This window comes from Canis lupus, chromosome 9 (assembly GCF_048164855.1).
Source record: "Canis lupus baileyi chromosome 9, mCanLup2.hap1, whole genome shotgun sequence".
NCBI lineage: Eukaryota > Metazoa > Chordata > Mammalia > Carnivora > Canidae > Canis > Canis lupus.
The window spans coordinates 16,530,621-16,674,799 of NC_132846.1; the positions used below are offsets into that span (position 1 = coordinate 16,530,621).

The window sequence follows — 144,179 nt, forward strand, 5'->3', positions numbered from 1 at the left end:
GGTTTGCCTAGTAAAGCCTTTCTTAAATATAGTCAGTATGATCAGGAGATAAGCTTTAAACCATGATAAACTTGAATTTATGAATAATGCAATACATTAAAATGAAATATGCAATGAGAGTTCAGTGGTTGAGAGCAGAATGTTCTAGAATTCAATTCCTGAGCCTTGATTTCTTCATCTGTAAAATGGGAATAATATTAGTGTCAGGCTCATGAGGTTACTCCAGGTACTAAGTGAGAGAATGCCTATTTGGTATTTAGCATAGCACAGTGCATTTGTTTTCTATTGCTGTACAACAAATAACCATGTACTTAGTAGTGAAAAACAATACCCATTCATTATCTCACAGTTTCTTCAGGTCAGGACATGGCTTAGATGGCCCCTCTACAGTGTCACAAGACCACAATCAAGGTTTCTTCTGGACTGTGCTCCCATCTGGAGGCTAAATTGGGGAAGAACCCCCTTCCAAGCTCACTCATTCTTAGAAGAATTCATTTCCTTGAAGCTTTAAGACCAAGGATCCCAGCTTCTTTCTGGCTGTTGGCTGGAAGCTTCCCCCAGTTCCTCACCATGTGGGCTTCCCCAACATGGCTGCTTACTTCATTAAGCCAGCAAGGTCAGTTTCTAGGTTGAGTCTTCCATCAAGACAGAGTCTTTATTATGTAACACAATCATGGGAGGAACATTGCATCACCTTTACAATATTCTACTGTTAAAGCAAGTCATAGGTCCCGCCCACACTCATGGGTGAACACCAGAAAGCAGGACTCATTGGAGGCTACATGTGAGTCTGTGTGCCACGTATAACAAATACATGAATGAATAAATGTGTGAATGAATGGATAAATGAGTGAGTGAATGAGTGAATGTGGATACCAACTTAGGTATGAATGGAGTAAGCCATAAACTTCTCAGACATCAGTCAAGGATAGTGGGAAATGGAACCCTAAGGGAAAATCAGGGTTTGTAGTCCCACTTTAAGGTGATAATCTTCTTCAAACATATTTATGAATATTACCAATACCTCAGTGGGTAAGTGGGCAAAGGACATAATTATGTGATTCATGTACAGGAAATATAACTAGTAAATTTAACTTGAAAAAATATTTAAATCTAATGTGGATGGGACAGGGGACTTACAAACAAAAATTTTTTAAGACTTTATTTATTTATTTGACAGAGAAAAAGAGAGCAAGTTTAAGCAAGAGGAGGAGCAGAAGGAGAGGGAGAGGGAAAGAATCCCAAGCAGACTCTACACTGAGCATAGAGCCCCACACAGGGCTCCATCTCACAATCCTGAGATCATGACCTGAGCCAAATCCAAGAATCCAACACTTAACCAACTGAGCTACCCAGGCATCCCCCAAACAAAAATGTTAAAAGTATTAATCTGTAATCCTTGTTTTATTAGCTGATTACTCTGACATGAGTGAACAGTAAAATAAATTGCATTAGTGTTATTCCCCAAACACCTGCCATAACCTGTAACCTGTAACTCACCCTCAGTGGATGGATATTTGATGATAATTAACTCTCAGTCAGTGGTAAAAGAGTCAGTATGGATGACTGCAGTAGCCAGATCATCAAAAACCTTATTTTCAGATCTAGGTTCATATGGGGAAGGGGAGCTATTTACATTTTAAAAAATTCATTTCTACTACCCTCATAACTGAAACACAATAAAACAGATAAAGATCAGACTCAAGAAGAACAAGAATATTGGTCAAAGGGAATAGATACTCCGCAGGACACAAATCTGCCCAAGATTGAAGTCGGTGCCTTTATATTAAATGAATATTCTTAAGGCAACCCCTTGACTTCTGATGACTATCCTCCTTTGTAGCTGGCTTTCTGGATGCCGCTGGGCAAACACCATTCTTGGACCTGGAAAGAAGCAGGTAGGTTTTTTGCTTTTCCCTCTCCTGTAGGCCTGTTCCGAGCACACAGGGAATATTAGTCTGGATGCCAGTGATAATGTGCTAATATGTTTGTCCACATGTGTCATCAGATCTTTTCAGGAATAAGTTATAGTTGTGTCTTTTCATGGCCAGGAATGGAAGGGTCAAAAAGTAAATGAAAGATAATAAGTTATTAATGTTTTTTATCCTTGGTGGGAATGAGGCAGCCAAGGATGGATTTATTCCTGGAATGTCAATGGGCTTTCTTGTGGTGTCAGGGAAGTGGGCACTGGTGGGACAGCTGCAGTGGAGAGTGGTAGGAGGCGACCCAGCTAGATGAGCGCAGTACCTGAAGATGATGCTGACCGGTGAGCAGCAGACAAGGTCTAGGAGGGCCACAGTCAGGTCAGGGCCCGTGTTCCCAAACACAGCTCCAGGTTTACTAGCTCCAGGAGATCTGGTGAGTTCTTCAAACCAGTGCCACCCACCATCCCCACTGATCAAGGGCAGGGACAGTCCGGGACCTGAGGCCGAGCTGGGAAACAGGAAGGTAATATGGGAAAGATGGGTAGAAAGTAAAAGAACCAAGCAGATGGTGATACAGTACATTTCTGAGAGCAGCCACAAGTTACTGAGCACTGGAAGAGAGGAGAAAGTTGGTTAGGATAGAGACCTTCAGAAGGAATGAGCAGATCCCATACTTGTTCTTTATATTTGGCCCAGGTGAAGGCTGGCTGTCCCAGCTGGTGTCCACTGGTCTCTTCCCTCCTCAGTCTATATAAGAAGTGTACTTTCATCCTGATCTTTTTTTTTAAAGATTTTATTTATTTATTCATGAGACACACACAGAGAGAGGCAGAGACACAAGAGAGGCAGAGGGAGGAGCAGGCTCCATGCAGGGACCCCAATGTGGGACTCGATCCCAGGTCTCCGGGATCACGCCCTGGGCTGAAGGCAGACGCTTAACCGCTAAGCCACCCAGGCATCCCTGGTCCTGACTTTTAAATGTAATTGCCCTAGACTTGTCTGGGCTAGTTCCAACATATGTCTGCTTCGGGTGACTCCGAAGCATGCATGTCTGCATTGGTATGTCTTTCTTGGACTATAAACTTTTAGAACGTGGTGGTCAAATCTGCGTAGTTCTCTACGAATAGTGTGTAACACTGTAAGCAGTTAGGTGGCTAATATTTTTAAGATGAAGGACATGATGCCACATAGAAAATGCAGCAAAGGAGTGAGCCTCTTTCTTGTTTGTAATAATACCAACGGAACTTGAAAAGTGAGTACTGTGCTGGTGGGAAAAGAGCCGTACCCTTCCAGTGCCGAATGTGAAACCAGCTTTCTTATTCCTCCTTCGATATTTACTTCTAGAAGCCTGGTGTATGGAAAAAGTCAGCAGCATGAACAAAGATTTGTTGAGAATCACTTTTCACTATTAAAGATAAACATTGAAACAAGGCCACTGGGAGAAGAGAGCCTGTTCACAATGAGCAGAAGTGAATCTTTGAGGAGTGAAAGAAACAGGAAGGCTGGGATAGTTGGAGTGAAGTCTCAGTGAGGACGTGGATGACTTGGAGGTGGCTGGGAGCCCATCACCTCTGCCGAGCAGCTGAATGTGCCAGAGAAGGTGAGGGTAGGAATAAACCAGATGGGAGTTCACTGTATGCGTTGTGTCCATCTGGGGGCAGTGGGGACAGGTGAGACACGAGGCCAATCTACCCTAGTTCCTAAACTTCATCCAGAATTACATAGAAAGCCTTCTAAAACTATAGGCATGCAACCAAGAAGGCACAAACCAAAGTGGCCATGTCACATTGTGGATAAGAACAAAATGAGATAAAAGAAGCGGGGGCGGGCAGCCAGTGCATAGAGAATAGGGGAAGTACAAGTCTCATTGCACGCACGCTTGGCGCTTGGTGCTTAATATGGGCTTATGTGCTACCCTCTCACTACAGCACCCCATTGCCAGTATGCTCTCTCCATTTAAACCTCTCCTAGTCCCTCTCTTGTTTTTATTTACACTCTTCGCCCTTCCCACTGACTGTTCTTCTTACCCCCTGCTTATCTTGCAGCTACTACACTCCTCTACGCTGCCCTCCCATTCAAAGCCCCAATTTTCCAAATGATCAACTACATACACTCATTTCCTCATTCCCCTACATGCCTCAACCCATTAGCATCTGGCACCCATGCCCACTTTCGTTCTAAAACTGCTTTCCCCAGTGTCACTGGAGTGCTCCTCATTGCTAAAAGTAATTACGTATCTCCATTCCTTACCTTACCCGACGTTTGGGCCACATTTAATGACTGAAATTCAGCTTTAGAGTCACATGTCTAACTACTTAAATGGACACCCCATAGTGTCTTTAAACATCAAACTCAGGGGGCCAGAGTAGCTCAGTTAGTTAAGCATCTGCCTTCTGCTCAGGTCATGATCCCGGGGTCCTGGGATCAAGTCCTCTGTCAGACTCCCTGCTCAGCAGGGAGCCTACTTCTCCCTTCTCCCACTACTTGTGCGTTCTCTCTCTCTCTCTCTCTCTCTTTCTCTCTCTCTGCCAAATAAATAAATAAATAGAATATTTAACAAACAAAAACTGAAACTCAGTATGTTCCAAGCTGCACTCATTTTCCCAAACCTAGTCTTCTTATTCCATGTCAGTAAATGACGGCACCTCTAAGCCAGAAACAGATGGGTTTTAACCAGGTCTTTTCCTCCGTCCTGCAGTGTGCTCTCCCTCACCCCTCACTGCCTATAGCATTATACTTAGTTCAAACCACCACCATCACTCACCAGTGTCCCCAGCCGTCCACTGCCCCACCACCCATCACCTCTCATCTATCTTCTGGAAAGCAGTGGAAAGGATCTTTCTAAAATGCCAGTTTGATTATGTCAGTCATCTCCTTAAAATTTTTCCGTGGATTTCTACCATTCCTAAAATAAAGTCTTTCTTTTTATGGCTTGCAAGATCCTCCTCAAGCTTCATTTTCAACACATCCCCCTCCGTACATCACAACCTGCCAGGCTTCTTGCTGACCTTCTATTATAGAGTCTCTCTTCTCTCTGGCTGTTTCCAGTGCCTAAAACGCTATCCTCCAATCTTTCTTCTGGTCAAGTCCTTCCAAACCTTTAGGTCTCAACTGTAATCACTTCCCCAAATCCAGGTTAAATATCCTTCTAGGGGCATTTATTATATTGTAAATGTTCTCAAAACTGACTTCCACTCAACCAACTCATCATGTCCTTAGTAAAGCCTACTGACTCCAGCCCCTGAGCTCACCGCTGAAAGGTGGTAAACTACACTCTAGGACATCCACCTTACTTATGCTCCCACAAGGTGAATTCAGCCAGGTGCCTAACTAGAGTCAGACATGTTTGTTGCAAGCTTTGTTATACCAGTTTTACTTGGTATTAAAATTATGTTATTCAATGAAATATTATATAAATTCATAAGATATGAGTACAGAAGGAAAGTTATTATTTCTATGAAAACTAATGCAGGCTCCTAAGTATAAGCTCCTAAAAAATTACTGTCACATGGATGTAAAAGCTATAAATGTGAAAAAACCCCGGATATCTAAACAGATTCTACTGAGAAAGATTTGTAGGTACCTAAATTCTTAACCCAATTTAAATAGATTAAAGCTGGAAATAACATAGAATACATTTATTCTGGGTGTGATTTATACCAGAAAGATGATCTGGGCTTCAGTTATGGGCACATATGTAAAGAGTCCTTAGCCATACACAAAAAGGTTGACAAAATGATGTACATTTATATAATATTTTATCAAAGTAAACTTCACGTAACATACAATTAACCATTTTCAAGTGTACAACTCAGTGGCATTTAGTGCATTCACAATGTTATGCAATCACCACCTCTTTCTAGTTTTAAAACTTTCTCGTCACCCCAGAACACCCTGAACCCTTTAAGTAATCATTCCTCATCCTCCCCTCCTTTGTTCCTTGGCAACCTCGAATCTGTTTATGTTGAAATAGAACATTTAAAACATGTAGGTAACATTTTTTGTGGTTCTCTCTACTTTCTTATTTGATCAGTCTATTAACCATTGATCTAACTGGAGCTGGATACATGTGCTATCCTTATAGCTCCACTATTTTTGCTTGTTTCTGCTTATTTAGTTGCCTGTATCCTACCCCCAGGCACTGAGTGCTCTGTAGGCAGGGTGGTGTTGGGGTTGTTCATCCATGTGTCTACAGCCCATGGTACAATGTCTGGCATACAGTGTGCTCCATTCATAAGGACAATCCACATTATCAAGAAATTAATCTGTCCAAGGACATAAAGCTAGTAAATGTTGAGTCACAACTGAAACCTAAATCTCTCTCACCACCCACTAGGTAGCAAATGGGGCCTGTTTGGAAGGCAAATTTAGACAGCAGTCACACTAGAGTTGATACTGAGGAGGGTTTACTCCGTACCCAGTGCTGTCCTAAGCTCTTTTCAAGTATTACATTGTTTAATCCCCTAACAACCATACAAGATAAGTAGTAATATTAGCCCAGAAATTCTGGAATGTGAAATGGTGATGCCTGAATCCAATCCAAGTATTACAGACCTTGAGGGAGGCTTTGGGTCCACGAGTAGCTTAGTCAAATGCCAGGAGAGACCCATCATTTTATCACTTTAATAACAACTTTTAGGACTGGTTTTAGGGAAAAGGAAATAGATGTGAAGGCTAAAATGGAGCCTGCTCTAGAGTTTGCCTTGCACACACACACACACATACACACACACACACGTCTTGGATTGTGTCTCATATATGCTTGGTTATAATTCTTGTGGAAGATGCCATTTTTATGCTTTTATGTACTTGCATCCTACAAGTACAACTATATCTACTCTAAAGTAGAATACTGCTGCCTCTCTGCTAGGTCCTGCTAAGGCTCTACCATTGTGCCTCTCCGAACCACTGCCTTCTGCACAACCAGCAAGGCATCCAACCCTCTCCTGGGCACCACCACTCCAGATTATGCAGGGTGATACCAACAAAAGCCCAGAGCACCAGATGGGCCAGTGCTGCTCAGTGGTCTGTGGTACAGCAGAGGAGAATACCTTACCATTTTCTCTCAGCATCTGATGCTACCAAAGCAATATTGGCTAGCTCTCCCTGCAGGGAGCTGTTTCTCCCTCTGCCTGTGTCTCTGCCTCTCTCTGTGTGTCTCTCATGAATAAATAAATTAAAAATCTTTTTAAAAATTCTGGAGGCTAGAGTTAGGGGTGATTGTTATATTCACCTTTTTGCTCATCCACATTCTCTTATTTTCTATAACACACATGTATTGGTTGTGTGCTTAAAAGTGAAGTAAAATTAAAGAGGGATAAATACTCTTCAATCAGAGTTGACATTCAGCGCCCTGATGGCTCAGTCCTCGGGCAGCCTTCACCTTTCTCACTGAGCAGAGGATGGAAGTGCTCAAACGGAATCAAAGGAGCTCTGGTCAAATCTCTTTTGCTCCCTCTGCTTTATCTCTGAGTAAATGGATATTCTTGGGACCTCATGAAAGCCTTCTCTGTGCATTGAACAGTCCCAGCCGTTATGTTTAATAATAATAATAGTAGTAGTAGTCGTAGTAGTAATAAATAATAGTACTTTTAAAAATAATGTGTCTGAGGGGGATCCCTGGGTGGCGCAGCGGTTTAGCGCCTGCCTTTGGCCCAGGGCGCGATCCTGGAGACCAAGGATCGAATCCCACGTCGGGCTCCCGGTGCATGGAGCCTGCTTCTCCCTCTGCCTGTGTCTCTGCCTCTCTCTCTCTCTCTCTCTCTCTGTGTGTGACTATCATAAATAAATAAAAATTAAAAAAAATAATGTGTCTGAGGCTTTTACAAAATAAATGGGCTCATTGTTGAATGAGTGTTGACCCAAAATAAAAGTAAAAGGCTTTAAAACCAATGTTTCTCAGTGTGCCTTTCTGTTAACCATTTTTCAATGTGATCTTAAATAAATGTTCTACTCTAAGCATCCCATTTTTTAAATTAATTAATTAATTAATTAATTAATTTATTTATTTATTTATTTTTAAAAGATTTTATCTATTTATTTGTGAGAGACACAGAGAGAAAGAGAGGCTCAGGGCAGGAGCCCAGCATCCCATTTTTAGACTCAAATCTTTGAGTAAGCCTTCTTCTAAAAATTTGGAATTGGATTAGCTTTTGGGTTGTTTTTTTTTTTCATCTTCCAATCTGTGTAAGAACAGTATTCTTGGGGCACCTGGGTGGCTCAGGGGTTGAGTGTCTGCCTTTGGCTCAAGTTGTGATCCCAGAGTCCTGGGATTGAGTCCCGCATCGGGCTCTCTGCATGGAACCTGCTTCTCCCTCTGCCTGTCTCTCTGCCTCTCTCTCTCTATGTGTGTGTGTCTCTCATGAATAAATAAATATCTTTTTAAAAAGAACAGTACTCCTATGTATATAAATTCTCATGAAAAATTTAGGATCTGAATTAAAATACTCTGACAACTGACTTTTCTGTAGTGCCTTTCTACATGTTGGCCACTATTTAAAAAAAATTTTTTTTTTTAAGAGGGAGATCACACACATGTGAGTGAGGAAAGGGAAGGGCAGAGAGAGAGTATCCTAAGCAGAGTCCAGGGTCAGTGTGGAGCCTGACACCAGGCTCAATCTCATGAATTTTCTCTAAAATTATAATTGTTCCAGGCAGCTAATGTTTAATTACTGATGTTTAAAATTATTTTAAAATGTGCAGAATGAGGAGCACCTGGGTGGCTCAGTAGGTTAAGCATCTGCTTTCAGCTCAGGTCATGATCTCAAGGTCCTGGGATCAAGTCCTGCATTGGGCTCCTTGTTCAGCTAGGGAGTCTGCTTCTACCTCTCCTTCTGCCCCTCTGCCCACTCATGCTCTCTCTCTCTCTCTCTCAAATAAATAAAATCTTAAAAAAAAAAAAAAAAAGAAAATGTGCAGTATGAATAAAATGCTCTGTTAGGAGAAAACAAGCCTAAGCAATAGAGGGCAAGGCAGTATCCAATGAGAATCAAACTGTGAGGCTAGATTGGAATTCTGGACTTGAGGGTTTTAAATCTGTGAGGCATCTTGCCTCAGAGAATAAGCACAGAAGAGCTAGGGAATATGTCTGCCTAAGTATGTTGCATGCAATATTTGGGACATATTTATACTACAAATTATCTTTGCTTATCTGAAATTAAATTTAACCGAGCATCCTGTATTTTCTCTGGCAACCTTGTCCTGGAGGTTAGTGCATAAGGCAGCTTTGGGCCAGATGCAGAGAATGTTGGCTTAGGGACATTCTTGATAAGGCAGGAGCTAGACCTGGGCTTATCTGAGCAAGTCTGGATTCAGTCCCAGGTTGTACATGTAGATCTTTGTCAGGTGTCTCACCATCCGCTCAGGCCTCTTGTCTTTGCTTGGAAGTCTCTATAAACTGTGCCTAAATACTATGGCGTTAATCACAAGACCCCTGAAATATTTTCACATTGTAGATAATAAATGGCCCTATACTTAGTATTTAAAATAAGGACTACTCCCTGCAATATTTAGTTAAAATTACAAAAGGAGTACAAATAAAGCCATCGTTTTGTTAAGATGTATGTCTTATTTAAATTTCTCCATGTTAAAAAATTAATTAATTAATTAATTAATTTCTCCGTGTTGTTACATGTATGTTTGTTGTGTCAAAACTTTCACTGACAAAGTATTTCAATTAGCTGCTAAAAGAAATACATTGAAAAAGTTACAACTGATGTACATTTGGGCTAAATACCTATCATCACTATTGTCTCTCACCTGAATGCCTTTTACTGCTGCGATGTAACAAGTGGCCCTGATCACTGGCACTAGCTTTGTTAACATGTTCACATGTTCAAAATCTAAATCCAAACTTTTCAGACCCTTTCCAGAGGACTGATTTGAACCTGCTGAAAGAGTAAATGGTATCTGGGGGGATGGGGGGGACACAATTAAAGAAACTGGCGAAAGGAAGGTGGTGAGTCATCTGCCTTCATGTTCATCCACCTCCGTGCCACACTCACCGCCAGTTTCCTGGGGAACCAGAGGTTTTCACTTGGGTGTAGTCTTAGGAACAAACCTAGCCACAGTGAGCTGAAAAGGCAGGGGCAGTAACAGTAGCAGTAGTGAGGAGAATCAGTGCAGAAAGGTAGGTATAGGGAAGTAAAGTTCCTCCTCAACACCAGTGGCCTTTTTTGTCACCGGGTAGCTTGTGTAATGATTAGTTCACTCTCCCACAAATTTCTGACATCATCTTTTATAATTATGAAATCATCATTTTTCTCCCAAGTTATTTATTCTCTACCTCCTTCTTTCATAATCTCAGTCTCAGTTCACAGCAGTGACTGGAGAATTCTCAAAATCTAATCCTACCCAGGCAGTCCCTGTGGCTTAGCGGTTTGGCACTGCCTTTGGCCCAGGGTGTGATCCTGGGGACCCGGGATGGAGTCCCATGTCAGGCTCCCTGCATGGAGCCTGCTTATCTCTCTGCCTGTGTCTCTGCCTCTCTCTTTCTCTCTCTCTCTCTGTGTCTTTCATGCATAAATAAATAAATTTTTTTTTTTTTTAAATCTAATCCTACCCCACTGTCTTTCTCCACATCACCTGAAGGTGGTGTTCTGGAGAATTCACAGAGCCACAGCCTCATCAAAGAAAAGTATCATTTGTCTGGCAAGGAGCCGATCTCTCTTATTTATAACTCAGCATAACTCCTTTATTTAAAGCTTATAGAAGAAAATGTTCACTTTGCTCAGTTTCATGACTTAAGCAGATCAACTGAAGGTATGGGCAACTCATGCCCTTCCTACAAAGCTCTCATGCGAAACCAGAGGGGGCCACTCAGAGGAGCCTTATCTGGGGAAGTTTAAAGAATGAAATCTACTTTTTAAACTGTTCCTGTGTCTGGCATAGGTCCTGTTTCTAAGATATTCCATCTCTGAGAAATTTGTGGAGAACGGTATTCTTCCTCCTAGCTCTGCTCCAAATCATTTTCATGAGAGATTGGGTCTAAGATTGTGGTAAGAAAAATCTGGTAGTCTCTAAGAAGCCTTCTTTCTCCTGTTCAGAGCCTCCTTGTCCAGTCCCATGTAATGTTCTTTATCCCACATAGAAATAGCTGAGCTTGAGTAAATACCTCAGAGAATGCAAAGTGTAGAGAGGGGGAATTTTATGTTATGACTTAAGTTTATTTAATATGATTTTTAAATAATACATTCACATGTATTAAATTAACATAAAAAGGTACACATTGAGAATGTTTCACCCTTTTTTCCCATCCACCCCACTAATCCCTGATGCCCACCCCCACCCCATAGATTAGCACTTGCATTGGTTTCTTAAGGGATTTCCCAATGTTTTCATGCATATAAAGCGAACATTAATACATATTCTTATATTTCTACATTTCTTATATGGAAGGCAACATATATTCCACATATTCTGGAGTTTTCTTTTTTTCATATAAAAAGATATCCTGAAGATTACTCCATATCAGTATATAGAGAGCATTTATTAAACCACATAGAGTGTCCTTGTTGGTAGACATTCAGGATGTTTTTTAACTCTTACCATCACAAACAAAGCTGCAGTGAATGACTCTGGTCTGTGTGTCCTTTTGTACATGCACAAGTATGTATGAATGTGTAGGATACATTTCCAGAAGTGGGACTTCATAGAATTTTGATCAAATACCTCTGTTTTAACACTTATCAAAGAATGGCCTGTGTTTTAGTTAGTGCTGCCTGTCTTCTCAGTATTTTATGAGCTTCTAGAAGGCAGAACTTTGTCTCATTCATCTTTGCATCCACAGTCCCTACCACAGTACCTAGCATGTTAATACTGAATACAAAATAAACTTCCTAGTGTAACTATAACCTTGAGAACATTAAAGTAACCCCTCAATTTAAAAGGCTGAGATCTAGGGTATAGATCAAGAGGCACTTCTAAGTTTCTATTTAAGGATGAAAATGGGACATAAAATGCCAGGCCAAATGAAAATACTGAATAAGGAGTGGAGGTTTCAAGGATGAGGATGTCTCATCAAATCCAGGAACTAGGACAATGTCAGGTGTATTTTCTGGGTTATTCACACTCAGAGAAGCTGACTGGTAAAATAGGGAGAAAACCTGGAGGACTCCTGCCTGGTAAAGATGAGCTGGGAAGGTCAGAGAACAGTACTTTGCTAGCAGCCTGGCCAAGACAGGGTGTAAAGGTAGATGCATACCCGAATGTGAATTTGAGCAGAGAGGGAGACTGTATGTGTGTGTGTGCGTGTGTGTGCGTATGTGAATGTGTATATGTGACATGGTCCCATTTTACCTTCTTCTCCATTTTTATGACAATCGTGTGACTGGCTCCTGATTCTGCTCGGCAGCCCCCACACTTGTCAGGAAGGCTGATAGCAAAGAGACGTGGTGAGAACTCAGACCATTCCTAAACCCATGGCAGCCATACTTCCCAGCTCTTACCCCCAGTGTTCCTGTGCTGTCCCCTCCTCAGCCCTCACTGCTGTCCCAGCACAGATGTCACAGGAGTGTTCTCTTTCCATTAGGTCATCATGAACCATCCCAGCTGCTCTTCAACCATTTTTAGTCAAGTTTGAAGAGATGGAATGGAGGGCAGATATGTAACACGTGGAACTCAGTGAAGCCCTTTTTAAAAATCCCTGCCTCTCAAAAACTTCCAGTGAAAGGTAAATTGATGCAACCTCTTTGGTTGTATCAATAAGGTGGCAATATCATTCAAAACTTGTGTGTTTTTATATAGCATTTTCCTTTGGGCAATTAATTCTACAAATACACTTATAAAAGCACACAAAAATATGCATATGTTTGCTGAAGTATTATTTGAAAAAACAAGACTAAAAAAATAACAAGTATCCATCAATATGGGAATGGTTATATCCATAATAGCATATTATTTGATATCTGTGCAGCTGGTAGAAGAATGAAGTAGACCCATGTGTAGGGAATGGAATGATAGCCAAAATACATTGCTAAATGAATAAAAAGCAAATTCAGAATAGTAAATATATTATATGATTTTATTTGTGACTTAAAATAATGTATGCTTGCATATGAATTTTAAGTCTATCAATTAAGGCATCTGGCTGGCTTAGTCGGTAAAGCGTGTGACTATTGATCTCAGGGTTGTGAGTTCACGCCCAACCATTGGTTGTAGAAATTATTTTTTTAAAAAATCTAAAAAGTCTATTAAAATATATGAGAGACTTATTAATGGTTACTCCTGGAGAATGGGATGGCGGGGGCTAGGAGAAAAGAGAGTAAAATTTTTAAACTTTATATGCTGTTTTGATTTTATAATTAAAACGTTCAGTTATAGCCAACCTATTAATTCTTAGCTTCCTATGGTGCATAGATTTTAGGGCTTAGTGATCATTTTTGACACAGAATAACCATTACAGTAAAAATTCTCCAGCTGCCCCTTGACGCTGCCTGTGGAGGTGGCAGTCATCTCCTACTTGGCATGACGGCTGCCCTCAGACCTCTGGTGAAGCCCAAGATTGTTAAAAAGACCAGTATGTCAAAATCAGTGCAACTGGTGGAACTGCAGACGCACTGACAATAGGGTACAACAGAAGATTCAAGGAACAGATCTTGATGCCCACCAACATTGCTTACAGGAGCAACAAGAAAACAAAGTGCACACTGCCCAGTAGCTTCTGGAAGTTCCTAGTCCACAACGTCAAGGAGCTTGAAGTGCTGCTGATGTGCAACAGATCTTACTGTGCCGAGATTGCTCATAATGTCTCTTCCAAGAACCACAAAGCCACCGTGGAAAGAGCAGCCTGGCTGGCCATCACAGTCACCAATCCCAATGCCAGGCTGTGCAGCAAAGAAAATGAATAGACAGCTTATGTGCATGTCATATTTGGGTTAATAAAACCATAAGACTACAAATAAAAATAAAAATCTTCCAAAGAGTTCTTTATGGCTGAGTAAAGAGCTATGGTTGACCTTAATTGGGGTTCACAGAACCAACTTCAGCTTTGTGGACATAAATTCAAAGTTCAACACATTGAGAAAACTGGATAAAATTTCCTGGGATTATAAAAATCAATGTGTTTAGCCTTCAGACTGTTGATGGGGTTGATCTTGACTACCCACAGACTTCCACTTGACACTTACCTGCACACATCTTTTAAGGAATGCATTTTAGTTCGTATCTTTTCAGCAAGATTTTCCATGCATGAGACTTAAAAATCATGACAAACTTTGTATCATATTTTACAAGGTCAGGGACAAGTGAAGAAGAAAAGATGCTCCCATATTGTGCAAGTGTCCTGTTGCTAAAGAAGAGACTGCTCAGGGCTGACTTACACACAGTGGTGGATTCTGATATTAGGTTTTCAAATCCTGATAATTGGAGCCATTCAATCAGTCTCTCTCTGATCCTGAAGAAACAGAACCTGAGACAAGAAGCAAGAAGATGACAAAACATCAAGGCAAGAAAACACATTGATAGATACAATTGGCAGTAGACTTAAACGGGTTCTCTTCAGGCAAGGCCTTAACCAAGAATGTTAAATGTGCCTAAATTTCATTTGGAAGATCAATTTCCAGGCCACCTACCTTGTCCATGACTTCCTGTTGCTAAGATGATGATGTCTGAAATTACTAATCTAACAAAATTTTGCAGGGCTAAAAAGTTTTAGCAATTTGCCTTTCTTTCTGCAATGCAGGAAAAAAAAAAGTTGTGGAGTGTGCAGTGTTAATTTAAATGCCTCATATGGTTCCTCTTCACTCTGGAATAGTATTTTGTGCTTGCAGATGTAGAGAAAACTACATTTTCTTGGCAATAAGGTGGCAGGTCTATACCAGAAGCCAATAGATATACCAAGCAAATGGATAATTCATCTTGCTGTGACTATAACCAGGTCGACTTTAGGGAAATAATCCAAACTTGAAATTCAGAAATAAGAGATCTTCACCAAAGCATACTTTTGAGGTTAGCCCCCAAACTTTTGAGGACTTCCATTTACAACTAAATGCTAAGGTACAATAACTGTTTAAAAAGATCAGCAGATGAGTTAGAAGTAACAGAAATTAAGAGAAAAGTAAAGTAGTAATATAACAATAATTATACCTTTGCTTGCCTAACTCACTTATTGCCAAGCAATTTGTCTTCAGTTATAAGAATGTAACTTTCTTTTTTAAAAAAAGATTTTATTTATTTATTCATGAGAGACACACAGAGAGAGGCAGAGACACAGGCAGAGGGAGAAGTAGGCTCCCTGCGGGGAGCCCAATGCGGACTGGATCCTGGGACCCCAGCATCACACCCCGAGCCAAAGAAAAGCAGATGCTCAACCACTGAGCCACCCAGGTGTCCTAGAATGTAACTTTCTGAAAAAAGTTTGTGTTCACCAAGTGAATAGGTTCTAAGCATGTTTGGTAATTTAATTTCAAATAAGGCGTTGGTATAATTGGGGGTTTTAAGGCACTAGCCTCCAATTTTCAGATCCAAGTATCCAGAAATAAATTATCTTGGTAACTAACTTGAAGTTCAAGTGCAATTGGTCCTAATTATTGGAATGGTATGGGTGAAAGTATATTTTTGAACTCAGTTCTCCAGATAACTTGCACATAAATACCCAACGAAAGTCCACAGGGTTGGGTTACCTCTTCAAATTCATTTTGGTATAGAATATTTTCTCCTTTGAACCACTAATCAGTTTTATTTTGTTCAGTTTCTACAATACATGTCTATTTGCCTCAATGTCTTAGCATCATAGTACCCTCTCATCAGAATATTGGTTAGATTCCCTAGTGTGAATCACTTATCCAGTTGCTTGTCTGATTTATTCACATGTTTTTGAGATTTGTGAAATGTGGCAGATAAACAGGTTTATGCTGTGTGCAGCTTGGAGGGCAGCCAATGTCTGTCTGCCTATACAGTATATTTACTCTCCTTCCTCAAATCTCTTTCCCATACAAAGAAGCTGTACTTTACGACTCAAATCAGTGTAGAATGCATCTAGTAATGTCACTGCAGAAAACAGCAGGTGCTCATCTACTCATTTGCGGTGATTCTAGCAGTGAAGAAAGTAAATCAATGATTCACCCAATGGACAAAGAAACGTCACAGCGAATATCTGGAAAAGTCAAATGCGATAAAAGAACCTTTAGATTCTCATCTAAAGGTGTGCTCTGATTTTAGAAAAGCAAACCTCCCACAAGAAAATCAAGAATTTTGTTGAAGTGCTCTGGTTGTGCCTGCAGTAAGCAATGACATATTCCCTCTCTCCCTACTTCTACTGTTTTATTGCTTTTGTGTTGTACTTCTAAAATAAATATCAATAAATCATTGCAGTTAGATACTCTAATATAGACAGAAATGTACTTGACTCCCTACAGTCATTACAATTGGAGGGGACTCTGATTAGGATGCTTTACTTAATTAAGTGATATCGTCTAAAGAGAGTTCTTCCCTCCATTTTCTGTTTAACAGTCTTATAAAACACCAACAGAGGAAATTCATTCCGTTGTTTGCTTTCCTTATTGTAAATGGTTTATTCTTATTCATAGTTTACAGAAGATGTTGTGTTAATGAAATGCCTAATAAGCCAAAGTCTGGTTCAGCTACACACAGAGCCTTGTTCAAATCAGCCCAAGCTACCCCAGACTTGAGAACATTTTCTCCCTCAGTCCCAGAAATAGATTTTTAAAAATTTTTTACTACATCTGTAACCTAAAATTAAGATGATCCAAAAGAAAAAAATTTTTTTTCTGAGAAATCATGCTTCATCTGGTTTACATTACGGTTCAGTAGAGACTTTAAAAATCTGTTTCTTTGAAAAAAGAGAAAAAATGGGCAAAGAACAAGCAATCCTTATGCATAAGATGTTATTTGTGAGGCACTTTAATTTTACTGAAAGAAGTCATTAAATTTGGATTGCCAATACAAATATGATTATATATGTTTTCTAAATAAAATGTTATTATGTTGCAACTGAACTCATCCATTTATTGTTTGTTTACCTAATGCTCAAACGCATGTTTTATTCATAGATGTCTGGGAGAAAAAAATTTTGCTTGATAATCACACCAAGCATATTTAACAAAAGCAATTCTCCTTTTATTAGTGAACAAGTTTAAGCAGAATGATTTCATTTTTTTCCCATTTAGTTAATTCAGACTTGCAGAATCCCCAGTATACAGCTTTTGTTTCTCCCCTTGCTGCCTTTTATGTCTTTAATATATGCATGCCTATCCACTGATGGGAAAATATCATTTCCTGCAACTCTTCCTTTTTCCTTCTTGAGCATTCACTCTGTTGTTTTCTGGTTTTGGTTAGTTTTCACCAGTCAGTTCTGTCAAATCCTGTAGAAGACAGACAGACTGAAGCCAAGTAAACAGTCCACTATCCTACTGAAGATTCTAAACTCTCTTTCATTACAGCGAATTTGAGTTCTAAACATTTTTACTCATTCCATTAAAAATAAATATTTATATTTTAAAAGAAATAAAAAATTGACAGTAGTCAAAATGTGAAGATGTATTAATTTTTATGAAATTGTTTTCATTACCAAATAAAACATTTTAACAAAATACTTGCAACTTTAGAAAAAAATGACCTCGTAAATGTAACAACTTTATTTCCGTTTATTAAAAAAGAATATAAATGTAAACAATCTCTTAAATGAATTCAACCAGTTTAAAATAGATTCTTTTTTTTTTTTTTTTTTTACTTTAACACAATATGCAGCTAAAAGCATTTAATGATCTGGAAATTTTAAATGCATATAAGTTTTAAAATATAAAAATGAATATTAATGAATCACATGCATGGGGCTTTTAATTAATTGCTGAACTATTAAAAGAACACTTTATAACATTGCTGCGAACCTGCATTGTTTTAATTCCTGACTAATAGAGCATAGTCATATTTCAAGCAAAATAATGATTGTAATTATAACGAGCCATCTTTACTAAATTAGTTAGTTAATGTTGTATGACTATAAGGTTTTTGTTTTTGTTTTTAATTGCGTAACACTAGTCCTGCAATAAAACCATTAGCTGGAAACATTCTGAAGTTACATAAGTTTTCTTAACTCCCAAAGTTAAATCGACTCTGCCATAGAAAAACAGTAACACAGTGTACCCCCTAGATATGTTACCTAAAGTGAATTTCAGAAGTTGCTCATAATTGCTTTTTTAAAAGATACTCTTTATTAAAAACTAGCCTTCTATAGTTGATCAAATATTGTTATTTTCTTGATTTGTAATCTAGATCATTTTTACAACCAGAACCTTAGTTAGCTTGCTTTCTATCAAACAAACTTCTTTATCGATTTTCTTTAAGCCCTTCATTTAAAAAGGTGCCTTTGTCCTGAAACTAAGCATATGACATTTCTGTCCCTTAAGAAAAACTTAAAGACCTGAATAACAGCAAGTAAATTCTGTTAAAGACTTTATTTTATTTTCAAAAATTTGTTCATTTCTTTAAAAACAAAGTAATTTTTAAAAATAAAGAATGCGGATTTTTTTTAAGGCTTTAAGATGAATGAGGATTGTGTCTAATGAAGTACCACTGAAGTAAGAGTAGCTGCTGAATCATTATCTCACAGAAGAATGTGAGTACTATTTTGCCCGAATCAATTATTTTTATCAAATGACTTTTCTGTCTAAATTGTTTGCTATAAGAAATAATGATATCAGAAATAAGCAAAATTATTTTAATATGGATTTTTGGAGCATTACTATTCCAATTCCTGTAAACCAAGCTAAATGCAACAGAGCCAATTTCAGGCTGTTATTTACTGAAACTGCTTTTCATTGGAGCAGTGAACGTTTGTAGCTAATGCTCCAATCTTGCAGGCAAAAATATCAGAGTTTAAAATTTTAAACAAATAGTACTATATATTTAATAGGCTGTTTAGTCAGAAGAAAAAATATTTACATCCTAACGTGTTTTTCTGGACTTGTGAGATATGTGTTCTAAGGTATTTATCATCAAAGCTATTTGTCTCTGTAAAGCAGTAGAAAGAGTAAATTTCCTAAAGAGAACCTAGCTAAGAGTCACCCTCCTGCAATGAAGTAGATCAAATCTGTGCAAAGAAGAGTACAAAGCAATAGTTTGGTGCCAAAGAGAAGATAGTTCTTTGAAAGTATTTTTTTTTTTTTATTATTCTACAGATACATGTAGAGTGCTCAAGAAAGAATATAATTAGCAAAAAGGTTTTTTGGGGAGCAGCAAGAGAAAAAACATCTTGTGTGATGTGAGAGAAAACATACAGACCAAAACAAAACAAACAAACAATGAGCAAAAACAGCCAAAACCAAACAAATTTGTTGTCCTCCAAAGCATGTTTTCGTTCAGCAAGAGATGACTATAGTGTGAGGAGTAAACTACTCTGATAAGCAACTTGTACTTTATAAATACAGGAGAATGAATCATTGACTTGTTTAAAAGACAGTTCTCTTTTCACAGCACCAGTGTCACGGCTATTTTTGCCTCCAAAAAGGGCACCTCCTAGACTTTCACAAATTTGCTTTTTGAGGGAGAAAAAGTTGTAAGCTATGGTCAAAATGTATATAGTTCTGATTCATGTTAAACATTTTTAACAAACTACCTTATGAATGTGTTTTGAAGCACCTCAGTGGCCCAGAGTGAGCTCTACCTTTAATGTAAGAAGACAACGTAACAAAGAATCTCTCTCTCTCTCTCTCTCTCTCACACACACACACACACCTCAAAATTTTAAAAAGGATGCAGTGGGGGCAAGGGAGAAAAGAAAAACAAATGTTATTTCTAATGAACAAACTATGAGTTTCATAAAAATATAACAAAAGCAGTATTTTTGCCCTAGTAGAACAATTGCGGATGTAGAATAAATGAAACTAAAGTAAAACTTCTGAGCAGAATCGAGCATTGAACTAATTATAGAAAAATAATAGTATTAAGGATTGTACGTTCTTTTAAGACTTGTATGATACAGTTAATATAGTTAACTTAGGTCAATATTCTGTTAATATGAAAATAGCTATAATGTAGTACTTCATTATTTGTAATATAATAATGAATCATTCAGAATATATGGCTCAATGGTCCAGGAAAAGTCCACAGCTATCTTTCATAAGTACAATAACCACACATAAATCATATAACAACTCAAATTTATACCCTAAATTTTATTTTCAAAAATTGATTTTTTTCTCATATCAAATGCATATAAAATTAAAACCAAAAAATGTAACTAAGATCATCCCCTAAAACACAAATAGAACAACCTTTAAGGATTTTCAAGATTTTATTTTTGTAACAATAACTTAGTAAAAATAATTATTGGTAAGAGTAATTGAAATACATCAAATATTTTAATGACTCAAATATTTATTTCTACTCCTTTTTGCATCAAGACTGTGGGAAATTTTTATTATAGCGATCAGATGGTGCACTGATGTGAGAAATGTTGCAAAGCATCCTGTTGATTGCTTCTAATTAACTGCAATGCTCTTGTGTTCTCAGTTTTAGCCGGCACACACTACACAATGCCTTTTATTTTGCTTTGAATGGATTTTTACTTAAAAACAGCTGATCTCAATATCCACAGCATTTTGGCTTTTTTTAATCTCTTAACATTTTCGTGGAATATTTTCTTTTCAATTTTAAAAGACAAATTTGAAAACATTTCTAAAGCATAAAGTATAATCAGTTAAATTAACAGCACTCGTGTGGTCTTTCACATGTATTTTGCATGTTCTATAGTACGTGATTACATTCTGAAACCACATTTCAATTCCTCTTTAAAAGTTACACATCTGAGGGATGGTTTAAGAAGGAAATCCTGAAAAGCAATTTAGAGCATGCAGCTAATTTTTAATTTTTTAAAAATTTTTGTTGGCAGACTATTAAGTAGAAGAGCTGAAACATAGGACCCAAGCAAGGGATGGATGGGATTTCAGAATTAAAAGTATTAAATAAAATTCTTTGCACTCACCTTTCTCTGATGATTTAAGCTCAAGCAGCCCTGACAGAGAGAAGTCATGAATTTTCATCAACTTCACACATGTCATACATTTAAAAACATTTTGATTTGCCCTGGGACCCCTGCATGTCTCTGAAGCACAGTAACAGTGCTCTGCTGTTTTGTAGGTACAAACCCTATGAACTCCCAGAGCTCTAGAAGATATATTACTAATGTAAACAGCCTCTTAAGTGGAAAAAAAAAAAGAGCATTAAATAACAGGAAGTTTCCAAGGAAATGCAGAATTTAAAGTAGAATATTATTAGAAGCAGTACACTTTCTATAATTTTAAGCACCACGATTTTATCCATACACTAGCTTTCTGAGAACATGCAATTATCTGACCCAAGAAACAATCATTTTGGAAAGGAATACTTACAACTTAAAAATTAGAGCTAAATTATTAAGTTAGCATAGAAGATATTGAAAGCGATTAAATAGTCTTCCTTTTGTGCATATGAGGATAAAATGTGACTCAGGTGAGCAGAAACACTACAGTTTCAAAACGGCTACCAATATCCTAATATTTCTAGGAGGAAGGCCAAGAATATTAAGAATAGTGCGATAAACACAGAATTGTGCCCAAAATAACGTGTCCCAGGATTGTGCTCTAAATACTTCTGTCTCTTTTAAAATTGTGAGAAAGCATAAAGACAACTTAAGAAATAAACATTAGGATAAATTAACAGGTGCAAAGTTGCAAATCATCTAATGATATAAATAAAATGGCATTACAAATAACTTAAACTGTGCCCTCAACTTTACAACTGAGGCAAATGAAGCCCAGAGAGGTAAAGTGACTTCCCCAAGGTCTTTCAAAGACTGAGATATAAAGTTCGACTAGAGGCAAGTCTCTTGACTTTTGGTAGCGCTCTTTCTACAAACACTACACAGTCTTTCAATGCAGTAAGAGAAGTGTCAGCTCAGGCGCATGGCAATTCTACAGTAAAGTAAAACAACGAGCAATGCACTCTTGACCCTAAAAGGTATCCACAGGGCATACAAAATTAATCCCCGATCTTTACCCAGTGTGAACAGTCATTTTCCTTAAAAAGATGCCTCTTTGGAAAATATCTTTATGCCTTCCTTTTTGCTTAGGGTTTGATAATTTGTACCTATTTAGCACTCTTATACCAAGTGGGCAGGTATAAACAACCACCAAATAGTCTCAGCATCACTGTTTGTCCCCGCTTTTAATCCATTCTCCAGTCTGGACTGCATGATCTTTCCACAATGCACATCTGATTTTGTTTGAATTTTTTCAATGACTTTCCATCTGCTGCAAGATAAATCTACACTTCTTAGCCTGGCATTCAACGGTCTTCAAAAATGCTTAGCCCACAGCACCGGTTCAGTTTTACTCCCAACAGTCTTCTTACACTTTCTGCTCCCGCAATACAATCTAGGTATGATTCTCCTGAACAGGATGTTTTTTCACTGCCTCTGGGCCTTTGCACATACTTTTCCCCCCACCTGGAATACCTAATAAAACTCCTTCTTCAAGAGTGAATTCAAGTGTTAGCTTTTCTCCTTCTGCCAAATGCAGATATGCTTCCTCCCTTGGGATCCCCCTGCATTTTGCACAGATCTCACATTACTCCACTCATTGCACTGAACTGTAATTGTCTATTTTCATGCCTATCTCTCCAAACACATTGTTTTTGAGGTCGAAGACATATCTTTTTCTCTATACATAGAACTTTGCCTGGTGTAAGCACTCATGAATGTTTAGTGACAGAATAAATAAATTAATAAATAGGCTGTACATTTTTCTTATCATAAAATCTTTATGTCTGTGGGTAACACCAACTAGTTCTTCTGTATAATGTCGAAACCAGATATGCATTGACAACAGATATTTATATCAACCTCCATTTTTGTTTCTATCAAAAAAAGTATGATGATACTCTTTCACTATAGTAATTGACTTTGACATGAACTTGGTGACAAAATACCAACTCCTATCTACATGTGAATAAAAAAGAGAATTCTTGGGAAAACAGTGGGTCATCATTGTTCCAGACATTGGTAAAGAACATTTCCTTTTTGGGATCCATTTCTTGTTAGGAACACAAGTTGAGGGATGACCAACCCACTAAGTGTAGAAATGCATATTTGGATATACAGGAAGCAATATCCATATCTTCATGCTAAGTGAGTGCTTTAAAAGATGATGTTTAGTCTTAAAGAAATGGAATTTAGATTTGAAATTTAACTTATTTAGGGTTCTGTTGCTGTTTGACTGTGTCCAGTCTTTCGTATCTTGCTGAGCAAATGCTACCGAGATGCAAAAAATCTCTTAGGGAGCCTGTTCAGGTGAAGCCAGGGATGTCCTTGGTATATAAGCACACATTTTTCCACTTGACATAATACCCTCATAGTCATTGATGAAAGGCTTCATATTCAAACTGGAACAGAATCTGACAGTATAGTCTTTTTTTTTTAACATGTACATAATCTTGAGCCAGGCCCCAAATCAATGAAGAGAGATTCCAGTAGTTGTTTGGACCAATATAAAGCATAGGGCATCCCAACTCTGAAGTTACTTCCAGTCTTTTGATTCTCCCTACCTCCACTCCATTGGTTCCATTGTGTCCCAAAGCTGTAGCCTCTACTCAAATATGAGGGGTGCTCACTAAGGAATAAGACTTGGGAACACAGTAATAGTGACTATTGCTTCTGCATAGCAGGTGCCTCTTGGCCACTGGACCACCTTCCCTAGAGCAGCCTTATGTGGCATTATCATTAACAATCAACACTATTTCTTAAATTCTTTTCTCGTAGATGAGACCACATTGGCCAGTTTCCACCGCCCCCCCCCCCCCACTTCCAAAAGAATGATAGGATTTGCAACCTTCTGGTCCCCTCACCACTTCAGAAGATGGCTATCCCTTAGAATTTCTTTTTAAGATTTTTATTTATTTATTCATGAGAGACAGAGAGAGAAAGGCAGAGATATAGGTAGAGGGAGAGGCAGGCTCCCTGTGGGAAGCCTGATGCAGGACTGGATACCAGGACCCGGAATCATGATCTGAGTCAAAGGCAGAAACTCAACCACTGAGCCCCTATCTAAAGGGTAGGTAAGGTGTCCCTACCCTTTAGAATGTTTAAAGGTCTTGAAAGGTAAGTGTGTCATAGAAAGTTAAAGGCTGGAATGTAAAAGGAGATTAAGGATTTTCCAAGTCATTAAATTTTTAGGATTCATTTTGTGTTACATCTAAGCTTTGGGATCTATTTATTTTAAACATTTCAGTATTATCTCAAACAGTTTTCATTTGAATAGTCCGGGAAATGTAAGGGATTCCTCTCTTGCTAACTAGCATAAAATGGGGCTTCTTTTTGGTCGTATTGAGTGAAACCCGCCTAAAATCTTAACGATTTTTTTGTTCACATAAAAAAAAAGAAAAATGTTAATACTCCTTTTCATTTTTCTTTTTGTGTATCAGAAAAGATGACAAGGTAAATAGTGAAAATGTTTCGTAAATTCCATCTGTTCAGCAAACTTATTGAACAACTGTTATGGGCAAGGCACTCCACAAGATACTAACCAAGAAACACACAAAGGAAAAGAAAAAAGAATATGGGTGTTCACAGCTCTAAATTTAAGGATATGAAATGTGACCACTATGAAATCACACAGGCTTAGAATTTCCTTCTGTCCACTTGCTATCCGTTCTCTTGAAATAAAAACTTCTCTGGCAGAAGGTATTAGTCAAGATGGAAAATGTTCATCAGCATAAATTCTGGGTTTATAACTTAATAAGCAAGAAAAAATATATCCATGTCTTCGAATTGGGTGCAGCCATTTGAAAGTTCTTCACAAACTTGTAAAAGGACACAGGCTTTGGTTTTCTTGAGGGTCTGTAATGAATCCATTACATTAAAATGGCTCTTAGTAGCAAGAGCAAGTAATTATTTGCATTATAAGCTAATAAAATGGAGGGTTCAGCATATTTGTACAAGATCTTTTTTTATTCACTTTTATAGAGATGCTCTCCCATTCCTGCTTAAATGAACTTGGGGAGACTGTTCATCATTCAGTATTGTTTAAATTATAAGGCACATATCTGTCATCTAGTTTTTAAATATTTTTCCCCTTTGCTACTGTAGATGAGTAATGTCCATCTTCATTCTTTAAGAATACGCTAATGTAATGATAGTCTAATTTTGACAAAAAATTAAATTAGTTTTTTTATATCTCACATCTAGAAGACCTCTTGACATATTAGAAAATACAATATTCTTCTAAAAGTACACTTTGTTAGCCTTCCTGAACACTCATACTTCAGTGAATTGTACCTTTCTGTTCAAAAAGTGCAGCAAGGCCTCTCACACAAGCAAACCCCCTGGGGAAAGCTCTATTGATGAAGTCAGTCTACCTACTTTTCATGGTACCTACTGGTAAAAGTCGTGGCTTTATCCTCAATCATGATAGTTCATTCTAGATCCCAAAGCTGTTTCCAGGGTAAGAGCATGAGGAAAGGGCCTAGCCTGCCAACAAAGGAGACCCAGGAAGTCTTGTTTCACCCTCTGGTTCTTTTATGTTAGATTTCTAGATTTTACATCCTCAAGGGAAAAAATGCTAATATTAGAGTGAGATGCATTTTGCCTTTACAATGTCCCTGTATGCCAAATACCTACCTGTTTCAATTTGAGGTAGGAAAAAAACTATTTTTATATAATCTCAATTTTATGTAATTTCTCTGAAAGTTGAGTGCCTACTTCTTATTAAGTTGTCAATAATTTCTCTATTAAAGCAAATGTGGAAAGGCAGAAGTTTGTCCTGTTGACAAGAAGTTATAATTCTCCAAATTTTGCTAAAAGCTCTTGAATTTTTTTCCCCCTACCAATGACAGGGGACACTTTTCCTGATTTTTGTTTCTGTTAGTAATGAGAATCCCATTTCTATTTATGGCCATTTTCAAAATTGGGACTATTCAAGTAATGCACTCACAACTTACTTTTCAAGGAAACTGCTTGAGAGCTCCCGTATCGTTCCCCTCCCTGCCCTTCCCACTAGTGAATTCCCCCAGAGGGATTTATTACAGATATGAAGTGGAGAATTTAGAAACAGGGCTGATTGGTGGACCCTCCTGCTGCCACTAAAGTTTTCCTGATACCTTCTAGATGCTACTGTAGGATTATATGACTGATTCACTCCTCTCCTTGTCTGCTGGCAGCTAAATGGGAACACTGGCGAGGTGCCAGAAGGGTAGGTAGCCAACCTGCTTGCCCTTGATTGTGCCTGCCAGCTCTTTAATAACAGAAGTAGGGTCAAGTAAGTGAAATCACGAACTGAGGAGAGTATTCTGAGAATGCAAAGGCAGTTAATGTCCTTCCGAGCCTCAGATGGCTGGCAACCCTTGGCAGAGTAATCTATGATTTGTGGCACCTGACCCTTCCACTGTGACTGTTATCTGTGTATTCACTAGAAACATATTTACAGAATCTCTCCATTAGCAAAGATGCCTTATGTGTGATTACCCAATTGTCATGGTCACACTAGGGTTTTGATACAGTTCCTATTCACAAATGAAAAACTGCCCTAAACTAGCACACAGGATTGATTTAAAGCAGAGATCTTCAATCTATAGATCAAGACTCCTTTGGGTAGATCTCAAAGAGATTATCACGGTCTTGCTCCCCCTTCTTCCTTACCCCAGGAGCATATTCCCACCCCCCACCCGGCCCCAACCAAGGCAAGATAGCATCTCCTTTATTCCTTTGAATACTGATTGCTCAATAAAGTGAAGAATAATCAGCTATTAGAATTATCCAAAAAGATGAGCCTGTTTAAAATATACTCCACCCCAGAAAATATCGGAAGAGACCACCCCTTGCTTAAACTCGTTAGCATTGCTCACATTTATATAGTACTTAGCCTCAGAAAAGTACTTTCTCCTCATTTAAAATGTTTTAATCACAAAGGCAGACGGAGTGAGGTCGTAGGCTGGCTTTCTTTCATTCTCATGGAATCAAATACAAAGAACATTTAAAAATTTTTCCTCTGATACAAGTGACAATGAGAACACTTGCTATCAAAAAGTTTATTGGAAAGTTTAAAAGGGGGCATCACCCTTTCCCCCTCAAATAAACCGCACTGAGCCCTCCCGTGCCAGAAAATTGCTCTAGTTCACATCCTATGTTGGCTCCCACCTAAGCATTAACTGATAAAGTCGAAGCAAGTATTTTGGGGGAACCGAATCAAACTCACCAGGAGCAAGTAAGTGGCTATGAATCAAAATAGAAACCGGTAACCCAGAGCCATTAGCATCATGTGTCTCCCCAATGAGATTTTCCGGAAAAAAACATAAGTAACAAAGTCGCACCAGATAAATAAACGAAGGCGATAAACTCACCACACATCAAGCAATAGCACTAGGGTGACCTGACTTGACAGTCACCGCAGGCGACCCTTAAGAACTGCGTCGGGGTTAAATGCCCTGAGAACTGCCGAGATCCCGACGACCCGGCCACGACCCGCAGGGCCGCCAGCGCGGCGAGGAGAGGCTGGGGGCCGGCCCCCCGCGCTCCGGCCCGGACCTGCCGCCCGGACTCAGGCCGCCCGAGGCGCGACGCCCGCCGGCCGGGTCCCCAGGCGGAGCCGCAGGGACCCCTAGGGCAGCTCCGGGACGCACCGGCCGGCGGGCGCGCTGCCCACGCCGTCTCGGCGGCCGCCCTGCGGTGGGGCTCGCGCCGGGAGCGGTCGCGGGAACTCCGCGGCTGGAAGGCAGTCGCCGGACCGAGGCCCATGGCCCGAGCCCGCGCAGGCCGCGTGGCCGGCGAGCGTGAGACAGCTCGGCGCGGGAGCGGGGACCGAGGCGCCCCGTCGGGGACATGCGGACTCGCAGCGGGGAGTCCTCTCGACGCGTCTCTTCCCAGGCGACCTGAATTCAACCCCTAAGAAGATGCTCCAGGCATTAGCGAGGAACAGGGGAAGAAGAGGAAGAGGAAGCAAAAGAAGAAGAAGGAGAAGAAAGAAGAAGAAGAAGAAGAAGAAGAAGAAGAAGAAGAAGAAGAAGAAGAAGAAGAAGAAGAAAAAGAAGAAAAAGAAGAAAAAGAAGAAAAGAATTATTTAAATGAGGGACGGGCGGGAGGAGTAGGAGGAAACCTTACAGAAAAGAAATCCCCATTACCACCAAAACCGTTTCTGAGAAGTCCTGAGGTTTTTACGCCTGGAGATTTCACTTTAAAGGCTGGGGGAAAAAAAATATTCCACTGCTTTTAATTGAAGTAAACAAAGTGCAACAAATCCTAACTCAAATATGATTGCAGTGAGATTAGGGTCTAATTGCTTAGGGTTCAGGTGGAATCTGCGGGCTAAATCCTACAGGGCCAATCTGAATTTCACAATCATTCTGTCAAAAGGAGAGCGATGAGAGCCCACACGCTTCCTAACAAGTCATTTTTAACAGTTACAAGCTTCGCACAAAGACCACACAGGGCGCCTAAGAGATGCAAATCTAATCCCTGGTCATTCTACAGGCCTTCAACAAAGATGTGCTAAACCCTAATAGAAAAGAAATCAGTTCTCTGTCACCAGCCCCTAGTAAAATCTATTAGAGAATGGACAGAGCCTCATCTACAGCAGTTGCTGCAAAGGTTAAGGACAAGTACAAATAAGAGGGACCCAGTTTTGTTTTCCGTGTGAAATATCGGGAGAAGCTAACCCCAAATGAGTGACGGGATTCGATCCGTGGCTTCGCATTCATTTGAACGCTAGAAAAAAGTAAACACACACATTAGGACTTTTGAAGACTCCGTTTCTGAATTTAGGAGACATGAAACAAATTCCCCTCAAAGTTGAAATCCTTGCCTCCGAAATTATCGAAGGCCATAAAGGGGAAAGAGAGGAGAAGGCGCGGGCCCTCGAGGGAGGATCCGGGCTCGAGGAACAGGCCGGGCCGCCTTGCGCTGCAGCACCTGCTGCTCCCGAGGAAAGCCCGACGGCAGAGCCGCAGCCAGGTGCGGACCCGGGGCGCGCGCGGCCTCTCGCCGCTGGCACCTCTCGCCGCCGCCGCGGCCCTCCGTCCCCGGATAGATGGCACTGGGCCCGGGTCCCTCTCCTTGACCTCACCCTGGGGCTCCGCGGGGGGAATCAGGGGCTTCACGGGTCGGGAAGCGGCCCACATGTGCCCTTCACCAACCAAACGAGGCCCAGGCTAACACCTGCGTCTTGCCGGGGTACAGAAGGGTTAATGTGTTGCAGCTCACATGTGTCAGAGAGCGTGCGAGACTCTTAAGAAAGTAAGGGCTCCGGGGCTCCAGGCCCCTGGGAGACTGAGCCCCGAGCCGGCGGGGCGCGGGGCCCGGGGCGGGGCGGGGCGGGGAGCGGACCTGGAGGGCTGTGCGCGCTGGGGGCGAGGGGCTCCCTTCTCCGCGGAACGGACCCCGCGGCGGGCAAAGCCGCTCCCTCCCGCGCCGCCGCAGTCGCGGGGCCCAGAGGCTGGGAACGTCCCGGCGAGCGCGACCCGCCCGGGGAGCCGACGGGGGGAGCGAGCCCGGCTCCGCGGAGCGCTCTCCGGGGCAGACGCGGCCCCGCCCGCCTGGGGAGCCGCGGAGGGCAGCGGCTCAGGGCCGGGCGCGGAGGGCCGGGGGCGGGCTCGGCTGAGTCCCCGCGGAATCGCCCAGCCTTTCTCGCAGGCAGCGGAGGCTCCTCCACGTGGTACCTCCTTCGAGGCCGCGCTGGCGGGGACAAAAGAGGGCGCTGTCCAACAGCCAGGGTCGGAAAAGACCCAGGGCCTCCCCTTTTTCTGAAGTTCCTTTTCCAACTGCACGGAGGAGGGGTGGGGCACTTGGGCGGAAAGAAAGGATTTTTGCCTATTTTCCCGGAAGTTTCCGGAAACCACTAGTTCTACTTCCCCAGGCTCCCCTGAATTTTTTTTTCCTCTCCGAGGTGTGGAGCCCGAATGGCCAGGCAGGAGCTTGGGGAGCGAATAACAGTCCCTGGTCCCTCGGCTCCCTAGCCCTTTCGTCTGCTCTGGCAGAAAGTCTCTATTCTTGAGGACTGGCAGGAGGAAAGAAAGAGGTTGCTTGATTCGCCTCTCGGTTCAGAGAAGACCACCAGATACACGTCTTCTGCGTCCTCCTCATCCCCTTCTGGGCCTGTCAGGCCACGTGTGCGCGTTAGGTGGGCGCCGTATTCCTTCCTCCGCCTCTACCGACATTAGTTGAATTTCTCTGCGCGGCTGCTTCTCTTTGCTTCTGTCAGGTTTCTCGGCAGTCCTCTGGTAGGCTGACCTTGGTGGTCCACTGGTCCTTGTACTACTCCCCCCACCCCCACAACGGGCCTCCCATATGGGCTTTCCTGGCTTTCACTCTATATGGCTCAGCACTTCCACTTTGCCTGTTTTTCCTTTTAGTACCGACATTAGGAAAATGATACCGAATTGCCTGGGAAGTGAGACTGCAGCCAGGAGGCTGGAATTGGACAGGCAAGCACGCAAAACATAGGCACTGAAATGAAGAAATAGAAAACGAGTGCAGTGAAGTAACAAATAAAAAGTAGATGATAGAGTCGCAGCACACTATAAATCCAAGAATATCATGCTCCTGCGGGTGACCTTTCAGTCCTAATGAAGGTGTCCCACATTTACCTTGGGAGACAGGGCTGGGGCTCCCTGAGGAAGGCAGGCTAAGTTTCTTCTCCGTGATTGGGAGTGCTCCTGAAGACGTGTGCCAGCAATCCCCAGCCTGTGTGTTCTTGGTCCCCAGGGACGTCCTGAAGTGTGGGAAGGAATCACTACTACACATCAGCCACCACTCCTAGAAATGGCCACATGGTCACCCTGTCCCTATGGAGCTGTCAGGTGGCTGGAACTTCCTGCCCTGGAAGCCTGCTCTGGCTCTCTGCTGCTTTGGGACACATTCCTATGCACCCCCTCTGCCAAGACTAGGCTGGGCCCTGTCCTAGCCTGAGTGAGCTAGCTCACCTTCACGCTAGTGGATTGGGTCCTGCTGGTCCCAGTCTCACCCACACCTCCTATCAGTTGTAGTTCGGTCCTCCTCGTGGTTTGCAGAAATAGGGAGCTTGGAGACGCCCTGTTGTAGGAGGCCTGCCTGACCGTACCCCTCCACTCAGGATGGCTTAATGCCTCAGGACCACTCACTTGCTTAACCACACAGAATGAATTCTAGAGAGGGGGAAAAAAAATCTAGTGAGTTTACAGCTGGTGTGTGTGTGTGTGTGTGTGTGTGTGTGTGTGTGTGCTCGCGCGCACATGAAGGGTGTCTTTAGATCTTTGTGGTCTCTATAACTTGACATCTGTTAAAGAGAACACTGGGGCTTTTAGGAAGAGTTTTGCAGAAAATTGAGCAAGCTGGCAGGAGCTGTGCAAAATCCGCCCCCCGCCCATCTATTGGTTTTCCTTAGATCTTTCCAGAGGTGAAAATGCTTTGCAAGGACGTTTAAAAACATAACGCCTGCCTAAGAGGCACTAACTTGAGGAGGTTAATAGATTATCCCCTTTCAAAATAAAAATGAAATCGGCAGGAAGTACATACTATTATTAGACTGACTTTCTTTCTACCAGAAAGTTCGTTAGATGTTCCTATGTGAGCAGAGAGGGAATCTGTTTTCTGTAGGGAAACTCCTCGGAAAAACAGCAGCAGTTCGCTGGCTTTGTTTGCTTTTGCTTATTTGTCTAAAGAAAGATCGTGTTTTCAGATCTTTTTTTTCTTTCTTTCTTTCTAAAATCCCATTCAAGCTAGGGTTTGAATAATCATCTTGACCCAGTGAACTAATTCTCTATGTATTTTGGGGTCAAACTTAACGGGAAATTTCGACTCATCCGCACATCAGATTTAGCGTGGTCTCCAGAAGGGGCTGGGGGCTGGGGGCTGGGGGCTGCGGGCTGCGGGCTGCGGGCAGACCGCTCAGAGCCGAGGTTGCTCCGGGCGGGAACTGAGAAAGGGCTGGAGAGTCACCTGCTAGCCTGGCGGGGGGGGGGGGGGGGAGGACGGGGGAGGGAGGAGGGGGGACGGGGGGGCGGCGTCGCGAGGCTGGGTGCGAGCAGAGTGCGGCGGGGGCTGCGCGCGGGACGGGAGACCTCGGGTGGGCGGGGTGAAGCCTGGCCCTGGGGTTGGCGGAGGCGGAGGCGGAGGCGGAGGCGGCGGGGCGGGGGGGGGGGGGACGAAGGGGTGGGGAGTTCAGTGGCCGCGGGCGGAGGGCGGAGGTCGCGTACTTCTGCTTCTCTTGGTTCTGGAACTGAAACTTTCTGGGACGAGAGGACGTAAAATAGCTCAAGAGTTTAAGTGCCCGCACTTCCAGCGGAGTCCCCTGACAACAGACTTGAGACCGTGGGGCCTCTAGGGGCCCTTAGGTCTTTGGCGGCGCAACCGGGAGGCTTTGGTCAAACTCTGCGACCCGGCCCCGCAGACGCCCTGCTGGCCCCGAAACACCCCGGCAGGGCTTCGCGACTCCAACCCGCGAAATTTTAGCCCCGAGCAACTCTTCTGGCGGCCCTTCCTTTAAAAACAAGTTTGAATTTTATATCAAATTTTGTACCCGTGTACTCTTCACTAAATGACTATTAACCAGCACGGAGGAGAAGCACAAACGTGATTTCTCTCTCACCTTTCTTGCTGTTTCTCTCCCCTCTCTAACCACGGAGTCTCAATTTTCTAAGCAATTAAGCTATATATACAACAGGAATATTCGATTTCAAATGCATGGGGACTAAAGATTGATGCATGCGGTCTGAGGCTAGAAGAAAATATTTAGTGCTTGCCTGTAGAGTCTGTCACCCATCATCTGCTCGGAAAGCGCTCTGTATCTTTCAGCGTGTCCGGCTCTTATGATTGCAAATGGCCCTGTTTTCAAATGGAAATAAGACTTGCAAACTGATTATGTGTATTGAATCGGAATCACTCCCTAGATCCTCTTGTTTAAAATGTATTGAGAAAAGGATGATGGCTGCAGACCTCTGTAACCGGCTCCCTCTCTTCTCAGGGAGGTCGATCTATTTTGCAACTTTTTGCCATTTGAGCTTGTTTCAGCTAGATAATTACGTTCCCATTGTGTTATCTGCCCAACCCAGAGATAGTACACACTGCCTTTCAGCCGGTTCCCCTGCCATCTCCACTAGCACCAACCCTTAAAAATCACACACACAGCACATACTTATCCATCCGTCCCAATGCTTGGACCCAAAGCCTGGCTATAACCAGCATGACTCAGCTGTCACAAACGCTAACAGAACTCCACACACTTTCACCAGGCGGCTGTTCCTCTTCTCTCCCTTCCTCTCCTTTCCAGTCCCGTCTCCTTCCCTCTCTTCTCTTTTGTGCGGAACCACATACACACAACCCTCCAGCTTCCACAGACACCCAGCCAACAGAATCTAAGTATTTAGCCATGGGGAGAATTTTCAGCAACTAATGTTGGATGGGTGCAGCATTCTAGTTTTTAGAAAACATTCATAGAGGAAGGTTAATGTCAACTGTTCAGGATGCATGAAGCTTCTTGTATGCTACCATAGATCTCAAAGATATTCCCTTTATCCTTATCCAGTGCTAGATTATGACTGTGGGTGAGTTGGCTTTTTGTGGAATATTTGCAAAGAATCTGCCATTTGATTTCAGTGTAAAGCCAGTGAAGTGCATATGGATACCTGAGCTTTCCCTGCTATGGGAGTTGTAGATACGATACACTGCAGTACTTCCAAAGTTTACTCCACCTAGGCCTCAGCCTCAGCGGTCCAACCAGGAAAGCAACCAACGTTTCAGTTCGTAGTGCAGGTTGGTGAGTATTCATGAACTAGCTACAACTTCGGTCTGCCCTGGCAAGGGGCGGGGATGTATGCTCCGTGCACGCCTTTGGTGAAAGGGTTGCAATTCTTTCTGAAGCACACTCAGAAGGGGGTGGGGGGGGAGAAGCCGGCCCAGCCTAGCTCGGCACCCCCCCCCCCATTTAGTCCCCACCCAGAAAAACGGCGCCTTGCAGACCTCAAGGCACCGTCGAGTGGCGAGGCGGGGAGAGAGGTTTAATCCTCTTTGGCTTCAGAGTCTCCTCTGAAAAAGCCGGTCGCTCCAAACCTGTCTAGAAACCCAGTGCTCCGGAGGCGCCTGCAGGGACCCTAACCATGCCGGGTTTGCTGTATACACCGGCACAGCCAGATTTGTTAAACCATTGACCTGTTCTCCCAGGTTAGCACAGAGGGAGCCGCCGGCTCAGAGGAAGCTGCTCTCAGTCCTCTTCGTGTCATTACGGTAATTCCCAGGTTTACATCTGCGCGCGCGCACTCAGCTGCGTGTGTGCTGGGGAGATCAGGTAAAGCGGTCGCGCGCGGACCAAATAAACCCTTGTTTTCCTAGAGCTTTGGCCACCTTCTGGCAGTAGTGAGAGGGAGAATGCTAGGCAAGGTGGAGGCCCTACTATTGTGGATGATTCTTCCACAGACGGTTCCCCTGCATAGGGACTGGGGAAAGGTATCCAAGGACACTTTTCATTGCCTGACATCTCTGGTTTGGTAGAAGTAACACCATAAACAATCACCGAAAACCCGAGAAATGCAACCTTTAACCCTCTACCAACAGCCTGGTGTTATTGACAATTTCATCTGGCAATCAAAGACAGGACTCCTGGAAATGTCGGAAATGGGGAGAGGGAGGAGAAAAGTTTGTCTTTTTTCTTGTCGTCGGACTACACTCAGACCTGCCCCTCTCATTTCCACTACGCTGTGAAGACCAGAATAGGAGGGATGTTTGCTATAAATGAGGGGCAGAAACATTTCCATTTGATTTTGTTAGCTGGCCCATAGTGTTCATACCGACAATATCTGTTAGTGGATAATGTAGGTGTGGCAAATGACAATTTTTGTTATAGATTGCTTCAAGAAGTCTCAGCTACTTGTGTCTCTGAGAGCACATTTATTTTCTTTAAGCACAAAATTTAATATTTCCCCCAAATATAATTGGTTCTCCAGAATTTCAAGAGAAAATAAATTAATATTCCAATTTACAGTAGACAAAACTAAAAAAAAAAAGTTTTTCTTTACTTGATTTTTAAAGGGACACTCGGTTTCTTCGGCGTCTTAATTGTGGTAATGAATGCATTCAACTCTCTTGCATCTAGTAGGTTCAGTAAGATCCTCTACGAAGAGAATCCTACATTAAATCTCTTCTTTTTGAATATCTTATAAAATAGGTATATGAGATAGATATACATGCATATACTTTTATAATACATACAGAGACAGGTGTCTGTATGCATCCATTTATACCTACAAATGGAGTGGTCAGAATCAGATGTGAATGTCATCTTGAAGGAAAGAGTCCTCTTTAACAAGACCTATTGCTTGCAATTATTTCCATATCAAGCAGAGTAATAATAATAATAAATTTACATTGCAGTGCCCTGCAAATAACTTAAAAAGAAATAAAACAAGAAAATGGATTTAAATCTCATCCTTTCCAAAACTTCATTACAACTCATAATAACAAAGACAATAAATGTTTATGAAGCAGAGACCAAATGGGAAACATCAGATGAGAAGCCTGGGGCTGTGCCTAGATGCCCTCCAAGTAGGGCATTAGGTCACTATCAGAGAGAAACACAGCCTGCCACTTCAGCTGTGGCTTCAGATGAGGCAAAAAACTGTGCTGTCAAGTTGCTGAGCCTGCTCCTCCTCTGCTCCTTTGAGAAAAATCAAGTTGAGAAACACAACTACACGGGAAGAGGGAGCATGCAGACCTTGGGCCTCCTTTTCAATGAAACACATTCTTTCCACTACTCTTATCCATACCCAATGCCTCCAGCCACTTGGGTGGACAAACTCGCCACAGAGGGTGATTGGGGATAGGACCCTCCTTCCAGAAACTACTGCCCAAAGAAGCACAAGAAAATTTTCTGTGCTCCAAGTTGAGGCAGGAGCCCAAATCGAGCCCCACAGAGGGTCACTTGGTGCCAAAAAGAACCCAATTGCACAACCACAAGCACACCAGTCAGGAGGTCAGGGAGGGCCAGAGGAAGGTGGTGCCCAGCATCTCTTAAGAGGAACCTGGCTGAGCAAGGAAAACATTCAGGATCATGCCCCCAATATTCATCTCTGTCACTTTCCTTCCATTCTAAAAGAAAGACGCATTTGAAACAAACAAGCCAGCAAACCATGCCTAAGAGCCGTATCATCTCAGATTCACATTTCCCAACAGGCTTTCTAGTTCTCCACAAATAATATCCCCGCTCAGTCTGCTCCCCGCTCTAATAATTGGGGGAGGGGGTGAGCGATGTCTAGAGAGACTGGAGACATTCGATCAGAATTCAAGGCAGCTTCTCACAACTCTCTTGTTTATAGAAAATGAATGTCTGCCTGGCTTGCTTTTAGTTCTGGAAAGGGGTCAGTCTTTATCAGCACGGTTCACACAGATCCTGGATTTTTTTTCCCTTATCTTAAATTGACCCGCTTTTAAGATAAAGACATAATAGAGAAAGCATTGACCTTACCTGGTCCCTAATGAGTTGGAAGTCAGAAAACCCCGCTCTCATTTCCTCTTATCTCGAGTCGCCTGAGAAGAGACTCGCGCTACCTTTTGTGCACGCCTGGAGATAGCCCCTCACCGACGCGCTTACGCGGGAGAGCGCGCTCCCAGGGCGTGCGGCCCCAAAGTCTCAGAATTCCTCCCTGGGGTCTCAAGATCGGAGACCTCCAGGCCAGCCCAGGCCTCACCCTGCCCCCAGGAGGATTTAAAATCCCTTGGAAGGCTCCCGAGCTTGTCTTCTCCTTTGAAAGGCCAAGTCCTAGGCGGCGAGAAGACCAGGCTCCCGCCAGGCCCGGGGCCTGGAGCGCGCGGGGCCTCCTCCGCCTCCAGGAGCAGGTGCTCCGAGCGAGAAATCGCGCCTTCGGCTCGGGCCTGGGTCTGATTTCACTCGCGGGCCCCAAGCTTCCTCCCTCGGGGCCAGCCCCTATCCCAGAGCCGCTGCCCCGGCTGCTGAGGCATTCCCTGCCCCCACCCGCCTCCCGGCCTTGAGGGCTCCCGCTGTACCCACAAGTGTCTCTGTTGGGGGCGGCGGCAGCCCCGACTCCCTTCTGCCCGGCTCAGCGCATCTCTGTCCCGCTCTTCTCGCCTTCCCTGAACCCAGCCCAGGCCCCGGCCCGGCCGACTGAGAGGGCGGCTTTCCTCCCTCCGCGACGCACAGCTCCGGGCTCCCCGGCTGGGGCGGGGGTGGTGTGCTGCTTTGGGATGCTAAACATCAAACAAGCCAAGCCTGGGGTTTCAGGCCCCGAAGCCACTAGAGCCGCTCTCCAGGGCTCTCGAGAAAGTCCCCGTGTTTACTTGGCAGGATGGGGGTGGGGGAGAGGAGGAGGAGGATGCTATCCGCAAAATCTCCCCCACTCTCCGCAGCCCTGGGGGCTTGGGGATGGGTGGGGTGCTTGGGCGGGGGTGCTCAGCTTCCCCCCCTACGTGGGGAAGCTTCTGACCCTTCCAGGGCTTCAGCGCCAGGTACATCCCCAAAAGGCTGATTTCTCTAGGCCAGAACCTGGGCCAGAGATGCTGGAAATCTAGGGGAGAAGAAATCCAGGAGAAGACGACAATCGACTTCGCAGAGGGTCACCGAGATGTGGGGTGGGGACCGACCCCAGGCTGAGGTCTTTTGATGCGTTCAGCGCGCACCTATTTCCTTATCAGAAAGCTTCAGCCTGCCTTCGAGGGCCGCTCCTGAAGCTGCTACAATCTCCCGGCCAGAAGCTGGAGTTGGTGAAGCCCGGGTGATGGATGGAGAGAAGCGGCCAAGTCTGTTAGTCTCGGTCCCAACCGCAGACCCGGCTGAACTCACTTTCCTCCCCTTCCCCGCCCCCAACAAGTAAACAGACTTCAAACTAAGCCGGCTCTAGATGGCAGGGAGAAGAATGTATTTCATAAAACTCCATCCAGCCCAAGGGTGTTAAGGCCGAGGGTGCCACAACCCACTAAAATTGTGACTCTCAGGCTCTGGCTCTGAGCTAAGATGGGGGTGGGTGGGTGGGTGGGGAGACCGCCTTGCGGCTGACCGGAACCCCGTAGGCCCACCGGCTCCAGGTCAGACTGGTGCTGGGCCTGGGGCAGGTTAAGTGGAAGCTCCCATCGCCAGGGAACTGAGACCTTAGAGCAAACATCTCCCAGCCAAGCCCTGGTGGAGCTGTGATTTGATCACCTACATACCCTGTCCCAGGACCAGGGTTGCTCATTTCAACACAAGTGTTCAAACTTTACTGATTTTTGCATGTTTTCCAAAATGTGAGGCCTGCTGAGATTTTCCCCAACCAGCACACTCTGTAGACCCAAGCTACCATCCTCAGATTCTCTGAGTCTCTTCTGGGTATTGGAAACCATATCTCAGCAGCCAGATCCCTGGGGAAGAAGCCCACCCTGGCCCCTACTTCTAAGGCACCAGGGGCGAGGAGCCTTTAGAAAGTCAACAAAGAGGGATTGCTGGTCTGGAGCAAGGCCTTGGCCTGGGCAATTTCCCTCACAAGTTCCTAGGGGTGGGATTAGGTGAAAGTTGGGTGAAAAGAGAGATGGAGACAGAATAAGATGAAAAGAGAGGAAGAAAAATGAAGAGAGGCAAGAAAGGAAAAAGAAAGATGAAATTCTAGGCATGAAGCGAGTACATGCCAAGTATGAATCAATCCCACACAAACACTTTCAGGCTAAGGGGGACCCACTCGGCCACTTTTGCTAGGTAGGTATATCGAAGGTGACACGGAGCGGGCAACAACCCATCTAGGGACTATGATTTCTTTCTGTCCAGAACCACTCCTTCCTCCTCCCCTCCCCAGGGCAACCCTGAGAGTTCCCGAACAACCACCTCTAGGCACCAAAGAGACCGGGAAATTTGAAGTGAGGAAGAAAGATCGAAGATGATTTCTTTTTGCTGGCGTGGCAGGGTGGCAGGGGCAGCGAGAAGTAGGGAGCTGGGAACAGGAGAAAGATTCCTTACTACGAAGATACTTAGGAGCCCCCGAGATGGAAACCGATGGAACAAAGAGAGAAGCCCAGGTTCCAAAGTCCTGCTTTCGGTGGCCCCAGGCCAGTAGCCAAGTCAAAAAATATCCCAAGGCCGGAAAGACCCTGAGAGGCTGGGGATCCATGTGTAGCCTTGTTTGTGAATAGCAGTTTTAGACTGGAAATGAGACCCAGATAGACTTGCCCACGTTTGAAAACAGCCTCCCACAGAAATTCTAATTCCGATGAGGCTCTGCAGCAGATTAGAAATAAGGATTGGTGTTGAAATCTATAGGGACCATCCATCTGTTCAGTAAAAATGGTCCCTCATTCAGGATTATTTAAAATGTATGTTATTTAAAACATTTTAAAGTTTTAATCGTTGACTAAGCTGCATAAGACCACAGTAGACACTTCTGAGGTTTAAAAAAAAAAAGAGAGAGAGCCTGGCTCTGAAAACTAGTCCTTTGGTCTCTTTCTCTTCTGTTCTCCTTTTCCTTCCTGATGGAAGCAGTTTACCTTTTACCCCCTCCCTATTGCCAAGATTCAGGGCTGCTCAAGGTTTGGTTCTACTCAATTTGGAGACAGAACAAAGCTCCATTTCCCTGTGGGACAAGGACTCTGGGCCCAGCTCCTTAGCTGGTTTAGGATCCTTTCAGCTCCCAAACAATTCCAATCCCATCAGGCCAATGATGAGCCACCCCCCCCCACACACACACACCACCAAAAATGCCTTTTAAAGCCAAATCAAAATGAAACAAAAGGTGGACTTTTAATCAGAAAAAGAATCCTTTTAATTTGTATAATTTATTAGAAGCTTCTTAGGAACTATATTTAAGCCAGATATCTACATAAGTTACAACAGAAAAAGACTGACGCTGCAAATACCAAACTGCCAAATAATATACACAGATTTGTCAACGCCCATAAAAAATATGATGGGCTAGGGATGGGGACTGGGTTTCGTTTGTTTGTTTTTACAACAAAATGTACAGATTACTAAAAACTAGGTGTGTAGTCCAACTTTTGACAGCGTTTTACAGCTACAAGTTCACATCAAACATAAAACAATTTTAGCCAGGGCTCTTCCCGGGGCTGAGCCTGGGCGGCCAGAGGGCGCTGGGAGGGGGCATTTCCTTTGTGTCAATGACATGTGGGTCCCATCGTAGAGTCTTTCCTCTCCCCAGCCCCCATCTCCCCTTCAAAAGAAATCCTGGTATTTACAAGCGAGTCCGCCTTGCTGGCACAGTGTACCCAGAGTGAAGTTTGCGAGCTTTAAGAGTCCAGAGCCGTATCCTCGTAGAGCCCTCTCCAAACTGCACCCTGCCTGAGCGAGGGAAACCCATTTCAATCACCTAAAAGACACCCCCAGAAGCTGTTTTTGTTATGTCCTTCTCTGTTTAAAGACTCCTTAAAGAATTGGATTCACTTGGTTGCTTTTGTTTTCTTTTTAAAAAAAATTCCCACAAATTTTAGAAAAACAAAAAAAAAAAGACGTCCAGCAGTTTGGCTTTTGTGATTTTTTTTTCCCCCTTGGTCTAAACGGGACAGATTCTTAAGAAAAGTCGAAGCGCAGGGAGCGGCGAGTGGTGGGTGACGTGTGGCCGGCAGGAGGGAAAGCGATGAGGCAGCGCGCTGGGCCCGGCCCGGCCCGGTGTCCTCTCACCAGGTCCGACCATATAGCAAGGTGGAGCAGGACATGGTGCCATAGTCCGAGCCCGAGGAGTTCAGGTGGGACAGGCTGGAGACCTGGCCCTGGAGCGCCGCGGGGCTGGCGGCGTGGTGCGCCAGGTCCGGAGACTGGCCCGCGCTGCCCGGCTGGTGGCCCGGGTGTGCCCCCAGGCCGGGGCCCCCGCTGCCCACCGAGATAGCCGCGGCGGCCGCCTGGGCAGCCTGCGCCTGCTGCTGCGCCTGCTGCTGCGCGTGGCCTTGAAGGCTGCCGGCCCCCGGCGCGGGGGCGCCCGCCTGGCAGGGTTTGCCGTCTTTCACCAGCACCGGCACGGCCACGCGGCGCGGCGACTGCTGCTGCGCCTGCTGCTGCTGCGGGCACCCGGCGCCCCCGCCGCCGCCGCCGCCGCCGCTGTCCTGCTGCAGTTGCTGCTGCGCCGCCTTGTCCTTGGCTTGGCGCTTCATCTTGTAGCGGTGGTTCTGGAACCAGATTTTGACCTGCGTGGGCGTCAGGTGGATCATGCTGGCCAGGTGCTCCCGCTCCGGCGCCGACAGGTACTTCTGTTGCTTGAAGCGTCGCTCCAGCTCGTACACCTGCGCCTGGGAGAAGAGCACCCGGCGCTTCCGGCGCGGTGCGCTTGGCAGCGGGGCCATGTTCTTGCTCACGTCCCCCAGCGAGCCCAGGCCGCCCATGCCGCTCATGTTCATGCCGCTCGCCGGGCCCATGAAGCGGGAGACTGTAAGCGACAAACGCACAGCGTCGGCGGGGGCCGGGCCGGGCCGGGCCACCTCTGCCTTCCGCGCCCTTGGCCGGCCCGGCCCCCGCCGACGGCGCCCTCCTCACCTGGGCCGCCGCGGCCGGGAGCGGCCTACGCACCGCAGACGGCGCCTGCCCCGGGCCGCGCCGTCGAGGGAGTTACTGGCGGGCTCCCCGCCTGCACCCCGACTGCCTCCCTCCATCTCAGCGCTCCAGCCTGCCGGCCAAGGAGAGGGGCCGCTTCTGATCCTTTCTTGCCCAACCCTGGCCAGAGTCGTTGGGCTAGCGGGCCCCGAGCGGCGAACTGGGCCCAGACCAAGAGCCGGGGTCCCACGGTAGACCCCGACTTTTGGAGTTCGGGAGAGTGGGGTGTTCACTTTCAAAGCCTAGAGCCGCCGACGCTTTGCCTCCTGGCCGCTCTCTCCTGTCAGCCCCAGGGAGGGCACTTGTGCCGCCTACTTGGAGCCCCCTCTGAAGCCGCGCACCCTGGCACCTGCCTAGGCTGCAGAGCCGGCCGGGCGGTCCCCGAGCGTGTCTCAGTGGGGCAGCCTCCCGCCCGGCCAGGCCCGCCTCTCGGCTCCCTGCTAGCCCCCGGCTCCCTTAGGCTTGGGGGGGGCGGGCGGGAGGGCGATCCCCCGGCTCCCCGAGGTCTCCTGCGCGGAGCGGAGCCGAGCTGCCAGTCGGCCGCATGGGGAGACGCGGATACTAGCACCTGCCCGCAAGACCCCAAGAGTCCCGCCTGGGACCCCTCAGGCCAGCAGCGGGGGGAACCCCAGCTCCCGCCCCTGCTCCCTGGCGCGGCTGCCGGGCCGCCCGCCGGGACGCCCAGTGCGCAGCCGGAGGCGCGGCGCCCTCGGGGCTGCTCTCCCGGCGCCTCCCGCCCCCAGCCCGCGGCCCGGCGGTGGGGCGGCCTCACTTACTGGCGGGGAAGCGCGGGTCTGGGTTGGCGCCGTACCATCCGGGGCCCGAGGCGCTGTTCCGCATGGTGTCCTGGTAGGGCGGCAGCTCGCTCATGTTGCCCAGGTTGCCGTTGCAGTAGCCCCCCACGGCGGAGTGCGAGAGCTGGGGCACCCCCGCCGCCGTCATGTGGTAGGCGGCGGTGACGGCGCCGTGGTGCCCCACGGCGTGCTGCTGCATGGCCGCGGCCGGCGGAGCCGCCTGGCCCTGCCTGTACGCCGCCAGCGGAGCCCCGAGGCCGCCGCCCTCCATGCCCACTTTCTTGTAGCTTTCCTCCAGGGGACTCAAGATGTCAGACACTGAGAACGGAGTCGTGTGCTTTGGACTCATCGACATGATTCGGCGGCGGCTGGAGGAGGAAGGAAGAGGAGGAAAAAAAAGGGAGAGGGGGAAGGCGAAGCCTCGCTGCTTTTTTTTTCTCCCTTTGCCAAATATTCTGGTGTTACCTTAACGCCGATCTTGTTGGATGTACACGTAACCGAGTGGACCGAGTCCGCCTTAATTGGCTTGAGTGGAGGCTCGGGGGCTGCCTCGCGTTTGTTTTAGCCCGGCGCCAGGTTTTAGGCAGCCACCAGAGGCGGGGCGTAAGCGCTAAAGCAACAAGACAATAGAAGCCTACATCTTGCCCGAGATAATTAGCTTACATGCTGATGACAAGGTAAACACCTTTAAGTTTCACTTGTCAGGATTTTTAAGTCTCAAAAAGGGAGAGAGAGAGAGAGAGAGAGAGAGAGAGAGAGAGAGAGGCAGAGACGCGACCCAAAGCATTTCTTTTCCCCCTCCCCCGGACACCCCCACCCCATTTTTTGTGGGGTGCGGGCGGCGCGCAGGGGGTGGGGGGAGACGGGGGAGGGAAAGGAGGAGGGAACCCAGGGAGGGGAGGGCAAGAGGTGGGGTGAGGAGTAGCCGAGGAGGAGGGATGGTGGGGAGGAAGGAAGGTGAATGCTGCTTTGCAACCAACTTTCCGAGTTACAAAGTGAACCACTTTCCAGTGCAGCCGGGGATCCCGGGCGGGGACAAGTCTTTAGAGGGAGGGGGCCAAGGGACGGGGTAGGGGTTTCACCTGAGCCTGCCGGGGCTGCTCCTCCCTCCCGCCGCGGCCTCCCAGCCCCGCGCCTTCCCACTGCCTCCGGACCACATCGGGCTTCGAGGCGCCGAGCCCCAGTCGCCACCAAACGAGCTCGCGAGTCTGGGGACGAACCCTGGGGCCGCACTGTTGGTCTGCGGGTCTGTCCGTCTGTCTGCCTCTTCTGCCGCCGTCAGAGGGACACCTCTGCTCCCCGCCCCCTTTCCCCCTACCCGAGAGAGAATCCCAGCGGGCGGAGGGGACGCTGAGCAAGGGATCGGCTGCCTCCGAGAGGCTGTCCCAGATCCCCGCGTCCCCCTCCCCCCACCTCAGGGTCTTCTCAGCGGTCCAGGGCCCCCTGCATCACGCCCCCCCCCACCCCACACGCGGTTCCCTTTCCCCACCCCCATTCCCGGCCAAGGCAAGCACGCTACTGGCCTCCAGTGCTGGGAAGCTGGGGTGGGGGCTGGGGGGCACTAACCCAGGGCCATTGCTGAAATTGCCCCACCTCGAACAAACCTGGTGTCCCCGACCCTCGCCCATCGCCCGGACACGCGGGGTTCTGGGGCTGGAGCTGACTTTCCGAGGACATCACAGCCCCAGCACCCGAGCCCAGAGCCACGCTGTTTTCCCCTCTGATGCTTCAGGGAGGGCGCGGGCAGGGAGCGTCGTGAGTACCCGCCCGCCTGTTGCCGGGCGGAACTGAGCCTGAGCCCCGGCGGGACCAGCTGGCCGGGAGGGGGCGAATCCCGAGGCGCGAGCAGCCCAGCGGGCGGGAGGCTGGGCTGAGGCTCGCCTCCGCCCGGAGCTCAGCCATGCAAAAGTGCACTTGCTTCCCCGGGAATAACCAAATATCTTTGTTTAAAGTGGCGGCGTAAATGGCCAGTCGCTTTGTGGCCACGCTGGATATTAGTAGATGAGGATCATTCTGCTTCAATTGGGCGCCTCTCATCCGGCGAGCAAGAAACTGCTTAGGAGGAAGTGGGTTTCCTGTCTGCGCGTTCCCAGGCTTCAAGTGTGAGCCCCGCGCCTTGAGGGTCCTTGGGCGCCTGGAGAGGGGGAGCTGTGGGCTGTCGCTCCCCGGCCGGGCGAGAGGCACCCGCGGTGCTGCTCCGGCCAGGCCCCGGGCCTCCAGCCCAGCGAACTACGTCGTCGCGCCCTGCGTGGCGCAGAGATCCCGAGACCCACTTCGACTTTCCTTCCTTGGATTCTAAATATTTTGCTGTTTGGGTTGGGTTTTTGAGTCCTTTTAGCCTCCTCTCTGCGCTAGGGGCTGGGAGGGTGGAGCTCTCCCTGGCCAGGCTAGGGCCTCCAAGACACTGCGGGCACCAGTTAAGGAGGCTTCTCGAATTTGTTTTCTGTTTTCACGTTTTGCTTCCCCTCCTTGTAGAGAAGGAGTTCCCAATGATGAACAGACACTTTTGTGAACGATTTAATTCAGATTAGGCACCTTTTTCATTAACAGTGGTTGCAGTAAGGAAAGTTGTTTTATTAGCTTTTTACTTTAACATTTCAGTTGTCTCCTCGAGAAGTGCCCTGTACTCCCGCAATACAAAGCCAACTTCTATACTAACATTCACGTTGCTCACCACTTCTGTCGCTTATGAGGACAGAGAAAGCCCAGGGCACCTCCTTCCTCCCGCTGGACCCACGTTTTCAGGCAGCTCCCTCGTTCACTTTGGGGCAGATAACCCTGCATCTGAGCACAGAGACCTGCCTGTCGGTTGTACTGGAAAAGACTAGCACCAAACCGGTTCCTTGCCCTTTTACCAAGGGGCTCGTGTGGACCGCGCTCTCAGGATGATTCAGGAGCGGTCATCTGAGCTTGCAGTTGTGAGGATGTGAGGTCTGAGCCCAGGGAGCAAGGAGGGAAGAGGACGCTGGGCTCAAGTGAACCGTCGAGAGCGGTCCAAAGGGAATACAGATCCCGTCTGCAGGCAGCCCTGGCCCCCGGGCTTGTTCTTTGACTGGGGCCTTAATGATAAGGTGGGGTGGGTTTCCCAGTCTCCCGTCTTCTTCCTCTTTCTCCCTCTCCGTTATTTCATAGTATTGGTAAGTATAAGAAACACCATGTATAGATTGCCGTACCTGTCGCCCAGTCTCGACACCATTTAGAAATGGAGGGAATTCTTCATGAGATTTCTCTGAGATTCAAATAAGATCAGACACATAAAAACACTTTGAAAGCTTTGGAAAAATTTTAATTTTCATTGCCAGAGCTCGAGATATCTGTATTGTCCTCATTAGCACAGCCTCCCCCCCCCACCCGCCCCCCGCCGCCTTTAAGGCCTTGAATCTAAGTGGAGGAAAGAGTTAGGTGCATCTTCCACAGTCCCTGAGCCTCGGCCTTCGTCCCTCGGCAGCTTTCCAGCCCCGTGGCAAGCTCCGGGTGCACGTGGCTAGCAGCTCCCCATCCCCACCCACACCCACACCCCCACCCACACCCCCACCGCCAGCCTGGCAGACCTGACCGTGACCCCCAGCTCCGCCGCAGTCTCGGCTTAGAGCAGAAGCCCTAGCTGGGGTTGGGGGGGGCGGTGCCCGGCTGTGGCTGCTGCTCCACCCAAACCCCCTCCCCACCCTCTGCAACCAAGATTATGCTGCAACCTCCCACCGCAGGCACAGGAGGACCATGTCTGGGCCTTTGCGTCACCTGCCACCCCCCTCACCCCCGCAGCACCTCTTTTATCTCTACCCCTTTCTCTCTCTCTCTCTCTCTCTCTGTCTCTCATACACACACACACACACACACCCCGTCCCACGCTATTTGCCAGATGTGCTGCACTGCCAAGAAGAATAAGCCTGAAGACTAAGACGTCTAGCCCGGCAGGTGGGGGGAGGACTGCTATCTCTCTCTGAGCTTGTCCAAGCAGAGGCCTTGAGGGTCCCTCCCCTGGCCCCAACACCTCTTCCTAAACAGAGTGTCCTTTCGTTTAGTTGCTTCCGGGAGTCATCTTAAGTAGGGTGACCCCAGTTAAACTAGTTAACTTCTTCATGATTGCAGGGAATACTTGGAAATCATGAGTTCCCCTCATAGGAGTCTGGTGTCTTGAGTAACTCTCCCTGGTGGAGTGGCTCAGGGGTTTCCAGTTTGAGCTTCTCAAGGAGCTTCCCCTGGTGGGGCCACACCTGGCCACCTTAATCCTGGCCACACTGCTTTGCTTTCTGCAGCTTGGCCTGGAATCTAAGGAGCCCCAGAGGCTCAGGCTAAAGCCCAGGCCAGGCTCAGGCTACCAGGAACTGCCATCAACCTTTGTTCACCACTCGTGTGGCCAAAAGGAAACACCTTTCTGTCCCTCCAGAGTCCCTTCTCTGAGAATTTAGAACAGAAGACTCATACAGAAGGCTGTATGACTCAGGGTCTGTAGTTTGGGCTGCATGAGGAATGAAAAAGTCCTCCCCAGTCCTCCCCACCACATTTTTCTAATTCTCTTCATGGTCCTTCACACCTCTTCTAGGACGGCAAGAGATTGTGTTCCCTGGTGGTGTTATTTTGCTCCGAGTTTTTTCGCAATTCGTGATTTATTCAACAAATATTTATTGAGTGCTGGCTCTCTTCCAGACTCTGTGCTGGGCCTAAAAATTCAGCTTTATTTGTTTTTAAAGATTTTATTTATTTATTCATAGACACACAGAGAGAGGCAGAGGGAGAAGCAGGCTCCATGCAGGGAGCCCGATGTGGGACTCTATCTCGGGTCTCCAAGATCACACCTCAGGCTGCAGGCGGGCCCCAAACCGCTGCGCCACTGGGGCTGCCCTAAAAATTCAGCTTTAAACAAGCTAGATGTGTCTCCTACACACACAGAGCTTATAAATTAACAATAAATCACCCAAATAATATGCATGCAGTTACTTTGTCACGACATTACTCTGGGATCCAGCAGAGATAGAGAAGGTGTGTGTGGCGGGGGTACAGGGGGGTTTGGCAGGGATTGGGGAAGTTCTTCACCATTCCTGTTCTTAAAGTGCTCACGGGTGGTAGGCAGAGCACTTGAGTAGAAGTCAGAAGTCCCAGGGTTCAAGCCCTGGCTTTACCATGTTTCAGTTATGTGGAATAGTTTTCCCGGGACTCCCAACATACCCTGGAGCCCCTCCCATCACAGCCAGGGTAAACTAAGGTATTGTTTACTGGCCTCCCTTCTTTAGGGTGAGAACCCATTTTATTTATCCTTCAATCTTCCCGTGCCTCAGGAAAAGTTGAATTACGGAAACAAAGCCTCTTAGCACCTGATTTCTGAGAGGCAAAAAATGGTCATAATCTCCTTTGTGTACCTTCCAGGTTGTACGAGGGAGTCCAAGTATTAAAGGATGAGATTGTGTGTGTGAGTTTGTAAAGCATAAAAATCGCTAGCACATGGAAGGAGTTCTAAATCTTGAGTTTATAGAAACTGTGATCCAGGCCTCTAATTCTGCATGAAACCCTCTGGGCCGTTGGCTGTTCCTGCACCCAGGCCGGCCGTGAGCTAGCCTTCTGCAGCCAGGGGCAGCCTAGCTGAGCTGGGCTCCCGGATGCAGGATGCGGTGCCGTCGAGGCAACGCCACTCTGGGAGAGAAAAACAGGAACGCAGCCCGGCGCGGGGGGTGGGCGCTGCTCCCCAGTTCCGAGATCCAAGGAACGGAGAGAGTCCAGAGCCCCCTCCGGAGGGCGTCTTTCTCTCCCTGAAGGATCTCACCCGAACCCGCCGTGCCTTTTTCTCAGGCAACCGAATTGAGAGCGCCTGCAAGATGTGCGCGACCCGGCGGTCTGCAGCAGGGCAGCTGTCACCAGGAGGCTTTCGCAGGCTCCGTTCCAGGGACAGGTTCCGAGCTGAGGCGCGCTCCCTCTACTGCTCGGGGCTTGGCTCCGGCGTCTGGGGTCTTGGAGGGCCACCTTCCTATTGCGGACGCTCTTCGCAAGCCGCGGCCTCCGGCAGGCCCTGGGGGCGGGGGCGGGGGCGGGAGGCGACGCTCGGACGTCCGAGAGCAGGCTCCAGCGTCGCCCTCTCCCAGCGCTGGCGCGACCCCGGGGCGGAGTGGCCCCCGAGGTCGTGAGTGCGGAGGCCAGAGTCCGCCCGGGGAGGAGCAGAGTCCACCCTCCGGCCTTTGGTGTCGAAGAACCCTTTCCTCTGTCAGGGCAAGCCTCCCAGGAGGTGGACACTTGTGGTCTCGAAACCTGCCTATTTCCATGTCACACGTTTCAAGCCTGGATTCAGCTGGTGCCAAGTTATGGTCAGAGCCCCTATAGTCAGGGCGCCCCCTGGCGGAAAGGGATCTAGGGTAGCAGCGAGTTTGGGGCCTGGGTTGCGAAGTAGAGAGAAGAGGGGAAACTCAGCGCCAGCTGCACGCTTTGAAATGCGGAGAAGCCAAGACAGGGGTGGGAAGGAGGGGAGGCCGGCCTGCAACTGCGGGGAGCCCCGCGACTCCGATACACAAGCACAGCCCAAGCCCTCTGGCCAACGGGCTTGTGTTTCCCCCCGGTCCTTCGTTCCTGTTTAAATTACGAGCCTGTAAGTGAGCAGCAGAGTGGACGGCGGTGGTTCCTCCCTCCGCTGGACGGACGGGAAGCTCCCACCCTAAGGAACGGGAACACCCCGGAGGCGCGCGCAGTTCGAGGGAAACTTTTGGAGCTACCGAAGCCGAAATGACCGCTTCAGGAAGGGTCCTGGTGGCGGCGCGCTGTTCGCCCTGGGACCCGTGCAGCTGCCTCCAGCTTCCGCGCTTCCTCCCTTCCCTCTCGCAGCAGCCCGAAGCCCAGCAGGGAGCGCCCGGGGCCTATCGCGGTCGCGTCTTCCGCCGAGTCTCCCGGCAGCGCTCGGGGCTTACATTTCTCCGCTCCTCTCCCCTCTGCAATCTCCCATCCCTCCCCCGCCCCCCGACACTGGGCCCGGGCTGAGGTGCGAGGAGCAGCAGGACCGCCTCCCGGCCTCCAGCGCTCTCCGGGAGATTCCCGCGGCTTTGGGTTTTCTGGGGCTTGACCTCGGCGGGCTTCCCCGCCGCTCACCTCCCAGGACGCCGGCGCTGGCGTCGCGATCCGCAGCGCCCTCTTCCAGCCTTCCGGAGAACTGTATCCGCAGGGCCGTCCCGGGGAAGAAGGCTTTGTTCACGTCAGCCCCGCAAGACTGGTGCGGTGTTCAGGCCCTGGGAGTGGTTCATCCGCTGCGGATTTGCCCATCTAGCTATTTATTCACCATACCTTGGGCCCGACCATATGCCTGGCTGCTAATCGTTCCTCCCAGAGCCATAGAGGTGTTAGGATAGACTCTTGGGATCACCCAGCCTCCTGCACCTGCCATTTGACAAGGCTCCTGTGTAGATCAGGACTAGGGAAACTGCTGTGATATCTAAAGCTTTCCTTTAATTATACTTTCCTTTGAAATGTAGCTATAATTTCCCCCTCATATCTGACGGCAATTCCACACGTGTTTGGTGGCCAGTGTAGCAGCTTGCATTTTTTGCATGCCTGCCTGCAGAAATCAAGTGGCCCTACTGGCTGGACACAAGGGGGCTCTGCTTGCTATTGCAGAAGTAGGTGGATAGCACCTAGAAAACACGTTGGATCAAGCATACTTCTGGAACTAGTTACGCTATGAAGGGGTGCCCTCCAGCCCTCCAATTTCTGGCAGAGACTCACCCAGCCAGGCTTTCTTCCCAGTTATTCCCCCTCCTTGGACCCTTGCCAAGACTGTATCCTCTCCACCCCCTTCCTCATGTGCCTAAATTACTCTGCTTTTGTTCTTTTTCACTTAAAATATCACTTCCACTCCCATAACTAAGTCATACCCTTCTTTTAAAAACAGTCCAATTGCCTCTTCCAAAAACTGAGTATCTGGCACACAGTAGGAGCTCAATATTTTTGCAGAATAAATGGATGGATCTAGACTGCACTTGTCTATTACCGTTAATAAGACCGTTCACTCTAATTGAATGATTTCCTGATTGTTTCATATGTTTGTGTTCTCCTTTTGGCTAGACTGTTGGGTCCTTGATTTCAAGGGCTATGCCAAACACTTAGCCATGTCCCGGAAATGGGCGCAGAGCATAGCGGCATTTCATACTGTTGATCATCTCTTTCCAAAATTCGCTCATTGGCTTAAAAGTCACCACTTAGTTATGATTCTCCCCTGCATGCCCATCTCCATGGCTTCAACAGCCAACCTCTCTCCAGAGTTCTAGCCCTATATTTCCAATTGTTTACCTCCTCATATGAATGTCCACCAAACTTAACATATCCCAATCTGAACTCAAAACACTGCCCCAAGTGGCTTCTTGTTCTGTGTTCTTGATCTAGGTGAATGGCATGAAAATCTCCCCCTCCCTACAACCCCACTCTCCCCATTGGCTCTTGTATTAGTCTGCTTGGCCTTTCATAACAAAATACCAGAGACTGAGGGTTTTAAACAACAGAAATTAATTTCCTCACAGTTTTGGAAGCTGGAAAATCCAAGATCTAGGTCTTGCAGGTTCAGTTTCAGGTAGAAACTCTTCCTGGCTTCTGTCCAGCACCTTTCACTGTGTACTCACATGATGTAGAGATCTCTCTCTCTCTCTCTCTCTCTTCTTAAAAGCCACAGTCTTACTAGATTAGGGCCCCACCCTTATGACCTCATTTAACATATTTAACACTATCTCCTAACTACCCTATTTCCAGGTACGGTTACATTGAGGGTTAGGACTTCAACATATGATTTTGGGGCACAAATTCAGTCTAAACCAGCTCTTGAACAATATGCCTGAATATCATCCTTTTCCTCTTCCTCATCCAACTAGTCATAAAGTCCTATCAATTCCACATCTGAGATGTCTCCCAAATCCAGCTCCGCTTCTTCATAGCTAGTTCTTCTCTCCTTTTACTGCCTTCCAAGGCCATTCGTCATCTACTGCCTAATCATGTAGCCCTGATTTCTACCTTTAGGCTCTCTCCAGTCCAGTCTCTGGTCCTTGTCCCCAGGACAGAGTCCAACATATCTCTCCAAACTAATTTCTCCCTGCCTCACTACCTACCCCTCTACACCCTGCTCTCCAGCAAGTCTACACTTCTATTGAAGGAGGTCACTGAGAGGATGTGACTTCTGGCTGACCTGTGAGCTGAACCTGGGTGATCAGAGCATCCTCACCCCCCTCCCCTGTCCTCAGAATGAGCATTCTGCTTGCCTTCTCTGCCCCCAGAAGCTGCCCCACAGCCTTGAGATAGTGATGTGGTGTTGAGACTATCTTGATGGTATATGATTGAACCCAGTGAAGGCCTCTATATCTTAAGATTTGACAGGCTGGTGGGGAAAACTCCTCCTCTTGCAGCCTCTAGGAGAAGCCTCATAATTAAATTCACTTGCTCATTAAACTTATCACCTACTAATCTGGAGTGGTCTGCTTCTTTCTGCAATGTCATCCTACCCTCCTTTTTTGGGAGGGTTGGTTCAGATTATACTAGTAAGCTCCTGAGGTCTCAAACCAACAACTTCTCACCTTTTCATCTTATACAGCTTTATGGGGTACAACTGACATACAAGAAACTGCACATATTTACAGTATAAGATTTGAGTAAGTTTTGGGGTATATATGTACCCATGAAACCATGGCCACAGCCAAGGAAATAAACATATCTAACCCCATGAAACTTTCTCCTGATCCTTAGGAAGCACTCTCTCCTCCTCTCCCTGTACCCATCCCAGTCACTAAGCAAATATTGATCTGCTATCGGATACTACAGATAAGTCATCCCTTTCTAGTATTTTACATAAAAAAAAAACTGTTTTGCACTCTATTTTGTCTGGCTCTTTATACTTAGTGTAGTTATTTTGAGATTCATCAATGTTATTACATGTATCCATAGGTTTTTTTTTTAATTGCTGAGTTGTATTCAGTTGTATGGATATACCAAAATGTGTTATACATTCAGCTGTAGATGCACATTTGGTTTATTTCCAGTTTGGGGCTATTACAAATAAAGATGCTATAAACTCTTATGTCAAGTCTTTATGAAGACATATGCTTTGATTTGTCTTGAGTAAATATGTAGGCGTAGAATAGCTTTCATGCACGACTGTCAGAGCATTCAATCATTTGTCATTAAGGATGTCAGTCATAAGCTTTATGTAGAAGCTCTTTATCAGTTTGAGAGAGTTCCTTTTATTTCTGTGTACTGACGGTTTATGTCAGAAATGGAGAGTAGGTTTCGTCCAGCACTTTTTCAGCATCCTCTAAGATGAACCTATCATTTTTAAATTTTTATTTATTTTTTCAGTTTTTTAAAAGATTTATGTATTCATGAGAGACACACACACACAGAGAAAGAGAGAGAGAGAGAGAGGCAGAGAAACAGGCAGAGGGAGAAACAGGCTTCTTGCAGGGAGCCCGATGCTAGACTCGATCCTGGATTCTGGGATCAGGCCCTGAGCCGAAGGCAGATGCTCAACTGCTATGCCACCCAGATATCCCTCAGTTTTTATTTTTAGTCTATTAATAAGGTGAGTTACACTGATTTTTGAAGTCTAAACCAATCTCACCTTTCTGGGATAAATTCCACTTGGTCATCATTTGTTATCCATTTTTGATATTATTATATTCAAATGGCTGAGGGTTTCTCAAGAACTTTTTATTTATGCTCATGAGGATGTTAATCTGTAATTTTCTTTTCTTTTTTTTTAAGATTTATTTATTCATTTATTCATGAGAAACACAGAGAGAGAGAGAGAGAGGCAGAGACACAGGCAGAGGGAGATGCAGGCTCCATGCAAGGAGCCCGATGCGGGACTTGATCCCCGGTCTCCAGGATCATACCCTGGCCTGCAAGCGGCGCTAAACTGGCTGCCCTGTAATTTTCTTTTCTTATAATGGCTTTGTTTATTTTTGATGTCAGTGTAATTCTGGCTTCATAGAATGAGCTGAGAACTATTCCCACCTCTCCAATTTTCTGGATGAGTCTCTTTTCTTTTAAAGGTTTTATTTATTTATTCATGAGACACACACACACACACACACACACACACACACACACACACACAGAGGCAGAGACAGAAGTAGGCTCCCTGCAAGGAGCCCAATACAGGACCCGATCCCAGACCCCAGGATCATGCCCTGAGCCAAAGGCCAAAGCTCAACCACTGAGCCACCCAGGCGTCCTTCTGGAAGAGTTTCTAAAGACTTTGTATCTCTCTTTTCCCCAAATGTCTGAATGTTTGGTAGACTTCCCCAATGAAGCCAGCTGGCCTGGAGTTTCCTTTGTGGAAAGATTAATATAATATAATATGTAAGATTATATAATATCTAATGAGATATAGAAATATATATTCAGATTATCTATTTCTTCCTGAGTGATCTTTGATAGTTTGTGTCTTTGAAGGAATTTGTCCATTTCATCTAAGTTGTTGAAAAAAACTGTTCATATAAGCTATTTCCTTAATATCCTTTTAATAACTGTAGGGTCTAGAGTTATGTCACCACTTCTTTTATGGCTGATATTAGTAACTTGTGTCTTCTCTTTATCTCTCTTTTTATAAGTCTAGCTAGTGGTTTGCCAGTTTTACTGATCTCAAAGAATCCACTTTTGGTTTCATTGATTTTCTCTATTATTTTTGTTTTCATTTCAATAATTTCTGTTTACATCTTTATTATTTCTTTTATCCTGGTAACATTGTGCTGAATTTGTTCTTCTTTTTCTAGTTTCTTAACATGAAAACTGAGACCATTGATCTGAGACTGTATTAGTTTCCTGTAGTTGCTGAAAAAAACAACTGCAAACTTGGAAGCTTAAAGAACAGAAATTTATTCTCTCCCAGTCTGGAGGCCAGACCTCTGAATTTAAGGTGTTAGCAGGATCACACCACATATCCTGTTCCTTGACTCTAGCAGCTTTTGGTGGCTATCCACAGTCTGTAACTCATGTCTACATCACTCAAATCTGTTTTCACATTGTCTCCATTTCACAGAAGTCTTCTCCTCTGTTTCTCTTTGCCTTTCTCTCAAAAAGATGCTTGGATGGCATTTAGAGCCCCCTTGGATAATCTTAGGTGATTTCCTCTTTTCAAGATCCTTAACTTTATAACTGCAAAGACTCTTTTTCCAAGTAAGGTAACATTCACAGGTTCTGGGGGTTAGGATATGGACGTATCTTTTTGGAGGCCACAGGTCAGCCCACTACAAAGACCTTCTCTAAATAGACATTTTAGTGCTACAGATTTCCCTATAAGCACTGCTTTAGCCATATCCCATACATTTTGATAGGTTGTATTTTAACTTTCATTTTCAAGCCAGAATATTTTCTAATCTCCATTTTGATTTTATTTTTTTTAACTCTTGACTTATACAGACTTATGCTGTTTAATTTCAAATGTCTGGGTATTTCCCAGAAATCTTGCTGATCTATTGTGGTTCTGTGATAATCTTGGTTCTATTGTAATCAGAGTACTAATTTTGTATGACTCAAATCCTTTTAAATTTATTGAGACTCATTTAGTGGCCCAGTATACAATCTATCTTGGTAATCTATGCATTTGATGAGAATGTTTACTCTGCTAAACAGAGTGTTCTATGAATGTCAATTGGGTCAACTTGTCTCACAGAGTTATTAAAGTCTTCTATGCTCTTATTGTTATTCTATCTACTTGTTCTATTAATTACGATGAGAAAGGTACTAAAATCTTCAACTATAATTGTGGGTTTCTTTCTTTCTTTCTTTTTTTTTTTTAAGATTTTATTTATTTATTCATGAGAGAGGCAGAGACACAGGCAGAGGGAGAAGCAGGCTCCTCACGGGGATCCCAATGTGGGACTCGATCTCGGGAATCCAGGATCATGCCCTGGGCCGAAGGCAGATGCTCAACCGCTGAGCTACCCAGGTGTCCCTAATTGTGGGTTTCTTTATTCTCCTTACAGTTCTATTAGCTTTTGCTTCGTGTATTTTTCTGTTATTAGATTTGGAAACATTTAGTAATGTCATGACTCTTGAATTCAACACTTTATCATTATACAATGATCCTTTTCCCTTCTGATATTTTTCTGTGTTCTGAAGTCTTCTTTTACTTTACTTTTTTTTTTTTTTTGAAGATTTTATTCATTCATTCATGAGAGACCCAAAGAAAGAGAGAGAGGTAGAGACATAGGCAGAGGAAGAAGCAGGCTCCATGCAGGGAGCCCGATGTGGGACTCCATCCTTGGACTCTGGGATCATGACCTGAGTCGAAGGCAGACACTCAACCACTGAGCCACCCAGGCATCGCTGAAGTCTTCTTTTTCTGATATTAATATAGCTTTATTTTGATTAGGATTGGATCATATATCTATTTTTCTTCTTTTATTTTTAGCCTATGTGTGTCTTTATAGTTAATGTGGATTCTTGGAAGCAGCATATACTTGGGTCTTGCTTTTAATTCATTTAGACAACTTTTGCCTTTAACTAGGATATATTTCTTGAAGATTTTATTTATTTATTCGTGAGAGAAACAGAAAGAGAGAGAGAGAGAAGGAGAGAGAGAGAGAGGTAGAGACATAGGCAGAGGAAGAAGCAGGCTCCCTCGTGGGGAGCCTGATGTGGGACTTGATCCTTGGACTCTGGGATCATGACCTAAGTCGAAGGCAGACACTCAACCACTGAGCCACCCAGGTGTCCCTAATTAGTATATTTAGACCAGTGCATTTAATGTGTTATTGCTGTTGTGTTGAAGCTCAATTGACCATCTTGTTTGTAGTCTATTTCAGACTTCTTCTTTGTACCCCCTCTGTTTTGGCCTTCTTTTAAATTAATCAGTGCTCTATGATTCCATTTTATCTCCTTCTTTTTGCTTATTAGCTATAATTTTCATTGTGTTATTTAAGTAGTTGCTTCAAGATTTCATTGAACTTACCAGACTTGAAATGATATTATACCAACTAATTTCTTTCTGGCCTTTGTGCCATTGTTGTCACGTATTTTACTTCTAAACATATTATAGGGGCTCCTGGGTGGCTCAGTTGGTTAAACATCTGCCTTTGGTTTAGGTTATGATCCCAAGGTTCTGGGATTGAGTCCCACATGGGGCTCCCTGCTCAGTGGGGAGTCTGCTTCTGCCTCCACCCTCCCCCCTGCTCAAATTCTCTCTCTCATACTCTCTCTCTCTAATAAATAAATAGAATCTAAAATGAATAAGTTATCACTTAAAAAAATAAACATTATAAACACCATAACAAATGTTTGTTACCTTTGTTTTGCAGTCAGCAATCTTTTAATAAAATTTAAATACTAAGGAAAAAAGTCTTATATTTCACATATACTTGCTATTTCTGGTTCTTTTCAGTAGATCCATGTTTGCATCTGGTGTTATTTTCCTTCTGACTGAAGAACTTCTTTTAAACATCTCTTGTAGTTTTGATGGTGATTAATTCTTTCAGCTTTCACCTATCTGAAAAAGTCTTTATCTTCATTTTTCAAAGATACTTTTTTCATTACATATAGATTTATAGATGAACAGTGTTTTTTTTTTTAAGTTATTCTACTCTCTTCCCGCTTACACTGATTCCAGGGACAGCACAAAAATGAGGTGTATTGGGAGGGTTTTACCCCTCCTAATCTCTATTAACTCCCCACCCAATCTCTATAAACTCACTCCAGACTCATACGGAAAGTTTATTTTTATTACCTTGTATGAGTATGGTTTCATGGCCCTGCCTCCCATCTATTCTAAAGGCATGTAAGATTGTTACCTCTTACTGCATCCTATATGGAAATGAATCATTATTTTAAGCCCTTTCAAGTATGGAATGACATTATCATGGTTATTCTTCTATTGCCTTAATCTCTTATAAATTATCTATCAAGATGCATTTTTTTGGGAAAGTGAGGTGGAAACTACATTATAAGTTTTCAAAAGGTTACCTTGTGTTTCAGTTGAAGTTGTTCATTAAAACTTTGCCCCCTTTAGAAACAAGGTATTAAGAAAATATAGATTGAATTCCAGACCAACTGTAAGAAATTCATTTGCCTGGGCATTTTGAAATCAAAGTTTGGGGAACATTTTTAGATAAAGGAAAAGTCCTGGACATATTCCAGGAAATGTTCCAGGCATTTGGCATTTGTACAAGAGAAATATAGTATTTTCTCAATTTTTATAGACGAGGAAACAAAGGCTCAGTAGGGTTACATTGCCAAATTACATAGCTAGTAAGTATTAGAGCTAAGCTTTCATTGTTAGCATGCTATATTCCAAAACTTAAGAGGAGTCATAGCCTAGACAAACAGAGACTTTAAAGAATTCTCTATCACCTATTCATATCTTCTAATTGTATAGTTATTTAGATAGCAAGATAATTTGAATGTCCACTCAACTGCTTAGAGAAATATTTTGTATTTCCCCTTTATCTGATCCAATAGTTCTCAAACTTTAATGTGCATAAAAATTACTTTATTTAATGTGTATAAAAATCAAATTATACGCACAAAATTGTGTCACCATTTTATAGGAATTTCTAGAATAATTTTTATATCATTAGATTTTTATCCTAAACATGATCACATTTAAAACCTAACAACCTAGTACTGTGGCACTACACTCTACTCTTTCCACTCTATGACAATGTTGTTCCCTGATTTCCAACAAAGAGGTTACGGTCCTTTTAGGAAAATGTAGTAAAAAGGAACACATTGTAGGGAAGAGTATAGTTATCCTGTTTGTAGGACTTTACTTTCACCATTAAAGGAGTGTGACTAATGTACCTAGAGAGTTGAAATTCTTTTTTGCAGTCAAGAAGATGACTTCTTAAAGGATAAAGTTAAGCATAGAAATTTTATCTAAGACAGTAGCTCTCAAATTTTAGATAGCATGAGAATCACCTCAGAAGCTTGCTTTAAGTATAGAGTCTTGAATGGGAGTTCTGATTCTGGTAAAGGAAAGTAGCTTATATCAGACTAAGCCTTCTCAGACAACAATAATAAACTCTGGACAACACACACACACACAATAATATGAAGGCACTAGAAAGTGATCTAAAGCAGGCAGAAGCTGAAACTGAAGGGGGTTCTAGTCTTTAGTGGACTCACAGAGTAAGAATCAATTTTACAAGGCTAATCCAGTGAGGGCACTACTCAGACCACACAGCACAGGGCAGATAGAAGACAAGCAGAAAAGCCTAGTTTTTTGAACTTGAGGTATCAGAGGATGGAATCAGAGGCTGCAAGAATATCTGGGAAATAAAGGGAGGGAAATCCCAGAACAGAGGAAACCATGTGCAGGATAAGAGCAAGAGTGGGGAAGGGAGACCCAAAACTTGGATTTAAATGCCTCTCAAATCATAAGCTAATTCCTGAAATGTATATGTACAGGAGATAGTCCAAGGAGCTCAGCTAAAAGCAGTATGTGGAAGAATGTAAAAGCTGAGCAGGAGAGCTTGAAGTTCCATTCTTACCAAGTTAAATGGATTCAGTGAGCACTTCTGCTCTCCATTGAAGAAAGCTTGCGTTGGAAGAAAAGGCAATGTCACAGGACTAAAAGATTGGTCTCCAATGTGACGGGCAAATAAATATATCTAGCAATGTGTAAAAACAATGCTCCACAAGTTCAAGGGAAGTCAGCTAGGAAATTTAACTGCCTGGTGGAACAAAAGTCAATATTCTTCAAAGAATAACAGAAGACAAGAATCCAGAATCTAAAAACTTTAACATGTATTATTAATAATGGTCGGATTATAATAAAAAATAACTAGGCATGTAATGACAATAGGAGATAATTCTTAAGGTCAAAAGTGAAAGCAGGGATCCCTGGGTGGCGCAGTGGTTGGGTGCCTGCCTTTGGCCCAGGGTGCGATCCTGGAGACCCGGGATCGAATCCCACGTCAGGCTCCCTGTATGGAGCCTGCTTCTCCCTCTGCCTATGTCTCTGCCTCTCTCTCTCTCTCTCTCTGTGATGACTATCATAAATAAATAAAAAAAATTAAAAAAAAAAGTGAAAGCAGTTAATTGAAACAGACTTGTAAATAACCAAGATGTTGGAATTAGCAGAAAAGTACATTTAAAGAGCTAAATATATATAATAAAATATGTATACATTCAAAGACAAATTACATCATTATAATAAGAACTGAACAAATGGGGGAACATTCTCAGGGAAATGGGAAAATATTTTAAAAATCAAATGGAGGGCAGCCCGGGTGGCTCAGCAGTTTAGCACCTGCCTTCAGCCCAGGGTGTGATCCTGGAGACCCGGGATCGAGTCCCACATCAGGCTCCCTGCATGGAGCCTGCTTCTCCCTCTGCCTGTGTCTCTGCCTCTCTCTCTCTCTCCCTGTGTCTCTCATGAATAAATAAATAAAATCTTTAAAATAAATAAATAAATAAATAAATAAATAAATAAATAAATAAAAGCAAAGCCCAGGGACCTGGGAGACAATATCAAGTGATCAAAAAGCATATAGCAAAGATTAAGTTCCTGCCTTTCTGGATCATTAAACAAGGAGAGGGGAATTTTCTGTTTCAAAATATTTCTATCATTCAGTGAAGATTTTTATTGTTTCTGGAATTACCATCAGAATTTTTATCCCTGAATAATGGTATTTCTTGCTATTAGATTGGTTATGTCATTAAAGAGGTCCAGTCACTCCATCAACGGTGTGGCAAAACACCTCACCAGCGTGATCAGTCCATTAAATTGTGGATGCTTTGATTAAGCTTTAGCAACAAAACACCCTTCTGGGCAATGTGTTACAACAGGGCTTCTTCTATCTGCTTCACTAGCTAACCAAAACATGGCTCATTATTGCTTCACTTGAACTTCTCCTTCCAGCAGAAAATCCGTCAGAATCTTTGATAAATATCTATAAAATACATATAACATATAATGTATTTATATGATATATATATTTAGCTTTCCTCCCCCAGAGGATTGGGAAGAGCATTGTAAAAGGAAATCATATTGTCTTTTTTGCCACCTTCCTTTAGCTGAATCTCATATTTTTGAAAATAATGAAATTCTTCTTTCACCAGTTTGTCTAGATCTACTTTTTTGTTTTGAAAGTCTGGCTGAAGATTTCTTTCCAGTACAATTAATAGAGTGATAACTCCACAATGGTCTATCTGTACTTAAGCTGGTTGATATTTTCCAACATGTCTTCAAGGAGAAAGAAGTTTCTTTCATACATGATCATAGCTGATAGGTTGGTTGCTATGGTAAATGTTTCCCAGGTAAAATGATACCACTGAGTGGTTTTTGCAGGATCTGCCATACTTGGTCAGAGAACTCGGTGGCAGTTCTATTCAAAGACTCACTGATTCGATGCCTGTTTAGCCAACATCTTTCATGCTGTTGAAGCTGAAAAGTATCCAACAGAAGTATCCATGCTTAAAGTTCACTAGATACTGGGCTGTGTCCTGCTTAAATTTCTGGGCCTTAACATCCTGATTCATGTAGCAGTAGAAAATACTTCTCAGACATTTTATAGCCAAACTCCTGGATCCTTCTCTTGTCATAATCAATGTGACAGTTTGCAAGGGTTAAGGACCAAGTCCAAGAAGCACAGTATAGGCTGTACTGGATCTTGGTATTCTGGTCATCATCACATATTCTGGTGGAAAAGACACTAGACTGGACTAGACTTCGAAACAACAGCAATATTAACTTGACAATTCTGTAATAATATTCTGATTCAACATCCCACAGGGTTTAATGATCAGATCTTAGAAGATTAATGCTTTTGAAAGGTTAATAAACTGAGAGAGACCTTAAGAAATTGAATGCAGGGCAGCCCCGGTGGCGCAGCGGTTTAGCGCTGCCTGCAGCCCAGGGCGTGATCTGGAGACCCTGGATGGAGTCCCATGTCAGGCTTTCTGCATGGAGCCTGCTTCTCCCTCTGCCTGCGTCTCTGCCTCTCTCTCTCTCTCTCTCTCTGCATCTCTATGAATAAATAAATAAAATCTTAAAAAAAAAAGAAATTGGATGCGGAGGACATGACTCTATGAGGTGAATTTGCAATGTCAAATTATCGGTTCTAATTGGAAGCATCACAAGCTAAATTTAATGTTTGGTCTAGACTCTCTCTGCTCCAGGGCCTTCCACCTCATTTGGCCAAGAGCCCCACAACCTTACCATGGGCTCAGGCTGTGGCCTTACCATTTGGTTCTTATTTATAGTTTATATTTGTTCATTTACTATAAGCATATTTCCTTTATGTCCTTGAGCTTTAAAATCCTTATCTGCTAATTTCCACATTGGAGTCATCCTAGTGTTGGTATCCACAGATTATCTTTTGTGTATGGGTCTCATTTTCTTTTTTCTCCATAGTAATGTTGGATTGCATCCATTGTAATGATTCATCATAGAAACTCCTTGGGTCTCCAGCTGAGTTTTACTTGTAACTGTGGCTTCTCTTTAAGAAATAAAACCATAAGTTCAGAAATTCCTTCCATTCCACTACTTATTAGAACTTTCTCATACTTTTCAGTTGGCAACTCCATTCACTGCCTAGCCTTCTGGAATCTCATCCTATTTATGTGCTGCTTACATTCAGTCAAAAACTCAAAGATATGTTATGCTTATTTCTGGAGCTCTTTTTTGTCATAGATCCTTCCTTTCTAGATTCCAGCTACGTTATCCTCCTCAAACATTGATCTCTGTCTCAGCCTAGCAAAAACACTATATGCTGCTTGAGATCCCTTCTCTGTGTCTTTGTCTAAATCATCCTTGCAAATAGAAAGCTGGGGTGATCATAGAGCTCTCATTTATTTCTTTTTTTTTTTTTTTTTCAGAATCACAGTTCTGAACTAGTTGTGGTCCAATGTCTGAAAATTTGTTTCACGTGTTTTTCCTAGTTGTCTACTTGCAGATGGTGAGAAGGCACACTTGGCGCCAGTTAGTCATGGCTGGAAGAGGGATCAGTGAGCTATTTTTTTTAAATTCCCAGCAATCTTCAAACCAAGAGCTAGTGTTAGTAGAGGGACGTTTGTATGGACACAAAACATGGAATTAGATTTGGGCTGATGTGTTTTCTCCCAGGAAGCAGCTATAGAAAATGATTATGTAAGCCCCTGTGCCTAAATCTCTCAGGGATCAATCATTGCTTCCAATTTACTAGGCAAAGATAACATCATGTGCCCCCAAAGTAAAGGTGTTTCTGTTAAATAAAGTGCACATCCAACTGGACTAAAGGAAGTCACTGGCTGTTGAAGTGCAAGCCCTCATCAAAGAAACAACAAAATAACCACAAGGTTAAATTTTTAAAAAAGATTATTTATTTATTTATTTATTTATTTATTCATTCATTCATTCATGAGAAACACACAAAGAAAGAGGCAGAGACATAGGCAGAGGGAGAAGCAGGCTCCCTCCAGGGAGCCTGATGTGGGATTCGATCCCAGTATCCCAGGATCACGACCTGCGCCAAAGGCAGATGCTCAACCACTGAGCCACCCAGGTGCCCCCACAAAGTTAAACTGAAGAGACTTTGAGAGAAACCAACCAGGATTTCCAAACTTTGAAGTGAAATAACAGGAACTTTTAAAGTAGGTCATGGATCAGGTGGAGAGTTTTATTGGTCAAGATTCAATGAAAAAAGCAGAATCCCTAGGAAGTCTAGATGACAGGTAAGAATACAGATGGAATAAGGTAGATTGATATAGATAGCTATACTGAGATATATTTCACACACACACACACACACACACACACACACACACACACACAGTGCTTTTTTTTTTTTTTAATAGGAATTTGACCTCAATTGTAGAAGCTGGTCTAGAAGGTCTCAGGCTGTTTGTTGATTTTACCTGAAATTAGAGCTAGAGTTCACAGGGTAGGCAGGGGGAAGGGAAGATTGATTTTAAAATGCAAGAGAGAAAAGACAAACTGGACCCCATAAGCATGACCTGAAACCCACAAGGATGAATTGAAAACTGTGTCAGTTCTCACTGCTTCTCGTCTTGGTGGCACGAGTGTCCCACAGGAAAACTGGTACCTGGTTTAGGAGTTGGAAAAGCTGAAGGAGAATCTAGGAGAAGATGGAGCTGTTGCAGACCAACAAGGTGAGCTTGCCAGTGAGTGGCAATGTATGGGAACTCTTAAAAAATAAATAAATAAATAAAAAGGCTGTGCTCATTTTTCCCTTTAAGTCTCATACAAGAATGTCTCCTGTGGCTCCACCCTAACTAGAAACATACAGGAAAGAGAATTCTGGGAAATGTAGTTCAGCATAGCCTGCTGATACATTAAAAAACCACACAGAAGTACTTAGCTCCTTTTCATCGGTGTAAATCAGCAGTTATCAAATGGAGTGGCAATAGGTAACCAAGACCAGAGCTAGTCATGTGGCAAGAACTCGAGTCCCACGAAGTTGGCAGTCATTGATAGGAGACTCTGCGAAATACTTGTACTTAACATGAATATCTGGCCAAGTGGAAATAGAATATTAGCAGTCTGGATACAGAAGTTTAGCCTCCAATATAGCAGCTTCAGCAGACACAGTGGAGAGAGACTATAGAGAGGAAGTTCTTCTGCTTGGATTTTTTAGCGTTTCAATATTTTTCTCATGGGCCCTAGGGTTCTGATTTACCAAAATTTATATTAACCAGACTTCAATTGAAAATTAAAACAACAACTTGGGGACAATAAGGGAACCAAGTAGAATATACATTTCCTGTTTATGGGGGAAAACCAGGCCTAAGAGGACCTTTTCTTCTTAAGGACAATAAGTAGAAATAAAGTGAACACAAGGGGATATAAAAAGATTCTAAAAAATGAAAAATGGAGAAAATAATTTTAAGATGGGTAAGAAGAAATGTGTAAAATAGGTTTTCTGCAAAAACAGGACATCTGCTTAGTGTTCTCAGAAAAAATCTTATTCTATGAAATAAGACATAGAAGATGATATAAAATACCAGACTGGGGTGGAAAGAAAGCTGATTGAGAGGCAGGCAGAAATATATAAAGGAAGTGGGTTAGTTTAAGGAGAAACATAATTAAACAATGAAATGACATACATTATATTTAATTTAATACGTATTATTATTACATTATTTGATACATTATTTTAATGTATTTAATACATTACATATTTAATGCAATAATTAAAATACATATTTAATAGATTATTTTAATACACATATTACATTATTTAATACGTATATTAAATCTGTATTAAAAGCAGTAAAATTCAGATTTATTTTTACAATTTTGATGCTTTATATTATGGGTTGTTGAAAATAGATGCAAAGTGGAGAAATCAATGTAATAATCACCATTTATTTATTTATTTTTATTTATTTTTATTTTTTTTTAATAATCACCATTTAATCATCATTCAACTTAGTTACCAATATTTTATGAATCATTTTATTTTATTTTATTTTTTCTGGGATAAAGGGTTTTATTTTATTTTATTTTATTTTATTTTATTTTATTTTATTTTATTTTATTAATTTTTGTATATGTTTTTATTGGAGTTTGTTTTGCCAACATACAGTATAACACCCAGTGCTTATCCTGTCCAGTGCCCCCCTCAGTGCCCATCACCCAGGCACCCCAACCCCCCCCACCTCCCTTTCCACCACACCTTGTTCGTTTCCCAGAGTTAGGTGTCTCTCATGTTCTGTCACCCTCACTGATATTTCCCACTCATTTTTTCTCCTTTCCCCTTTATTCCCTTTCACTATTTTTTATATTCCCCAAATGAAGGAGACCAGATAATGTTTGTCCTTCTCCGACTGACTCATTTCACTCAGCATAATACCCTCCAGTTCCACCCTGGTTGAAGCAAATGGTGGGTATTTGTCGTTTCTAATGGCTGAGTAATATTCCATTGTATACATAAACCACATCTTCTTTATCCATTCATCTTTCAATGGATGCTGAGGCTCCTTCCACAGTTTGGCTATTGTGGACATTGCTGCTATAAACATTGGGGTGCAGGTGTCCCGGCATTTCACTGCATCTGTATCTTTGGGGTAAATCCCCAGCAGTGCAATTGCAGGGTCATAGGGCAGATCTATTTTTAACTCTTTGAGGAACCTCCACACAGTTTTCCAGAGTGACTGCACCAGTTCACATTCCCACCAACAGTGCAAGAGGGTTCCCTTTTCTCCGCATCCTCTCCAACATTGGTTGTTTCCTGTCTTGTTAATTTTCCCCATTCTCACTGGTATGAAGTGGTATCTCACTATGGTTTTGATTTGTATTTCCCTGATGGCCAGTGATGTGGAGCATTTTCTCATGTGCTTGTTGGCCATGTCTATGTCTTCCTCTGTGAGATTTCTGTTCATGGTTTTTTTTTTTTTTTTTTAAGATTTTATTTATTTATTCAGAGAGAGAGAGAGGCAGAGGGAGAAGCAGGCTCCACGCAGGGAGCCTGACATGGGACTTGATCCTGGGTCTCCAGGATCACACCCTGAGCCACAGGCGGCACTAAACTGGCCACTGGGGCTGCCCCTGTTCATGTCTTTTTCCCATTTCATGATTGGATTGTTTGTTTCTTTGCTGTTGAGTTTAATAAGTTCTTTATAGATCTTGGATACTAGCCTTTTATCTGATAGGTCATTTGCAAATATCTTCTCCCATTGTGTAGGTTGTCTTTTAGTTTTGTTGACCGTTTCTTTTGCTGTGCAGAAACTTTTTATCTTGATGAAGTCCCAATAATTCATTTTTGCTTTTGTTTCTCTTGCCTTCATAGATGTATCTTGCAACAAGTTGCTGTGGCCAAGTTCAAAAAGGGTGTTGCCTGTGTTATCCTCTAGGATTTTGATGGATTCTTGTCTCACATTTAGATCTTTCATCCATTTTGAGTTAATGGTGCAAGAGAGTGGTCTAGATTCATTCTTCTGCATGTGGCTGTCCAATTTTCCCAGCACCATTTATTGAAGAGACTGTCCTTTTGCCAGTGGATAGTCTTTCCTGCTTTTTCAAATATTAGTTGAATTTTATGAATCATTTAAAAAATCTGTCTTTCCAGGGGTGCCTGGGTGACTCAGTTGGTTAAGCAATCTACTCTTGATTTCAGCTCTGGTCATGATCTCAGGGTTGTGAGACTGAGTTCTGTGTTGGGATCCACCCCCCTGGAACCTGCTTGTGATTTTCTCTCTGCCCCTCCCCTTCTTACCCCCTCATGTGTGTCTGTCTGTGCATGCATACTCTCTCTCTCTAAAAAAAAAAAAAAAAAAAAAAAAAAAAACTTTCTCTTTTTTTGGACTAATATATTTTAAATCAAATCCCCAAGATAATATAGTTTTACCTGTAAATACTTCAGTATCTCCGTCACCTGAAGTCATTCTTTTTTCTTTTTTTTTTTTTTTAACGTAACCACAATTCCATCATCACACTGAATAAGACTTATAATATTTACTTAGTACATCTAATGCCTGGATGGTATTCAGATTTCCTCAACTGTCTCAACAATTATTTCTTCAAGCACTTGGTTTATTTAATCAGAAACCAAACTCAATCCACACATTACATTTAAGTGATAATCTATAAAAAATTGAACTGACACCAAAAGAAACCAAACTAGTAATATGGAGGAAATACATGAGAAGCTTGCTAAAATTACAAAGGAAAGAATAAAGAGATGAAAATGACAAGTCACAAGCAAGAAGCTAGTGATAATGTAAGACAGAATAAAGAACCTACATTTGTATGGTTGGTATTGTAAAAGTAAATCATGAACACTTGAAACATAAGCAATAATAAAAAATATAGCAATGAAAAATGATTTTAATAAGCTAAGTAAAGAACTGTGTCTGCATGTTGAAAGGATTAACTGAAAGTTAATGAAAATGCACTAATATGGGCAGCCCTAGTGGCCCAGCGGTTTAGCACTGCCTTCAGCCTGGGGTGTGATCCTGGAGACTGGGGATCGAGTCCTGTGTCCGGCTCCCTGCATGGAGCCTGCTTCTCCCTCTGCCTGTGTCTTTGCCTCTCTCTCTCTCTCTCTCTCTCTCTCTCTCCGTGTCTGTCATGAATAAATAAATAAAATCTTTAAAAAAAAAAGAAAATGCACTAATATGTGCACTAATTCTCAACTTGAAGTTCTCCATGGATGAGTTTCAGGGTAGCAATGAAAATTTAAAATTAGAACCAAAAAAAAAAAAAAAAAGAAGAAGAAGAAGAAAAAAGAAAATTGTAGCCAAATTTAATCTACCACACATGCTGATATTATAATTTTTCATTGAGATATGTCAAGATCAGAGGTTCTTAATCCTTTTTATAGGTCTTATATCCCTATAAGGATTTTTTTGAGATTTTATTTATTTATTTATTCACGAAAGACAAAGAGAGAGAGGTAGAGACAGAGGTAGAGGGAGAAGCAGGCTCCATGCGGGGAGCCCGATGCGGGACTCAATCCCAGGACTCCAGGATCACGCCCTGGGCCAAAGGCAGGCGCTTAACCGCTGAGCCACCCAGGCGTCCCCTCTATAAGGATTTAATTAAAGTTATTGTTCTTTGCCCCAGAAAAATGTGCATATATTTACTTTTTAAACAAATGCCACATGGTTTTGTTACAAAGGTATTCCACTTCAGGTACCAATTTCTCTTTTAGTTAACTACTGCTGTATAATGAAGTGTCCAAAACTAAGTGGATTAAAACATAGCAATTAATTATTTCTCATGATTTTGTAGGTTGATTGGGAGATTCCTCTGCTGGTTTCTCATGGTCTAAATTAGTAAGAAAGTTGTCTGGGCTAAAGGTCACGAATCATCTCACTCTTATGTTAGACAGTTGGTTCAAACTGTTGGCTAGTGCACCTCAATTTTCCTCTGTGGGGCCTCTCATACTCTAAATTGGGGAGCACAAATGATGGCCCACAGGCTAAAACCAATCCTTTGCCTATTTCTATCAATACCTGATTTATTTGAATATGGCCACATTAATTTATTTACATGTTATCTATGGCTGCTTTCACACTATAATTGTAGAAATGAATAGTTACAACAGAGGGGTGCCTGGCTGGCTTAGTCAGTGGAACCTGCGACCCTTGATCTTGGGGTTGTGAGTTTGAGCCCCACACTGGGTGTAGAGATTACTTGAGAATAAAATCTTTAAAAAACAACACCCCCCTCAATCAGAAACTAAAAAGCCCACAAAAAGCCAAAAAGATTTACTATGAGGATCTTCACAGAAAAAAGTTCTTGGACGCCTGTTTTAATTCACTGATCTTTAGAGCATAGGCTGGCACATGAGAAGAGCTTTATTCATATCCAAACCAGATGCAGACAATGAAATATTGGATATGATGCTTTAGTAGTATCAAACTTTTAGAGGTCTTGGGAGGGAATTAAGTTCTTATGCATGTTGGAGAAATAGAAGTAATTACGGCCAGAGGACGGATGGGAGTAAATACAGCCAGAGGTTCTTGGAAAGATCTCCCATCAAGAATTGTAGTCTATTTCCCACCCATTCAATCTGGGTGTGTCTTGTACGACCAATAGAATGTGATGAAAGTGGACACGTCACAAAAAGAATCCAGTCTAACCTAATGGAGGATGAGAGGCTTCATGGACAGAAACTGAGATTCCACAGCTCATAGCCAGGAACAACTGCCAGACATGTGAGTGAGGTCAGGGCATAGCTTTCAGCCCAGCTGATTATCCAACTGAATGCAGTTTGCAAGCATGCCATGTAGAACTGCCTAGCTCACCCACAGAAGCAGGGCAAATAATAAATCATTGCATCTCTAAGCCACTATATTTTGAGGTATTCTGCTAAATATAAAATATTTGCTAAATATAAAACATAAACAAAAAAAAATCCAGAAGCATTTAGATAGAAGTAAGTTGTCTTTGAAGAAATAAAAATCATGTTATTCCCAGATATAAAATATTGAGGTATCAGATGACAATAGAGTGATATCTACAGAATTTAGAGGATAATAGTTATCAGTAAAATGTAACATGTAAACATTTTTAAGAATATATGCTAGAATTAATGACATACAGCAAGTCTGAGAAAAGTAGGATCCAGATAGCTCTTGGAGTCTCAGATGTAAACATTTAAGGACCTCTTCTTTGGGGCCTTATTATTTGATGAAAATATATTCTCATTGTCTGAGAGGAACATACCTGCCCTTCTCAACTTAGGGACATATAAGGTAAAAAAACAACCATGTATTATTTAAGGATAATGAACAGCTTCAAAGTAGTATTGTGCATGCTGTCAAGGTTGAAAGTTAAAGAAAAAAGAGTTTCATTGTGAATATATTTTCCTACATGCCTATAGAGCACATAATATACTAAAAATTAATGATATTTTTGAAAGATGGTAATAAAATCGTACAGTTATAATGGTTTTATCATTTTTCTTTTGTGAACATTTAAGGACCTTTTTAAAAAAGACTTTATTTATTCATGAGAGACACAGAGAGAGAGAGAGAGAGAGAGGCCGAGACACAGAGGGAGAAGCAGGCACCTCGCAGGGAGCCCGGTGTGGGACTCCATCCTGGGACTCTGGGATCACGCCCTGAGCTGAAGGCAGACACCCAACAACTGAGCCACCTGGGCATCCCAACATTTAAGAACCTTTGTTTTTTAGTTTTTTTTAAATGTTTCTAACACTTCAGACAGATGATAACTTAAGTGATAAAGTAATGGTTAGTATGAAAATTCATAAAGTTTAAAACTTGTTTCAGTCAACATTAAAGGTTTATTTGTTTTTTTTTTTAAGACTTTATTTATTTATTCATGAGAGACACACACACACAGAGAGAGGCACAGATGCAGGCAGAAGGAGAAGCAGGCTCCATGCAGGGAGCCCGACATGGGACTCGATCCCAGGTCTCCAGGATCATGACCTGAGCCCAAGGCAGATGGTCAACCGCTGAGCCACCCAGGCATCCCTTAAAGGTTTATTTGTAAACTCACGGAGATTTTCTTAAAGGAACATTGCGTTAGAGACATGAAAACATTTAGTGAGCCTGATGGTTTTGTGATAAACAATCAGTTTGACTAGCTTCCTACTTTGATGGACTTTTAAGGTAATTCTAGACCATTTATTTTTAGACAGTCTCAAACACAGCACTATATTTCATTTTGAACAATTTTATATCATATTACTATATAGCTCAGTGAGAACATTTCTTGTTTAACTAGAAATCTAGGCTCTAGATTACTATTCTTAGCCTGCAAAACATAAAAACCAGCAAACATCATATAAAACCAAAAAGGTATTGTATCAATCAGAATAGATTATGCAGTAGTAACAACAACAAAAACCTCAGTAGCTAAACCATGTCCATTGTGATTCAGCAGAGTGTTCCACTCACTTGTGGCCACTGGGAACTCCAGGCTGTCAGAGGAGGCGTCCTCTCTAGCAGAGCCCATCTCTACTCTGGAGGACAATTAAGCACCAGGTCTCAAAGTGCCACATTTCATTTCTGCTCACAATTCACAGACGAGAACTAGACACTTGGCCTCACTGAACTGTGAAGGGGCCAGGATGGACGTTCCTAACATGTTCCCAGAAGTGTGGAAATATTTGGTGAATGGCGTTAATGACTACAACAGACATTGTTTTCTGTAGGCTTTGGGACAGAACTTCAATTCAACATAGCTGTTGTCATTTCTTTCAGGATCAGCTGTACCCCATTAGGGGCAAGGAAATTAGTCTACAGTAGTAGCCACTAGACTGGTCGAACCCCAAGGGAGTTGCCTGGATGATTGTATTGAAAGGCCACTTAGACATATACATGGCAGACAAAACACACGGCCACAACCCTTATCATCAATTTTAGCTCCTACTTTTCTCCTGAAATTAAAAACTGGGATAAAATATCAGTCTATAGGGGATGAGCTTTTAAGACTCTGGTTTGGATGTTAATTCACCAGACTCTTAACCAGAGACCTAGCTTCTCTAGGGTAAGCAAACTCTGAAAGCTTACACAATGATTGCCTAAGACAAAGCAATTAGGGAGTTTCCTGATGACTCACTGTTATATTTCATTGCCTTCACCCTTCTACTTCTTTAGGTTTTTTTATCCTTTGCTTCTGCCCTCATGGCCTACCCATCTTGCCTCCCCAGGCTCCAGACAATTTCTCCCTCTCCCAGATATACTACCCCAAACTCGCATCTACAAAGCTGGCCGGAAGTGGGTTACAGTGGATAGGGGTGGTTTGGGGAGATAGCACTGTGATCACTCACCAGCAGCAGCCCAGGCAGTCAGGGCCAGTGAAAGACTTGGGGTCCACTATTTGTCCATATAGCACTTTTGTGCAAATTAGAAAAAGATGTTCCCTCCTTCCTCTGGAAATAGACATGGTTCCATTTTCTAAGTATAGAAAATTCTTGTGACTCTACAATGGGAAAGAAAGGGTAATAACAAGTGTAAGAGTCAATTGTACTCAAATAACGTGAAATCCAGTTAAGCATGGGGGGGCCGGAGTTCATTCTCAGTGGGTGGATTAATCACTTTGAGCCTCAGTTTCCTTATGTGTAAAATGGGAATTATAAGCTGTTGTGATGATAAAATATGTGTAAAACCTCTGATTCTCAACTCCCTTAGGCCCTATAGTGGAAATTCAATAAATTAATTTTCCTTTCCTTTCTTTCGCAGCAGAAATGCCCCAATACTGCAGCAGCTGGGGCCCATTGTCTTCAGGAGTGCTAGGAGGAGGAGAAACCACTGAAATGACTTCCAAATCTAGTCCTTCAAGGCACTCTACACCTACTAACATGGTTATCTTTCAGGGTCATTCTTGTGGAAACCATGACAGTCTTGTCATCCCCCGAAATTCCCTCCTGCTACTCTTTTGCAGTCAACCCCGTTCACCCCAAGCCCCTGGCAACCACAGATCTGTTTAATGGCCCTATAATTTTACCTCTCCAAGAACTTCATGTAAATGGGATCACACAATATATAGTCTTCTGAGTGTGGCCTCTTTTACTTTATTTTTCATAATATGTTTGAGATTTATCGATTTTGTTACATGTATCAGTAGTTCATTCCTTTTTGTTGCTGAGGAGTATTCCATTGTGTGAATGTACCACAGTTTGTTTATTCATTCATTCACCAGTTGAAGAACATATGGGTTGTTTCCAGGTTTTTTTGCCTGTACGTCTGTGCAGTTAGGAATAAAGCTCCCGGAAGCATGTAAATACTGATTTGTGTGTATGTGATCAGTCATTACTGTTCATTTCTCTTAAGCATATCTCTAGGCATGGGATTGCATGCTGGGTCATATTATAGGTTTATGTCTATCAGAAACTGCCAAGCTGTTTTCCAAATCAGCTATACCACCTTGGATTCCCACCAGCAACATGTGAGAATTCCATTTGCTTCTCCAAACTTACCAGCAACTCTTCAAACTCAATTTCTAATCTCTGCAATGGGAAGAAAAAAGAAAAGAATGTAGTAACAATAAAAGTGAAGAGTAGTGGTAATATGCTTTGAAAGTTATAATAGTACCATATAACTACATATAGATGTATGGTGATATCTTTAAGGTAAGCAATTGGGTGAAACAGGTTTAAGGGATACTTAAATTCACAGAAAATATAATTCAGCCAAACAAAGCCTGCAACTTTTCTGAGGGGTTTGGTTTCCTATAAAAACAACTATATATATATATATATACATATGTGTATATATATATATATATATATATATGAATGAATCAAGATAGAAATGTTATATATAGAATATATATCATGTCTTATATACATATATGTGAATGAATCAAGATAGAAATTATCTATCTATATATGTATATATATATACGAGTGAATCAAGATAGAAATTATCTATAATTTCATCACTCAGACTCAATTATTGATAGCATTTGGGAGTAATCTTTTAAGTCTTTTATTCTTATTAATATTTTTACTTATTAGTAAATAATTTACAAAGAATTTTATATCTTTATTTTTCCACTTTACATTAAATCATAAGCACTTCACAATGTTATTCCATGATCTTAAAATGATGAATGTAATATTCTATAAAGTAGATGAACCTCTATTTATTTAACCATTCCTTTCTGGATATTATTTTACCATTCCCCTCAATTTTCTACTATTATAAATAATATTGTAATCATCATATCCATGCCTATAAACTTTTTTTTGTTGGTTTTGGTTTTTTAATAATTATTTCCTTAGGCTAGTTCCTTAAAAATGGGATTAATAGGTTAAAAGGATTTGAATATTTTAATGGCTCTTGGTGCATATTTATAGATTGCTTTCTAAAACACTGTATCAGTTTGCTCCCAACAAAGCATGTTTTATCATTCCTTGGCAATTTCTTGATATTATCATTTTAAAACTCCTATAAGTAATTAAAATGGTACTTTAAACTTAATTTAATTTAATTTTGAAAGAGAGAGAGAACACATATTGGTAGGTGGGAACAGAGGGAGAGAGAGAATCTTAAGTGGGAGCTCAATCACATGATCCTGAGATCATGAACTGGGTTGAAGTCAGATACTGAACCACTGAGCCACCCAGGTACCCCAGTACTTTTAAATTTTAATTTGTGTTTCATTGATTATTAGTGAGGTTGGATATTGTGGTAGGCAGCCTTTAAGATGGTCTCTAACGATCTGTGCCTTGTATAATCCCCTCCTTGTAAGTGTTGACTGGGCTAACCCAACTGAAAAAGTGGAGACCTTTAAACTTCCAGCCACACTAGCACACTACATTCTACCACACAGGGAAGGAAGTAATTCTGCTATATCACCCACACCTAATGTCCAGGTTATGGACGTTGAAATTCTTTCTGTGAAAGCACTGGCAAAAGTCCCCTTATGAACCCCTGTCCTAATCTCCATCATATCCATTGGGCAAGTCTGGCCTTGGAGTACCCCATTCTCTCCATCCTGCACTGTCTGTTTCCTCCAACTGACAGAGAACAGCTTAAAGTGGTCACAAATCAAGTCTTTTTCTGGACTCTCTTGGGTTGTCTCTACCTATATGAAACTTTTTTTTTTAAGACTTTGTTCATTTATTTGAGAGAGAGAGAGAACAAGTAGTCAGAGCCGCAGGCAGAGAGAGAGGGAGTGGGAGAAGAAGGCTCCCCACTGAGCATGGAGCCCCATGTGGGGCTCGATCCCAGGATCCTGGGATCATGACTTGAACCAAAGGTAGATGCTTAACTGACTGAGCCACCCAGGCATCCGTAAAAGTGCTTTTTAATAAAAAAATATTCAGTAAGCATGCAGTGTTATTGTTGTCATTACACATACTTATTTTGATTTGTCCCAGTTCTCATTACTGATTCGAATAGATCTCATCTTTGCATTTCAGCCCTTCTGAAGGCCTGGGAAAATCCTACTAGATTTTAATCAATATTATATACTTCTTAGGGAACTTAAATCATTTGGATAACAAATTGAAACCAGGCTATGAACGTTATTTATTCTGAACTTAAAGTTTTGAATTTCCTGTTTGTAAGGGTTTATTGCAGTTGTTTCCTGTATAATCCAGTCCAATGGCACAGATTCTAATGACCTCATCACATGCCAGATTCAGCAGAATTAAGTGTTACTGAGTTTATTTTTGCAGATACAATCCCTGCTAGTTTGAGGGAATGAGTCTTTCCTCAACTCATATCCCTAAGTTCAGAAGCTCATCTCATTCACTGATCTTTTTATTTTTTGGTAACATTATTTAAATTTAACAAATTGCTGCATGTGATTTATTTTGAATTTAATTACAGAGCCAAAATGCCACATATAATTATGGATGTAAGTAGCAGTCAATTCTTTACCCTGATGGCTTGAGAAAGGCTATAAAGTGTAGCATAGTCTTTCTACATAATCTCCTATGAGCCTTCTCTCCCTGCCATTGAATCAGCGCTGACAAATAAAGTATCAGAATAGCAACTAATAAGAGGTCATGCTTTTGTGCGGAGCCTACCCCCTCGCTCCTCATTCATGTTGATGCTAATGGGATGCCATTTAACACAGCTCAGGAAAATTCATAAAATCAGCCTGCTTGGGAAGAACCTTTGATCAAAGATGGACAAATCACAGCACTCCAGGGGTTGGTTTAAAATAAGTAGTAATATGACATATTTCCCTTTGTTATGAGTGAAAGCTCTAAAGTACATTTTTATTCTCTACGGGAAGAGACAGTAATATGAACCAAAACAGGCAAATGTGAAGAAAACAACTACTTCATTGGTGATAAATCTAGTTTTAATTCTATGCCATAAAACTAATGGGTTCTATAATGGAACTTCAAGGCCCCCCTCCCCCATTCTCTGGGATTTAGGCTGTACAAGTGATTTTCTGGGGTTCTTCACTGAATGAGAGGTCTGATTACATATATGGAGATGAGTTTACTAGCTGTGAGGCCTTGGGCAGGTTATTTAGCTTCTCTGAGTCTCAATTTTCCTATATGTATTTTAGAGATAATAATAGCCCATGGGATTGATTGTTGTGTGGATTAGCTGAATGTGTGTAAAGCACTCAGCCTGGTGCAGAGCAATGGCCAATAGGGGCAGTTGTTAGTATTAACTCACATTTTGCTCTCCTCTACTGCTTTTTCCCACTTCAGGTCCTGCAGCCAAATAATAGATGTTTAGGGACCGTTTATGTAGCCAAAGTTTTGATATTGGCAGCAACTTTGTCCCCATGCTGTGAACTCTGGGGGACTCTGGTGCCGTCTAGTTGGAGCTACTCTAACAAACATACCATAGACTGCAGGGGGCTTAAACAACAAACATTTCTCACAGTTCTGGAGACTGGGGAGTCCAAGATCAAGGTGCCAGTAGATCTAGTGCCTCGTGAGACTGGCTTGCTTGTTCACAGATGGCCATTTTCTCCATGTATATGGCAGAGAACAGGGAGAGAGGAAGCAAGTTCTTTGGGGACTGTTCTTATAAGGGCACAAATCCCACTCCTGGGAACTCCATCCTCATGACCTAATTACCTCCCAAAGGCCCCACCTCCAAATACCATCATGTAAGGGATTGGGCTTCAACATATGAATCCTGGGGAGGTCACAAACATTCACTCCATAGCAGCAGCCCTATTTGGAGCCAATTCCCTTCTCCACCCCTGCCTGGATGTTTTTCACAAAACAAGCAATTTATACACACAGGTATATTTAAATTTTATTAGGCAAATTTGCCAACTTTTGGAAACTAGGGAAGATGTCATAAAACAAATCATAATTTTATACTTTAGTAATTGTTTCTATTTAGATTTTTCATATATTTAATACATTTTTAAAAAGTAAACTTGGGGTTTTCTTGATTCTAAAGTGACAGGATGAGTTTTAGAAGGCTATTCTAGGGGTACCTGGGTGACTCATTGGTTGAGGATCTGCCTTTGGCTCAGGTCGTGGTCCTGGAGTCCTGGGATCAAGTCCTGCATCTGGCTTCCTGAAGGGAGCCTACTTCTCCCTCTGCTTATGTCTCTGCCTCTCTCTCTCTCTCTCTCTCTCTGTGTGCCTTTCATGAATAAATAAATAAAATACGTTTAAAAAGAGATAGCTATTTTAGAAGGAATAAAAATAGAAAGTGACAAAAAGGAAGAGAAAAGGAGAGGTGAAGAAGAGAGGGAGCTTGGAATTAGATGTTCATGTCCAACAGAAGCTCATATCCATTTATTTATTTGTTTGTATATTTACAAATATTTTATTTCTTTATTTTAGAGAGAGAGTGTGTGTGTGTGTGTGAGAGAGAGAGAGATGTGATGGCGTGGTGGGGGCAGGAGGAAGAGGCAGAGGGAGAAGCAGGTTCCCTGCTGAGTAGGGAACCACATGCTGAGTTGATCCCAGGACTCTGGGATCAGGATCTGAGCCAAAGGCAGATGCTTAACCCACTGAGCCACCCAGGTGCCCCCACTGATTTTTATTTTTTAAACACCTTAGTGAGAGATCATTTCCACACCATAAAAATGTCTATTGTGAATGTACAATTCAATGGTTTTAGTTTCAGAGTTGTGTAGCCATCACACCCATCTGATTTTAAAACATTTCCATTAGTTTGGAAAGAAATCTCATGCCCATTAGCAGTCACTCCCCATTCCTCCCTCCAGCCCTAATGAATCACTAATCTACTTTCTACAGATTTGCCTCTTCTGGACATTTTCTAAAATCAAATCATACAACATGTGGTCTTTTGTGTCTTGCTTCTTTCACTTAGCATCATGTTTTTGAGATTTGTAGATGTTGGATCACATATTAATACTTCATTCCTTCCACTGGCTTTTTGAGGAATATTTTATAATTTTGTTTTAATGTTCAGGGGAAAATGTCTGATTCTAAGTCTATACTGAGGAATGTAAGACAGGAGATACAGTTACTTATTAGTTACTATAAAAGAATAACTTATAAAATCTGCACTGTACTTCAATCAAGTCCTAGGGACTTGAATAAAAAGAAGAAATAGTTTCAGAGAGGAGAACTGTCCATTAGAGAGTAATTAGGGTTGCTTGGGACTGATAGTAGCTGAGAAAAATGCCCTGGATAGAGGAATTAGAAAAGGTAGAAGAGAGAGAAGCTCTTTCCTTGAACAAATTTTTAAAAAATATTTTACTATGATTTTCAACTCCTTCCAGTCTTTCTTGCTTTAACAACCTTGGTTAATAACCTTTACTCCATTATTCTGACTCAACAGTCCCCAAGGCCCAAAAGGCCAACCAATGAGTCTAAGTGAGAGGTTTAAAACTATGACCCAGGGCGCCTGGGTGGCTCAGTTGTTGTCAGTTAAATGATGGAGCCCCGAGTCAGCTTCCCTCGGGAGTCTGGGTCTCCCTTCCCCTGGCCCTTCCCGCTACCACCACCACTTGTGCTCTTGCTCTCTTTCAAATAAATAAAACCTTAAAAAAAAAAAACCCCAAAACCAACAACTATGACCTATAAGCCAACCTCTGCTGCTTATTTTTGTAAATAAACTTCTGTGGGAAGAGTGTTATACCCATTATCTATTTGTTGTCTATGTCTGCTTTTACATTACAACAGTAGAGTTGAATAGTATACAGGGAGACTATTTGGCTTGCAAAGCTGAAAATATTTACTACTGGCCTTTTATGGGAAAAATTATTTGCTCTGTTTAAAAAGAAAGGCTAGCATACATCCAGTTTCAGATAAAAAAAAAACACTGTGAAATATGCACTATATCACAGTTTTGTCCACTTACTATTGCCATTCATTCGTAGATAAGTGTACTCTTCTCATTGCTCCATTGTCTAGGCAAGCAGAAAGTGTAAAACATTGCACAAGATGATGATTCAACCCCAAATATCACTTTTAAGCTGAAGAGTCCTCCCATGGTATAAACTCATTTCAACTTAAAACTGTGAGAACAAATCAGGTATAAAACTCCTTGTTGTACATCTCTGTTTCCTTTATGTTTCTTTAAAATTATAAACCAAAGGTTTGGGATTTCAAACTTCAATGCACTCTGAGGAATATTATCTCATTTGAGTTTCAACAGCAGTCCAAAATGAACTTCAGAATCCTTTGAGGTACACAGGGATAAATCATTCCTATCTTACAGATGAGATAACTAAACATCAGAGTTAAGGGTATATTTCAAGGTCAATGTTAGTAAGTGACAGGTTTGATCTTAATCCAGATATTGATACCTGGTTCAGTGGTATTTCTAACTGCCTGTTAACATCTATTTTGTTTTACTGTTAATCATCATATACTGTTACTAGTTCCTGAGAATCTTCCATTTGCCAGGTGATTTATATACAATGTCATTTGATTCTCACACGATTCTTTGAGATGGTTGGTATTATACTCATTTTACTAAGGAAGAAACTAGAATCAGAAAGGCTAAGTAACTTGTGCAAGATCACACAACCTAAGCGCAATCTATTTCTCCTCCACCACAGCCGGGCTTCAGTACAGAGCTAGATTAAAACACAATGATTCAAAGGGAAAAGGAATCTGTTTAAAGTCTATGATAATGTATACAAATTTTCAACTGTTTAAGAATCAAGCTTTCTCATTACAATTTTTTACTTACATGAACGCTAAGTATAGATGATCAAACATTAATTTATTTTTTTAATTTTTATTTATTTATGATAGTTACAGAGAGAAAGAGAGGCAGAGACACAGCAGAGGGAGAAGCAGGCTCCATGCACCGGGAGCCCGATGTGGGATTCGATCCTGGGTCTCCAGGATCACGCCCTGGGCCAAAGGCAGGCGCCAAACCGCTGCGCCACCCAGGGATCCCAGATGATCAAACATTAAGTAAATAAAAGCAATGAAGGAAGAAAATGAAATGATTTTTTTAATTCAGGATTCGAGATTTGGCATAGATTGATCTATCACTCATCTAGATAGTTAGCTAGCTGGCTTCTACCGATGTGGCAGCTAACATGCACATAGACAGGGAAAGTAATGGACCAACTCATTAAACTTGATTATTTATAAACAATTATCATTTATTTGTTTTATATCTTCACTTGTCACATATCCTTGTCAGTTAGGATGGCAATTTCATGTATATACTTTACTAGTTTTCTCTACAGGGAGTCATACTCCATATATTACATAGTGTTGCCTATAATTAAAATTGTTAGAAACTCTTTGATAATGATTCTTCACATTTGAAGCCTCATATATACACTTATAGCTCAATAGTTTCATATTTTTTTCCTGTTATTGTTATGGTTTGTCCTAGTTTGTAAAAGAGAAGATCTTTTGAAGGATGACCAACTGTCCAGTTGCCCAGGACTGCTGTTTCCCTGGCATGCAAGACTTGGCGTGCTAAAATTAGAACAGGACAAAAACTTAAAAAAAAAATAGAGTGCTACATAATGGAGTACTAAAATTTTAAAAATCTAGGTCTCTAATATCATTTTTTGTCTCCAATTATCTATGTCATTTAGAATAAGACAATTTAACATTTCATCTAAAAAGTGAGAATAGGGACACCTGGGTGGCTCAGCAGTTAAATGCCTGCCTTTGGCGTGCTTTGGGTGTGATCCTGGGGTCCCAGGATCGGGTCCCACATCGGGCTCCCTGCATGGAGTCTGCTTCTCCCTCTGCCTGTGTCTCTGTGTTTTAAAATCTTAAAAACAAAATAAAATAAAAAGTGAGAATATTAGTGTCTATCTCACATTTAAAAAAAATGGGTATAGTTTACACATAATGTTATATTAGTTTTAGGTGCTTATATCTTTTTTTAAAAAACAAGATTTAGGGGAATGTAGGTGGCTCAGTTGGTTAAATGTCTGCCTTCAGCTCAGGTCATGATCTCAGGGTCCTGGGATTCAGCCCCACATCACACTCCCTGCTCAGTGGGAAGTCTGCTTCTTTCTCTCCCTCTGCTGCTCCCACTACTTGTGCTCTCTCTCTCTTTTGCTCATTCTCTCAAATAAATAAAATCTTTAAAAAATAAGGTATAAAATATTTCTTTTATTTTTAAAGGGAAATAGAGATTTCAACTGAAAACTTTATATAAAGGGTTTCCTTAACTCTGGCCTCTCTTAATTGGTACATTCTTTTATTAAAAAGTAAAACATTGAAATTGGAGATTTCTGGTGATTTATTGAGAATTAATAAAATAACCCTAAGAAGATTAAAAAAATTTTGTGGGGGACCCCTGGGTGGCGCAGCGGTTTAGCGCCTGCCTTTGGCCCAGGGCGCGATCCTGGAGACCCGGAATCGAATCCCACGTTGGGCTCCCGGTGCATGGAGCCTGCTTCTCCCTCTGCCTGTGTCTCTGCCTCTCCCTCTCTCTCTCTGTGTGTGACTATCATAAAAAATAAAAATAAAAAAAAATTTGCGGGGTATGTGATGAAGCTCTAACTGTATTGTCTTCTATATGAGAAATGTTTTTTGCCAGGATGATTTATTAAAGTACTCTTTTCTTAGTGAATTGAAATAATACATTTATCATATAAACTTGGATCCAAGGCTTAACTTTCAATTTTTTTAAGGTTTTATTTATTTATTCATGACAGACACAGAGAGTGAGAAAGAGAGAGAGGCAGAGACATAGGCAGAGGGAGAAGCAGGCTCCACGCAGGGAGCCCGACGTGGGACTCGATCCTGGGTCTCCAGGATCACGCCCTGGGCCGAAGGCAGCGCTAAACCGCTGAGCCATCGGGCTGCACACCCCTCCCCCTTTTTTTACAAGGCTTAACTTTCTAAAGGGTTCTCTAACCATATTAGTTGTGTGTCATTATCATATTGTTTTGATCATAGTAGCTTTATAGTAGATTTTATAGCTGGGACACATTTTACCTTCTTCAAATATCTTCCATAGCAATTCTGATGCATTTATTATTCCACATGTATATATATGTATGTATGTACACATGGCTTTACATTTATTCATATCTTGCTTATATCCTTTAATACAACATTATAGTTTTTCTCTATAGGTTGTTTCTCATTCACGTCATACCTTAGTATATTTTAACTCACTGTCCAGTTCACTGCCATTATCTGAATGAACTCTTCTGTGGCATAAGCTAAATCTAGGCTGTCCAATATAATAGCCACCAGCCACATGTGGCTATTTAAATTTAATTTAGTTAAGATTAAATAAAATTTGAAATTCAGTTCTAGTTTTAGTTATCACTATATTTTCTTTAAAAAGTTATATCTAGGGGACACCTGGGTGGCTCAGCAGTTGAGTGTCTGTCTTCAACTCAGGGAATGATCCTGGAGTTCCAGGGCAGTGAGCCTGCTTCTCCCTCTGCCTATGTCTCTGCTTCTCTCTCTGTATCTCTCATGAGTAAATAAATAAAATCTTAAAAAAATTTTATGTAGGGGGATCCCTGGGTGGCTCAGTGGTTTAGCGCCTGCCTTCGGCTCAGGGTGTGATCCTGGAGTCCTGGGATCCAGTCCCACATCGGGCTCCCTGTGTGGAGCCTGCTTCTCCCTCTGCCTGTGTCTCTGCCTCTCTCTCTCTCTCTGTCTCTCATGAATGAATAAATAAAATCTTAAAAAAAATTTTATATAATAGCCACTTTCCCAATTTAATTATTCTTATTAATTCTTATTATTTATAATAGAATATCATGGTTTTCTAGGTATATAATCAAATTATCTGCCGGTATTCAGGAAGGTATTTGGATAGCTTCGAGGTGTGGAGTGAGAACTGCTTACATAAGTTAGAAAACATCAAAAGCTCTAAGTGATGGGCCTGGCTACATAGAATTTTAAAATTTCTACATAATAATAGCAGTTTGCATACATTGGGCATTGTTTTCAAGAAGTTTACACATAGATGGGGGCCTGAGTGGCTCAGGTGGTTAAGCATCTGACTCTTGGTTTCTGCTCAGGTAATGATCTCAGGGCGGGAGATGATCCCCACTTTGGGTTCTGTGCTCAATGCAGAATCTGCTTGAGGTTTTCTGTTTCTTCTTCTGCCCCTCCCCCCCACACTCATAAATAAATAAACAAATAAATAAATAAATAAATAAATAAATAAATAAATAAAATCTTTACAAGAAGTTTATACATAGAAAATGCTCAGGATATGCTGGCTAAAAGTTAGTTCTGTTACTGTTAGCAGCTAGCAGTCTTTGTCATAAGGACTTTGGGAGTTTTCAGTGAAGAAAGCAGGAGTCTTAGGTTGAAGCCAAGCAAAGATGGAATGTAGAAGAGCCAAGAACAGCCAGGGCCAGGAAAGGGAGCCCTCAATCCCCTGGACTGTGAACATCTAGAGACCACGGGTTGGGTGATTATGACTCTTACTGGCCAAAGAGGAAAACAAACAGTATAGGAAGCAGCGCAATCAGAAATGACCAAATTTATCAGCTAATTCCATTTTAAGGAGCACAATTTAAGAGGGATAAAAGGCCCAAATCCCCAACCCCCCCCCCTTTTTTAACCTGATATAAAGACACCAGGTTACTTTAACTTTATGGGGGCAACTGTGTGTGGTTGTGTGTCAGCAAGGGGGTAGAAAGAGCACTGCCATTTATTTTCCAGTCAAGTGATAAAACAGCCATTATTTTGAATTTAGTGCAGACTTTGGCCAAGCTATGTCATCTCTTAGTTGATGTCATACAACTTGAGACAAACATCTATCCTGACATGCTTCTTAGCCTACCTGGGGACCTAGGACTTTCCATTACTCATGCCAAACAACCAAAATGCAATGTTTTAACCCAGTTTCCACTGTCCTGCCAAGTGTCCTGCTAATACGTTAGTAACAGAAACTTGATATGACCCCAGTGAACATCAATCAATTTAATAATTACTCCCTGAATTCCTCATTATTCTATAATGTAACAACTAGAGAATTTGGTACCCAGCATCAAAATATGTGAACAATTCTGCATCTTAGGCAAACAAACAAATAAATAAATTTTTAAAAAATATCAACCACCTTACTAGGGTTGTTGGTGTCCTGCAGATGACAGTCCCGTCCACCAGGGGTCTCTAGCTCACTGATATTACTTGAATCTACCTCTTCCCTGGGACATATACTAAATCTGTGCTGATACAACACAATGGCCAACAGCCACATGTGGCTATCTAAATTTAAATTAGTTAAGATGATCTAAAATTCGAAATTCAGTTCCTCAGTTACACTAACCACATTTTAGGGGCTCAGTTGCCACACGTGGCTAGTGGGTCCTACAGTAGGCAGTTCAGGTATCTAACATAGAAAATTCTAGTGGATAGTGCTTTACTAAATCCGGTACGTTAAAATCACTGATGTAGAAATAGTAGTTCAGGACAATGCTGTGAAAGTGCAAAGAGGCAGCACCTCTCCTGCCAGTTCCAGCTAGGTTGTGATTAGTGTGTTTGAATCCTCCTTTTGTCTAGGTGGTGTCCTGGGTGGGTGATGAAAACTTTGTGATCAGATTCAACTAACTCTCCCCTCAAAGCCAGAATGTTCTATCATTTTAATAACTCATAGATATCATTTCACTTTTTCCATCATTGAGAAAATCAGGGCCAGAAAATTGTAAGAAAGAGATGTGGTTTAAAGAAAAAAAAATCAGAAGATCTTATGTTTATCCTTAGTTCTGCCCCAACAAGCTGGGAGACCTAAACAGAGTTGATGAACTTCTCTGGGCCTGCACTTGTTCCTGGATAAAAATAAGTGGGACGACCAGATAGATGTTCCCTAAGACCTAAGACACGGGAAGTGCAGCAGGACTATCGTATGTACTCCTGAGAAGCAAAACGAATCTCTGACCCATATAAGAGGTTCCAATACGCCTAGAATGGTGAGAAGCTTCTGCCTCACTTCACAGGTAAGCTCTAAAGTTACAGAATGGTGTGGTTTCCAAACATCTTTGGTAAATAGAATTAATAATTGCTCAGACTATATTAGAACATAATTGCTGTTTTTAGTATAAATATCATTTTTCCTTTTGAGAGGAGATTATGGCCTTAAGAGATAATACTAATTCCATTCTTTATTGCGAATGTGTCACAATTATTACATCACTTAAGTGAGAATATTTCAAAATAACATTGTGGCTTTATTCCAAGGATCTCGATTATGGCCTTAATCTGACTTTGTGGTCATTCAAAACAAAAACAAAATGTCCTTAGGTGGCTCCCTGAATCATTCCTCTAAGGTACCATTCCTTGAGATGGATATCACTCTTTTAACAGAAACATAGACATGGGCTATATTCTCTGTTCTACACACTCATATTTTGAGTAAGTGGTTTTTAAAAATCTTTTTTTATTTTAAAGAAAAAGATGAGCTTCTTTTAAGGGTTAATGTTCCCACTTTTCTCAAACTCTGAATAAAAATACTCTTTTGTATCTGGGGTTTCTCTTGCAGGTAGTAATTCATCCTTCAGTGAGTGGGCCAAATCCATGCCCATTTGCATGTAGTTCATTGTTTATCATGTGTATAATCCATTATGGGCTGAATATGGGGAAAATAAATGACAAAACGAGTTTGAAGGAGAGAAAATTATGGGCAGGAGGAAGCAAAGGATTAAAATGGAAATGGTGGTCAGGAGCCTCAGTTCTTTCCCCCAGGTGCTTTGTTGACAGGAAAAAAACCCTCAACTTTTCTATCAAACTCCACCTGAATTCTTTCAACTACAATGATGCAAAGAAAATACACGCTAATTATGAGCAGGAACATTATCTATTAATATGTTAATGAAGCAGGTTTGCTAATGGTGAAAGACTTGAATTTTAATAAAATTTTAAGAGCTTCTTGATTACGTGTTTGTTAGTCGATATGATCATTTAAAATTATCTCTAGGTGGCTTTACATGGAATAAAACCTACATTAGAACTGTATTCTAAACAGGCCTTAATGAAGCAGGTGAGGATACCATCTGTGACATAAACACTGTCAGCCAGAAATTCACTTCAAAAGAAATGTAAACTAGTTAACAGGAAACATGTTATCATATCTGCCAGTAACAGCTTTCAATGTAGGTAATTTATTTATGCATTTACTTGCTAATTTTTTCAAATTCATATTTGCTTATGAAAATAATGTTCGATTGAATTAATGGATACTGCCTTTCATTATTGGGGGGATTTTTTTCATGTAAAAAAAAACACAAAAGAACCCTCTAGTGTCCTGTTTTGACAACATCCCGTACATAGATGAAAACTGTTTTATCTGCCTAAACCCACACATCATTTGAGAAGAGATGGAAAGAGTCACCAAAAACCCCAAAGTCAAACCGGAATTAGAGGCTTCATTGAGAAGTTCCCGTGAATAGGAGAAATTGTGTTACCTGTTCTCCAAGACAATTTTGGCATCAAAGTAACTGGTAATCCCCATCTGTCTCTCTAGAGGGTAGGTGAAGGCGGCTCTTAGTTTCATCCTTCATTTTGCATATTAGAAGCACAGGGTCTTGATTAGTGTTTGAACCTGGATTACAAGCCAGGGCTTCTGAAGAAGGGGCAGATGCCGAGGAGGCTGAGTGGAGCTGCAGGTGTAGGGCAGGGTGAAGTTGGCCTGGAGTCTCTGAGGGGTGTGTGCAGCAGGCTTTGTTGTATTACTGGCGGGATTGGGGTCCAGGCACAGTGGGGCCTGTGTCTTCTCCACTACATATGAGGCAGTCATGAAGGTGTTAGCGAGGGAAAAAGAAAGTGAATCCTAGAACCCCTAGGAAGGGCTGCAAAGAGCCCAGGCTCAAGTGTTTGAAGTGCCCATATGTTTATGGGCTGAGAATGAAGGAAAGTGCAGGAGGTGGGTGGGTGGGGTGAGGAAGAGCAGCGATGGCTAAACCTCACCATGTCACTCTGAGCTTTGAAGAGAGGCTGTGAGGAGAGGTTGTGACAGGAAGTCACTTTAGAAGAAGCAACCCCATCTGAGAAACTAGGGGTGCTTCTGAGCAGAATTCCTTCAGTAAAACTGAGGATGATTCATCAGGTCTCTTGATTTCCCAGAAATTGAAATACTGTTGAGGTGACGGTATCAATAAAACATACTTCTGTGGCAGTCATTAGAAATTGCTAACACTCTCTTTCATTCCTTAGTGTTTCTAATGACATTTTTTTTTAAGGTCTTTTTTTAAGGTTGTTAAGAAACAATTCCAGAAGGTAATTGCCATTTAAAAGGCTTCTAATTGGGCCCTGGGTGAGTTTCTTTGAGGGCATGCTGCCCTCTAGGGGTTGAAGCAAACGGTGGAGGGGAGGATTTCAGAGGGGCGAAGGCCCCTGTGTGAGAGAATGAAGGCTTTTCTAGGCGAGTTAGATTTTTCATAAAAATGATGCAGTGTTTTTGCATTTCAGCTCTAGAAAAAAATTTATTTCATAGAGAGTATCACCTATCCTAAAGGCTTTAAATAAAGTAACATCAGATTTAATATATTCCTGTGGATTTTTTTCCCTTTCTTTTTCTTTTTTTAAGATTTAGTATGATATTTTTAAGTTTTAGTATTTGGAAGGGTGTTGGGGGCAAAGAGAAAATGTATAGGCATTTTTGAAACCATAATATTTCCCCATTGCTAATTATTCAGTGCAAAAGTCTCTATTGACGGCAACTTTCTGTAGGCCCTTCCAAAGGCAGCCACAGGTAACTCTCAATGTTACTGAGCTGTTAGGAACTGCAGGCAGAGAACAGCAGAACCTCCCTTTGTTTTGTTTTGTTGTTTTTTTTAAGGATTTTATTTATTTATTCATGGGAAACACACCCAGATTGAGAGAGAGAGGCAGAGACACAGGCAGAGGGAGAAGCAGGTCCATGCAGGAGGCCTCATGTGGGACTTGATCCTGGGTCTCCAGGATCAGGCCCTGGGCTGGAGGTGGCACTAAACCACTGAGCCACCCGGGCTGCCCCAGAACCTCCCTTTGAACCCAACTTTTCTCATTCCAAAATCAATGTGCTTTCCTTTTTTGTCACCTAGAAATACAAATGGCTATCACTTTACTATATGTGTGTGTGTATGTATGTATGTATTTATTTTAGAGAGAGAGAATCCCAAACAGGCTTCATGGCCAGCACCCTGAGATCATGACCCGAGCTGAAATCAAGAGTCAGACACTTAAAAAAAAAGTCAGACACTTAATCAACTTCCCCACCCAGGTGCTCCCGTCACTTTGCCTTTAAACAAGTTAACTCCTTTCTTTTTACACAGTAATCATGTCTTTAATTTTTTTTAAATAAATGAAAGGCTGACAGATACATGAATATACCACAACCATACATTTTATTGGTGACACATTTACCTCAAACCTCAATTTTGCCTAGAAAGAAAACCAATTATGAAAAATGAGTATTGTGGTATAGGCCAAGGGCTGGAGAGAGAAATTCAGGTCCTAAAGATTCAGAAAGTGGCTAGAGAAACTTATAATAACAGTAGAAAATAAAATTGCAAGCACAGGTTAGACTATAAAAAAATGGCATATAATAGTTAAATAACAAAATTCTGACATCCTACACCTGGCGTGCTTCATACAACATAAAAACACAAATCAGAATTGTGGACCTTTTTAGGTGGGATAAATGCCCCTCCTTGGACACTTTTCTTTTCCCCCTGCCTCCCCACCCCCATCCCACTCTAAACAGCATTGGGTACGATAAAGGTCAGGGCAGGCTGTAAAACCCTTCTCACTGCTGCAGATGCTGTGTTGGTGGAGAGAGAGTTTGTAGAGTGGAAAGCCACAGCACAGAGAAGGGGAATTCTCAGGGTGGTGAACAGCTGCAGCAGGCATTTTACATACAGCGTGCCCTATATACACACACGCACAAATAATAGCATCACAGAATCTTAGGTTTGAAAAGGACATTACCAACTGGTTTTCTAAGCCAGCTATCTAAAATGCACAAATCCTTGTCTGAGCTTCCCTAGTCTAATGCTCTAAATTTGAGCAATTCCTTGCCTAAATTACATTCACTTAAATCTGCCTTTATCTTGAAGTCCATTAGTCCTAGCTCTGGCTGGCGCTGGTAGATTTAATAGCAAACATTTACAGCAAGATATATCTTTCCTAAAGCCTGGCTCACAATACATAATAACAAGGAAAAGCCCTGGGTCCTCCCCACCCCTCTGTTCCCACCAACTATTACTAACACACCATGCAGAGTGCACACATACCGGCGTGGTTGCTTTTCGGATGATGGTGTTGATGTTATCAGTGATTGTCACTCTTTTTTCACAGCTTCTGAAAACATCTCTTAAAGTAGAAAAAACAATGCTGACAAATCTCTAAACAAGAGCAATCCAACCGTGTAGGGTCACCTTCTTTTGCAGAAGGAACCGCTGGAGGAAGAAAAAAATTTTTTCAGTTATTTAATGCTTGAAGTTGCCTTGGAAAGTGGTCTGACATACTCTCTTCTCTTTTGAATCACAGCTGCTTTTAAACAAAGTACAGAAAAATCGATCTACTAGTGTGTGTGGGTAAACAGAGAGGGAGAGTGAGTTGGGTCTCTCAATTGTTCACTTCCTTTTTGCCTAACCTCATACATCCTGCCACAATTTCAGGCCAGTTCGAGTCCAGACATCAGTCAAAACGGACCACAGCTACTCCCACCCTTCTCCCCATCTCTTCTTCCTTTGTAGGTGTTCAAACAGATTTCTTTTCCTGTAGGAAGTTTCCCTTCACATTTGGAAACTTCATTCTCAAGTCTTATAAATTTAACTACCTTTTTCTGGGGAACACGGCTTCAGAAAAATGGAGATGTAATATTCATCGCCTCTATCTAATGATGAAATTAAAGAGGGATATCCTGAAGTTTATAAAGCGTTAGTTTTTATTGTTTCTTAACACTAGATTTCTTATGGCTCATCTTCTGTCAAGTGTAGTCATCCCTGTCCTTATTTCAAACCAGCATAAGATCAGAGCACTCACTGTTACTGATGAGCATATTAACTTGCTGGGGCATAAAGAACTAAATGACCCAGGGTAAACTTATTGAGAAGAAATTTCCCAAGAAAATGCTATATTTCCTCTCGCCTCTTCCCCTGAAGATTGGTTTGGTTCCAAATCAGGGCCAGGAATGAAGGTTTATGAACTCCCTAACCCAGACCCAACACCGGGCATCCCAGTGGAAAAAGTGTTAGAAGCCTGATGTACTTCTCAAACCAATGTCTCTGCTCAGGCCTCTTTGGGAATACCAAACTCAGTGCTCTGGTCTCACTGCTTCACACACGCATATACATTTTACATACATTTCCTGAAAGACTCCTGTGTCAACTGCTGTATTAGGTGCTGATAAGACGGAGGTGAATGATTTATATAGTCCCTGTCCTCATGGCAGGTGAGAGAAGTAAATAGGCAATTACAGAAATGTGATTGGACTGCACCGTGGTGGGGAAGCAGGCAGTGCTATGCAAACACTGAACAGATCCCCTGAAGCTGAGCTGGACTAGGGGGCAGTCAGGAAAAAGTTCTCTGAGAAGGATATGTTTGAATCAAGGTCTGAAAGATCCTTTGAAGAGGGAACAAGTGTGAAGAACTAGAAAGAGTTTTATGGGGCATTAAGGAGGGCACATGATGTGATGAGCACTGGGTGTTATACCATATGTTGACAAATTGAATTTAAATTTAAAAAAAAAAAAAAGAAAAGAAAGTTTGATGTCTGTAGAGAGCTGGAGGAAGTTCAGTATAACTGACCATACTCTGTGTGTGGAGGGAAGGGGAGATTTGGTGAGTGTGTAGGGCATTGATAGGAAAGAGTGGTTCGTGGCAAGAAATGAGTCTAAGTAGTCATATTCTGTGTAAAGGAAGTTGGGGCATGATTCTAGGAGTAGTTGGTAGCCATTGCAGGGTGTTAAAGGAGATGAGCAATGTGATCAGACCCGTACCATATAGACATTGGTGAGTACAGCATGGAGAAGAAAAGTAAACATAGAAGCAAGAAGGAGACTGTAGTAACCCAGCTAAGAGAAGACAATGGTCCACATAATGTAGTGACTGTAGTTCAGTGCTCGGCCTCTGAACCCAGGATTGGACCAGAGCCTCCAGGAATCATTACATCTTCCCTCTTTCATTCAGTGATGAAGATAAAGCTCCGTAGGGTAGGTCAGTTTGTTCTTGTTGTGTATTAACGCTTCTCATTATATATGTATTATGATGCTTTGACATCTTGGGGCCTTGTGGGTAGGGGAAGGACTGCCCTTCCCAGGTTTTGCTAATTCCTAGAGAAAGCAATTTGCCCCTAAGGCTCTTACTGAATTGAAGAGATAAAGTTTGAGGATATCAAGATAGCTAGAATTTATAAGGCAACATACCAAAAAGGAGGTGCTTCACAGAGAAAAGCTCTGAAGATATCCAGAGGAGTTTTCCTGAGTCTTTGGCCAAGTATTGATCTGCATATAAATGAGAGAAATTCCCCAAGGCTGTGAAAGGAGTAGCCAGAACAATTGCTGGAGATCACACAGTGCTGGATGGTATGTATGTTCCCACCAAACAAAATGAAGAGATCTCATAATACATTGGTTGGAGTCCTCAGAAGGGTCATAATGATGTAACTAAATTAGTCCAAAATGCAGCCTCTTTTGGACCCACTCTAAGAAAGCTTAAAAATCAAGCCTCAAAGGGATTAAAATTATCCACCCTAATTGGGTGCCAGAAAAAAATTTAACAATCTTTAATGGAATACAACACAATACAGTAACAAGTAAAGCAAAATTTGCAATTCTTTATCCAATTAAAAATTACCAGGCCTTTAAAAAGAATCAATGAAATATGATGCACAATCAGATTAAAAGGCAATCAATAGAAAACAGAACCAGAAATGACAGGAAATCATGGAATACATAAACAAGGATGGTAAAATAAGTATAAGAAATCTTATAAACATGATCAAAGTTGTTAAGAGAAACATAAACTGATGAGGAGAGAAATGGAAGATATATATTTTTAAAAGATCCAAATAAAATTTCTAGAAATAAAAAATATAATACTGAGAAGATAAGTGAACTTAAAGACACTGCAAGGACCCCTGGGTGGCCCAGAGGTTTAACACCTGCCTTTGGCCCAGGGCGTGATCCTGGAGTCCCGAGATCAAGTCCCACATAGAGTTCCCTGCATGGAGCCTGCTTCTCCCTCTGCCTGTGTCTCTGCCTCTGTGTGTGTGTGTGTGTGTGTGTCTCTCGTGAATAAATAAATAAAATCTTTAAAAAAAAAATAAGATACTGCAAATTAAACTGAACAACATGAGGGGCTCTTGGGTGGGTCAGTCAGTTATGCAGCTGCCTTTGGCTCAGGTCATGATCCTAGAGACCTGGGATCCAGCTCTGTACTCAGTGGGGAGCCTGCTTCTCCCTTTCCCTCTGCCCCTCTTCCTGCTCATGCGCTCTCTCTCTTTCACTCTCTCAAACAAATAAATAAAATCTTTAAACAAAAAACTAAACAACATGAGATACAGAGAGAGGAAAAAAAAACACACAACCTTAATGAATTGTGGGACTAATCAAAGTGTGTAATGTATCTCTAATTGGAGTCCAAGAGGAGAGGAGATTTGGGGAAGAGAAAGGAACACAAAATATAATTGAAGAAATCATGACCTGAAAAAAATTCAAATTTCTTGAAAGTTATAAATTCATATATCCAAAGAGATTGAAAAACCCCAAATAGAATAAACATAAATTAAACTACTTTAAGGCACATCATAATCAAATTGTTGAAATCCAGTGATAAAGGGAAAAATCTTAAAGCAGCCAGGGGAAACATAATACATTACAAAAAAGAGGAATAAAGGTAAAGAATGACAGTAGACTTCACACCAGAAGCCACACAGACCAGAAGATAAATAACACAATATCTTTAAAGCGCTGAAACAAAAATGTGTCAATCCAGAATCCTATGTGCCAAATGAAAATATTTTTCAAAAGTAAAAGCAGAATAAAAATATTATAAGACTAGGGTCTCCTGGGTTGCTCAGTCAGTTAAGCGTGCAACTCTTTATTCTGCTCAGGTCATGGTCTTAGGGTCGTGAGATCGAGGCCCTCCACACACCCCCCCCCCCCCCGGGGGAGGCAGGCTCTGCACTCAGCAGGGATTCTGCTTGAGATTCTCTCTCTTTCTCTCCCTTTGCCTCTCCCCATCACATGAGTACACATACGCACACTCTCTTTCAAATAAATTAATTAATTTAAAAAAATGTAAGACTGCTCTTGCTCTCTGACTCTCCATTGTGGTGAATGCAGTTGACTATGCTCCTTAGCTTGTTTTCTTACAGACTTTCAGGATCAAATAATTCCTGGCCAAGAAACAAAAACAGAATCATCCCATTCCCTGATGGATTTGGATGAAAACTGGTAATAAAATCAGATATAACTCCAAGAGGAAACACTGGGGAAGAATGAACCTGGGTCTCTGAGGAATAGCACATGAGATGGCACACATTTTTATGCTATACTAAGGTCACTAGTATCTTACCGTATCAAACTGAAAATATCACTACCATCTGAACAGTTGGATGTGTTTTATTGGGAAAATAATTTTTCTCTTTGTTTCTATACTTCCCTACTAGTAGATTGGTTCAGGAATAACTACATAGGATCTTCTGTTTGAAAAAAGAATTTAAGACCAACAAAAGCTGAGGAAGTTTATTGCCAGTAGCCCTATGCAAAAAGAAATAATAAAGATTTTTGGATCTACACAATGAAGAATGGTGCCAGAAATGTTAAATATATACACAAATATAGAAGTTTTTCATATTTAAAAAACGCTTTAAGACATAGTTCACTATTTAGAGCAAAACTAACAACAATGTATTACAGGATTTATGGCATACATAGAAGCAAAATAGATAAGAACAACAGCACCAAGGAAGAAGAATTTGGAAATATACTGTTGTATATTATTATATTATTATATGGGATAATATTTTATATGGGATTATTATGGGATTATTATCCCATATAATTATATGGGATAATAATCCCATAATAATTATTATATGGGATAATATTTTTCAAAAGTATGGTATAATCTTTTTCAAAAGTAAAATGTGAAAAATTAAAGATGTATACTGCAATCCCTAGAACAACCATTAATATAAAAAACCAAAACAAGTATAACTCATAAACTAATAGTAGAGATAAAATGGAGTCATTAAAAAAAAAAAAAAAAGCCTTCATTTAATCCAAAGAAAGCAGGATAAAAGGTGTATGGAAACATTTTGGGGGTGATAGAAATATTCTATATAGGGGATCCCTGGGTGGCTCAGCAGTTTAGCGCCTGCCTTTGGCCCAGGGTGCAATCCTGGAGTCCCGGATCAAGTCCCGCGTCCAGCTCCCGGCATGGAGCCTGTTTCTCCCTCCTCCTGTGTCTCTTCCTCTCTCTCTCTCTCTCTCTCTCTCTATGTCTATCATAAATAAATAAATAAATCTTTAAAAAAATAAATGGGCATAAAATTTAAAAAAAGAAATATTCTATATCTTGGTGGTTGTTATATGACTATTTACATTTTTCAAAACTCAACAAATTGGTGAATTTTATTGTGAGTAAATTTGAAAATGAAGATTGTAACAAGAGAGAATGGGAGGAGAGAAATAGAAATATTTCTATTTCGAGAAATAGAAATATTTCTAGAAATAGAAATAGAAAACTCTGAGTATCGACAAGTATTTAAAGAGTTTTGCTCAAAGGGGATGATTTTTGGCAAGGGAAGAAGGTCAAGAGAAAATATCTTTATTTTTAAAAATGGGACAGCAATATGTTTATATGCTGGTAGAAATGATACAGCTGAGAGGAAAAAAAATGGATAATGTAGAAGTAAGATAGCAAAATTGCTGGAGTGATATCCTTGAAGCTGAGACCATTCATCTACGGTAACAGTTGGGAAGACAGAATATAAGAAAGCACCTGCTGGTTAAGGCAGTGTTGTGGTAGGAATCAGGGATCCCCAGGTAGCGCAGCAGTTTAGCGCCTCCCTTCTGCCCAGGGCGTGATCCTGGAGTCCTGGAATCGAGTCCCACATCAGGCTCCCTGCATGGAGCCTGCTTCTCCCTCTGCCTGTGTCTCTGTCTCTTTCTCTCTGTCTTTCTCTCTCATGAACAAATAAATAAAAATTTTAGAAAAAAGAAACCTATAGATTTTTCTCTCTTCAGGTTATTTTAGTTTTCAAGGTGAAATAGGAACCTGAGTGTAAGAATGGGGGTGAGGGGAGAGATGGGAAGTTGATGAGAAACAACATGGTACGAAAGAGGCAAGGAGGATAATGGGAGAATGAATGGTCTAGAGAGCTAGCATGAGGGCCTAGAAACATTAAGGACTCATTTCATGTTAGTGGCCATAAACTGAGACTAGTCAATGTGCTTGTGTTTTTCTCTGGCCATACTGTAATGATCACAGGTGCAGAGTAGATGGAGAGTTGGATTCAACAGGTGTTATAGTTTTGCCTTGAAGTTAGAGAGGTCGGGTGCTAAGGATATGTTCAAATGAATGATGGTTGAGGAATTTAAGTTGAGTAAGGAGGAAGTGAGGGCATCAAAGAACTGGGCATAGTGAAGAGTGAGAGAACCAATGGATTAGAATCAGAAGCCTTAAAGATGTACATACCACTTCAGCCAATTATCCATATGTAGGAATTTTTCCTTAAGAAATATTGGTGCAGGGACACCTGGGTGGCTCAGTGGTTGAGCATCTGCCTTTGGCTCGGGGCATGATCCTGGGGACCTGGGATTGGTCCCGTATCGGGCTCCTCGAAGGGAACCTGCTTCTCCCTCTGCCTGTGTCTCTGCCTCTCTCTCTGTCTCTTGTGAGGGAATGAATAAAATCTTAAAAAAAAAAAGAAAAAGAAATATTGAGGCAGATGCACAGCACATATGAGAACATTCATTTCAGTATTTATGTAACCATAAAACTTATATTACATAATACAATTATATAAATATTTATCAATTGAGAGTTGGTTAAATAATTCATGCTCCTAAATTAAAAACAGGTTTTGTGTGGTTGTGTGATCATCTGTCAGGTAATACACAAGGCTATGTTGTGAATTTAGCTGGAAACTGGATTGATGAATTTATTCTCTGGCATTCCAAATTACCGCTGTTTATCTTTCCATTGCTCTAATACATTATTAGATAACTAGACTCCCTAGAATAATAAGTAATAAAGTAAATGAGAATGTAATTAGACCTTGCAGTGTTTTTTATCACCTACAGGTTAGTCATGGAAGAGTAGTCTCCGCAGAAATAGCCCTCAAGGGACACCTGGGTGGCTCGCTGGTTAAGCGTCTGCCTTCCGTCCAGCGCATGATCCTGGAGTCCCAGGATCGAGTCCCACATCGGGCCCCCCACATCGGGCTCCCCTCATGGAGCCTGCTTCTCCCTCTGCCTGTGTCTCTGCCTCTCTCTCTCTCTCTGTCTCTCATGAATAGATGAAATCTTTAAAAAAAATTTGGCAATTAACCAAAAATATTAAAAAAAAAAAAAGAAATAGCTCTCAAATTGAGCAGGTACATAGTACCCTTTCTCATTCCTGATGATCACTGCTCATGGAGCATTCTGGTGCCCTCCTACCTGCCTATAAAGTTGGGTGTTGACACTCTCCCAAATGCTACAAGACCTGTGGTATAGGTGCTGTTCAAAGGAATATAGCATAAAATGTGTAGTATGTGTAGTGTGTATTTTATAGTATGAAATGTGACATTTCTTCTGGAAATGTAAAGGAATAATAAATAATATCTGTAAGCATGCATAATATTTGGTCATAAATTAGACACTTAAGAACACAAATGTGTAATAAATTGTATCACTCTTCAAAATCCTCGGGCAGCCTGGGTGACTCAGCAGTTGAGCATAAGTCTTTGGCTCAGGGCATGATCACGGGGTCCCGAGATCAAGTCCCGCATTGGGATCCCCGTGAGGAGCCTGCTTCTCCCTCTGCCTGTGTCTCTGCCTCTCTCTCTGCCTCTCATGAATAAATAAATAAGATCTTAAAAAAAAAAAAAATGCCCATCGCCCTCCCCTCCCAATTTTAAGCTTGAACATGTGACTGCTTTAGAGACTGAAATGTGAGAAGTGATACGTGCCCATTTTAATCAGAAGTTTTAACTGCCATTGTATGATTCTGTCGTGTTCTCTTTCTCCTCTGAAATGCATTATAGGGGGAATATTCCTTCTGCCTAGGTCTCAGAATGAAAAGGAGACAGTGCCCGGCTGCAGGGACATGTAACATACATGGAAGGAACAATACTTTGGAATTAAGCCACTAAGGTGTTGGGGTTATGTGTTTTGTGAAAGTTAGTCCAAACTGACTGCTATGATAAACTAAATAAATTGAACATTACACTGGATGTACGTAAAAGCCTTCAGTACATTCCGTGGAATGGAGTAAGGACTGCATTTATCCATTGCTAACTATCACACACTATTCATGCATTTATTTATTTATTTTAAGATTTTAATTTATTTATTCATGAGAGACACAGAGAGGCAGAGACACAGGCAGAAGGAGAAGCAGGCTCCCAATGGGGAGCCCAATGTGGGACACGAACCCAGGACTCCAGGATCATGCCCTGAGCCGAAGGCAGAGCTGAGCCACTGAGTCACCCAGGTGTCCCATGTTCATGCATTTAGTACTCATATTAACCATATGTGATGTGTGGTATTATCTGTAGATGAAGGTTGAAGGAACTAGGACTAATAGTAATTTCACACAATTAGTCCTGCTTCACAGTCTGGTTTTTATCTTGCTAAGGGGCAGAAATGGTTATGGTTCCCAACAGATGACTCTTGGTGGAGGAACAATCTGAGGCTACAGGGAAGATGAAACTGAAGGATAAAGGGGAATTTTTCTCTTCAAACATATACGATCTCTGTCATTTCTCTTTGTGGTTATAATTTGCAATGATATAAGTGAGATTTTTCCTCCCTGCACTATTAATCATTTGTTTGAGTCTCCTGCTCATTCCACCATTGTATTAACAAGAGATAGAGTGTCATATGAAAATAACTGTATTTAAAAGCACAGCTTATTTATGCATTTCTGTATTTTCCATATTATCTTACAAAGAAAATATGTTAATTTTAGAGTGAGAAAGCCAATATCCATCCTACACTGGTCTGGCAAGTGAGATTATAAATTAGTTTTTCTTTCTCATTAAGAGAAAAGAACTGAACATTCCCCAAATCAGCTTCATCCCCACTTATATATGTGTCACATACATGAATAGAATATTTATCTACTTAAAATTTAAAGGTGAATAGGACAGTTGTGGAATTAGATGAACAAATTGTTCATTTGTTGGGCATACCTGAAGTATTTAAGTACACGTTCACGGTCCTTTCAATCAATGACAAGTTAGGTGAAGAAAAGAGAACATTCTTGTAATGTTTCCTGGACAACAATATTCTGGGAGTTCTATTTTATTCATTTGGTCCCCTGGGGTACCCCCCACACTCAAATTGATAACATGATGACCTTAAGGTAAAGTTTCATCTACAAATATAGAAAATAAGAAAATCCTCTGCTCTCTCCACATTTTGACTTTATATGTAACCTTCCCTGTAATGAATTAGGAGCACCAGCACCGTTGAACACTTGGATCAGACAAATGACTGAATCCATCAATGTAATTAGGCAGTAAAAGCAGCTTCCCAGAAAAGCAGTTACTTCTTTACTCACCAGACCAGGTTTCTTTTGTCTTTTCCTGGTATGTCGTGCTTCTTGCTCTGTATTTCAAAACAACCTCTCTTGCCATTGCACTAATGCTTCTCTGACAGTTGCAGACCCTGATATATGATGATTCAGGTTGCCTCTAGTTGAGAATTTACCTCTCAGGTTTAATGTAAATGTAAGCTAATAACTTCTTTAAGAGGAAGAGCTGCTTGATCAACACACTATCCTTCAATAAAGCTCGAAGAGGGAGGTATAACAGACATCTCAGGTGAGAGATTCAAGGGCCCTTTTAATGGATTGTTTGGCACTTTAGTCTCTAGTTTAATTTGCAAACAGCCTCTGTTCCCCTTCGAGTGATTTCTGCCAAGTATGCTATCTAGCCTCTAGGAAAAAAGGGGGTGGGGGACAGTTGGTATTGGAAGGAGAGCAAAGGGACAGTCCAATTCAGAGCTTTTAGCTAGGAAATCCATTTGAAAACCTGTTGACTCATAAAGGACCACCCAGTCAGAATGCAGACGGAAATTAAGCATGACCAAGGTCCCTTCAAATGTTCTTCCCATAACACTCTACTCACAGAAGCTGTAGTGAAACTATAGCAGCTTTTGAAATTACATGACCTCAATAAGACCTAGAGATTTTTATTGGCCCACAGGGCAGGGTATTGAAGAGAAAATATTCTTTTACCTCTAAAATATGATGATGTTACTTTTCTGGATAAGCAATAAAAACTTTCCACTGAACATGGTTGGAAAAAATAAGAACCCCTGTGTTTTTGAAATTTCGGGGTACGTGTGTGACTGTTTAATAGTCTAATCGATTCTTCCTAGTAAATCACCACTCTATGGGTTGGCATTGAAAGGAATACTGTTTGTTTCTTTGGTGAGCTTATAGACTGAGTAGCATGAATGGTGGCTCAAAAGGAGAAAAGGGAATGTCATATTCTTTAGTTATTAGTCTGGAGGGCAGGGGTTGGAGGTGAGTTAAAAGATGTAGAATTGGAATTCTAAAAATAATTAAGGAACTATTTAGTAAATCCCTTCCCACAATAATGTGTGACTTGGAAAAATGATAGGTGACCTGGAGCAATAAAATTTCTCATGTAGATCTTGAATAGTAAATGATACAATCACATCTATAAAAATGACCACACCCTGGGGTGGTAAGGAGAGTACTTTCCCAGCATTCCAAAAGCTCCTCTGACTCTCTACTGTTCATGTTTACAAATTACCTGCCTAGGCTGGTTAACTGAAACACAGAGAACAGATAAACATGCTTAGCAAACCATTTAACCATGCTAAGCCCATAATTATCCTGCCTAAACATTTTATTCCTAAGTCTAAAATGGTTTAAAGTAGTAAAGTGTGGGTGTATGTATGTATGTATGTGTGTGTGTAAGAGGGAAGTTAATTGTGTGTGTAAGAGGCAAGAGAATAAGAAACATCTAAACACCATTGTTAGAAGGGAAGGTATAGGTTAACCTGGGCTCAAATAACTTCCTTCTAACCCATCAGTAGCACATTATCTAAGATTCTAAAGTGCTAAATTGGTCAGATAAGAGACTTGGTAAGATGTAAGATCCTCTGAACAATGAGGAAAGAAAATTGAAGTGAAAATTGCAATCTCCACCCACAAGAGACTTAAGTGAGATGAAGTGAAAAGTGTTTACAATGGAAGAAAAGAGGGAAAATGTGAAGAGGATGATATTTAATAATAAAGATAACACTGGGGACCCAGGGAGGAGGAAGATGACTGGGGAAAGGGGCCAGCAAAGCCAAAGTCATAAAGCTCCACAGGGGTCTGGGCCTGGGGGTTGGGAAAGCTCAGAGGAGCTTATCAGAGTCAGCAGTGACTCTGCCAAATGCTGAGTGGACAATTGGTGTCAAGGCAGCAGCAGCAGCAGATGTTTTTCTGGTAGAAGAATGGTGGAATGATCGTCACAGGAAAATATTGTGCCCTGCAATAAGAGCTGTGTTTCACTGACAGCTGGACAAGAATGCACACAGACATAGGGGCAACACAGAGGCTGTGTGCAAAAGCTGGAGGGTTGGCAGACGGGGAGGGAGGGAGGGAAAAACAGAGAGACACATAAAGATGCTAAAGAACAGGTCTCTTAGAGAAGCATCTGTAAGGCAACCAGGACTAGCTACTGGGAGAAATAAAACATAAAGAATGGAAAATCGTTCCCGCCATGCAGTGAAACATGTGGGATCTGGAGCTAGAATGCCAGTATTCAGACCCTGTCACCTACTAGCTGGGCAACCCTGGACAGGTTACTTGTGACCTCTTTGACCTTTAGTTCCCTCATCTGTAAAGTGGATATAGTATAGTACCATCTCATGCGGTTGTTGTGAAAACGGAATGAGTTTATTGAGTAAAAGAACTTAGACTATTTCCTGGTACCCAGGAAGCATCAATAAATGTTAGCAACTACTGTGATGCCTGTGATCAGCTTCTGTGAGTGGCCCTGAGGTACCCAGAAGTACCTAGTTTATGATGGTTGGGTAGTATCTACATTGTCACATCAAGATTCCGATTGTCCTCCTTAAGGGCAGTTTGCAGGGTGGTTACATGTAGTAAGGATGATGGTAACATTCTTTGAGGTTTACAACTGCTTTAGGCAAGTCACTTACTCCCACCCATTGAGTCTCAGTTTCTATCTGTAAAATGGGGGTATTATATATATATATATATAATATATATATGTGATATATGTATGTATATGTATGCATATACATATATGTACACATGTATATACATATACATAAAGGTTTCTGTGAGAGTGCCTAGAACAATGCCTGGAACAGTTTCAACACACAGTGTTAATCCCCTTTGTGATGTTGGTGATGGGCAACAGGTTTAAAATACTCTCATCTAGGAAGGGAGATCCTGACTGTTCTCCCAGCTGCCTGTAGAGAGGCCTTGGGTTTAGCTTCTCTTGTCAGAGCCTGGAAGAACTGATCTTTTAGGTCACACAGAGAACTGACGTTTACCTTTCACAACTTATCTCAGGTGTGAACAGAAGAAAAATGACAGCCTGAGTCTTTAAAATGGGTCAGTGGTGATGGGAAGACATTTTTAATTCTTCCTTGAAGTCTTTCCTCTCTAAAGGAAGGGAGCAAGAGGAAGCAGGTAACAGTTTGTACAGGATGGCCTCTGATGCTAATGTCACAGGAAATTTCTGCCTCCTCCTGCCCCAGATAGCAGCTGGCTTGCTGGTGGGCATCCTGCTATGGCTTTGACCACTTCACTGGGAAGCAGGTCTTTCTTACTGGGGATAGACATCTGGATGATTTTGGCCAAGGACATGATCTCCCAAAGAGCCCCCCCCCCCCCCCAAGAAGAGGTTGTCTTCATGATCCCTCAGTATGCATATTCATATTCAATTCAATAGGCTCTCTCCACTTTGCACACCCCAAGAAATACTTCCTCTGGAACTCCAAGAGAAGAAAAGGCACGAAACTGAACAGGTGGTGATTTTGTACTTGCTACCAAATATTCAGGTTTTTGTCACCACCAATAGTAGAAACAAACCTGCAAACCTTTACCTCCATTCTTGGAGCCAACACTCCTTCTGGAGGAAGAACATGGAAGAGCCAAGCACCCAGGCAGCTGACTACAGGGGTAAGTCCCAACTGGGGCCTTCTTCAGAAATCCATTCCTGCTTTTCTTTCCCATCTGCTCTGCCAGGGCTAACTGGGAAGCCCCCAGGGTGGTTTCTAATATATGTCTTACAATGTCCAGGCTCCCTCCCCAGCAATCATTTATTAGAAAGAGGTTTTATGATACAAATTTGATAATCTCCCATGCACACTGGCACTGTTCTAATTGAAGTTGTAAGCCCATAAAATTCAAGCCCTTTGTCTTCCTGAAGGCCACAAGGTTTAAAAAGGTTTAAAAAGATACTATTGTCCTCTCTAACACCCACGACATTGTCACCAGGGACTGATTAAACAGACTCCTGAATTGAAACAGTGCGGATTTTGTCTAGGTCCTTTTCAGGCCTGACAATGGCCTTTTCAGTTCCCAAGACAAAAGGAGGTTTAAGAATCGAGATTCTTCTGAGATAACCGCATCCATATGGAAGGCAAGGTGGCCAGCAGCTGAGACCCAAACACCCCACTCCCTTCCCCCTCTGTCCTCTCCCTCTCTCCCCATTCCACTAAATTCCAGGTGATGACACTGCCTCAGCCACCCTACCTCCTGTGGGTGGGGGAAGAAAACTAGGGTCTCAAACTGGCCCAATGCCTACTCTTCACAGGCCTCACTGAGCCCTTGTTCCCTTCCCTGGATCTGATCTCCGACCCTACTCTCCTCAAGCACATCTCCTTGCAGTGGGCACCAGGGAGGCAGGTTGTCACTTCTCCCAGAGGGTAAACACTCTCATAGCAAGCTCTGCAGCTCCTGATTCCCAGGTGAAGCGCAGTTACAAACTCCAAGGGTGGAACAACGACATCTCCGAGATGAGAGTGCATGGGGACCGCGGGTGAAATGAGACCCACTAGCAGATCCCACACCTATGTAGGCCCAGCAGGGCTCTCCAAAGCAGTCTTCTCTCAACTGGCAGCCCTGAGGAGGGTCATTTTCCCACCACCCTTTGATTTCTTCATTGTGCTACCCCGTTCCCCATTCCACTTCAAGTAGAGCTAAGAAGAGGCAGGAAATCACAGATGCCAAGCGAGGCAGTCTCAGGCTTAGTTGGGATTTACAAATTCTCCGGGTGCTCGGGCGCGGGTGCTCCTCCGTCCCCAAAAGGACAGCTTGCAACCAGGCCTGGGCTGCTCCAACGTAGTATGCTCTGCCCCCAGCCCAGCTGGCACGTCTCCAGAATAATCCTTATGGGAAAGCTTATTATGCCCTATCGTGGCCAACTGGGTTGACTTCTGGTGTCTAAGACACCAGCAGCTTCGGGAGCCCAGAGGGGCCTCCAAGTCACTTCGGCGGGCCCAGAGCACCTCCCTTTGACAGGGATCCCAGGGTTTCCGGTTTCTCCCCCCTCGCCGCCCCCCCCCGCCCCCTCCCCCGCCCCGCAACCGCAACCTCAACCTCCTTCCCTCCACCCTTTCCCCCCAGTATCTTCCTAAAGCTGCGTCCGGACGGGGATCTGTCCTTTCCACGCAACCCGGGGTGGGGAGAGTGGACTGGCGCCCTGAACTCCGGTCCGGGGAGCACAGCTGCCATCTATGTCCCCGGCGGGCGCTCGGGGGACTCAACCCTACACATTTTATTCTCGCAGCACCACAAAGAGGAAAAATACTCTATTTCTTTAAAAAATAAGTTGCTTCCCATACAAATAGCTATTTAAAAATATACAAATAAGGTTTAAGCAATAAAATCTAGCTCTGGGGCTGGCGGTGGAGGGAAGGGGGGGGGGATATCCTGGCTAAAGTTCCCTGCTCCGCGGCTGGCGAGGGCGGGGCGGGAGACCCCTGCGCCCAAGGAGGTGGTGCCCGCAGAGAGGAGGGGCCGGGGGAGCCCTGCGGATCTCGGCCCCCAGCCCGGCTTCGGCCGCACGGGCTCCCCGAAGTCCGGGGCAGCCCCAGGTGCCCGCGGCCCGCATCGGGCTCACCAGTTCCAGGACACCAGGGCCGGGGGCGCCAAGTGCTGGTAGGCGGGGAAGAGGCCGAGCGCCGAGCAGGGCGCGAAGGCGGCGTAGCCCGGCACGGGGCAGGCGGCAGCCGTGGACGCGCCGCTCTTGTCCCGGACGGAGGCCGCGCTCACGTCGCCGCTGCCGCAGGGCTGACCGTCGCGCACCAGCACGGGGACCACCACGCGGCGCAGCAGGCCCGGGGCAGCGCGCAGCTCGGCGGGGGCTGCGAGGTCAGGCGGCTCCATCGCCCCCGGCGCGCCCGGGGCGCGCGCGCGCTTCAGCTTGTAGCGATGGTTCTGGAACCAGATTTTGACCTGTGTGGGCGTGAGGCGAAGCAGGCGCGCCAGCTGCTCGCGCTCGGGCGCGGACAGGTAGCGCTGCTGCCGAAAGCGTCGCTCCAACTCCAGCGTTTGCGCCTTGGAGAACAGCACCCGACGCTTCTTCCTCTTTTCCGCGTCTGAGCCGGGAGACGCCGGCCGAGCGGACGGCCGCTGCGACGAGTCGGGCGGGCTGGTCTCCGGGCTGCTCTCGTCCGAGGCTAGAGGGGGCAAAGGAGACACGGCCCCGTGAGACGCCGGCGCCTCCGCCCTCGGGCTGCTGCCCGCGCGCCCGCGCGCCCGGAGCCGCCGGCCGGAGCGCGCCGCCACCTGCCCGCGGCTTTTGGGGTGAAACCACGTCCTTCCCGGGGCCCACACCCGGAACCCGCCTCTCCAAATGCCGCAGCCTGAGATGAGACCCCCCTCCCCCCCCCACCTCCTCCAAAACTCTCCGGGGCCCTCTTAAAACAAGTCCACACCGGTCGCTGCGCTAGCGGACAAGTTGCCGCAAGCTCGGTCACCGGCCCGGGCCACCTCCACGGCCACTGCAAGAGGCGGCCGAGGTTTGCAAAGCCTTGGGGAGCTGGGCTCGCCAATGCTGCCCATCTCGGACTGAGGCCTGAGAATGTAGCCGTGTTTTCAAGCATTTAAGGGCCGTTTCTTAACTATTCAAAAATCGTGAGCTCTAGAAACAGCAACCCGGATCCCGGGCGTCAGGGCCAGGCGCAAGGACCTGCTCTCGGCGGTGCTGACTAGGGCACGAACGGCTTCGGGGTCTGAGGAGGACAGAGCCTCTGTCCTCTGGTCCAAAGGCCGGTTGGGACTTGCCGGCGCCGGGTGGGCGCGGGTCGGGCGCGCGGTTCCGCTCCCCGCTCCCGACCCCCGCCGCGGTCTTCCGCTTACTCACAGGGGTAGTGGCCGCGCTCGGACTCCAACCAGGCGGCGCAGGGGCCGGGCCCGGGAGCGCCCAGCTCCGGCTCACGCCTCCGCAGGTGCTGTGCGTCCTGCTCGGGTAAATCCAGGAGGCTGCGCACGGTGAAACTGAGGCGCCCAGAGGTGGCCATGGCCACGGAGGGGAAGGGGGGCGGGGCAGGCAGGGGACGGCGGGGCGGCCGGGGCGCCGCCGCTACGAGTGGGCGCGGGAGGCGCACGCCATGCGCCGGCTGCCGGGATATTAGCGCGCTTACAGCGCAATCTCTGTTTATATAAACAGCTCTTCCCACCCGGGATGCTTTGAAAGCCGAGGTCCGGGTCTCCGGGGTGTTAAGTACCTGAATGAGTGCCGGACCAAAGACAGCGAGCCCGGAAGGTGCCACCTCCGCCCCCCGCGCCCCGCCCCCCCCCCCCCCCGGCGCCCCGTTACCTCCCAGAGGAGGCAGGAAGCGGCTCTCCGGCATTAGCGATTCCGTCTGATTAGCCCAAAGTGGGGACAGATAATGGGGATTGTTACCAATGAATAACATCTTGGGTGGCGAGCGGTGGTCACCCCCCGCCTGTCCCAGCCCCGGCTTCCTCCTCCTCCTGGGCTGACGCGGGGCCTGGCCCCGAAGGGGCGCCGGCTAGGGTGGGGGCGGCATGGGTGGGTTTATGAGCACCCAGGAATTTATTCCCTGTTTGCTTTATTCCTCGAGCTTGTTTGCTAGAGCGTTCGTCGCCCGCAATTACCCGGAAAGTGATTTACAAGGCGGCGTTAAGCCCCGGCGCGCTCGCTCTGCTCCGGGTTGGGGCCCCTCCGGGGGCTCAGGCGCGGAGCTTCGGGCGGCGCGAGGGGCCTGTTGCCGCGGGCCGGGGCCGCGGGCTTGGAGGCCGCTGGAGACCACACCCCCAACGTTCCCCGCGCGGGGGCAGCTGGCGGAGGGCTGGCTGCAGGGCAGGAGCCCAGCCCTGCGCCCGGTTCCCCAGGCCCGCAAAACCGAGGCGGAGTGGGCCAAGCGCTTCAGGCCCTTGGTGCCACCGCCGGGCCCGTGGCCGCCGCTCCTCGGAGCCCCATCCCAGGCCCGCGCGTGGGCCCAGGGCGACGGCGCGTCTCACGGGGAGGCCGCGGAGGCTTTGGATGGCCTTGGCGTCGCCACACCCTCCGGCGCCACTTGGGAGCTTCAGCCGTGTGGCCTCAGGGTCGGGCTGAGTCCCGGGGCTACGGCCTCGCGCTAGCCGGTACCCGATCACCGGGAGAATCCGGGCTGGGCTCGCCGGGCAGAAGGGTCAGCGTGCCGCCCGGGGGGCGGGGGGGCGGGGAGGGTGAGATCCAGCTCCCACAGCCCCACCCCAGCAATCGCTCAGGTGCAGGGCGTTCTGTTGGCCCAGGGCTCCCCGCGCTCGCCTGAAGCGCTTCAGCGGGGCTCGCGGGGGCCGCTCCGGAGGCCTCGCCTCTGCAGCCGCCCTTCGGGTATTTGGCCGCTAAATTCTGGAGAGAGGCGCGGCGCTTGGGTGGCCGCCCCCGAAGCCCTAGCTGCACCTGAGCTTAACCCGGACCTGGCTCCTGTGCAGTGGCCCGGGCTCGCTGGCCCGGTGCACCCTCCCCATCAGCCTCCCTGTCAAGCGTGCCCAAGGCTCCCCGGGCTGCGCCGCGCGCTGGGTGGTCGGGCGGAGGCAACCCCAATACAGGCCAACTGCTAGGCCGCGGACAAAGGGGAAATGGAGCTCGACGCCCCGGACCTGTTGGAAGCATTTGTTCCAGTCAAGATTTTGCATTTGTTCAGTCCGAAATAATGCGTGATTGACGCCTGCTCACAAAGCTCTTTAGCACGCCGGGATAAATCGGAGCTTGTCCCGTGTTGTCATGGTTTTCAATGGGGTTCAATGGGATTGGGAGCACGATCGACTCTGCTGGCCGTCTCTCCGCCGCCCCGGCAATAGATTTATTAGTTATGTCTTTTTAAATAAGATTAAATTGAAATGACTTGTCTGTCCTCTTCGAGAAGGGCGGCAGAGGGAGCCAGGAGTAGACGGGGGCGGGAGGGGGGATGGGGGTGGGGGAGCAGAAGCCTGAAACTCGGGGCCCACTGCGCCCAACACCTAAGCCCCAGCGTCCCAGAGACTGAGCAGGTCACAGACTGACCCAGGGCTTCCAGGACTTCTATCCGGTTAGAGCCGGATGCCTGGCAAACCTCTGCTACCCCATTTTCAGAGACAGGTGGAAGGAGAGCACTGATTGAAACCATCTTACGGAAGCATTAGGATAGACTCCCGTTTGGGGTCTGAACTTCATGGCTGTGTCAGGGAGAAGGAGCTCTGGCCTGGGAGTCAGTTGGCACCCCAGCCCAGCTCCTAACTAGCTCTAATGGCCTCATCACTCTGAACCACTCTCCCCCCCCACCTCCCCCTCCACCCCCTACCCTTATCTGAAATAGAGGAGAATAGATATGGTAACTTCTTAGGACCTTATAAGTTTTACGATTACATCTGCTGGAATTTTTTTTTAAACTATCTTTATTGAATTAGCCAGCAACTTTGGTCTCCCCCCTCACTCCATCATGGGTCTTCCCCCCCCCCCTTTCTGGTACTCATCCCCACGACTCTGACTCCACATTCTCCAGAATGTTCTAGGAGAGGATGTGCCATCTTCCAAGTTTCCGTCCACAGGAGTTGGAGTGAGGTAGATCTTAGTTTTGGAAAGACGACCAGAGAACCAAGTCAGGAGATGCAAAAGAAGAGTCTTTCCTGGAGTGACTGACCTCTCTTAGCCTTTTAATCTATTTAACATCCTAAGCCCACACTGACGTGTAGAAATAAGTAAATGGCACTCTTCAATTCTTAAGAGCTCTTCAGCATCAAATATTTGCTTTTACTCTTAGTATTTGGCTCCCGAAGAAGAGATAACCCCCCCCCCACCCCCCCACATTCAGCATTGGTGCGCTGAGAAGGACCTAGTTCTGGGATTAGCTCCAAATATTACTTCTAGCCTTACCTTCCCTAATCTGGCAACAGCGTTCCTGGGTCTCAGTCTGTGTTCTAAATATCCCAGGAAAACTCCGCACCTGCTGGTTCTAGAAAGCATTGCGGTTTCACTGTGTCATTGTGGTTTCCTCCCTCCTCTGTTAGATTCCTTGGCTGGCTGGTCCAATCTTCTTCTCAACTGGGCTCTGGGATTTTATCTAAATTATCTCTAAGAGCCAGAGCCTGGGGACTCCAGGAGGTTGTTCCCTTCTGAAGTAATAGAGGAAAGGAGGTAAACAGCCAGAATTATTAGTGAAAGGCACTTTTGCTATTGCCTCTTCATATCAGATAAACTCAACGACATGGGAGGGGAAATTTATTTTGATACTGGGTCAATTGGAAAAACTAGGCAAGATAGTAAGTTTTACACATATTGGAAATCTTTATATAAATTGCCTCCAATTCATAAGAGATTCTTAGTATCACAAGCAAATCATCTAACTGAATATCCTTTCTAGATTTTAAAATATTATTTGATGTTCTGGACATTTGAACTTATTTTGCAACTCAACATGGCTTGGGAGGATTATTATTTAATTAGATAAGTATCTGTTTCCCTGTAATTGGATGTAGTGCATCTCAATCCTAATAAGAGTTTTTAATCGTTAGACATCTGTGCTATAGTGAATATATTTAAGCAGTTTGCATTAATCTGCCTTTCAAAAGTATTATCCAAGATGATCATCATGGCTGCGTGCTTAAGAATTTAAGACTAGAAAATTCTGAAATAAAACTAAAGTATCTTGATTTTTAAAAAATGATTGCATCTATATCTTGCATTCCGTTTTTAAATCCTTCCATTTTGGTTAAGTGTTTCACAAAATCCTGTGAATCTATACAGTATTGAAGAGAGGCAACATTGCAAATTCCCCTTGATAGATGGAGGGCCCTCAACTGCCAGGACATTTTTCTTTGCCTCATAGCAACTGCTCTCCCCCCCTCCTTTTTTTTTTTTTTTTTTTTTATCACTATTCTGGTTAAAATAGCAAAAGGAAAAATAAAAATGGGCTTTTGATACCTCCAAGAAGAAGTGAATGATCTTGATCAGGCTTAGGATAGAAAGAAGCAATAGCATTTAAAATCAGACCTCTTTGCCTTTCCTTCTGAAAACTAGTTGCCATGAATAAATAAACATTTCCCTTTTAATGGCTAATAATCAATTGCTTGGCGGTGGTCCAGGCCTCACTGAATTCATTCTTAGTTGTATTGATGATATATACACACGTGGGACAAGGAACGGCAATTACTTTCAGACTGGGGATTTAGTACATCTTTGAAATGGGCTTTGGATTTTATTGGTTAACATAAACGACAAGATTTGAAAGATCCCATCTTAAATTTCTTAAAATATTGACTTTCCATGGACTTTTTTGTTGTCATTGTTGATCTCTAGGAAAAAAGTTTTTCTCTCCTGCTATGTGTATCTAGTTGTTTAGGTATATAGTGAAAAAAAATATAGGGAGTAATATGGTTCAGTGAATTAAAAAGTAAAGGTATTTTAATGAAATATCTATGGTTTCCCTTTCTTAAAGAGCCAGCAAATGACTTTAAAAATTTTAAAACTAGTTAATTGAATATTTCTGGTCTTTCCCATACCTTACAATGGTATAATATAATGATAGTATGGAATGTAAGTTGTTGGGATAGAAATAATATCACATTTTGGAGTGGGTGACAGATCTTACTATTCAAAACTGAACTTCATTTTTGTCTAATTTTTTTTTAAGATACTACTTTATACTCCTTTACTTGACTGATAGTTTATATAAAATAGTATCCCCCCCCCAAAGATCCAGTATCCCAGTTGATGTTTACATAATAAAGGTCCAGGCCCTACATCACATTTATTTTTTTTTTTTAATTTTTATTTATTTATGATGGTCATACAGAGAGAGAGAGAGAGGCAGAGACACAGGCAGAGGGAGAAGCAGGCTCCATGCACTGGGAGCCCGATATGGGATTCGATCCCGGGTCTCCAGGATCGCGCCCTGGGCCAAAGGCAGGCGCCAAACCGCTGCGCCACCCAGGGATCCCCTTACATCACATTTAATATCACAAATAGACACTGACTGAGTAGGGTGACTCCAGGACATATTTTCTCATACTTGCCCCAGTACCTCACATAGACCTGCCTGCGGTACATACTTATAACCACTAGCATTTCATTTCAAACTAATTATTTTTTCTTCAATTACCCAAATATTATAACAAGGCCTCTATATTATATACCTTTATTTTGAGGTTAACTTTTGGATTTTAAAAGGGTTGTATTATTAAAATCGGATATTTTTTCTGTCTTATTTGGCAGCAGTTTAAGCACTAAACCAATTATTAGGATAGAAAAGTGTTTGTTAATATCTGTTGAAGACAGGGACCACAGTCTGTCAGAGATCTAAAGGATCAAATAGTCCATCTTCTTACAGTGATGATGACAGCACTAGTAATAAAATATCACTTTACATTTTATACATTTGAGAATGTTACAATGTACACTCGCATTTGTTATTGCATCCTGAGTCAGGGTAGATTACCTAGGAGAAGCAAAGCTTAAGGAGAGGCTTGAAGGCAGATAGACTGTGATATCCCTAGAATTGAAGAAATTGGGGGAGGGAGGGAATGAAGAGGATGTAAAGAGGAGAAAGAAAGACCATTGTAATAGAAGGTATTAGAAAGGAATGATTAAGAGGTGAAGGAGAAAGCGAGTCTGGGCTGGCTTAGCAATGGGTTCAATTTGATCTCATCGACTCAGAGAGAAAAAAATGCATGAACCAGAAATTCCCAGTCAACTGTGCCTTCTATATGCTTTCCCAAAGTATTTATATTTCTAAAAATTAATTACAATAGCCTCCAGTTATGAGATAAATAAGTCCTGGGGATGTAATGCACAGCATGGTGACTATCATTAACAACACTGTTTGATATACTTAACAGCTGCTAAGAGAGTAGATCTTAAAAAGTTCTCACCACAAGAAGGAAAATCTGTACCTATGTGTGGTAATGGATATTAACTAAACTTATTCTGGTAAACATTTTGCAATATATACAATTATCAAATCATTATGTTGTATACCTAAAACTAATACAATGTTATATGTCAATCATACCTCAGTAAGAAAATAAAAAAAATTTTTAAAAACTCAATAAGGAAACTTCACCCTCTAAAGCATTCAAGTTTTTCTAGATTCTATTGAGTTTACTTTTAAATGTTTCTTTGGAAAAAAAAAAATCTTCTTCCCAAAAGGAGGCAAAAGTGTGTAACCATACCAAGAGTATGAAATGATAACCTGCAGGAATTAACCTGCAGGAATCTCCTCACCAAAAAAAAAAAAAAAAAAAAGTAAAAGAGCTATGTTTATTGCAGTCTCTGGAAATCCCTTAGCTAGCAAAGGTGGCTGTCTTTGTATTCTTGATTAAATGGGTATTTGCACTGAAGTCACATACCACACAAAGGAAACAAAACAAAATAAAAATGTCCTTCGTGTTCTGTTTTTCAATCATTTGTGTGAAGGAGGTTCTTGGCCTTTATCACTGTCAGTGAAAAGTTCTTCATTGGAAGGAGGCATTCCACTCACCCTGCTTCTTGTAGACAGGGAGCTTACCATGGAAACTACCTCCACAGCCATCAGACGGATGTATAAATGACAAAACTCAACACTGGGCATTTTAGGTTTAGCTCTATCTCAACAGCAGTGTATGGAGAATTTCTTGAGAAATTTCTTGTAGTATTTGCTTTGCTCTGAATCTTAGAACCCATGAATTGGACTTTTTCAAGTTGGGAAACAAGTAAGAAAAGACTTTATCTGAATGAATTCTGATACTAATGTAGGTATGCTATGTATTTAACACCACTGTGTATGATAAAGCTGTGCTTTTTTTAGGTGACTTTATTTATTTATTTATTTTAAGATTTTATTTATTTATTCATGACAGAGAGAGAGAGAGAGAGAGGCAGAGGCACAGGCAGAGGGAGAAGCAGGCTCCATGCAGCGAGCCCGACATGGGACTCCATCCTGGGTCTCCAGGATCACACCCCAGGCTGAAGGCGGCGCTAAACCGCTAGGCCACGGGGGCTCCCCTTAGGTGACTTTTTAAATGATAGCTGGAGTATCCCCAAGATGAGAGACTCATCTTTCATATATGAATAATATATGAATATGTTTGTATTTTTTAATTGGTTATGACCTTCAATTAAGTGACAGAAAAAATTTCTCCTATTGAATAAGTTTCTTCTGTTTAACAAGATCTATTCTAAACTGTTGTTGGCTTATCCTTAAAAAATTTTGCTTTGTAATATGAACCTGAAGGAATTTGAGTGCTTTATAAAACTTGTTTTTTTTTTTGTTTTTTATTCCACCTACTTGTCAAGTTCTCATTTAATTTACAACCAATCCCAGGTCAATCCCCTACAATTTCCACCAAATCTATTTTCAGACTTCTTCTGTCCATGGTCCACATGAACCTATTGTAAAGACTGTCTGACACAGCATGTGTCCATGGCTCATTTTCATTCTCAGCTCTTCAAATCAAGGCAGTATATGAAAATGAGATTGAGATATTTCTGGATGGTTAGGGTATCAGGATGTGCACTTTTTTTTTTTTTTTTGGAGACATAGTTGAAACATTTCTTTGGCACTGAAGTATGTGCACATTTGGATGGTTGGTAGCATGAGAAGAGAAATGGCTGGCTATACATTGGATTTAGTTGCTTTTTAGTTTTTGACTACTTAACAAGAAAAAGGAAGAAAAAACACTTTTTCTTTAAGCAAAAGGAATTGGCTGTAAAACCAGTTTCAAGGAGGGGTTATCAAAGAAATAATGTGTGCCTAAAGTTAGACATTCTATGTCTTACATGTTATTAGAATGACTATTAAATGATGAATTTTGTGAAAGCTCAGATATTAGAATGTGGGGAGCTAGACAATATAATTAGCGGGTCATCTCTAGTAAATTTTTTTCTATAATAAAAATAAAAACCACCTAGTTTTCATGATTTGTCATCTTAATCACTTCTTTTATAGAACAATCAGGGGGAAAAAAGAACAATTAGGAAAAGTATATGAGTATCTCTTTTCATGATGCACTCTCTTATCCATTGTTGAGATTTTCTGTTATTCAAATCCTGGTGGGATAACTGATTCTCCCATCAGCCCATTAGTCAGAAGAGCATCCCAAGGGGCAGGTGAAATAGGGGAGAAAACCTGTTAGTGTCTCTAAGTGAATCCAAAGTGTCCACACTGAATGGAGATAAAAGTGATTCTGTGAAGGGAGGGAGGAAGGTAAGAGAAAGTTGGAGAGTGAGTGCCTGTTTCAGCTTGGTGATCACCCATCTCTATCCAGCTATGGTTTACCCTGGAAGTTGGTAAAAGGAAGGCCAGTGGCAGGGAGTTGATGTGATCACCTCTGGAGCAGCACACTGGGAAGTGTAGAGAAGAATGGGTGGTTTTGTTCAGATACCAATTAAGACTTGAAGGCCTACAGCATTTTCAAAGTCCTTGTCAGGAACTAAGGCTAATTTCTAGGAATCCTCTTGTGATATGCTTTTTAGCAGCATCTGAGTGACTAGCAGAGTGTGATTTCATCTGCTCTAAGTTGTATTTGTTTCCAAACAGCTTAACAATGCTAATTGGACAGCACAGAAACCCATTGCAAGTTGCATTTTTTAAAAAAGATAACTCACCCTAGCAATGAACATAGATTGAAAACCAGTTAAAAGCCAGCGAGAACAAATGTGTCTTAAATGGAGGATGAAACAAAGGGAAGGTGGGGGCACATCCCCTAATGTCAATAGGCAGAAAGCTGCACGTGCATAATAGCCATGGGAGCGACCACCCAAGGTGGTCTGAGTCAATTCTGGAGACAGACAGACCTGGAGCCAGAGAAGGGGCGGGACAGGGCAGCCACCCAGCGTCCTGCTCTGGAGGGAGCCTAGGTGGTGGGGCATTGTCTATTCCTGTTCTGTGCCATGCTTGTATCCACTGCCAGTTTTCTTCCTCCAAATGTACCCCACATGGCAGGAGGTCTGCACTCTGGCTTCTGTGGCCAGTAGTCACACTCCTGGGTTGATTTAGAAGGCTGTCAAAGATAACAACTGAATACTAACTAGAGCCAACTGAATTACACAAATATAAAACCCCCTTCACCTCCCCACTCCACCGCAAGTCTACCCACCCACCCACTTGAGTAGCACTCAAGTCCCTCAAGGGGCGACATTTTTGAGAAAATTGTAATCCCCCAATATATGAGTAAAGTCATGAACACCAAGCACTCAGATCACACCGAGGCTGATCTACTCAAGCATAAGGCAGAGTCCAGAAGGAACATCTGGTTTTTCTTTCCAACAGGCACCAGATTCAGGGATCAGACAGACAACCAGATCTGGGTTTGAAGTCTGGCTCTCTGAAAAACCTGGGCAACCTAGATCTACTTTTGTGATTTCTTGGAGTCACAGTTTTCTCATCTATAAAATAGAAATAATCATTGATCTGGGTGTTGTGAGGATTAATGAGATATATCACGGAAAGTGTGTGGTGCGGTGCTTGCCCACAGTGAGCAGGTGTTTATCACGGCAATTGCAGCTATGATGATAACGTATGACAGGGAGGTGGCAAGGCTGAGCTAAAGCTTACAAAGGCAGCTGGGGTCTGTGATATCATAAGTGTAGGATCAGCGGTCACAGAGCTCAGTTGAACTTGATCCAGTCCAAAGAAGAAGAAACCAAGGCACAGATAGAGTTTGAGTGACTTGCCAGCATTTCACAGTTTGGCTTCAAGATCAGATTTTCCTAATGTAGGAATCTTTCTACTTTACCACGCCCTGCACTACCAGTCCCTGAAGTAGCATTTTTTTCTCCTAACAGAGTTAGGAAGAAATTGCCTGTAGAAGAGATCTCCTTAAACTCAGCAGCATTACCCAGACCCTCCAGTCTCAGAGCTCTGGCCTCAGCCTACTTGCAGCTATGGCTAAATCTCCCCTTGCAATGCAAAGGCTCTTTTTGCACTTAATGGCAGGATAGAGGCTCAGCCTCCCCAGCTCTAATGTTTCCACTTCTTGGGGACTTTACAGCTGCCTCAAGGTGGTCCCCCCTCCCCCTGCCCAGTCTCTCTGCTTCAGGATCCATTCGTCCTGGTGTGTGAATCCCTGAAGTAGCATTTGAATCCTCTTGATTCAGCCAGAGCATCTTGGAAAAGTTGTCTCTCTCTCTTTCTCTCTCTCATACATATAAAAAACCAGGTAAGAATGGGGTCAGATGAATTAGAAATAAATGCATTTGCCTAGAGAGAAGCAGAACAAGGCAAAAATTGACTGCTTTAAGAAAGCAAAGGGAAATGCATAAAGCTTTTTTTTTTTTTTTTAAAGGCCAGGGTCAGGGGAGGACTCTTTGCCTACTGGGAAAAATGGAGATGAGGGAATGGTCACAGCAAGTCTCTTGGATTTCCTGGGAAAGGTATGTGTGTCGGGGAGGCAAGGGAGGGGCCCTCGTGAATGTGGGAAGAGGGTTGTGTGTTGGATTGCACAGGCCCTGCCATCCTCCTCCAGGCCTGCCTCACAGCAACCCCACAGTCCTCACTCTACAAGAAGTGAGCTAGCTCCCTGAGTCCTCAAAACCCAATCCGCTTTGCCTAAGACCCTGCATCCTACCCCTTCTTTTGTTTTCTAAGTTCCCTTAGCTCTTGTAGTCAGGACCATCTGCTTTTTCTTTTAATTGCTTCTGAACATTTCAGACAGGCTAATTCTAGGTGCTAGAATTAGGCACTAGTGCTCTACATTTTCTTCTGTATTTTCAAAAGAAATACTTGTTGCTATTTTTTGATTGACATAACACATGGGTAAACAGTTGAACTTTTAAGGTATAAAAACATTCATTTGAAGGAACATGTTTCTATGCCGCTGGTATACCCAATCAGATAAGAATATGAATCAGGATTAATTCCCCAGCCAACCAAAGTGATATAAAATCATTTCCTGCTTAAAGTACTGTGGAATGCCACAGGCAAGGGATATGCTGAGAGGTCACCCCTTATTTGGTAGTCTTACCAAATCCTTCTCATTTTAGAGCAAGTTAAGAGGGATTTTGCTGTTTTTGTGAAAAGTTCTCTTCCCTTGGTCTGTACAAGGCACAATAGATGCTAACAGCTGATTCAGAACAGTTACAGTCTAGTGTATAAATATGTAAACATGGGTAAGTATGTATTTAGACAATTTAAAAGTGTGTCTCATTTACCCAATTATAAACAGCTGTCTGAGAGCAATTACGATTTATCATGTAAATGCTTATTTGCATAATTCAAAATATGAATATTATTTGCTTGATAAAGACTGTAAATAAAAGGCAACCTGAACTTTCTCAGGCTTAGAGTTTCATGCTAAGTTTTTATCTAATAGGGAAAAATGGCACTTTGTTCAACATGGTACTTAATTTTGTGAATTTTAGCAGGTCCAGATAATTGCTAATTTAGTAAGAAAAAGAGCAAAAGTTTTAAAGTAAATGTGGCTGGCTTAGAACTAATAAAAGAGGTCACACTACTCTGCTACTTTTACTCCTGAAAATTTGCTATGTAGAGATGATGAATTGCCTCCCCGCCGTTTTCACTGTTCGTGAGTTTTTAGTGGTAAATACTTTCAGGGTATTTAACATGTTATTTTTTACGTGCTACAATTTGATATACACATAATTTTTCAATAATATATCATTATTTTTTAAGGTATAGGATTATTAAATGGGTATGCTTGCACGTGTACTAAGGAACATTTCTCTTGTTAAAAAATCTAACTTCTGCTTGTATGAGAACAAGTGATAAAATGTGGGCAAACTTCCACTCAGTATACCCTCATGTATTCATTTTCTAGGGCTGCCATAAATAATCACCATAATCTCAGTGCCTAAAAACAGCAGAAATGTATTCTTTCAAAGATCTGGAGACTAGAAGGTGCCAGCAGGGCCACACTCCCTCCGAGGGCTCCGGGGAAGGATCTTTCCTTGTCTCTTCCCAGTAACTGGTGGTGGTCACTGACTTGCAGTATAGCTTTCCAGCCTGCCTCTGCGGCCTTCTTGCCTGTGTGTCTGTGTTTCTGTGTGTCTTCTTTTCTTCCTAGAAGGACACCAGCTATTGGATTTAGGCCCCAAATGACCTCCTCTTAATTAATGACATCTGCAAAGACCTTATTTCCAAATAATGTCACATTCACAGGTACCCAAGGTTGAAACCTATCTTCTGGGAGGACACAATTCAACCTACTATACTGAGAACAACTATGCAAAGTAATGTCTCTGAGCTCTAAAGCAGCCTGAAATATCTGACTTATGCTTACTCCAAGAGTAATTTGTATTTTGCATGGTTTTGGCATCATAGACAAAATATGATGTTATTTGAAAAATTAAGAATTCACATGTGATATATAATATATCATATAGTATATTCAAGAAATATTTATTCAGTTGAGTCTCCCTGGGTGGATTAAATCTCTCTCTTCAGCTCTCCATTGAGTTGAGGGGTCAATGTGTCCTTTATGCAGTTCTTTCCACACTTCCAGAAAAGAAGATATAATATGCCAAGCACAGTGCTAAACACTTTATAAATGGTAGCTCAGTCAGACCTCATAACCCTGGGAGTTATTTTTTTGACACTCCTATTTTATTACATGGCAGAACCAGGATACAGATCCAAACTTTCCTGTCTCTAAAGCTTGTGTCTTTGCCATGTATCTTTGGAGGGTTTCACAGTGCGCTTAGCTACATGCTGTAACTTCCTTGACTGTGTCTCATACTTGCAGACCTTCCAGGAATGCTTCCTGTGCTGCATCAGCTCTGCTGGTTTTGTCATGTTGCTATACTTTTACTAAGTGGCTTCTGGTTCCTAGGAAGATGCTTTGCCCAAATGACTTGGGTAGGAACTTGGAAACCTGAAATGATTGGGGTGGGGGAGTAAAAATCATCTCTTAAAAGATCCTATCAATGTGCCCCCTGACAAAATCAAAGCCAGAGAAATCAGGGTGCCACAGTGATTCAGATGTGAGGAAACAAGCCCTGGAATCCTTTTTTTTTTTTCTTTGTATTTTTTTTTTTTTAATTGGAGTTTGATTTGCCAACCTATAGCACAACACCCAGTGACAAGTCCCTGGAATCCTAGCCCAGGCACAGGAGTTGGTAATAGACTTCCGTGAGCAAGACCAAAAATATGAATGACATCATCAGAACGGAGATGAAGGGGCAGGTAAGGGGCCTGTCCCACAATGGGGCATATTTAATGGTATTTATCAAGCAGGAAAGAACTACTGAAAACCCATGCATAAATTTGCAACTATCATGGCCCCCAAATACTGTATCTTCGCTCAGCTTGTTTGGGTGGGGTTTTGCCTCTCTATCTTTTATCATTTCATTTCTCTACTTCTCACTAGGATTCCCAAAGTAATGGAATGGTTGTCATTTTCACCTCATGTCACTACTTATTTCCCATGTATGTGTCCTGTCAGCCCACTTGGGCAGCGAGTTGTTAAGGAAATGGTCTTCTCTTGCTATCCTGGTGGTACCAACAGTGTCCACAGGGCTCTAAGACCTCATCCAATCTCCGGTAATTGATGTTCAGAGGGGACTACATCTGATAAGTGTAAATAAATGGGAAATACACTCATTGATGAGCTGAGTGAGTTTCAATTTTTCCAAGTTAAAAATTTTGCCTTTAAAGGAAAAGGCATGGGATCCCTGGGTGGCGCAGTGGTTTAGTGCCTGCCTTTGGCCCAGGGCGTGATCCTGGAGACCCCGGATCGATTCCCACGTTGGGCTCCCTGTATGGAGCCTCTCTCCCTGCCTCTGCCTCTCTCTCTCTCTCTCTCTCTGTGTGTCCCTCATGAATAAATAAATAAAATCTTAAAAAAAAAAATATATATATATATATAATAAAATAAAGGAAAAGGCATGCTTTGTACACCTCCAACATCCTATCACTCAATAAAAGATCCCATAGCCTTTATAAGTTATGTGGGGCTCAAATGCCACAAAATACCAAATGACTGGGTCGGGGCCAGTTCCACAGTTAGGATAAATATGTAGAATCAGTATTTAGTGCTATTTGGTTGAGATTCCTGTCTTTGTCAGTATCTCCTTTTTAGTTCTACTAAGAATCAAATCTGGGACACCTGGTAGCTCAGCGGTTGAGTGTCTCCCTTTGGCTCAGGGTGTGATCCTGGCGTCCAGGGATCGAATCCCACATCGGGCTCCTTGCATGGAGCCTGCTTCTACTCCCTCTGCCTGTGTCTCTGCCTCTTTTTCTGTGTCTCTCATGAATAAATAAACAAAATCTTAAAAAAATAAAATAAAATCCAATGTTGAAGTCAGACTTCAATGATTCCAGAAGCATGCATTCTAACACCCAGGTTGAAAACAAATTCAACTCAATGCTTTGTTTTCTAATTGAACTTTCCCTTTCCAATCAGAAAAGAAGATGAATTAGCATTTTATGGTACCAGTCAGTGTCATTAGTGAGGGACCAGTCAGGTCATAAAAGTGCACCAGGCAGTGGCATTTCCACACTGGTAGAAGCAATGCATTTCCCTTGTTATGCATCCAAGTTAAACAAGAATCAAGAAATTCAGCTTGAATCACCATCTTGGCTTGGTATTGTCTAGAGATTATAGGCTTTACCAGAAAATTAGATAGGGTAGGTCCTACCTCTCTCGTCACTTGCCAGTTCTGAAGTTACAGCAAGGGCCAACTTATAGGAACCTGCCACCTTGTGTCACGTTTAGCTGTGCTTCAGCTTCATTTGCCCTAATATTTCTCGATTACTTATTTCCTTCCTGGTCCTCACAGCAAGTCTATGGGAGGGGTTCATTTTGCTATCTTATCTACAGATTAGCTTTAGGGTTAGATTTTAAATCAGTTTTGATTGCTAAGTAGAACATTCCAATTTTAGGAGAATCAATCATTTCCCCATTGAAGGCTGTTAACTTATTATGACTAGTTTATTCATCTATTCACTCAACCAACAAGCATCTATGAGATGCTTACCATGTGACAATTGCTGTGCTAAGTTCTGTACCACAACATTTCTATAATGTTTTACAATTTCCAGAATGTAAAATCAGTAGTGGCTTTGTTTTGTTTGCAGTTCCAGAAGTTGAGTATTATTGTTTCCACTTTACAGATGTAAAACCTGATGCTGGGATTCCAGAGCCTTTAAAGGGGCAGGGGTGTTATTCAGGGTTAAACTATGGAGGGTACAGGAGACTACCAGCTGCATTTTTGTGGCTCTGTGCTGGAGGTTTCATGATAAAAAACGACCCAGTCCCTCCCCTCACTAGGGTAAATGTTTAGTATACGTGTGACCATAGAGTTTTATACATGTGACCATAGAGTTGGCATATAACATATTATCCAAACATGACACTTTTGAGAGGGAAAAGAGGCTCTGTGATGTTTATGCCAGGATAACTGGTGCAAACTAAGAGGCATAGTTATTTCCTTTCTCCCAGCCTGTCTGTCCAAGGAGAATGCAATGCATCTCTAGAGACATGTTTGCCTTCATAGAAGCTGAGCATAGCTGAGGAGTATGAAGTTGAGGACAGGAGGCAGAGACGTAGGAGTGAGGGGGCAGGGAGCAGCAACTGGGCTGGCTTCATGTGCCAACCAGGTAGGCAGAAATGAACCCAACCTGGGAGGCGGGCTGCCGTGGTCCAGCTGCCCCCCTGCGGCAGTGTTGTAAGCTGCTAGAGAAAATAGGGAAAGGGAGCAGAGTATTCACTGAACAAAATCAGTCCATTTTGTTTCACATTCCCTTCCAGTAAAATCAACCCCATGAGGAATGAAAATTTCAAAGATCTTTTTCTTTTGGCTGGGAGTCCTTTTATATGCTTCCTCCCAGTACCCCTGGGTGGCTCAAGCGTTGAGCATCAGCCTTCCACTCAGGGCGTGGTCCCAGGGTCCTGGGATCGAGTTCTGCATCAGGCTCCCTGCAAGGAGCCTGCTTCTCCCTCTGCCTATGTCTCTGCCTCTCTCTGTGTGTCTCTAATGAATAAATGAATAAAATCTTTAAAGACAAAACAAAAACCCGTATTATATATACCTCCCCCTCTCGGGAATTTATTCTCAAACTAAATAGTTTGATATCAATACAAGAATTACTCACACTAGGTGGGAGTTAACCATTACAAATCCTAGAATGTGGGGAAGATACCTTCCTTCGGTCATTGGCACGAAGCTAAAAGGAAGGGGTTGTGTTCTGTAAGACAGACTGCCCAAGATTGAAACTGTTTGCTCTTAGGTGGGAATCACGTCTCAGAGCTGGAAGGAATCTGAGATTATCAGTTCAGCCTCCTGCCTTGAGACAGTTAACTCCAAAACTGCAAGCACTTCAAAGGGCATGATGGATATTAGGGCAAGGCATCTCCTTCTCAGAAGGTTACAGAGGGCCTTCATGCACTGAACCTTCTCCTGCCAAGCCCACATCTCCCACCACTTTCTCATGGGAATTCAGTGCTCCAGCAGTGATGATGATGACAATGATGGCAATGGTGCTATCTGACACCTTTGGAGCTCTTACCATGTACCAAGCTGTTGACTAAGTCAGCACTTAGCCTGAGTTATCTCCATTATTCCTCACAGCTCTCTGAAGTAGTATTTTAGTGGATGAGGAATCTAAAGTACAGAGAAATTCAATAACTTCCAAGGTCACAAGTCTCCAAAGGGGCTAGAGCCCAAGGCAGACCTCTACAGTGTGCAGTTTGCTCCATACGCTCCCTTTGCGCAGACTGTTGTCAACTCAGGTCTTCTCTCTGGCATATTCCTCACCCTTGAATATGCAGCTTGAGTGCTGTTTCTCCTTAAAAGCTGCCCATACCTCAAGGGGCTGAGCTCTGCGTGCCTGGTCTGGGCATCCACACACCCTATGGGGACATCCTTTACTGCAGCAGCAATCACTCTGTGCTTCCTGCTGGCTTTTGTGACTATCTCTCAGTCCATAGCAAAGACAACTTGAGGGCAGAAACTCTTGTGCCTCTGCTTTCTAGAGCATGATCCACTGTCTGTTGCTTTCAAATACATTTAACACAGTAAAATACACATAGAAAGCAAATAAAAAAGAGTTGCCAACTTCCCTTTGTAGTGCCACGGTGGGGACAGGACTAACTCAAATGGAGCACTAACAAATCTAAGGAAACATTTCACAGAGGGGGTGTGAATCTGGTTTGCAATTTTGATTTGGAACTAGTGTTTGGCAGCAACTTTTAAACCATGAGCCAGTCAAAACCGGAATTGATGATAAAAATGAGATACTATTTTTGGAAAAATATTTTAAAAAGGGTTACTATGAAGCCTATTGGTAGGATGTCAGTTGGCATTGCCGACCTAGCAACTGGGTAAAATGTATAAAAACCTTAAAAATATAAATAGCTTTTGACTCATTTACTGTCAGGGTTTTTTTTTCCAAGGAAAGATCAGAAATATATAGAAATATGTATGCATAAGTATTACTGAAGCATTGTCTCAAGAAATGGAAAGTTGCAAGTGACCTAAGTGCCCAGAGTTAGGGGCGCTATTAGGAGGACTGTGTTTGTATCAGATGATGGATTATACGCAGCTATTATATCGTGTGTACAAAGAATTTCTAATGACACAGTAAAGGCTCATGATATGTTAAGCAAGCAAACACTCTAGAATATATAACTCTATAAACGGCATGATTTCAACAATGTAAAAAGTGTATGAAAATTAGAAGGAAATATGCTAAACCATTAACAATGATTATGTCTGATTGATGAATTGGGTAATTATTATTTTTTTCTTTATAGGTTCCCTTACTTCCTGAGTTTTACACCTTGAGCATGTATTACTTTAATATTTAGGAAAAAAGGGATCCCTGGGTGGCGCAGCGGTTTGGAGCCTGCCTTTGGCCCAGGGCGTGATCCTGAAGACCCGGGATCAAATCCCACGTCGGGCTCCCAGTGCATGGAGCCTGCTTCTCCCTCTGCCTATGTCTCTGCCTCTCTCTCTCTCTCTCTCTCTCTCTCTGTGTGTGACTATCATAAATAAATAAAAATTTAAAAAAATATATTTAGGAAAAAAGATTAGGTTTTAAAAATACTCATGGGATGTAACGGATGTAACACATTATTACCAACAATGAGTAAGATTGAGAGATAATATATAAATTCTTAATTAAACGAAAAATATATCATTATCTCTAACATAAAACATGAACGGAATTGGACGAGTATAGAATAAGAGTTATAATAAGCAGAAGCTGGATAGTTTCGTAAGGGAAAAGAGCAATTTGGGTGTTAGAAGATCTGGTTAATGGTATTTGTGTCAGTAATTGTATAACCCAAGAGAGCCACTTAGTCTCTTTTTAAGTTTCTTCATTTATAAAAATGAATTAATTGAATCAGATGAGTTCCACATTTCCTCTAACAAAGCTCTAACAAAGCCTCTAGTCTTTACCTATTGATTCATCCACTATTTATCTCACATGCACAAAACACATTTCTGGGTGATTTGATTGCTCTAGATGAGGTGCCGAGTGCAAATTCACAGAAACCTCTCCAAGTCAGCACAGGGTGATGACTAATTCCTGAGGTTAGAGTCAATGCAGCTGCAAGGATCAAGGAGTTGAAAGGATAAAGATAAGATAGAGAATGGTGGAGAAGACGCAGAGGTGATGGGAGAGGCCGGCTGGGTTGGGGAGGAAGATGCCAGTTTGACAGAATCCGTGATGGCTGCATGGAAGGCAGGCTGTGGTCGGGGTTGATTGATCAATGGTTGAGAGGCTGCCTGACAACTCACCAAAGGAAGAACAGTGGCTGGTGAAGGGGATGACCTTTCACCCTTGGGCTCCCAGCACAAACTCCCTGGAGACCCAGTGTCTTATCGCCCTGTGGAGTTAGAAGTGAATGCCTGAGAACAAAGTTCTCCCCAAGAGATGGCTGAAGGTTAGGTTTTTGCTTGTGGTTAGAAAGAAGTGAAAGAAATGATTTTTAACCAGAGAGCAAGCAAGCAAGCAAGCAAGCATTCAATCCAAAATGTAAAAGAGTGGCAAAGAGGAAGGAGGAGTGCTCTGGAATTCTAAAGCCCTGTGTCCTAGTCCTGCAGTCTTGCTGGGTGGCCAGTAGGCCATTCAACCTCTCCTGACTCACTTTCTCTCAGTGAGATGGAGACAGCAGTTCCTGTTCCCAGCATCATGGAAGGTACTAAGAAATCACAGATGCCACAAATGATGGACAGTGCTGTATAAATCCAGACTCCTAATTTTCTTTCTCCTTCTGGCAAGGAGCAGAGGGGAAGGGAGAGAAAGGGAGACACACACACACAAAGAAACAGAGAGATCAGCTTCTTCCCAGCTATGGGACCATCCTTCCAATCACACTCCCAAAGATAGCAGATGTTAAATAATGAAAATTGTACAGCCTAAATAGAACCCCCAATTACCTGAATTTTTCTGAGTCAAAGAGCATTATAATTCTAGGAGAAAACACTTAATACTTGGAAAATCCATATTACTTTTGTGGAGTAATCATCTGCATTTATTTCTCAATATTGTCTTATTTTATTTTTAAAATATTTTATTTATTTATTTATTTATTTATTTATTTATTTATTTATGAGAGAGAGAGAGAGAGAGCACAAGCAGGGGGAGGGGCAGAGGAAGAGGGAAAAGCAGGCTCCCTACCAAGCAGGGAGCCCGACCTGGGGCTTGATCCCAAGACCCTGAGATCACAACCTGAGCTGAAGGCAGACGCCCAACCAAGTGAGCCACTCATGTGCCCCTCAATGCTAATTTAAATCTGCAACTGCCATTAGTCACTGTTGCATTTTATTTTGCCTGTAAAGCCTTCTAGTTTAGTGCTTTAAATGTTGGCAGTGCAGTAATACTTGGTTAACATGACATCAAGGATAGAGGCTACATCTTCGTCTTCCCTTGTATTTTTAGAGGAGCAAAATAGCTACTCAAGTTCATATTTTGCTTAAAACTCAGCACGTCCTTGCCATGGTGGTTACTCCCAGCATCTGCATTTAGCTATGCCCCTTCAAGTGCAGTATGTCTGTTTGTAACTCCCGCGTGACCTAGGAGTGGGCCAGGTGAGCATGTTGGGGTATCATTTTAGGGATAATAATGGCAGCTCATTTCTATTTATGGATTTAATTGGTCCTAATCCAGCAGGCTCTGAAATCACAACGATTCTACACCAAGTACCTCCCATGAAGGATGATGGCTTGAAGACCCCTGTCAATCACCCAGCAGAGTAGATGAGTACCCAAGTATTTCTGATTTTAAGGAGCGCTTTAATCCAATCAATTTCAAAGAGTCCTACTTCCTCTGAGCCATGCATGGATTAATTCTATAAGAGTGCCTTTTCCATTAAAGAAACTGATTGCAAACTTCCCTTCTAATTGTGAAAATGCTCATCTGCTCAAAGTAAACAGTTCTGGAAAGATACCTTCATTTTGCTTCAGTTATTTGGCTGAGAAGAGTGGAGTTTCAACAGAAGCTAAAGAAGTTAGAATGCAACACCCATTCTTGCTCACAGAGCAATTTGTGCCTAAAGTAAATGCAGAAACTATAAATTGGCCTTGACCCACTTCTCAAGGATCTTAATTCCTTGGTTATAATATATATTATATACATATGAGTATCCCTAAGTAAGGGAGCCATGAGAATGGGGAATGTAAGGAAGCATTGAGTTAATTATTTAATAGGAACAATAATCAAAATTGAAAGCAACCTGAATATCCAGCAGTCAGAGAATTATTAAATCAATTATTAAATTGACTTTAGTATATTTATATGCTGAAAAACTATGAAATAATTAAAAATCATGTTTTGTAAAGAATGTATAGTGAAACGGGAAAATATTTACATATGTGAAGTGAAAATATAGGATGTAAAACTCTGTTACAATTCCTTGAGAATCTACAGTCCTGGAGGAAAGACTGTGTTCTACAGCAGTCTAAAAGAATACAATGGATTTAAAAATACCAGTATGGAAAGACTCCTAAAAACTGACATTGCATCATCAAAGCACGTTTCAAAAACAGTGTGCAGCACAATCCTACTTGGCAGGGACTTCGGGTTGGAAAGATTATAGGGTACTTTAATCTCATCTGTATCATTTGGGTTTCTGTAACAAGAACATATTTGCAGGGGCTCCTGGGTGGCTCAGTCAGTTAACTGAGATCAGATCAAGATCTGACTCTTGATCTAGGCTCAGGTCTTGATCTCAGGGTCATGAGTTCAAGTCCCATGCTGAAGAGAATATATTTGTATACCATATAATTTAAAATCATGTTTTTAAAATTTTAAGTAGGGAGAGAAGAAATATAATAATAATAATAATAATAATAATAATAATAATAATAGGCTATCTCTTAGTAGTCTGATTGTAGTTATTTGATGAAACTGAAGCCCCTGTGGACTACATCACTTGACAAGATTCGATCATGGTTCTCTACAACTCCAAAGTTCAAGTTCTTTCCATTCCATATCCCTTTTCCAGTGTGTCCCTAGGGGACCTCAAGTCAGATCACTGTTGGGGGAAAAGGAGGAACAAGCAGGCACTGGAAGATGGGTGGCTGTCTTTATTCATGAAACTTAAGGCTTTGAGTTCAGCAGTGGGATCAGACACCAGACCCCACAGTAAATCACAGGCCTCGAGGGAGATGGAAAAGGCACCACCAGATGATCAAAAAAAGATCTGCAGGGCAGTCCTGGCGGCTCAGCGGTTTAGCGCCACCTTCAGCCCAGGGTGTGATCCTGGAGACCCAGGCTTCCTGCAATGGAGCTTGCTTCTCCCTCTGCCTGTGTCTCTGCCTCTCTTTCTCTCTGTGTCTCTCATGAATAAATAAATAAAATCTTTAAAAAAAAAAAAGATCTGCAGCTCCTTTGCAGCTGTGTTTCACAACATAGTCTTTGTAGCAGCTCAACAGAGAGATTCCAGGACCCACCCTTAGGGACTGCGACCCAGTAGGTCTCAAGTGTGGTCAGGAATCCTGCATTTTCACAAACATCTCACGTGGTTTTTAGACCATTTCCTGAGAAACCCTGCTCTAGTGATACTATGGATTCCAAAAATGAATACATGAAGTGTCACCCTCTCTCTCCTGAATTTACCAGGCTATCCCCTGAATCCTTTTTCCTTTCAGAATGGTCCTTTATGACCATTAAAGCTGATTCTGCTGAATTAATTTTATTAAATTAAAAATAATTTAAATTATTAAATTTAATTTAATTAAAACTTTGCACAGAGTAAAGTGAGGGAGTAGGGAGAAATGTACAGTGTGAATGGGCTGGAGAGAGTGAGGGAGAGGAGGCAGGGGTGGCTCAGAGAAGAAGAGGGGCAGCAGCTGCATAAATGCTAGGAAGTTTAAAAATGAGTAAGAATGCTCTTCTCTCTCCATATGACCCTGCCAAACATATGACATAACAGAGTATGACCTGTTAAATAATAGTTATTGTCAGAGGCTTGTAGTGAAAATAATTATAGCATCTAAGAAGTGAGCACCCAGGTTCTGATCATTAGCTTAGCTAAGAGAAAGTGCTATTAGTCTACCGGGGTCAAGAAGAACTGCAAAGACAGGTTTCCTCCAGAATTTGTTCTGGTTGCAGCCGCTCCCAGAAAGTAAACCAAAAGTCCTATGTTGCCACCTAGAGTCCAAAGCCTGGAAGTATTGCCTGAGGAAATTTTAAATCGATCCGACTCTGGAAAAATCTCTCTGTCCAAGTTTAATTACAGCGCTTAAAAACCACCAGCTTCAGACTTAAGAATGCCAATCACTCCCCGCCCTCCCCCCCCACACATAGGACATGAGTTAAGTGTGTGAACTCAATCCTTCATATTGCCCAAATAATTTCAGGATAGGAAAAATTTCTAGAACCTCGATTAAATGTGGGAGAGAGTAATGTTCATGTGTGAGTGTGAGGGGATGGAGTGGGTCTTCACTGCCACTATCTAACCAGATGATCTTAGAAAAGCCACTAATCCCTCGGGGCTGTTCCTTTTATGTAAATAAGAGGACTGAACTAACTTGACAACACTACAAGACTTCTAAGCCCTGAAATTCTGTATTTCTATAATAACTAAATTCTATTTTAACCCAGACATCAAACACAAAAAACAAATACATTGGCATCATATACAAAAAAAGTTGATTCCTTGAGTTTCTTTTCTTTTCTTTTCTTTCTTTTTTTTTTGATTCCTTGAGTTTCTTAATGTGACCTTCTTCATGGAAACCACGTCTTTGCTGCCCTCTAGAGCTCTACCTGAAATCTGCATGAATTTAATACAGATCCTCCAAATGAGAAACTGGCTTAACTTGAGTCTTAGCACCTGGAGAGGCCTGCAGTCTCGGGAACATTTTTTTCTGCAACATGTTACTCCTTCTTTCCATTCTTGCTCATACACATCTTCTGATACAATTAAATTCAATTCAACCATTTATTCTAGAATTCTCTCCCAACTCTTCCTGTTTATGGATTTGGCTGTTGGATGTTAAGCCTACATCATTTATTTGGAAGCAGGGGCCAATTTTTCTAAAGGATTCTCTGCTCCATAAATATGTCTCCTTTGAGTAAATTGTACAGTGGCACCAGGGAGGATTATCTGTTCTAATTTATGGAACCAACACTTATAAAAATAATCCTAGGCTCTTTTCTTGTATCACGTCCAAGAAATGTGTGCACCAAAACCTCCACTGCGCTGACAACATAAGAACTGCTATGAAACTGCCAAAGAAACATGGGACCACTGGGTAGAAGTCCACCAGCTGAGTCAGCAGAGGAGCCACATTTTCCACCTTGATTTGGAATTATAATTCAGTTCTGAATTTTCTCAGAATGGTAGCCAGTCTTTGATCCATTCAGTCTGTTAATTGGTGGGTCGTACATGAAGGAAAGCTTAGAGAAAAGTGGAAACAATTTCCTTTCACTTACTCCATCTTTCTCAACATTGGCAACATCTCCATTTAAGGCAAGGGCATTCCAGTTCAGTTGGGATTTCTTTACTCTGAGCAGGACTGTTGCTGTTGATAGAACAGCAGTGATATATATCAAAATTTATGCCAGGAATTAAAGTGTTGGTAAACCCAAATTGAAACCCAAATACTCCAAAACACCAGTTCTAGGATACCTAGAGGATCTGCAGTGGCCTTCAGGATTACTGCTAAAGGGAGACTCAAGATCCCTGCTTACTTGATCGATAGCCTTGTTCAAAGTCTAATCCACTCCAGGCTCCACGCTCCTACAGGGTGTGAAATCAGACACAGTGGGGACTACACAAAGCTTTTGAGGCACCAGTTTATCAAGAAGTGGACAAAGCATTGGAGAGAGATTTGCAGAGTTTCAAATGTTCTTCACTGCTTATAGTTATAAAAGGATCTTATAGTGGTTAAAAGATTATTAATGTTTATTATAACTCTAAGGGGACTGCCCATAAATTTGGCTTCTCTGCTTACCCATTGAGCAGCTACTGGGAAACCTAGCAACACAGCAGTTTCCATTGTTTAGCCCAGGCAAAACACTCTTAAATCCCCAGGGAACAGACAATAGGAAAGCACCTAGTCTGTTGGCAAGAACCTGCTGTCTGTTGCTGGCCATGTGTTCTGCCTTTAAGCTCCTCAAATCCATTTCCTGCCCCAGGGTCCTTCTGCCTTCTCCCTGATGTGGTCTGGGGAGCATCCTTCATTCTACCCGCCTAACCATGATGACAAGGGAGGACTGACTGGAGAGTCATCAAACTACACAGGCTCAAGGACAAGTTTCTGCCACTGGAGAGTAAAGGGGTGAATTAGAATCCTTTGTTTACTGTATCTCTTTTGTATGTGACCTAAAAAATTATCCCAAGTGTTGGTAAATGCAAGTTTGTAGCAAAACTGAGAAAGAAGATAAAGATAACATATGCTGGGCATTACTGCTGCTCACTGCTATTCTAAGTCCTCTTCTTCCATGTGCTGAGGAAGTTGACCCCTTCTACTCCTTACAACCAAGTGACTTGCCCAATGAAATGTGAAATAAAGTTTATCACTTTTGTATGGAAACATTTAGGAGTGTGTGAGGTTCTCCATGGTCCTCATCCCTTGCATGGATGTATGTGTCAATGTCACAGTGCTGCCACACCAAAGTAACCTGGAATATTGAGTCCATATCCAAAGGACAGCTGCCTAGAAAATTAATTGACCTTGTAAAGGACTTTGCATAAGTAAGAGCCAGACCTTTGTTATGTAAGCTACTGATTTTTTTAGAGTTGTTTGTCACTGCAGCATATCCAGGCTCTCCTGACTGATACATGCTTACCTACTACTGTAAGTTGAATCTTTTCCATCTAAATATTGTTTCCTTTGCTGAGAGAGACAAAAGCAATCAGAATCTCATGTTTCCCTCTGATCTCATTATAATACATGAAATTATTAATTTGTTTTGGTCTAGGAGTACTGTGAAAAAAATTACTGAAAACTGGAGCATGATAAACTGAGAAAATGTGGGAACTTCTAGCCTAGGAACACATCCAACCATACTCAAAATTTTGCCTCGTTACATCCTCTAGTAGACATGGTCCAGTCTCTTCAACAAATGGTGCTGGGAGAATGGAATATCCACATGAAAAAGAATGATGTTGGACCCTTATTTCATACCACATACAAAAATTAACTCAAAATGGATCAAAGACCTAAATATGAGTTAAAACTATAAAACTCTTAGAAGAAAATATGACCTTGGATTTAGCAATGGGTTGTTAGATATGACACCAAAAGCACAAGCAAAAAAGAAAATTTAAAATAGACTGTATGAAAGTTTTGTGCATCAAACGACACTATCAAGAAAGTGAAAAGACAACCTACAGAATGGGAGAAAATATTTACAGACCATATATCTGATAAAGGCCTACTATCTGGAATAAATGAATTCCTGTAGTTCAACAACAAAAAGGCAAACAATCAAATTAAAAATGGGCAGAGGAGGAGCACCTGGCTAGTTCAGTTGGTAGAGCATGTGACTCTTGGTCTTAGGGTCTTAGGGTTGTGAGTTCAAGCCTCATGTTGGGTGTATAACTTAGTTAAAAATAAAAGTGGGCAGAGGACTGGAATAGACATTCCCCACCCCTCAATAGCCAAAAACTACATGAAAAGATGTATTAGATGTTATTAGAAAAATTTGCATCAAAACCCAATGAAATACTACCTCATACCCACAGTTTTGGCCATAATAAAAATAGAAAATAACAAGAATTGGTGAAGATACGGAGAAACTGGAAAGCTTGTCCATTGCTGGCAGGATGTAAATGGTGCACTGTGAAAAAACAGTTTAGTGATTCCTCAGGAAGTTAAACATAGAATTACTAAATGATCCAGCAATTTTACTCCTAGATATATTTCCCAAATAAATTAAAACAGGTATTCAAACAAATACTGTACACAAATGTTCACAGTATTACTATTCACATTAGCAAAAAAGTGGAAACCCAAATGTCCATCAACCAATGAGTAGACAAACAAATGTGGAATATCCATACAATGGAATATTTTTCATACAATAAAAGGAATGGAATACTGATATGTGACACAGTGTAGATGAACCTCAGAAACATTATGCTATGTGAAAAAGGTTAGACACAAAAGGTCACATATTATACGATTCCATTTAAAAGAAATATCCAGAACATATAGTATCTCTAAAGACAGAGTGGGCAGCCCCAGTGGCCCAGCAGTTTGGCGCCGCCTTCAGCCCAGGGCGTGATCCTGGAGACCCGGGATCGAGTCCTACGTCAGGCTCCCTGCACGGAGCCTGCTTCTCCCTCTGTCTGTGTCTCTGCCTCTCTCTCTGTGTGTGTTTGTCATGAATAAATAAATAAAATCTTAAAAAAAAAATAAAGACAGAGAGCATACTGTGGTTGCCAAGAGCTGAGAAAGAGGGAATAGGGAATGACTGCTTAATGGATACAGAGTTTACTTTTGGGGTAACGAAAATTCTTTGTAACTAGCTAGAAGTCATGGTTGCATATCATGACTAAATCCATGGAACTGTACACATTAAAATGGCTTATGGTTAGTTTTATGTTATGGAATCTGTGTTATTGTATCTCAAATATACATATATGTATATATGTATATTATAGCATATAGCATATCATTGAGATAGAGAGACCCTTCAAAATTCTACGTCACATTTTGTGTCCATGTGCAGAGGGAGAAAGTAAACTGTGGTTGCCACAGAGGTCTCGGCAACCCCACCTGGAGTTCTGAAGCTGGAATGGTCTTCAGGTAAACCATCGGGTCCAGCCCTGCTTATACAGGAAGTTAGGTTCAGGCTGCCTCCAGGGAAAGGACATAATCTTCTTCCAAGAGCACTTCCTGGGGGAAGACTCAACTGTGAGCCGGGCAATGAATGTCTTGGTCCTAAAAGAAGGATCTGAGCAGCATACAACAGCATCCACTTGGATTGGTATAGTTGCTATGCAACATTAGTACCCACTGGGTGTAGTAGATTCTAACTGCTAATTATTTCTCTTGGATAGAATGTCTTGATTCTTTGAGACCAGTCAACACTGAACATCTCGACTTAGGTGATATCTCCTCTGACTGAAGTTGCCTGACAACTATCCTTTCAGCTCCTAGTTTCCTAGTCTGCTTCTCTGTTAGGGTCTCCTCACTCCTCCAGGTAGCCCTCTTTGACTGAGCTGCTCTCAAGATGACCCAGACCAGCTCCTTCCAGAGATTTTTCTAGCATATATTAGAAATGGTCTCAAAAAATATTTGTAGACCCTGTTATCTAAGTGTTACCAGAAAGAAAGATCAATTTCTCTAAACCAAATTCATGATCCTTGGCAGATGTGCTCTGCATTTCATGTGGCTTATATCCAACAATTGCCTACCACTGGTCAAATCATCTCACTATCTGAGAATTTGATTTGCAACTAATTCATCTTGAAGTGTTTGACCAGAACCTACAGTGCTTAAAATTAGAAATGCTATGTGTATTTTATTGAGATTTTTTTCAGTGCCCATGGTGGGTGATTGCTAACATCTGCTTTGAAAATTTTCCAGGCTAAAATCATTATGGCCTTATGCTATAGCTTAGAACTCTGGATCTCAATTGCCTATTCCTCAGTGTGTCAGAGCAGGCCTCAGAACTGTTTCTTAGGAGTATTTCTGACCCTGTTCATAGTTTGTCTCTATTCTCACTGCCATGCAGAGGTGGGTTTTGATTAGACCCCTTAATTTTCAAAGGATCTTAAATCCATTCTTAGCCAGTGATTGTCTTTTCCTTTAATTAACCATTCAAAATATTCATCTTTCAGATTCTTGCCAGACATTACAATTTTGAATTCCCTGCTCTGAAACACTTATCAAAAGTTTCAAGATGTATTTATAGGAGCTGGCTTAAAAAGAAAGGTAGACACTCCTCTAAATATTTTTATTTACCTTAGGATTATACTAGACCATGTGATCTCATACTTTTTGTAGAAGTGTGGATCTGTACTTTGGCCTACACTGAAGGATTTTATAAGAGATTCGCTTTTGAATTTATTGGGGGAGGGGCCTATGGTTGAGAAGCGATCCACTCCATGACTGTGCTTCCTCTCTATGACATCTCTTGGGTGTCAGAAAAGTAGGTACTTCTCCCCATGATTTACTTTATTGGTAGCTAGTGGAAAGTGTGAATCTTGAAACTTAGCCTATCTTCCTTTTTACAATGAATTAGCCAAAAATTCAAAACCAAATTTGTGACTTGAGCAACTATTAAGACTAGAATATGCATCTTCCTCATCACCTAGCACATGGGTAACTAGTGGAGAGTGTGAATCTTAAAGCTCAATGTTATCTTCCTCTTTATATTGAATTATCAAAACAGGTCAATGCCAAATTTGTAACTCACCATAGCAACTATTAAGATCTTCAGATATGCTTTTCTTAGTATTAATATTACTATTTTTCTACTAATTTCCTTGTCACCATCTCCTTAAATTGTATATTTTTAATGCTTTTATTTGTACATGTTTTCTAAATTATCTTAAATTTTTCATAGAACAGGGCTTGGTTATAAATAAAATGAAATATCCATCTTAACTCCAGTTTCATCCCTTTCTTGCCTAACCATACATTTCATTTGACTTCTTAGAACATTCTTTATCAAGCCTGATTAAATCATTAATAGTGATAATGACAACAACAATAATTGATGGTTGACAGATTCTATGTGTTAGATTCTCGACATATTAACGTAAGTCTCATTTAATCTTTAAACCCCTTCTCAAGACAAGTATTATTTCCCTGTTTACAAAAAAGAAAAACAAGGCTCAGAAGGCTTAAAGTAGGGGTGATTGGGTGGCTCAGTAGTTGAGCGTCTGCCTTTGGCTCGGGGCATCATCCCAGGGTCATGCGATCAAGTCCCCTTTGGGCCCCCTGCAGGGAGCCTGCTTCTCCTTTTGCCTGTGTCTCTTCCTCTCTCTCTCTCTCTCTCTCTCTCTGTGTCTCTCATGAATAAATGAATAAAATCTTTAAAAAAAAAAAAGGCTTAAAATATTGCTCAAAGTTGACATTAGTAAGCAACAGACCCAAAACTAGAATTCTCCAAAGCCCTTTTTATTTTCTGTAAGATTATGGTCTTTCATTCTTTTCTTTTTTCTTCTCTTTTTTCCTATTTCTTTCACTCTTTAAAAGAGTTATCATTCTATGGGTTTGAACTGACACAATGACATGTTCCAGTAAAACCCCAAGCCATTTTTCTAATAGAGATGGAACATGGGGGTGGATGGGATTTCTCAGTCATTTAACAGGTCATTGTCCTGCCTAGCTAAGTGAATGAGCAGAACCTTATCATTCCTTCTCTTTGAGAGAGGTGTAAGTTACAGCTTAGGCCAGAGGTGGAGATGGAAGTAGAAGAAGAAAGCAGACAAGATTTAAAAAATAAGTATTTGGGACGCCTGGGTGGCTTAGCGGTTTAGCGCCTGACTTTGGCCCAGGGTGTGATCCTGGAGTCCCGGGATTGAGTCCCAAGTCGGGCTCCCTGCATGGAGCCTGCTTCTCTCTCTGCCTGTATCTCTGCCTCTCTCTCCCTCTCTCTCTGTGTCTCTCATGAATAAATTAAAAAAAAAATCTTAAAAAAATATAAAAATTAAATTAAAAAAATAAAAAGAAGTATTTTACTGGATTCCCAACAGCGGGCTGAAGAAAGTGAAAGGAACTGGGGTTATGCTTTCATTAACTTGTAAGACAAGCCAGTTGGGCTACATTTTAGTTGATTGACAAGCAGAAACCTGTACTTAACTATTTTTTAAAAGTTAGGTTTATTGAGAAGTAATTTATATATAATAAAATTTACCTTTTTAAAGTGTAGAGTTGGATGAGTTTTGATTAATGTATACATTTCCATAGCCACTATCATGCAAGATACAGTATATTATAACCCCCCAAAATTTTCCTCCTGCTCTTTTGCAGTGAATCTCTTCCTCTTGACCCACTAATCCCTGGCAAATACAAAGTATTGCCTTTTCTAGAATACCATATAAATGGAATCATACAGTATGTAATCTTTTGCCTCTGTCTTGTTTGACTTAGCACAATGCTTTTAGAATTCATCTATGGTGTTGCAAATATCAATAATTCATTCTTTTTTTATTGCTGAATAGAATACCATTGTGGATGGAATTCACATTTGTAGATATACCAAAACTTGTTTACCTACTCAGCAGTTGATGAACATTTGATTTGTGGCTTTTATGAATAAAGCTGTTGTAAACATGTGCCTGCAGATATTTATAGGAAAATACCCAGGAAAGGTACAATGGATTGTATGGTGAGTGAATGTGAATTGTACAAAAAGCTACTGAACTCTTTTTCAAGAGGCTAAACCCTTCTATGTTCACATCAGCAATGGATGGGATTTCTAATTGTACCACATTCTTGTATACATTTGCTATTGTCAATCTTACTGTAATTTTAATTTGCATTTCCCTAAATACTAATGATGTTGAGTGCCTTTTCATATACTTATCTGCCATTCATGTCTTCTTTTGGTGAAATGTATATTAAAATCTTTTCCAGTTTTTTGGATGGTTTGCCTTTCTATTATTGACTTATTAAGTGCCCTTATATTTAGGATACAAGTCCTTTGTCAGACATGTGTTTTGAAAACATTTTCTCCAGTTTGTGGTTTTCCTTTTCTTTTACTTAATTGTGCCTTTAAAAGGGGATTTGTTCATTTTTATTAAGTTCTTTAAAGTTTTTGTTCATAAAATTGGGGCTATGACCCACTTCAAATTAGTTTTTGTGTATGAGGCAAGGTAAGGGTTGAGGTTCTTTTTTTTTTTTTTTCCTGCATGCAGATGTCTAATTATTCCAATTGTTCTTTTAAGAAGCACCACTTACTACAAAATCAATACTTTCTTTCCTTCAATTACCTTAGTACCTTTGTCAAAAATCAATTGACTACATATATGTGCATCTATTCCTGAGCTCTCTTTTGATGTACATGTCTATTATTACTCTTAATACCATACTCTATTACTGTAACTTTACATTAAGTGTTGAAATCAGGTATTATTGGATCCCATACCTTTACTCCTTTTCAAAATTGTTTTGGATATCTAGATGTTTGGCATTCCATATAAATTTTAGGATCTGCTTTTCAATTCCTAGAAAAGAACAGCCTCTAGGATTTTTATTGGGATTCGTTGAAACTATTGATCAAATTGGGGAAGAACTGATATCTTAAAAATATTGAGGCTTCCAATTCATAAATATAGTGTATAACTCTATTTAGGCCTTCTCTATTTGTTTTTTTTCCAGGAATATATAGCTTTCAAACTTATCTTTGAGAACTTAATTTTGATGCTATCATAAATGGTATTTTTAATGTCAATTTCCAATTGTTCACGGAGAGTACATAGAAATATAATTCATTTTTTATATTGAGTTTGTATCCTTTGACTTTGTTGAATGCACATGGCAGTTCAATAATTGTTACAGTTACTTGGGATTTTCTATGTAGATGATCATGTTTCTACAATAAAGATAGTTTGACTTCTTCCTTTCTGAAATATATGACTCTTAGGGGCACCTGGCTGGTTCATTCAGTAGGGCGTGCTCCTCTTGCTCTAGAAGTCATGAGTTCAAGCCCTATGTTGGGTGTAGAGATTACTTTAGAAAAAAAAAAAGGAAAAAAAGAAAAATTGGGGCACCTAGATGAGTCAGTCTGTAGAGCAGACAACTTAATCTTGAAGTAGTGAGTTTGAGCCCCATGTTGGCCGTAGAGCTTACCTAAGGAAAAAAACAAAATATACGACTCTTATTTAATTTGTCTTACTGCAGTGGCTAGGACTGCCAGTATAACTTAGACTAGAAATGGCAAGAGCAGACAACCCTGCCCTATTCCCAACCTTAGAGATAAAGCATTCATTATTTCACCATTAAGTATGATGTTAATGGTAGGCTTCTGTGGATGCCCTTTGTTAGGTTTGGATATTTCCTTCTATTGCTAGTTTATTTAAAGTTTCTATTATGAATGCATTTTGGACTTTACAAAATACTTTTTTTTCCTTGCATCTTTTCAGATGATGGTATGGTTTTTCTTTTTTTAATTAATTAATTAATTTATTTATTATTATTATTTTGGAGAAGGAGGCAGGAGTGGGGGAGAGGGAGAGAAAGAATCCTAAGCAGGCTCCATGCCCAGTGTGGAGCCTCACAGGAAGCTCAAATCTCACTACCTTGAGATCATGACCTGAGCTGAAGTCAAGAGTTGGATGCTTAACTGACTGAACCACCCAGGCGTCTCATGATTTTCCCTTTTAAGCTTGTTGATATGGTAAATTACATTCGCTGATTTTCAAATGAGAAACCAGTGCAGCCCTGGTGGCTCAGCGGTTTAGTGCTGTCTTCAGCCCAGGGCCTGATCCTGGAGACCTGGGATCAAGTCCCACATTGGGCTCCCTGCATGGAGCCTGGTTCTCTCTCTGCCTCTCTCTCTCTCTCTCTCTCTCTCTCTGTCTCTCATGAATAAATAAATAAAATCTTAAAAAGAACAAATGAGAAACCAATTTTGCATACCTATGATGCATCTTATTTTATTGCTGGCTCTGATGTATTATCATTTTTTTATGTATTACTGGATTCAATTTAATAATATTTTCTTGAGGATTTGACATATATTTATGAGGATTTTGTTCAGTAGTGTTCTTGTAATGTCTGTTTCTGGTTGAGGTATCAGGTAATTCTGGCCTCACAAAATGAGTTGTAGAGTATTTTTTCCTCTCCTATTTTCTGGAAGAGTTTGCAGAACCTGTATTTTTAAATTCACCTATTTCTATTCATTTTGCCCCTGAATCTCCCACCTCACCTCAGGTCCTCTGTACATGATTCTTCAAAGTACTTTTTTAAAGATTGTATTTGAGAGAGGAGAGAGAGAAAGAGAGAGAGACAGCAGCAAGCACAGAGGGAGGGGAAGAAGGAGGGAGAGGGGGAGGAGCAGAGGGAGAAGCAGACCCCCCCCCCCCCCCCCGCACCGCCAGCAGGGAGCCTGACGTCTGGCTCCATCTCAGGACCCTGGGATCATGACCTGAGCTGAAGGCAGATGCATAACCCACTGAGCCACCCAGGGACCCCTTTGAAGTGCTTTAAAGTTCTCTTTGTTGAACCAAAAAGACGAGGATTTCCTACTTATATGAGAGGTTTAAATACCTTGAAAACGCCATGAGTGTGATCCTGTGCTTCTCTCTGAGAATTATTGTATAACATGAGAGAAAAAAAGGAAGTGTTTTAAACCTTGGAGGAAACTAATGTGAGGCACCATATGTCACAGCCTCACAAGGACAATGGCTACTTATTTTCAGAGTTGAAGGACATTATATCAAAATCCACTTCTTAAGCAAGATAAGGGCACATAATGCCAAAGCAAATCCTTTCTCTCTGCTTTCCAAGTATGGTTCTGTCGACTCACATTACCTTCCAGAGCCTTCTCCCTTGAAATCAAACACTTTTCAGTGAGTCCAAACCCTTCAGGCCTGGAACAAACCTACATTTGAACATGGGTTAAACACACAGGTGAGTTCTTAGAGAATCCACATGTTTTGCTATTGCCTCATAACCTGCCAGAGACTAGACAAGTGACAGGAAGCCATTGAAGAGGATGGAAGATGAAAGGGCCTTGTGTAAGTCTGAGACTTTACCTTCCTTCACCTTTTAGCTTTTCTCTCTGCTGTGAAGAGGAAACTTCTGGAAGAAGGCCACATAGAAGTGACATTTGCTTTTTGGAGATTTACTGGGGAGCACATGGGAGCCCAGCTGAGAGTCCTATAGGAGGAAAAAATTACTACACAAATGTACATTTTCACCCTTGCTTAATGAAGACAGAAGAGCAGAAAGAAGTAAGGACATGTGACTCTAGCTTCTCACTGGGGTATGTCTAAATCCTTTTCACAGACCTTAGGACTTAGACAATGGAAGGAGCATTTGTATGCAAGTCAGGATTTGGTGTCCAGTCCCAGAGTGGCTCTCATCTGAGTTTAAGGAAGGTGTGTCCTGCCAGAGCAAGGGAATCTGGGCCTACTCAACATTACTGGTGAAAAGTGGGGTCCATCCCTTCCCTCCGGCATGTCTCTACACATAGCAAGCTAGATCTTGATTCTGGATGATTTCCAACCTGCTCCTGAGGAAAGACAACTTTGTTCTTGAAGATATGGTTAAGGGAAGATAGCTTTCTTGGCCAAGGTTCTTGCAGAAAACAGAGGCACTCAAATCAAGACATCACTCTAGGGCTAATCAGACACCTGATTGGTGTAATCAGTAATCCATTATTGTCCCAAGTCTGAAGGGAAGACAGGAGGACATGACTTCTAGAATCCAAATGGAGCAAACTGTATGAAGAGGGTCTCCTGACAAGGTCTGCCACCCCACGGGATGATGGCCAGGGAATGATTACCTTGCACACTCCTCAGCCTCCTTTTGGTATTCCGCATTGGTTGAACAAAAAGGACCCGAGGGCCAGGAAGCAGGTTGATGTGGTCCACACAGGTGAGCTTCCTGGTGTCCAAGGCAGGGTGGAAGAGGGTAGGGAATGAATCTGGAGGAACAAAGGGAAGGCATCCAGTGAGTAGGTGTACACATCAGAGCCTTTCCCACATTCCCAGATCCTGTTAACAGAGCAATTATATCGCTCTATGCCCTTCTTGACATCTATTCCCTAGGAGGAAAAGCTCCAAGGTTCACCATCCCTGGAGTAGAACCAAGGAGCCAATCACTGGGATCTGGCTATTGCCACAGCAGCTGAGCCATCAGGTAGGACAGACTGGAAGAGTTTGTGAAACCTGCCAAAAGGCTTGTGGACAGAAGCCATGCTTTTGCCCCCAAAGAAATGAAACATGTCCCTGAAAGGGGCTAGTTGGCCATGAGTAAAGTTCAACCCTGTTCATTTCTGTTAACATCCTCTGTTGGCCAGGAGCACTGAAGGAAGTCAGTAGTCAGGAAAATCCCAAGACGCTTTTGCTAAAAATAAAGTAAATAGCTATTTCTTATAAGATGCCCAGCCACTAATTAGCTGCAGTACTTCCGTGTGAGGAGAGGCTCTTTGGCTACAGAATATGAATTTTAAAACTAAGCTCCTTCCGAAGTGGCAATTAAGGGCTTTACCCAATCATAATAAACCTTAGTCTTCCTTTCCTAAGCAAGCTCCGCATCTTGCTGCCAGAGCAAACCCATCAGCTCATTCCTGGTTTCCTTCTTAAAACAGAGCAGAGCCATGACACTCCACAGAGCAAATACTCTTGGACAGCTCTTTCCAGGCTCCTGGAGCAGCTCTCAGGGCCCTTTACGGTGTTGGCATGGCCACAGTAGACCCTAAGTGTCCTTCAGTCTCCTGCCTTGGCCCAGGCCACCAGAACACTGTCCACTAAGGCCAGCTAGCCTGGTGGTTAAGGACTCAGGCTTTGCTACCACAGGCATGATGTTGGCAGAAACACAGCAAAAATCTATATTTTTCCTTCATGGCATTTATGTAAGTTTGCAAGTGTACATGTAACAGTGGCAAACACACTGTGTGTGTTCTTTGCTTCTTTCCCTCCTTCCACTCTGCCCCCTAAAGGCAATCCTGGTGTTGTCCACTTGGCACACTCTTCTCTTCCTTCTTGGGATCAGTGTGGGGAGCTAGTTGTGAACTTAGACCAAGAGTCACAAAGTGGGCCTCCTGCAGTGGCAGGGGCAGGGGCAGGGCAGGGCAGGGCAGGGCACAGTGGCGAAAGGAGAGTACAGAAGCAGCAGAGTGGGGGCCCGTGATGCAAAATGAGGTGAAGCCTTGAACTCAGCTTTACCCAGCCAACCATTGCTGGAATATACTCCCACTGTGGCCAGATCTAACCATTCTTCAAGTCAAACCCCAGACTTGAATTTCTGTACAAAGTGTCTTGATTGTCGTGGGGCAAACAAACAGCCTAGGCTGGTGTGGCCTGTGCCTGGTGGCGTGTGACACCTAGGTGACATGAGGTGCATTGAAAAGGAACAGGACACAGGGGGAAGGGACAGCAGAGTTTAAAATTAGGCTTCAAAGTATACTAAATTGGGAGCTGAGAGCTGCAAATAGTGAGGGGGATTTGGAGAGTGGCTGAAACTGAGGGAGGTGATTTTAAAGATGTTCTGCTATGTGTTAATGGATTCCCCACATGGATGTTACCTTGAGAAACTGAACAAAGATTTTATAAGATTTTCCTTCATGACATTTACCCAAAGAAGACATCCAGATGGCCAACAGACACACAAAAAGATGTTCAACATCACTCATCAGCAGGGAAATGCAAATCAAAACTCTGATGAGATATCACCTCATACCTGTCAGAGTGGCTAATCTCGAAAGCACAAGATACAACAAGTGTTGGTGAGGATGTGGAGTAAAAGGAACCCTGCTGCACTGTTGGAGGGGATGCAAGCTGGTGCAGCCACTGTGGTAAATAGTACAGAAGTTCCTCAAAAAATTAAAAATGGAATTACCACAGCACCCAGTAATTCCACTACTGGCTACTTACCAAAAGAGTGTAAAAACACTAATTCAAAAAGACACACACCCTTATGTTTATTGCAGCACTATTTACAATAGCCAAACTATGGAAGCAGCCCAAGTGTCCAGTGACAGACGAATGGATAAAGAGGTGGTATATATATATATGCAATGGAATCTTGTTTAGCCATCAAAAAGAATGAAATCTTGCCATTCACAAAAACATGAAAGGAGTTAGAAAGTATAATGCTAAGAAAAATAAGTCAGAGAAAGACATACCATATGATTTCACTCATATGTAAAGTTTAAGAAATAAACAAATGAAGGATGCCTGGGTGGCTCAGCAGTTGAGCGTCTGCCTTCAGCTCAGGGAGTGATCCCGGATGCCCAGGATCGAGTCCCACATCAGGCTCCCTGCATGGAGCCTGCTTCTCCCTCTGCCTATGTCTCTGCCTCTCTCTTTCTGTGTCTCTCATGAATAAAGAAATGAAATCTTAAAAAAAAAAAAAAAAAGGAAAAAAAGAAAGGAGAGATAGACAAACTGAGAAACAGACTATTAACTATAGAGAACAAACTGCTGGTTACCAAAGGAGAGGTGGGTGGGGGGTGGGGGTAGCTGAAATAGGGGATGGGGTTTAAAGAATACACTTATCATAATGAAAATAAATAAGTAAATAAAATTCAGAAAGATTGTAATTCTTTCAATTATTCTTTGGGTGGCAGACTGTGTTCCTGTTTTGAGGTGACTGTGTCATGCAGAGCCAGGTGGCTGTCAGCTTTCCCTATGGATGGCTCCCACTCGCCTATTATGGGCTGTCTACCATCACATGGGGAGCCACCTGATAGCAGGATGAAGGCCTCTTTTGCCTCTCACTACTTGCTAAATTAACGTCTCTATCGTAGTCTTGGTTCTTTTTTTCAAGAGGTGCAAACTTAGTTTAAATTCACTTTCACTTTCCTTGGGCCAATCAACATAATCAATCACAATATAATAAGCAGAGTGGGAGAAAGCATAGAAACCCACTGATTAGCAAAGTTAGAGTGGACTGCCACTGGCACTACGCCCTGGCTCCAGCTAGGCTGGCATTCTAGTGACAGGAAATAGCCTGAAGAAAGCGTATTTTGCCCCACTCCTTGAACCAGGCCTCTCTCAGCTCTCCCAGCAATTACTCATAGAGGACAAGTTATACTCTCCTCCCTTCACCCTTAGGAAGCATATTACTTATCGATGCTGTGTAAAAAAAAACTATGCCAAAACTTAGTGATCTGAAACGATGAACAGTGTTTATCTTTATTTCTGATTGTCAGGAATCTGGGCACAGCTTAGCTGGGCGCCTCCAACTTCAAGTCTCTCATGAGGCTGCAGTCATCGCAAAGCTCAGTTGTGGGGGAGGATCCACTTCCAAACTGATTTTCCTGGCTGTTGGCAGGCCTAGGTCCTTGCTGGCTGTTGGCCAGAAACATCACTTCCTTGCCAAATGTGTCTCTCCAAAGGGCAGCTCACAACATGGCAGTTGGCTTCCTTCACAGCAAACTGGTGAGAGAGTGAGTCTTTTTATAACCCAATTGCAGTAGTGACATCCCATCACTTCTGCCCTCATTTAGTTATTAGAAGTAAGTCACTAGGTCCATCCCACGCTCGAGGAGAAGGAAGGGCTTGAATGCCAGAAGGTAGGAATCCTTGGAAGTTTTAATCCAGCCTTGAAACTCAGGACAGTGATGTAAAGATCATATTTTTCTGATGATAACTCTGGCTTATCTCTTTGAATAAGCTGAGGCATACCCATAATTGTTCCCTATCAACCATCTTCCTACAAAAGTTGAACACTAATGTAAGTTACACACATGCACCATCAGAAAACATGTGGCAATCCTTGGGGAAAAGTTGATTTATACTGTAGTTTGTCGAGGAGAGTGAGTCTATAACATAAATCCAGCATATTTTCTCAACATTCTGTAATCCTTGGGTTCAAGTTTTGGTTCTGCTTTTTACTGGCTGTGTGACTCTGGTCAAGAAACATCCCTAAAGCTCCATTTCCTCACCCTTTAACTGGGGATAACAGAATTCATGCCACTGGATTTTGGGTGGGATTAAATAAAAAAAGATTACATATATAAAGACCTAGCATTGTGCCTAGCACATACAAGTACTAAAAAAATTTTGGTGCCTGTCATTATCATTATCATTATCATTCCATTACTTTTCTTTGATGCATTTTCTTTCAAACCTTCTGCACCTAAAGACAGGTTTGCTTCCCCTTAGGATCCATAAAAACTGGTCAGTGCTAAAAACTCATGGACAGTTTTTTTTATGGTAATGGTTAGAAATTAT

At 42.6% G+C, this 144,179-nt stretch overlaps 2 protein-coding genes and 4 long non-coding RNA genes across 12 annotated transcripts; 3 read left to right on the forward strand and 3 right to left on the reverse strand.

Moving 5' to 3' along the window:
* Positions 1-723: 723 nt before the first annotated feature.
* LOC140639840 (uncharacterized) lies at positions 724-16,231 on the forward strand. 2 transcript variants are annotated; one of them, XR_012036489.1, is made up of 3 exons: positions 724-784; positions 12,454-12,594; positions 13,341-16,231. It is a non-coding gene; the product is annotated as an uncharacterized lncRNA (long non-coding RNA). The 2 variants fall into 2 exon arrangements; XR_012036488.1 differs by having other exon boundaries at positions 12,454-16,231.
* LOC140639839 (uncharacterized) lies at positions 11,188-37,121 on the reverse strand. 2 transcript variants are annotated; one of them, XR_012036486.1, is made up of 3 exons: positions 36,878-37,121; positions 14,243-14,331; positions 11,188-13,747 (listed from the first exon to the last, which is right to left on the reverse strand). It is a non-coding gene; the product is annotated as an uncharacterized lncRNA (long non-coding RNA). The 2 variants fall into 2 exon arrangements; XR_012036487.1 differs by having other exon boundaries at positions 14,051-14,331.
* Positions 37,122-39,563: 2,442 nt separating this feature from the next.
* NKX2-1 (NK2 homeobox 1) lies at positions 39,564-44,369 on the reverse strand. 5 transcript variants are annotated; one of them, XM_072838287.1, is made up of 4 exons: positions 43,782-44,369; positions 43,260-43,491; positions 42,160-42,545; positions 39,564-41,219 (listed from the first exon to the last, which is right to left on the reverse strand). In XM_072838287.1, exons 1-4 carry the CDS (start codon positions 43,852-43,854, stop codon positions 40,477-40,479), a joined length of 1,434 nt encoding a protein of 477 aa, XP_072694388.1. In that variant the 5' UTR covers positions 43,855-44,369; the 3' UTR covers positions 39,564-40,476. The 5 variants fall into 5 exon arrangements, with proteins under 5 accessions (XP_072694388.1, XP_072694389.1, XP_072694392.1 ...); XM_072838288.1 differs by lacking the exon at positions 43,260-43,491 and adding an exon at positions 42,643-42,787 and having other exon boundaries at positions 43,782-44,367; XM_072838291.1 differs by lacking the exon at positions 43,782-44,369 and adding an exon at positions 42,643-42,787 and having other exon boundaries at positions 43,260-43,396.
* Positions 42,403-72,272, forward strand: LOC140639841 (uncharacterized). Its single transcript, XR_012036490.1, has 2 exons — positions 42,403-42,854; positions 71,725-72,272. It is a non-coding gene; the product is annotated as an uncharacterized lncRNA (long non-coding RNA).
* A 31,064-nt stretch (positions 72,273-103,336) lies between these two features.
* Positions 103,337-105,208, reverse strand: NKX2-8 (NK2 homeobox 8). The gene is made up of 2 exons (XM_072837721.1): positions 104,863-105,208; positions 103,337-104,176 (listed from the first exon to the last, which is right to left on the reverse strand). The coding sequence occupies exons 1-2, from the start codon at positions 105,017-105,019 to the stop codon at positions 103,614-103,616; spliced, it is 720 nt and encodes a 239-aa protein (XP_072693822.1). The 5' UTR covers positions 105,020-105,208; the 3' UTR covers positions 103,337-103,613.
* Positions 105,209-132,362: 27,154 nt separating this feature from the next.
* Positions 132,363-134,323, forward strand: LOC140639373 (uncharacterized). Its single transcript, XR_012036105.1, has 3 exons — positions 132,363-132,428; positions 133,164-133,257; positions 133,985-134,323. It is a non-coding gene; the product is annotated as an uncharacterized lncRNA (long non-coding RNA).
* Positions 134,324-144,179: the final 9,856 nt, after the last annotated feature.

Coding starts and splice junctions, on each gene's coding strand:
- NKX2-1 (XM_072838287.1), bottom strand. CDS start 43,854: ATGTCCTCGGAAAGTCAGCTCCAGCCCCAGAACCCCGCGTGTCCGGGC. Junction 42,546..43,259: donor AGCAGCCCCGGCAGGCTCAG/GTGAAACCCCTA, acceptor TTCCTCCTCCAG/CCGCCGCCGAATCATGTCGA. Junction 41,220..42,159: donor AGACCCGCGCTTCCCCGCCA/GTAAGTGAGGCC, acceptor TGTCGCTTACAG/TCTCCCGCTTCATGGGCCCG.
- NKX2-8 (XM_072837721.1), bottom strand. CDS start 105,019: ATGGCCACCTCTGGGCGCCTCAGTTTCACCGTGCGCAGCCTCCTGGAT. Junction 104,177..104,862: donor CGAGCGCGGCCACTACCCCT/GTGAGTAAGCGG, acceptor TGCCCCCTCTAG/CCTCGGACGAGAGCAGCCCG.